A 126,715-nucleotide genomic window follows, 5' to 3' on the forward strand; every position below is an offset into this window, starting at 1 on the left:
TAGCATCTTATGGGCAGGGTGAGGGACTGTGGATAGAATCTTGTGAGTAACAGATCCGAGTTCGTGTATGTAATACGAGTTTACATCTGCTGTAACCCCTCTCATGGACCCTCTAACCTCCCATCTGTCAAAACTTTTATGACCATAGACGGGGTTTTTTAGTAATTAGAACAAAGTTAAAAAAAAAAATAGATTGTTTGAAATGATTTAGAGTCTATTACAATTTCAATAGATTTTCTATTGAAAAATCTAAAATCATAAAATTAGTAATAATAAAATACAAACTTGTGAAATGAAAATCACTAATAACAAGTTGTCATTATGATTACGGCCTAAGAATTAAAACATATTCATATTAATTAATTGTATGTAATGAGACTATAATACATATGTAGAATAGCAATGGCAGAATTGGGTTTGATTTGGATTTAGTTGCGCAAGGGTCCGGTCAACCCCAACCCTACCGACCATTTGGGTTGGGTTAGGTTGTATTTGAGCTAACCCAACCCAAGTTGCAGTCCTATTTCCATCACTGACGAATGTGTGTCATTGAGGGATCGTAAGGACTCCATAAATGAGAAGCAGATCCAGTTCAAATTAATCCTATACCAATGTTTTCAATCAGACCCGACTGGAAGGTTGGACTGAAAAAAATGGAAGCTGGTCACTTGATCAGTTCCGGTTTTCCTCAAAACGGTTGATTTGGGTGGTTGAATCTTTGAATTATTCAACTCGAGAACGGTTTTTTGTCATTTTTTGTTTTTTTAAATGTTTAATTTTTTATTTTTTGTCAAAACGGATCATTCGTTCAGACCAGACGGTTGAACCATTTGGACTGGGAACCAAACCCTAGAATGGTACCCTGTCCGATCTGGTTTTAAAAACCCTATCCTATACCCATCCGTTGCAGCGTTTTTTTTTCTTTTCTTTTCTTTTATTTCAATTTAACACACCCAACGGAAAAGGTACCTGGGTTTCTGGACAAGGCAGGCTATGTCCTCCCTTATATTTTATATCTATTTTTCATAATAGTTTTCTATTAATAAAATTTTAAGGTGGTAGTCCTTCCACTTGGAATAAAGTTTGGGGTTTAAAAAAAAAAAGAGGATTTTAATGCTAAAATTTGCTTTATAAAAAAAAATATTAGGCTGAATTTGGAAGGAGTACAAATGCAAAATATGTAGAGTGCAAAACCTTATATTTTATATTTACGCTGTACATATTTGCATTTGTACTCTTTCCAAATTGAGCCTTAGTGACATGTACAGCTGCTTTGCCACACTAATCTACCATATGAAATTTCATTTGTTATCTAGACTTCTTTTGTGCAGGTCTATAAGCTGGAGAAAGCCACGGATTTGGATATCATTAAGGAGCTGTTTGGCAAGTTTTTTAGGTAGATCTTTCAACCGCCTAATAGATAATTAGAGCTTTTGGGGTCTTGTCTTTAAAGACCAAGACTGTTAGGTTTGAGCCATAGTCTACTGGGCTATTAAAAATAGTTGCAAAGGCTATTTTCAATGCAAAAAAATTTAAAATTCATTTGAAACTTTCCAGCAATCCTAGAACTCTTAAAACTTGGACATAATGAAATTGCACGTTAATTACATATAGGGATGGATTCAAGTCGAGCCAAGTCGGCTAGGCTCGAGCTTGACTCACCAAAGTACTACAAGGCTCGAGCTAGAACCTTGAGCTTGAGCTCGGCTCGAGTAAAAAATTTGTAAGCTCGAACTCAACTCGGCTCGAACCCGATTTGATAAAAAATGTTTTATAAAAATAAAAAATTATATATAAAAATATTTTTATTTGATATTTAAAAAATTATGAATTATAATATTTTTATTATATATATTATTTTCTATAACATATATATATATATATATATATATATATATATATATTCGAGCTCGACACGTTTATTAATCGAGCCTATAAATTGGGCTTGAAGCTCGGTTGAAATCGAGTTGAGCTCGAACTTTTCATGAGTCGAGTTCGAGTAGCTCGTGAAGAGCTCGACTCGTGGCCACCCCTAATTACATATAGTTGAACCTAAACCAGTTTAAGCTTTTGAGTTTAAAAAAAAAAAAAGTCAACCAAAAAAAAACATTTCCAGCAGGATTTTTTGCTCTATGAACCCTTAAGAACCCACTCCAGGAACTTTTACCCAAGGTTTTTCAAATCGGATTGAACAGAGAACTGTTCTGAGGTCCGGTTCCTAGGTCGAATTGTCCAACTATCCAATCCGAATGGATGGCCCACTCTAACAAAAAATAAAAAATTAAAAAAAAAACCAAAAAACTGCTAAAAACCATTTCCTGATCGAATGATTTGACTGCCTGAATCAACGATTCACTGACCAAATCAATGATTTTTGGCCAAATAACAATTTTAGGATAAAATGGAACCGACCAAATCACTGATTCCTGGTTTTTTTTATCCAACCGTCTGGTCCGGTCCAATTTAGAAAACGTTGTCTTTACCTCAACGGCTCAACCCCATCAACTTCTAAATAAACTTGCCATGGGAGGTCTTCAAATGATTCCTCGCACGAAACATTATATTCATTAGATTGTCAGCCACCGAAGAAGAATCCTTCAATGGAGGTAGAATTGATCAATAGATGAAGCTAATGGCACAGATTGATTGTGTAAGCAGAAACCATCCCAATAGCCATCAACACAGCACTTGCAACATCTCTGTACATGTATGTTTTATTCATAGGAAGACATCCCCAAAGCACAGCTACAAAGAATTGTGACTACTGACTACGGTTATCTGAAGACGTAATCCAAAATTCAAACCAACTGCCAAAGTCCGGTTGGGATCTTTTCCTCACATAGCACTCCTAGTGTCGACTTCACAACCATATTCCATTGTCTATTAAAAAAATATTTCCCACAAATAGTAGCATATAATTACGGGAAATATTTCTGTTGTATGACTGGAACATGCTGTGAGATCAATGTAATGAGTGATCAGTGAGGAGCAGTCGAGTATATCTGAACTCACCAATGCCAGGCAGATTTGGACTCCCATTGTTCTCACATATATTCACAGAGCACCGCCACGGTATATTGGGCACATTTCTCCATAAATGACAAGGGAAATATTCTCAATACCCAATTATAATATTTTGTGGGCAGAAATGTGGGAACAGTTCGTGGGTAACAGATCCGAACCCAGCCCGGTGTGAATAATATTGTCTCCCACCAATCCGGGCTTGTTGGGACAGTGGACAATAGACCAGCCGGTTGAACTTTAAGCTATAAAAGAATACTGAACGACTGTTCCAATTTTTTTTTCATACTCCCATTTAGGCTGTGTTTGGTATGAAGGAAAAGATAGGAAAATTTATGAAAACCCATACAAGGTCCGTATAGGTTTTCTAAACTTTCCTTTCCTGTCCCTACCTTTTTTTTTTCAAACCAAACACAGTTTTAGTGAAAACTTGTTTTTTTTTTTTTTTTTGCCATTTTCATCAAAACAAGAACAAGATAGAAAATGAAAAATAGCAAAAATAATAATTAAAATATTTTCAAATTTCAATGTGGAAAATTTTCAAGTCCATTTTAATAAATAAAAATATTTCCTAATCGGCTCAAGTATTGATCGTTCGCCACATTGGAAATTCTTTAGAATGGCCTTGTATGAAATTCAAGATTATTTTGGGGGTAATTAAATCCAAATTCAGCGTTTAATTGCTAAATAAATCGTTCATGACAGGGTTATTTCCGTAATTCAATCAGAGCGAAGATCAGTAAATAAGCATAACGGTTAGCTTTCGAATCAATCATCACATCCCCCTCTATAAACTCAAATCCGACGGCTCACGAAGAACCAAAAAATTTAAAAAACCCGACAAATAAGCCCACAAGAAACTAGCCGTTACGAGAGCGTGCAGAGCGCAACGTTCATTTTCTTCCCTTTCATTGCGCCCTTTCTTCATTCACTTCTTCAAGGCAATAGAATCAACTCCCATCACCACCTTTCACGCCGTCGAATCTTCCCCTCACCATTAAAGAAACCATTTCAGGCAACACCGATTCGATCTCCGGTGATCTTTGATCGATTTCCGGCGATATTTCGATGGATTTAGGCGGAAAGAACTGTGGGACAATGACGCCCACCAAAGACCCAAAAGCGTCCCGATCGAAGGTCGCAGAAGTCTCAAAATTTTCGGAGAATTTCGATCCCAATAGATCTACGGTAAGTCCTCTGAAACCAGGGAACACTCCACTAACCAAGTCGGCCAAATCGAAGAAATCGGCTCCAAAAACCCCGAATCAGATTATTTCTCCCCGTGCCAAGATTCGTGAAAGAAAGTTTGTGGTGGCCAAGAAGAAGTCGAAGACAGCACTTTCCACTGCTACCTGCAAATGCAAGGAGAAGATGGGAGGTAATCTAAAGAAGTGCCCCTGCATTGCTTACGAAAGTCTCCGGGCGTCTCAAGAAGAGTTCTTCAGGAACCGGAGTAGCATCGAGCATGAATTCGATTTTGACGAATCAACAATGAACTTCGAAAGACCTGAAGGTGAAGAGGATCAGAGAATCCCCATTATGGAGAACTTAGAAACTGCAGTTGCATCAGAAGACAAAGCCGTGGAAGGTAGCGGTCATTCGATGAACGATTCAGGTAACCAAGTTATGGAGGAGCACGAATTATCAAGTGAAATGGGTAGTTCGAAGATCAAGAGGAGAAGGGACAAGTTGATGGAAGAAGCCAGGAATAGTATTCCTGAACCAGGTTCGGGAAGAGTGATGCATTTGGTTAAGGCCTTTGAAAGGCTTCTTTCAATTCCGAGTTCCAAGGAGTCGAAACGGAGCGAAGAGGGGGACGATAATAGTAAGAAGGGAATGAAGTGGGCATTACCGGGATTGCAACCTAAGGCCCAAGAAACAGAGGTTTCTTCATCTTCTTTCTGTCCGTCAGAATTGTTCTTCACATCGGAGAATTTTGGCACGGATTCAAGAATTTCCTCTTCAGTAGACAGCAGCCAAGGAAGGTAAGCTACAACTGATTTCAAGACAGCACATCGATCTTATTCAAAGTTCATATTGCCTGATTGGTTTCTGTTCCTTTCTCTTTCAGCTTTACTTTTACTAGCAGCAGAGGTTCTGGTGGGACCAGAAGGACACGCCGAAAAGTAAGAATTCTATCCTTCTCTTTTCTTTTCTGTTTTTTCATGCTTATGAATAATGGAGATTGGCCATGTGTTCTGCAACTTATGAATGTTTTTCCATTACAGAGTGCTGAATCCATAGGGTCATTTGGAGGAAGTAAATGGAAGAAGAAGCAGCAGCTCAGAGTCACCAGACAACAACCATTCAAATTAAGAACAGAGGTATTCTTACGTAAAAACCACCGTAGAGTATGAAGAATCTCTTGAATGACTTTGTTGGATATCACACATTAATTTCTTTCTTGCTTGCTTTCTTTCCTTCTTCTTTTCTGTTAATTCTATGGGGGTGTGGGAGGCTATAGAAACGTTTACAGAAGAACTGGATCAAATTGTGTTGAAATTGTTGAGTATAGCTGTAGAGGTGCACAAACTGACCTATTATACTAAATTCTTCAATACATCAACTTTATAAACAGGAAGTGAAATTTTCTTCATGATAATAGCTTCCCAGATGGGAGATGCATATTGGAAACCTCTTTATCTAAGTACTTTGACCAGTACCAGTGGGGAGTAATAATAGTAGATATATGTAAACCATATTCACGAGGGATTTACTTGCTCTTCCTACTGTGAAATGTAACATTTAAAGAAACCTGCGTAAAATTAGTGCATATCCGTTCTACTTGAAACTCCTTTGTCTTCATCTGACTTGAAGTTGAACAAAACTGAGGTATTTTTTTGCCTCTCGTTTCTTTTTCAGCAAAGAGGAAGATCTAAGGAGGAAGAATTTCTCAAGAAAGTACAGGAAATGATGATGGAAGAGGAGAGACTTAGAATACCGGTAGCACAAGGCCTGCCATGGACAACAGATGAGCCAGAGGTGAGCTCTCACCGGACAGAAGAAAATAAATAAAAGGGAATCTTAAGTAATTTTTTATCATTGTAATCAATTCCTTCATGTTGTTCTATTTCAATATGTTGAGGGTGTAAAGGACTAGTTATAGTTACTTAGATTCTTTACCCACTTTATTTATCAAAGGAAAATCGTTTTTGGTAAGATGCAAAACATATTAATTTTCATTAAAATCATACTCCATCTTATTTTGAGCTCTTTGGTTTCTTCATGCATTTTGATATTTACCATGTTAAGATACCTAACAATGATTCAGAAATCTTTGTTCAGCATAGTTGCAAATATCTTATATATTTGGTGGGACTTTTCATTTTCATGAGGTGAGGGAGACTAGAGTAAAAGGGTATCCCTGAATTCTGCTGCTTATTTTCTGCATAATAACACGTGTTACCCTTTCTCACCATATTGATAACTTTAGAGTTCACTACAGTTCATTAGTTTTTCAAAGAATATGCACTTTCTAGCTTTTTCTTCAACAGTTTTGATGTTCATTTACTAGCTTTAATTTGAATTTAGGGGTTTTGAAAATGATTGTATAAATTTGCTCAGCACAATGTAATGACAGGATTTTGGAGCAAACTAAAATCCTATCATTGACAATAGTTATGGTATTGTCTTTGTCCTTTTATGTGTTTATTGACAATATTTTGATTTTGCCATTTTAGTGCTTAGTGAAGCCTCCAGTGAAAGAAAATACAAAACCTATTGACCTCAAACTTCACAGCGATGTTAGGGCAATTGAGCGTGCTGAATTTGATCATCATGTAAGTTTATAATAGATTGTACACAAAACCCGCTATTACAGGCAAATGCAGTATATTTGTTATTTTATTTGTTTTACAGTTCTCAATTCATTCATTTTCAGGTTGCTGAGAAGTTAAACTTAATTGAGCAGTATAGAATGGAAAGAGAAAGGCAGCAAAAGGTATGTTGTGATAGTAGAGAATACAATCCAAACTGTGCTGTGCTATGTATAATATACATTTTTCTTGAGCTTTCTTCTTTGTCCCGGTGAATTGCAGTTAGCAGAAGAGGAAGAAATAAAGCAGATGAGAAGAGAGCTCGTTCCAAAAGCTCAGCCCATGCCATACTTTGACAGGCCTTTCATTCCAAAAAGGTATAGTTGTTCCTTTTTTATATCATCTTCAGGCTTGACTCGAATGAAAGAATTTAACTTTTTTAGTTTTTTTTTTTTTTTTGTTGGTGGTGTTTTGTTCAGGTCAACGAAGCACCCAACCATTCCAAGAGAACCGAAGTTCCATATTCCTCAGCACAAGAAGATCAAGTGCATGTCATGGACTGACATGAGCATCTATACTCATCAGCACTGATAAAGAATGGGAGAGAAGAAAATGGATGAAAGAAGAATAATAGAATTTGATCATTTAATTCATTTTTTTTTCTTTTCTTTTTCTCTTTTTCATTGTGTAAGCAATCAATTTAATTGCATTTTGATGAACAAATTCACCCTGCAATTGGTTGTGACAAGCGCTAGTGTTGCTTACACTTAGTGCTATTATAGTTCAATTGAATATTTTTTAAAGTTCATCTCTCTCTCTCTCTCGACTACATTTGGGCATCTTTTATCCTACCCCAGTAGAAGAACTAAACACCTTACTCAAAAGCCGGTTGATCATCAACTTCTAAATTGTAAATATCTGCTTCAGTTTCCCTGCATCCAATAAGTATAGGGCCCCTATTATATCATCCCCTCCTTTATAGGAAATCCAAATACCAGATTTACTTTTTTTATCAGCTAAACTCAAACTTTAGAAAAGGGGAAGATGCAGAAAACAGAGCCATGGGAATTGGGAATTGCTCCTCACATGGACCTCCCAGCCACATTCCACAGTGTATCGGCAACATAGATGTTCAAGTGTATTGGAAACATCTCCCATTAATGATAAACATACAAGAGTAAATTAAATGTTCCCGATGTGATGTGTGACTAGAACATGATGTGAGGTCGGTGTGAGAAGCAAAGGCAACACATGGTTTATGGCATTCATGCATCCCTAGCTTCGTAATAACACCTTATTTATACTGAACCACTGAATGAAATAACTATTTCATTACCGATTACTCTGGAATTTGGATTCAGTTAATAACACCTTATTTATACTGAACCACTGAATGAAATAGTAATTTCATTACTGATTACTCTGGAATTTGGATTCAGTCGTCACAGTTCCTTGCAGCTGTGCATTGGGAATATCTCCTGATAAATAAAAAGCAAACAAGTACTAAGATATTCTCAATGCACGCACGACTGCAAAAGGCTATGAGGACTGTTTTGTGAGGACTGAATCCAAATTGGTTTACTCTGAATGATTTTTGGCAGATAAACTGGCCACATTGCATTTTCCTAATTGCCTATTGTCAAAAAAATGGGATGTTCTCACATCACCACATTCGAAATTTGTTTTGCCGGGTAAATAAAAACAACACTTGAAGAAATTATGATTTTGTAAAACAAATTGACTACATACACTAAGCTCACAAAGTGTCTGGTTCTAGCGAAGAATTGGTAAGGGACCAACTTTTTTTTCTCTCTTACCATTTGAAATGTTTAGTTGATCACAAAGAGGTTCTCGACCAACACATCTAATTGCTTTGTAAATGGAACAATCGAAAGCTGATAAAAAAGTAAACAATACCCATGGGCGTTCAAATTGCAACCAAATTGATTCTCAAATGTCAAATCTGTCTTCAAACACTTGTGTGTTACAGAATATGGCAGCGCGTGATCCCAATCATTTGGGACTGGTCCCTAGCATCTAAACCACCCAGAACTTGCCTCTGGACTGAAAAATCTTGATTCTTGTACACTACTGACTAATCTCTGGCAGTTTCCATTCAGCAATGATGAATAGGAACCGAACCAATTGGCTTAGCATTCACACAAGAATGCCCAAGCCTGAAACCTATTCCTTAGCTAATTTCGCCATCCATCCCTTAACAATTTACAACTGGTTACAAAATGCTTTACGGAAGAAGCTAGATTACGAATTTACGAGCCATATGATTAATATCCCTGACGCAGACAACAGAATTGAAGCAAGAGGTCCTCTACAAACTCGCATCAAATTCCTAGATATGCCAGCCACCCAAGGTTCAAAGTATCAACATGTATCGACCCGTATTGACTGATATGTATCGTTCCAGGACCCCACCGATACTCCCTTATAGAGAGTGTATCGGAGGTCTGACCGATTCAGGTGATGGAGGAGACCTAAACCAGCCCCCCTGAATTGGTTTCAGAAAAAAATAAATAAAAAAAAAAAAACTAAAAAAATAATATCAATAAACCCCATACGCCCATACCGGCACCAGCGTATTGATACTTTGAACTTTGCAGCCACCACTCGGATTTAAACACCTAAACATAATAAAACAAAGGGTACAACAAAATTGAACCACTAGGATCATAGGAAAACACCTCTTCACAGTAGCAAGGGTTTCAGTAGTTTTTACTTTACACTGCATTTGGTTTCTGTTTTACCTACGAAACAAGGTGAATTAACTTATGACTCATTTGATGCATCATTCTGCACGGTCTTTCATCTCTTTATAAGCTGAAAAGACCGATTTTTTATCTATTCCCATTTAGCTCACGGAAGACCTAACAGCCAAAAAAATACAACACCAAAAAGTCGCAAAAATCCCATTTCAAACTTATTTCAGGAAGCTTCATTTGAAGCTTTACGTATCTTTCATGTTTTATTCTCACACGAAAAGATATGGAAAGACATCACACGAAAAGATATGGAAAGACATGAAAAGACATACATCTGCCAAACATGCTTTAGGCTGCTCAGACTTTCATGCAGAAAATCAATGCGTCTTTTACATGTCAGCACTACCAAGAAAATCTTTCCAAAAAGACAAACCAAACAAACCCTTAATTGTTAGTGAAGTATCAAGATATGATTTTGCTTTTGCTGCAAACAAGTTATGCATGGCAATTTTTCTAACACATTTTCCACGATATTAAACTGGGAACAGGAAAGAAAGGAGAATATAATTTTACGTATTGCCACACGGGGGGCAGAGATGCAATTTGAATAAAATTTCCCAAACCAGTGATAAATTACTAAAATTCCGCATTGGGGCGAGTAGGGGCTTCTGGCTACAAGGCAGGGTGCCCAAAGCCCAAGTCTCAGGCTCTCACCGAGTGACGTAAAAGCATCGACGACACATGTAATCTAAAAATATTCAATATATAATGAATCCAAATTCCAGCTAAATATGATACTTGATCCCTTTTGAAACTCATTGTCCAGATGTCAATAACTAAATAACAAAATAAAACCAAATTGCATCTTCCAAGTTTCAACTTTCAACCACTCGGCATCTGAACCAAAACAAAGTGTCTTAACAAATAGTTGCAGCTACATCCGTTTGCCAAACAAAAACAAAGCCCTACAAAATCTCAAAAGCAAAATACCATATGTGCAGTTCAATAGTGACTCAGTGAGCAACAACTATTCTTCCCGCAACTTGGTCCAGGTCTCTCTGCCCGCTCGAGGTGATTCGCCTTCCACTGTTGCAGAAATTAACATGTCCATTGATTTATACCAAGATTCTAAAAGGTGGAATCATATTTTATCAGCAATTCAAAGTAATATGCACAATTACATTTTCTTATTGCATTTTTCTAGTTTATCCAAACAACCAACAGCTCCCCAAGCCCCAACTAAGGGCCAGATCAAAAAAATCTACATGTCTGAACAATCACCAAGATACACAAATTCCTTGAGTAAATAATATTCAGCATCTTCAAAATCTATCTCAGATGTAAAAGACTGCAATATGCAATTAAGACGAAGAAACTCGGTAATAATAGTATATAAGAAGAGTAAATAGACCATGTAACTTTGTAAGTTGTAACAACTTGATTTACTACATTTCAACGAGGATACGGATACTTTGCTAACATTCAATTTCAAGATACCAGTTACAAAGTTACAGCTGGTCCCATTTCCTGTTTATGTATGCAGTGAAAGAGTGTGCCAGACAGTTACCACCAAGACATTTAGGCTGTGTTTGGTTTGAAGGAAAAAGTAGGGAAGGAAAGGAAAGGTAGGAAAACCCATACAAGGTTTGTAAGGGTTTTCCTACATTTCCCTTCCTTTCCCTACTTTTTCTTTTAAACCAAACATAGCCTTGTTATCCCTCGGGGAAAAAGCCTCATACAAGTGCAACGCAAAATGAAATTATCAAGTTTGGTGATAACTCCTCCAAGACGGTTGGGAAGAATAAAATTATTTTGCCTTAATAAGTTTATTTCAGAGCCTCGAGGGAAGAAAGAAGGGTTAAAACACTGAATGCTGAATAAAAATGCAAACCTGCTGGGAAATTATAAAAAACTAAATAGCAAGGCTATCAGAAAGGCCATACATACACATTATAGGAACTAGAAAATGCAAGTCCAGAAACCAAAGGTCAAATATTGTGTGGTCAGTGTCAATATAAGCTAGGAAAATAATGTATATCAGCAATAAATTTCCATCCCTTCCCTTGTGCAAAGGGGAGCATTATTAAATTGACTAGATTCTATGATTCCCAAGTGGTGTACTACAAACATATACTATTTAATACTTGTACGTAGAAACGAACAGTCAGTTTGACATCATGTCTAATATGTTATTATGGATTCATATAATATACTAATTAAAGTTAATGCACAATTGAGTCTTTATCAAACATCATACACATACATTACAAAGCTTCTGCTTTGAATTTAATTAATACATAATACAATAAATATATCTAATTTGGCAAAATGTGAAGATCTATCTTCCATTAGTTGCTATATATAAATTTGTAATTGTATAACCTATTTAAAGATGATATATCATGTTTTTTACCTTATCAATATCCATTATCATTAAGATTATGAGAGTTTCCCTAGCATACCCATGCATTTCTTAACTCAAATGTATCCATGAGCTTCAGGTGTATCCCACATGTTTTTTATAATTAAATTGCATTCCAGACATTCTTTTCATTACCATTCTGTGACCCCGTATTTTTAAGTATGAGGTTTGACTCCATCTATTTATTTATCTATAACAATGAAAAGGGACGTTTAAACCAGTCAACAATCCAAGTTAGGATGACATATTTACCCCTTTGGATCAATGTCAACTATATTCATCTTCTGCAACTGTTGAAGAACATGACGTGCAATAGAACCACTGCTCTTGCAAAAGTGGGGAGGGCGACTGCCATTCCTCTTACTGCCACCATAAATCTTTCTAAAGCCACCAACACCAATACCCTGCCTCAAGTAGATTTTTCTTGCCATGGAAGCTGCACAACCGAATAAGAAATACAATGACCATTGGAGAAAGTAGATTAGAATCTTTCTATGATTCTCACATATGCAGGAACAAACACTGAGGCCTGAGCCACATACCAGCTCTAATATAGTACCAATCTGGGTCATATGGTGCAAGCTCCTTGAAGGTAGCAGTCTTCACAATATCAGTCCAGTGAGGAAGCTCCATCTAATCCAAAATCATGTGGATGCAAACAAAATTAGAATAGAACAATGATGGTAAACATAATTCAAAAAATAACCAGCATGTGGGCAAAAGCCATTATTGATTAAATAATTTGACCAGCAAACATCTTACAAGTAACAAATGATACTGTATAATTCAGATAGGCAGCCCGAGTCAACCTACCAAAGGCTCTTTTGCATTATGAAATTTCCATTTGGATGTTATCATGTTATTACCTAAATCAAGGCTATTTCGGAACACTACTTTCAAGTCAAGTCCTAAAGTGTGAACAAAAGATAGAGGACCAATCCCTCTCAGAAAAGCAAATGCACCAACACCTTCAAACCTAACTCTCATAATCATTAGATGAGACAGCTAATTCTGGTACATTTAACTACTGGAGTTCCACCCTATGGATTCTATCACAACATAAAGAAACGGAAGTTTGCTTATTCTCCGTTTATTACTCTCAAACCTAGTTACATGGTCCTCAGTCTTCTAAGTCTAAGGTCGTACGGTATATAAAATGGATAACTTCAGTCGAACACATCTACAAATCCCTCAATCCAAGTAAGTGCGTTGATTTTACACCTGTACATAGAAAAACTAGTAGCAAAATGGAAGCAAGGAACTTCACTAAAGGCATATGGCGACTGGGATTAATAATTATAATTTTTTTCATAATACCACCAACTAAAATGCCGAGATTCTGAAGATTTATCTAAAACAAATACCAATTTCGATGAATGAAAAAAAGCATATTGCACATAACAGACCAGCCCGTAAGACACTGATCTAATGCTCTAATGACAAGCTCTGTCGCCCAAAAAAATTCAAAAATACAACATATATAAAAAAAAGGTTAAATAACATAGAAAATCAGACTTAAGCAGAAATTGCTTCTAACCAATAAGATTTCAATAACAATCTCCGCGAGGAAAACGAGCATGTGATAGTAATAACTTATCCTAAGTCCCATGTTATCTCAAAAAACCTTTGAGAATCCATTAAAGTAGAATGAGGCAAGAACAAATGGCCCATGAACGAAAAAATTGCAGAGATGGAGTGAAGATGACGATACCTTCCCCGATCGTTTGAGATGAGCGGCGTATGCCTTCACGAACTCGTGAGGCGAAACATCCTTCACCGTTCTAGCAGTCTCCATCGCTACAGAAACACGCAGAGATGTGAGAAAACGATGAAAATAGGGTTTTCACTCTTTAGGGTTTGTTACTAAGATGCGAAGCAGCCTTATATATCAAACTATTTTTTGAAAATACAAAAGTACCCTTGAACCCAACGCATATAACAGGGATGACAATTTTCTTCATTCCGACGGGATCCGACTTCCGGATTATTTTGTTATGGCGGGGATGGGGATGAGATCATGGTTTTTAAAAACGAACCGGTCAGGGTTCCGGTTATTGGTTCGAATGGTCTGAGTGTTAGTCCTGAATGGCCAGCCCATTCTGATAAAAATAAATAAATAATTGGAAAATGGTCAAAACGGTTCGAATGATTTTGAGGGAAAAAGTAATTTTGGAGGAAAACGAAACCAGTCAGGTGACCGGTTCTCGGTTTTTTCCGGTTCGACCGTCTAGTCCGGTCCGATTTTGAAAATAGTGATAGGAACCCCAATTGGGATGAGGGTCTCAATTATGTAAATATACTTTATATTAAATATATATATATATTATTTATATTATATATATTAAAACATTATTTATAATTTAAATTTTTTATTTATTTTAAATATATTTATTATTTGAAAAAATACTATTATCTAAAAAAATTATGGGGATTTGGGTCCCATAAGAAATCAGAGATAGAGGACAAATTTTATCCCCAACAAGGATTAGGGACAGGAATGGGGATTAATTTCAAAATTGATGTCGAAAACGGGGAATATGATCCCTGCCCCGTTGCCATTCCTAGATGATCATGGAGTATGTCAAGCCTAACTACTTAGTATAAAACTTCATGGATTCAGGCCCAGGCCCATTAAAGTAATGAATCATACACACTGGTTTGGTGACAAGTAAAATGTTTCAACACCCTACCAACATGATCTGCATCTATAAGATTAGGGCCATCACAAAATTGAGACCTATCATATATGAGATTTGCATTGTGTGCCAAATGATGTTAATATGGTGTTATAAAATATTTTGTTGGTAGTAAGGTGTTATAACCTATGGGATTCATAGGGTGTCAATAGTATTTGAAATTTTGATTTTGAATTCAAGATTGGGTGGTGTGTATGGTGTGGTGCGGATGAAAGCACACTACACCCCAACAGGATAGTTATTCTACACTATGGATAATAATGCATGGATTGATCCACACCACACCTCAACGGGCGTTTTGCAAGGTGTGGCACACTTCTGTCCACACCTTATGTTTGATTCCATGCATCTCAACTATAACATGTGAGATTATCTATGTCGTTAATCATTAAAAAACAATATTTTATTTTTTAGTAATATATATAATAGAAAAACATTAATAAAATACAAAAAAAATATTAATAATAATTAACAATACTAACTGATGTAACCGTTTTTGGTTACGTACCATTTTTTGTGATGTATAAATTTTTTGGCTAAGTACCTCGTTGTTTGACCCGGTGGTGACGTGCCTTGGTGATGAGCTACTTGGTGGCAAACTCCCTGGGGGAGAACTACCTGGTGACGAACTGCTTGGTGGCGAACTACCCAGTGGCAAGCTCCCTGGTGGAGAGCTACTTGGTGACGAATTGCCGGGTGGCGAACTGCCTGGTGGTGCTCCCTGGTGGCGAACTGCCGGGGGGTGAACTGCCTGGTTGTCACGGGGGTAGTTCTACAGCGGAAGAACCCCGTGCGGCATCCTGGCCAAGGCAGGCCAGGACAAGCCTTTATGCGCTTAGAGGCTAGGAGTTGCCCGATGGGATGGCTCCACCAAAGCCAGTAGCACTGGATCATGACCTCAAGTCCAATGGCCGGGGCACTCTCTTGGCTCAGACCGGTCCATGGGAGGCGCCGCTTACGTGCTAAAGGGGGACAACCATAATGGAAGGCGACCATGCGCCGATGAGGTGACTTGGCACCGATGTGAAGGGTCTCCTGTATGTCGATGATGACAGGCACCTGTGTGCCATGATGATAGGCAACCGCTTGGGCCGGAACACACCCGTGCGCTAGAGGCAACGAGATAGCTCAATCAGCTTGGGCAAGGGGCTAGCGAGGTGAAGGGACATGCTTGAGCCAGGCCCGCATGCCAAGCCTCCCTTGAGTATCGGTAGCGCAGTGCCGGTCCAACACTGTCCCCATGAGCAAGTGTGCGCCCATGAGGAACCCCGGTAGCCATGCTAGCCGTTAACCAGGGCTGCCCCGCAAGGGGATGAAGGTCTAGGAGTGCCAAGGTTAGGCACCCAAGGAGGTCGACCACCCCTCCTCAAAGAGTACATTAAGCTTTTGGTGGTCTGCCTGAAGATGACATCAGTTCTCCCAAAAATCTTACAGGCGAAAATGACAGGCATGTCCCTAACGTAAGCCTGCCAAGCGTAGGCAAGGCTAAGCCTGCTTTGAACCGTAACATGGTGGCGAACTGCCTAGTGGTGAACTCCCTGGTGGTGAACTTCCCGGTGGCGAGCTTCCTGGTGGCGAACTGCCTAGTGCCGAACTGCCTGGTGGCGAACTGCCTGAAGGTGAACTGCCTAGTAGTGCTCCCGAGTGGCGAACTGCCTGGTGCCGAACTGCCTGGTGGCGAGCTACCTGGTGGCGAACTACCTGGGGGCGAACTGCCTGGTAGTGCTCCCTGGGGGCGAACTGCCTGGTAGTGCTCCCTGGTGGCGAACTGCCTGGTGGTGAACTCCCTGGTGGCGAACTGCCTGATGGTGAACTCGTCACTTGACTTGCTCCTAGGCGGTCTACAACTCAGAGGATGGTGGAGCTCCCTGGTGCAGCGCAACCCAACTACCCTCCGCGTGAGGTGATTTTCTTTCCTTTGTAGACGGCGGGAGCTGAGGGACCTACGAGAACTGAATCAGAGGACCCGGGGGTATTTTCCCGACGGGGACTCTCCGATGCCTAAGTTAGCATTCTGATTACAGAGGGCTTGGAGAGAAATGAGAGAGCTAGAGAGCGGGGGTTACCATCCTTTTCTTCTCTCCTCTGGATTTGGGGGTCGGAGTCCTTATATAGTGGTGCCCTCGCGGGTTAGGTGGGTGAAAAGCCTTCAAATGGTAAGACGTCATATCCCGTCAGAACCGGGGTACAGTGATGAACTCCTCGAGGTTGTCAGGCTGGCGCTTGTGCCGGGCGGTCAGGTCGGCGCCTATGTTAGTCGGCGGGTCGGTGTCCGGGCCAGGTTGCCAGGTCGGCGCCTGTGTCCGTGCGCAGGCCGCGCCAGGTCGCGCACAGGCCGCGCCAGGTCGCGCGGGCCGCGCCAGGCCGCATGCAGGCCGCCCGTGGGCCGCGTGTAGGTCGCGCCAGGCCAGCCAGACCGGTGCCCGGGGGGGACACCAACTTGGTAAGTTGTTGCCTGGGTGCTTGCCTAGTTGTCACGAGGTGCCACGTGTCGCAATTTCACTAGAGGGCCAAATCTGCCCTCATCAATTGCCCCCCACTCCCGAGCTGAGAGTAACTCAGCGAAGGGAGTAGATTTCTTTTGGCCCGTAAGTCGACGAGCTAGTAAGTTTTGATCCAATTCCTTAGGCTTTGGGAGCTGCTTGTATGTGGCAAGTTGCCAGTAAGACGATGGGGTCTCCGCCAGTTCAGTAGTGTAGCCCTTAGGCTCTGGGGCAACTTATAGTTCACTTTTGCTGATTTTGTTCCTGCTGAGAAAGCAACTGGATATTTAGCAATAGTGTGGCCCGCAGGCTTTGGGAGTGACTCGTAGTCTACTCTTTTTTGACTTTTGCTCGTGCCGGAGAGGCGACCGGGCCTTAAGCAGTAATGTGGCCCATAGGCTTTGGGAGTGACTCGTAGTCTACTCTTTTTTGACTTTCCCGTGCCGAAGAGGCGACCGGGTCTTAAGCAGTAATGTGGCCCATAGGCTTTTTGGGAGTGACTCGTAGTCTACTCTTTTTTTACTTTTGTCAGTGTCGGAGAGGCGACCGGGTCTTAACCAGTAATGTGGCCCGTAGGCTTTTGGGAGTGACTCGTAGTCTACTCTTTTTTCACTTTTGCCCGTGTCGGAGAGGCGACCGGGTCTTAAGCGGTAATGTGGCCCGTAGGCTTTTGGGAGTGACTCGTAGTCTACTCTTTTTTGAATTTTGCTCGTGCCGGAGAGACGACCGGGTCTTAAGTATTAATGTGGACCGTAGGCTTTTGGGAGTGACTCGTAGTCCTCTTTTTTGACTTTTGCCCGTGTCGGAGAGGCGACCGGGTCTTAAGCAGTAATGTGGCCCGTAGGCTTTTGGGAGTGACTCATAGTCTACTCTTTTTTGACTTTGCCCGTGCTGGAGAGGCGACCGGGTCTTAAGCAGTAATGTGGCCCGTAGGCTTTTGGGAGTGACTCGTAGTCTACTTTTTTTGACTTTTGCCCGTGCCGGAGAGGCGACCGGGTCTTAAGCAGTAATGTGGCCCGTAGGCTTTTGGGAGAGACTCGTAGTCCTCTTTTTTGACTTTTGCGCGTGTCGGAGAGGCGACCGGGTCTTAAGCAGTAATGTGGCCTGTAGGCTTTTGGGAGTGACTCGTAGTCTACTCTTTTTTTACTTTGCCCGTGTCGGAGAGGCGATCGGGTCTTAAGCAGTAATGTGGCCCGTAGGCTTTGCTTGTGAGGTGTCAAGCTATGATTGTGCTGCATCAGCTTCGTAATGCCGGTCACCCACTCCTACAAGAAGCTACTAAGAGCTTGACCTTCGGGGGCAGCACTACTAACTTTAGGTTGCCAGCTCACACGGGAGCCTTGGAAGGCTCGACCGGTAAGGGCGCCTATGTAGTCTGTTGGCCGTCAACTCCCGCGGAAGCCACAAAGAGCTCATCTTTGTAGGGGGACCTTGCGGAGAGGACTGATGAGGCATTATCTGAATTGAAAGTAAGGTTGGTAGAGCTACTTAGTATGTTAGCCCCCTGCATAGTTTTTGAGTTCATAAAAAATGTAAACTATAAAGTGATAGCTTCAAAAAAGTGAGGACTTAGCTTTGGTAAGATGAGAACTTAGCTTTTGTAGGATGAGAACTTAGCTTTTCGTAGCGTTTCCCACAGACGGCGTCAATTGATGTAACCGTTTTTGGTCACGTACCATTTTTTGGCTAAGTACCTCGTTGTTTGACCCGGTGGTGACGTGCCTTGGTGATGAGCTACTTGGTGGTGAACTCCTTGGGGGAGAACTACCTGGTGACGAACTGCTTGGTGGCGAACTACCTAGTGGCGAGCTCCCTGGTGGAGAGCTACTTGGTGACGAACTGCTGGGTGGCGAACTGCCTAGTGGTGAACTCCCTGGTGGCGAACTGCCCGGTGGCGAGCTGCCTGGTGGCGAACTGCCTGGTGGCGAGCTGCCTGGTGGCGAACTGCCCGGTGGCGAGCTGCCTGGTGGCGAACTGCCTGGTGGCGAGCTGCCTGGTGGCGAACTGCCTGGTAGTGCTCCCTGGTGGAGAACTGCCTGATGGCGAATTGCCTGGTAGTGCTCCCTGGTGGCGAACTACCTGGTGGCGAACTGCCTGGTGCCGAACTACCTGATGGCGAACTGCCTGGTAGTGCTCCCTGGTGGCGTACTGCCTGGTGGTGAACTGCCTGGTGGTGAACTCCCTGGTGAAGAACTGCCTGATGGCGAACTGCCCCGCAAGGGGATGAAGGTCTAGGAGTGCCAAGGTTAGGCACCCAAGGAGGTCGACCACCCCTCCTCAAAGAGTACGTTAAGCTTTTGGTGGTCTGCCTGAAGATGACATAAGTTCTCCCAAAAATCTTACAGGCGAAAATGACGGGCATGTCCCTAACGTAAGCCTGCCAAGCGTAGGCAAGGCTAAGCCTGCTTTGAACCGTAACATGGTGGCGAACTGCCTAGTGGTGAACTCCCTGGTGGCGAACTGCCCGGTGGCGAGCTGCCTGGTGGCGAACTGCCTGGTGGCGAACTGCCTAGTAGTGCTCCCTAGTGGCGAACTGCCTGGTGGCGAACTGCCTGGTGGCGAGCTACCTGGTGGCGAACTGCCTGGTAGTGCTCCCTGGTGGCGAACTGCCTGGTGGTGAACTCCCTGGTGGCGAACTGCCTGATGGCGAACTCGTCACTTGACTTGCTCCTAGGCGGTCTGCAACTCAGAGGATGGTGGAGCTCCCTGGTGCAGCGCAACCCGACTACCCTCCGCGTGAGGTGATTTTCTCTCCTTTGTAGACGGTGGGAGCTGAGGGACCTGCGAGAATTGAATCAGAGGACCCGGGGGTATTTTCCCGGCGGGGACTCTCCGATGCCTAAGTTAGCATTCTGATTACAGAGGGCTTGGAGAGAAATGAGAGAGCTAGAGAACCGGGTCGGAGTCCTCTAGATTTGGGGGTCGGAGTCCTTATATAGTGGTGCCCTCGCGGGTTAGGTGGGTGAAAAGCCTTCAAATGGTAAGACGTCGTATCCCGTCAGAACCGGGGTACGGTGATGAACTCCTCGAGGTTGTCAGGCTGGCGCTTGTGCCGGGCGGCCAGGTCGGCGCTTGGGCTAGGTTGTCAGGTCGGCGCCTATGTCAGTCGGCGGGTCGGTGTCCGGGCCAGTGCCTGTCTGTCGGTGGGTCAGTGTCCGGGCCAGGTTGCTAGGTCGGCGCCTGTGTCCGTGCGCAGGCCATGCCAGGCCGCGCAGGTCGCGCCAGGCTAGCCAGACCGGTGCCCGGGGGGGACACCAACTTGGTAAGTTGTTGCCTGGGTGCTTGCCTAGTTGTCACGAGGTGCCACGTGTTGCAATTTCACTGGAGGGCCAAATCTGCCCTCATCACTAACAATAATATATAATAACAAATAATGATATTAATATTAACTATAATTTGTAATAATAACTGAAAAATAATTATTAATATTAATAAAAATGATATTCAAAAACTAATAATTAATAAGATAATATCAATAATAATTTATTATTAATAAAATAATGTTAACAATAATAATTATAATATTTGATAATATTGTTAATGAATGATAATATTAATAAAAATATTGTTCAAAACTTATTAATTAATAAAAAGCTTTTAAAAAGGAAATTGCATGTGGCATTAGGATCCTTAAATATCAAGAGGCTAAAGAAGATGATTAAATATTTGGGTTGAGAGAGGTTTGTACCTTTAACAAAACAATTTACTATAATAATAAGTAATGAGTGCAGAGAATTGTTAATAAAACTAGTAACTGTGAAAAATATACTAAAGCAGAGACTTCCTATGAGAAAAGATAAAATTCCAATGCAAAGAAATATAAGGGAACTTATTTATGAAATCCTCATAGGAGCATAGGGAACTGGGGAACTGATTTCCTCCTGAATGAAACGACTTCATGAGGAACAAGGGGAACTGGGGAATTGTGGTTTCCTCCTACCATATAATTTGATACCAGTGACAATGAATTAATTTAAGGAACCTAGTTCCACAATTGTTGGAGTATCATAAGTTGGGCTTTCTTGAATTTTTTGTTCCCCTATATGTATATGATAGGTAGGTCATATGACCTGGATAAGCTTTAAAGTGCATCTCCTTGCGGTGTGATTGATAGAAAATACCATAGTACCTTATTCCTACTAACCAAGTAACTATATGAGATAAAAAGCTACTTCTGAGCCTAAATTTGGTTTGTTTGTGTTGATTCACAACGGTTTTATGATCTCAAGAAGACATAATGGCTGTCTGAAAAGTTGGCAGAAAATGGGGCCCGCCTTTTGATGGGGCACGTTACATTAAGAGGCACAGCAAGAACAAGTGATTAAAAGAAGTACTCTGTTAACATATAAAATACAAAGAAGGAATTGATTTTTAACACTTGATTGATATCAAGGTAATATATTTAAAGTTGTGTTTTCTTGCTTTATCTGGGATTAAGTTAAAATACGCTCTAGTTCATTCATTTATTACGATACTGCGAATAGCATCATGGCTTTACACTTTAGTATATCAAGAAAGTTTTAGTGCTAATTCACTAAATGGAGGTTATAGAATAATTGGATCTCATGGCCAATACTTCCCGAAAAGTATGCTAGTTTATCCTTTTAAAGGAACCTCTGAATTTGCTTTCCCAATATTTAGTTATTCTAGCTGTAAATGGGTTTAACTAGTATACAATCTATTAGATGAGGTAGAGAAATCATTTGCTATACACTAGTGCTTTGTTGTAAAGTTTATTGCTTAGGCAGCGTAGGTGACATCTCAGAATCAGAATCAGAATCTTGTGCCCTAGGCATGCCATGGCTAGGTGTCTATAGACAAACTGTTTTCCTTGGCAATGGTCTTTATGACATTGCTCTATTCATTTTTTAATGATGTAATAAAGGACATGCATATGACAGGTATAGGTAAAAAACTGTAGAAATTTAAGAATGCAAAAGAGGTATTAGATGTTATAAACTAACATTATTTCATTTTATTAGTTATTTATTCTAGTGTGTCATTTGTACTTGTGGATTGCTAATTTTCAAATATTTCGAAAGCCATAAAAATTAAGAAAAAATGTATTTGTTAAAAGAACAGATGAATAAAAATGAAGCCAATAAGCAGTGGTGATCCTTTGATAAATCCATTCATGAACATGGAGTTACTTTTCTGCTTTTCACATGCTTAAAAAATTAAAATGTATGTTTTAAAATCATTTAAATAAAAAGAAAATAAATGAAATGAAGCATAACAACTTATACATCAAGTTGAAAAAAGTAGGATAAAGGCCAACAATGTCTTGGTAAACCCCTACTTGGTAAGTCTAGTTCCACATGTTAAAACAAGGAAATATTGGATGGAATTTTTGTTTATTCTAAAGTTTTTATTCTAAAATCATGATGCATGTCGTATGACTAGGAATAGACATGATTGTCTGAATCATGTTTATACATCGATGCTTCTAACCTTATGGTTCTTAGTTTTCTGTGTGCTTGTTGTTAATATCTTAAACTTGTGCAATTTTTTGTTATCTAGGAGAAGGCTCTTCCAGTGCAACAATGCTCTTGCTTCCCAAAAGAAAATACCAACCTAGCCACATTAAGCGTAAGAAAACCCATGGATTCTTTGCTTGGTAAGTCCATCCCTTATCATCTATGATATCATGGTGCAAACAAATGACAAACTGTTGAACCTTTACTATTTTAATCGATGTTCTTATTGGGTGTAAATAGCAAGGAGACCAAGGGTGGATGGAAAGTGATTGCTCGAAGAATTGTAAAAGGACGAGCAAGAATCACTCCTTTACAGTGGTCATGGTTTTCGTGGAACCAGAGTTTTATCCAACAACCCTACCAAGATTAGATTCATTGCTTGTAAAGGCAATGGTTTTCGTGGAACAGATGTTAGTTTTTCTTCGTTATGGGTCTTGAGTGCGTGCAGACACCAAGATTGGGCACTCAAGGTGAGCGCTCCTGTGAGGATCATGTTTGTTGATGAGGAGGATAGAGGATAAGAGAAGATTAATGGCGTTAATGGGGTTGATGAAGTTTGTTTCTCACAATACATAAACATGTGGATCTAATCAGTGACAAAGCAAAAGAATTGGAGAATAAGCTCTCATTAATCAGTTGTGAAACAAATATGAAACAGTGGTTTTATAAGAATAAACGGATAATGAGAACTTATAGCCGACAATTCGGTGTAGTGCTGGTCGGAATTGCAACTGTGAGTGATGAAGCAAGAAGCGGTGGTTGGAGTTGCAATGGCAAACGGAGAAGCAGTGGTAGCGTCGGTGCTCTGTGACAAGTTGCAACAGTAAAAATAAAGAGGGTTTATTTTAGGGTAAATATGATGTGAAGCATGGGATAACTCTTCATCCCATACAACAACTAGTGTGGTTTAATCCATGAGATAAACCCATGGATGAGAAATTGGCCCATGGCGTGGACCAATCCACGCATAGTCCACACCACGAACCAACTGAACGTCCTAAGCAACTGTTGCATAGACCAAAACGTAATATCTCATGGCAACTCCATGAAAAGGGTGTAAACCAAGCCAATTCACACACAAGTTTTCGGTCACTTCTCTCTACAAACCAATATTATATCTTAGTCCAATTTGCTACTGTCTTATATAAGGTTTCATTAGAAAATCTTCAACTTTGCTGGTTGTAGTTCTCACCAAGGTTTTGTTGTATATTGGGAATGAATTTTCTTGTAACTCAACAACAAATTCAGTGAGACTGAGTGGGGGCAAATAATGTTATAAAGATAGTTTCTTTAGATTTGCCTCATAGCTACTTCTCTAAATTTTCGTGAATAGTAAATACAAGTCATTGAAAAAACCTACAAACTTGCTAGGCATATGATTTAAAGATAAAACTCACAAGCATGGGTTTCTTAAGACATAGTTATGATTTTACAAACTTCTTCAAATATTATCCAAGTTTCGGGCCTATTCGTTTGCTTTGAAGTCTAACATTGAAAGTGCAATAATTACATTAAAAAGTATATTGGTATTGGTGAACTTTTCTTTGCTCTGAACTCTGAATTTAGATAATGTTGTTCTGAACTCTAAATTATGAATTTTGAAAATTATCAAATATGAAATATTCATTTTGACCCCATATATGAGAGCTTTTGTTTGTCTTTTTTGAGGTATAATTGGAAAACAAAATTCGTATGATCGCACTTTAAGAGATAAGGAATAAGAGTAAACGAACAACTGCTTTTCTCTTAAAGTTAAAAGATTCATCTTAAGAGATAAGAGTTAAGAGTAAATCTCTTATAGGCATTCTCTTATGCGCCTCAAAAGAACAAAAAAGGAGGAAGAGGGGGAATATGATGAAGGGATGCAGAAATGGAAGTGCCATTGATTTTGGGGTTTGCTAGAATTAACGTTGTTGATATTAAATTATAGAAGAATTGTCTTTAACTTTTTACGTTTTTTACGTGGTAAGTGGTTGTTTCACAATTTAATATAAAATTAAACGTTTTTGAAAAAAAAAACACAAGGGAGAAATGCCATTAGACTTTGTGACGGGACATTTAGTAGGTGTTTGGCATAGGAGCATTTCACAAGAGTTCCATTTTTATTGATGTATCATGCGCGCCACACCAACAATTAAATGGAATCAATAAAAAACGACATTTGGCAGCCATGTTTATTGAAAAAGATGACAATGATTAGTTTTGGGATCCGTTAAAGGAGGGGCTTATTGAAACGTCAAATTCCGGTTTCTTTAATTGCCTTGGTGATATTGAATCACCTTGGCAACATGGCATTGAAATTTGAAAAAGTTGTATACTTTTTGAGATGCCACATAGTTGTCATTATAAAATATATTATAATATTAAGCCAAATCACTTTAAATGCCCAGTCAATCAGCACAATCACTTATGAATCAGGGCCACTTATGAAACACTTCAGTGCCAAACATCACTTTAAGGTATATAGTTTGAAAGTTTTTTATTGCAGTAATTTTTAATTTTTAATTTTTCATGTGTGATGAAAGAGAGAAAAGGAGACTCCATGTAAGGGATATGGTTGGGGACCCCTTTTTCACATGTACAATGAAGGAGAGAAAAGGGAGACTTTGTTATGTCAAGGGCTTCAACATAGATTGAGTTATTTTGAATAAGCCATCAAACTTAGTTTTATTTGAGAGTGAAATTTTGAGCTCAATGTAAATATCAATGTTTAAAAAAAATGAATTGGAAACGAAACCGTTATGACCACCGGTTTTTGGGTCAATGGTCCAATCGTTAGGCTCGAATGGACAGTCCATTCTGACAAACAAATTAAAAAAATAAAAAGTGGTAAAAAACCGCTGAACTGGTCGATAGTTCGACCGCTTGGGTCAACAAGTTGTTGATTTTTTTGACGGTTTTTGGCCAAAACCAGATTTGGAGTAAAATGGAACTGGTTGCCTGAACGGTTCTCGGGCTGAACGGTTTGTCCATCCAAGTCAATGGCGGTTCGAAAACCTTGGTAAATATATATGGGCTCTTTGGGTTTCTCACCAAACATAGCTTCATGTTTTTTGGAGTGGAGCCCATATTACAAGGCCCAAAATTATTGTTGCATGAAAGCCCTCTCAAATGTGGGCAATGAGAACACCTCCCATGAATGACAAGTTGACAACATACAAACAAACTCAGATATCCTACCCAAACTCCCATGAATGATAAGGGAGATGTTCTCAATGTGTGACTGTAGTGCTTCGTGAATAGGAATGTGGGAAGAATTTGTGGGTATGAATTCTGAATGCCATGGAGATGTTCATAATATGCAACTGCAATACAATGTAATGTGGGTAGGGATGATCATGTATGATCTGGCCCCATAAATTTCTGAGGGTCCGTTTGGTTCGTAGTTATTATCAAAATCAAAATGGGAATGGTCTATTCCCATAGTCTATTTGGTTCATACACGAATGAGAATGAGAATTAAAATCAGCAGGAATGAGATTTTATTCCTAAGGAAAGAACAGGGAATGGCCATTCCAACAGGAATAAGAACGGGATTCCGATTCTGCCCAACCAAACAGTTGGAATTGAAATAGTCTGTTCAATTTCTAATTCCGAACCCTTATTCCTGCAAACCAAATAGACCCTGAGTTTGGACAGCCACATTTTTGTGAAGCCTGTGCTGACCTAGACCCGCATCAAGCCCATACACAATGCGGGCTAGGCTAGGGCCAAGCAAGCTATAGGTCCAATTGGCTTGGGCTGGCCTGGAAATTATTGCATATAATATTATATACTGCTATATCTTATATTATGTATAATATATTACATACATGATATAATATTTTACTAAATATATATCTATATATAAATACAGAATATTATATTATATATTACTATATATTCAATAACTATGAACATAAAAATTAAAATTTAATTCACATGGACCAGTCCCATGTGACCCGATCATGTAACATCAGGCTTGGGTATAGGCTAGGCCAAGACCTGGACAGGCCTTAATACTGTTGATACTCTATAAAAACGTAACCTTGCCCAGGCCGGCCCGACCATATCATCCCTACTCATGGTTTTGGAAATAGGACCAGATAGTTGGACTGGTTGGCCCAAAAACCAGTTAGGCAATCAGTTCTGTTTCATCTAAAACCATTAATGGGAAAAAATCGTTGATGGTCAGTGACCTGTTGACATAAACAACGACAGTTTTATGGCTATTTTTATTATAATTATTTTTTACTTTAAACCAGAATAGGCTATTCATTTGAATTGAACGATTGAACCGTTTAACCCAGGAATCGGTGGCTAAAACGGTTCGTGTCCAATCCGATTTAAAAAAAAATCCCTGTCCCTATACTTATGGGTAGATATGAGTAGCGTTCTTGCATCCGGGGAAGTGGTAAGGGATCCGGTATTCATTAACATACATTAGAGAGGGGAGTTTGGAGTTTTGACTTTTGACTCGTCAATATTCTTTCCGAAATCGACTTTGATGCTCTCAAGACCGACATTGGGATATCTTAATTAAAAAAATATATAAATACGAAGATATTTCCAATGAACGGTTCGAAAGGCTGTGCGAACGGTGTAAGCATGCTCTTGTGAGTACTGAAGCCGTGTCCTGTATGATACCTCTCCGGCATCAAGATAACAAGATTTTCGCTACGATTTATGAATTTATTGTTTTTTTTTTTCGCTACGATTTTTCTTATAAATAAAATAAATAAATAAAATTCGAGGGCTAAAACGCCTTGCATCCGCGGGATCTTTTTATAAACATTTCCAAGTCCTCTCTCCTCCGCCACCGTAAACTGAAACTCGAGAAGCCATAGCCATGGCGATTAGGCAGCTCTTAACTCTAGCTCGTAGATCCCACAAACCCTCATCTTTATCTCCCCGCGCTCTTCTGCAATCCAGTCGATCTGCATCGACTTCTCCCGCCGTCGCAACTGCACCATCTCCTCCAGCTCCTAATGTCATGGTCTACGATCGACTCGCAGAAGCAGTGAAACAGAGGCTCAAGCGACTCGACAATCCCGATCCTCGTTTCCTCCAGCACGCCTCGCCCCATCCAGTCCTTGTTGATCACACGAAGATCCTGGCGGCTCCTGAGACTCGCGTTACAACTCTCCCTAATGGCCTCCGAGTCGCTACCGAGTCGAACCTGGCATGTCGGACTGCAACTGTTGGCGTGTGGATCGATGCCGGGAGTAGGTTCGAAACCGATGAGACGAACGGCACTGCGCATTTCCTTGAGCACATGATATTCAAGGGCACGGAAAAGAGGTCAGTTAGGGTTTTGGAAGAGGAGATTGAGAACATGGGAGGGCATTTGAATGCGTATACCTCCAGGGAGCAGACGACGTATTACGCTAAGGTAATGGACAAGGATGTTCCCAAGGCACTCGATATCCTTGCTGATATATTGCAAAATTCTAGCTTTAGCGAGGACCGGATCAATCGTGAGCGGGATGTTATTTTGCGTGAGATGGAAGAGGTATAGACATTATGTCTTTGTTGTTGCTTTCTTTCTCTTTCTCTCTCTCTCTCCTCCTGGTTTCGCCTGATATATTGCACGGTATTTGGATTAATTCTCGTGATCTTGTGCTGAGATTTGTCACTGGGACTTGCATGGGTTAGTGAATTGCTCTTATTGTTTTATTCCGGAGGGATTTCTTATGCTTGATAGCATAAACGCAAAAGGTCATTCAAGGAACTGCGAAAGTGGTCCGCACAGCTCAGAGGCTTCAGGAGAGGAGAACAAATAGCGGATTGGGACAGCAGGATAATATTTGAAGGCATATGCATTAACAGTGGATGCCACTTTACAGTGGAATGACAAAGAATTATTCTTTAACGAAATCCGTAAATACTAGGTGCAGGGGTTGGACGATGTTGATGACAGTGTATCCCGAGTATGATTCCCGCCCACACCCAAACCACCTCTGCTTCAGGAAAAAAAAAGAAGTGGTTGCTTCTATATGCTGAATTTTCTGTTTCCCGTCTATTGTGCACGTAGTTTGTCACCGTTGTCCTTGTTCTTGGGGGTAATTGATCTTCTATTTTTTTCACGTGAAACAATTGCTTATACTATTTTGGTGAGCAGGCTAATTTCCGGCAAAATGACCCTAACAGATAAGTGCATTATAATACTCATAAAGATTCTCAACAGTAATGTATTTCATTTGTTTTTCCTAAAATTAAGCCTATAGCCATTTTTAGATGTTCATCCAGAAATGCTAATGCCTTTAGCCCTGATTGCCCTCCTTGTTCTTAGTGTTTTATTTGTGTTGCTATTCGGGAAACTTTAATGGTTGGCTGATCGACTGTATTAGATAAATAAACTAATACCAGATATAGAAAAGGGATGCAGCAATGGAGGAAGAATTAGCACTACAACAGAGACATGTCAAAACAGAACCAGCTGAAGGGATGCAAATTTCTATCTCAGTGATACTTTATTCCTGAATTTGTTTAAGAAAAGTATTTGCTCTTGAAAAAGCTTACATAGAACCCCTTTATAAAATGGAAGGGTGACACAAGAATAGAGAGGAAAAATCACACTGAACATATGCCATTAAATACTTATAGTTACACATGTGAGCTATGATACACATGAACATGGTTGTATCTAGTGCAGCTTGTACAAGTGGACTTAAATGGCCTCAAGTTGGGCTAACTAACTCTAAGACCCTTGGCATATATATTCATATAAGGGCTTCTTTCCAAAGTGAAAAACAATAGCCTAATGCAAAACTACATTATTAGCAAGAATTTTCTTTTATTTTTTGGTAATTGTATCTGACAAAAGAGAGGCTATGCTTAGATGACCCTTATTGTCATCATCTGTGATACCCTTTGCTCTTAATTTTCGTGGGGAAGGCCATTCAGAGAGCTAAACTGTTTATAATTGCATATTAGATATTTGGATGCTCCAATATACATGGAAACATGGATTTACTTTTATTAAAATAATTAATAGTTCTTGTCTTCTTTTAGTATTTCTCTTAGTCACAATTGAGATCTGTGATGGTCAAAATTATAATATTTTACATTTTTCTGTCTTATAGGTGGAAGGGCAGGCTGAGGAAGTTATTTTTGATCATTTGCATGCAACTGCCTTCCAGTACACTCCATTGGGTAGGACTATCTTGGGACCTGCCCAGAATATTAAGACAATCACCAAAGCTCATCTACAGAATTACATCTCAACACATTACACAGCTCCTAGAATGGTACTTATCTTGAGCCAGGGAGGCATTTCTTTCATTTTTTCTAATTAAATGAAAGTGGATCAGTTGGTTAAAGTGATTTTTTTTTCCTTACTAATAGCTTCATGAGTCAGAATTTTGGGGTTCAACTGCATGGCTAATTTTTTCCTGGACATTTATTTCAGGTAATTTCTGCTGCTGGAGCTGTTAAACATGAGGATATTGTTGAGAAAGTAAAGACACTCTTCACAAAGCTCTCAACTGACCCTACTACTGCTTCTCAGTTGGTTGCAAAAGAACCATCAGCCTTTACAGGCTCTGAGGTATGGATGTTATGTTTGTTGGGTGATGTGTTTCTATTCGTCTGTGAGATATATTTCTTCTGCCAATAAATTTTAAATTTCCACCATTGCTTCATAACAACCAGATTCGGATAATTGATGATGATGTTCCTCTTGCACAATTTGCTGTGGCGTTCAGTGGAGCTTCTTGGACAGATCCAGATTCAATTGCTTTGATGGTCATGCAGTCCATGCTGGGTTCATGGAATAAGAATGTGGGAGGAGGAAAGCACATGGGGTGAGTGTTCAGTTATATCATTTTGCCAGTTCATGTTTGCAATTGGGGCTTTTTTGCTTGGTCATTGATCTCAATAATTTATAAACAGATCAGAGCTTGCACAGAGGGTTGCCATTAATGAAATAGCTGAGAGCATGATGGCTTTCAACACTAACTACAAGGACACAGGCCTGTTTGGTGTTTATGCTATTGCCAAGGTGAGGCGCCCCAGGTCGTTTTCAATTTCTTTTCCTACTTATGTTAGATCATGATTGTTATTCTGTAGATTGTAGCCATGTGAACTGCATTTGGTTTTGTTTGTTCTTTTCTTTTTCTTCTTTTGATAAGCATTAGATTCTCGGTTTTCATGATACACATTCGGCCTTCTAAATAGTTTGGAGGGCCAACTTTATTCTGTAATAACCTTTTGATATGTTGAAACTTTCTTCAAATTGTGTTACATTCTCAACATTGGCATTGCCATGTTTGTATACTCTTCATATTTGAGTTAAAATATCTTGCCTGTTTAGTATTGGAGGGGCATCCTTCATTTAACATAACAGAGTTGGAATTTATGTGGGCCAATATGTTCTGGGGAGTTAGGTACTTTTGATGAGATTGATTCATAGTTAAAAGAAATACGCCTTATTTTCATGTAGTTACCTAAGTGGAAGCAAATGGTTGAAGGAAAACAGGTAAAACAAACTTGAAGGCTGTCGTTGGATCAGGATGGGAGAGAAGAAAGATTGGATGGAAAGAAGTTTTGAAGAGTTGGAAATAAAAGAGGCAGTCTTTAGCATGGATGGAGACAAGGCACCAGGCCTTGACGGTTTCCCTTTATTCTTTTTCCAAAAATGCTGGGATATTGTCAAAGAAGGTTCCTTTCATTCTTTAGAGATTTCCACTCCTCAGCTATAGTAAACAAAGGCCTAAATTCAACCTTTCTGTGCTTATTCTCAAAGAAAGGGGGAGTTTTGGAAGTGAAGGACTTTAGGCCGATAAGCCTAGTCGGATGTGTGTATAAAATCTTGGCCAAAGTTCTAGCAAGAAGACTGAAAGAAGTGCTGCAAGACTTGATCTCTCCGAATTAGTTTACCTTTGTGAAAGGAAGACAAATTGTGGACAGTATCTTAATTGCAAATGAGTGTGTAGAAGACAGAAATGCCAGCGGACTGCCAGGGGTTCTAGTCAAGTTAGACCTTGAAAAGGCTTATGATAAAGTTAATTGGGAATGTATCTTGGACTGCTTGAGTCTGAGAGGCTTCGGTAGGAGATGGATCAGTTGGATCAAAGGCTGTATTGGTTCATCCTGGTTCTCAGTGCTTCTAAACGGAGAATCCAAGGGCTACTTTAAGGCAAGTCGAGGACTTAGACAAGGTTGCCCTCTCTCTCCTCTCCTCTTTACTTTAGCGATGGATATCTTCAACTTGCTATTGGACAAAGCCAAGGTTCTGGGCTTGATCAAGGGTTTTGAAGTGGGAAGAGATCAGGTCCAGGTTTCTCTCTTACAATTTGCTGACAACATCATCCTATTCTTGGATGCATCATTGGAAAATATCTTGAATGTGAAGAGGGTCATCGAAGCTTTTGAATTAGTTACCAGGTTGAGGGTTAATTTCAGCAAATCCAACATTATTCCTATTAACTTAGTCGAAGAAAGTCTCATAGAGAATATCAAAGAGATTCTGAATTGTAAAGTGGAAAGCCTTCCCATTACCTACCTTGGAATGCCCCTGGGAGGTAACCCAAGATCTCTAAACTTCTGGGACCCAGTGGTGGAGAAATTTGAAAGGAAATTAGCCTCTTGGAAAAAAGGTTACCTATCAAAAGGGGGCAGACTGATTCTCCTAAAGGCCTCTCTAGCAAACTTACCAACTTGCTACTTTTCAGTCTTCAAAATTCCTCCAAAAGTGTGAGACTTTACTTAGAGAAAATCCAAAGAAATTTCCTTTGGGATGGAGGAGGGGAGAATAGAAATCACTTGGTAAGTTGGGACCAAGTGTGTAAGCTGAAGGAGGAGGGAGGATTGGGAGTTGGGCATTTAAAAGAGAAGAATATCTCTCTCTTGAGCAAATGACTATGGAGATTCCCCACTGAATCCGATACTCTTTGGGCAGCTGTATCTCTAGCAAGTATGGAACAAATGCAAATGGGTGGGATAGTAATCTTCAGTTGAACCTGGCAAAGAACTCAACGCCTTGGAAAGATATAGTTTCCTCTCACTCATCCTTCATTCCTTTCATTAGACTCAAAGTGGGAAACGGAAATAAAATAAAATTCTGGAAAGATCTCTGGTGGGGGGATTCCACCATAGCTGAATCCTTCCCTAGAATCTTTAATCTCTCCTCAATTCAAGACTCAACTGTCTCCTCTTGCATTCCAGCCTTACCTGCTGACACCAATTTGACTCTAAACCTGAGAAGACCTTTGAAGGAAATTGAGATCTTAGACCTTTTAAACCTCTTCCTTACCCTAAAAGAAGTCTATCTCTCCCCTCATCCCTCCGATACCCGAATCTGGACCTTAAACCCAAATGGTGTGTTCTCTTCCAAATCTTTGTTTAAGGCTATTCTTGCAGGTGACCAGACTTCCTCTTTCCCTTTTAAGAGGATATGGAGCAGCCATATTCCTCTAAGGATCTGTTTTTTTGTTTGGGAAGTGTGTCTACAGAGAATAAACACTTGTGATCTTCTCCAGAAGAAAAGCCAGGGAAGGTGTTATATCTCTCCTCATGTATGTGTGCTTTGCCTAAGAGAAGGGGAATCAGCAGATCATCTACTCATTCATTTTGTAGCTTTTCTCAAAAGATATGGTGGCATTTCTTAAACCTGTTAGGCTATAGTTGGGTCTCTCCCAAACACATTCAGGAGTTTCTCAACCAGTGGTATGGGTCAGGTTTGAGCAGAAGAGATTAAGTGTATTGGCAAACCATGGTTCATGCAGTCTTGTGGGGAATTTGGGAGGAAAGAAACAGGCGTATTTTTGAAAACTGATCTAGATCTCTAGAGGACCTAATCGTAGATATCTTCTTCTGTTGTAACTCATGGGCTGTTAACAGTGAGATGTTTCAAGACCTATCCCTTAATGATCTTAACAGAAATATCCAATCGATCCTACTTCTCCCAAGTCACCCTCAACCAACCAAAAGTCTTCAGCTTCCTCAAATTGAAGCAGGGATGATTCCAAATTTTGATGGGAGTGCTGCAGGCAATCCGGGAAAAGCTGGGATAGGTGGAATTTTGAGGGATGAACAGGGACTGATTTGTTAGGTGTTTAGTGGTCCATTAGGTATTACAGACTCGACAAAGGCTGAAGTGGTGGCAGCCCTCACTGGTATCAGAATCATAAAAAACCTAGGCATTCAGAAATTATCCATAGTAGGAGATTCAGCCAATACCATCAAATGGTTGAACGAGAAGGAGGGGGGCCCATGAAGGTTGAGTCATTACCTGTCAGAGGCAAGAGACACCCTGGAAAATTTGAATGTTATTCTGAAGTGGATCCTGAGGGAGATGAACCATATTGCTGATGGATTAGCTAAATTGGGAGCGAACCTAGAAAATTTATATAGCAACAAGCTTCCCCTCTTGTAATTTTGTATTTCTGTTGTTTTCTCTTTTAGTACACCTACTCATGTACTTATTATCTCTATCAATGAAATCTGGTTAGCTTTTTCTCAAAAAAATGGAATGTTTTTTTTTTAATCTTTTGTGATTGTTGACAAGTTTTTGGATTCTACTCTTTTGTTCCAACTTCCAACTGTGTAGTGGGGTGGAATTTGGGAACTAGTTAGTATGATATTTTGAAGATGTAGTCTTGGGCAGGGAGGCTACACATTTGAATTGTCCTGATTTTGAGCTAGGGTCCCCCATTTTTCTGTTACTCTATCTCAACTATGTATTCATTTTCTGGACATAAATATACCATCAGACATAGTTCAATTGCATTCTGATTTTACTATTTGTGTTTCTATACTCCACTTACCCTTTCATATTTTAATTTTGTGTTCAGCCTGATTGTTTGGATGATCTAGCCTATGCAATTATGTATGAGATAAGCAAGCTGTCTTACCGAGTCTCAGAAGCTGATGTTACTCGTGCTCGAAATCAGGTAATTATTTTTACTCATTTATTGTTGTCTGTTTGATAGGCCTTTGTTGCTTGTTGTTGTTTATTTCATAGGCCTTCTACTTTCTTTCAAATGGATTAACTGAGTAATTGATTTTGTGCATATTTTCTAATGCAAGAAGTGCTTGTGATATATCGGTTTGCATTAAAGCAGCTGGTAGTTGAAATATGATACATCTCATCCTTGAATATACCATATTCATTTGCTGCTTCACGATTTGCTCATCTTATTGAAGCTGATTAGTTAAGTTGGAATCATAAATAACGTGAACATTCTTGCATCTTCTTAGTCTCTGGGTTTACAGTGCTTATGATATGAGATGTGGCATTATTGATGATTCCAACTTATTACTTCTGTAACAAGATTAGAGTGGGTTTACAGCAATTAAGAAGAGATCAGATCAGACCTTTTTCTGTAGTGTAGTCTCCCTGTCATTTTAGTGTAATGTAGCCACTGACATGTTTGCTGTTTTGCAGTTGAAATCTTCTTTGCTCCTTCACATTGATGGAACCAGTCCAGTTGCTGAAGATATTGGACGTCAGGTAGGATCCTTATTTGAAAACTTGTTTGAAATAATATGGATTAAGAGTTAAGACAATCATGGCATATAGAAAATTTGGAGCCCAATAATTCTTTATGGGCCATTTTGCTCATTACGTGTTTCCTATGATGAAAAATTCCTGATAAGCCACCTTTTGTATGGGATTTGGTTTTGGTAGTCACAGTAGCTAAATTGCAGCACAATTTAGGTTATTCTAAGTTTCTACCCCTCTGGTAAACAACCATTTTCATGGACAATTTTGAGGAAACTATTTGCCTGGTATCAGGTCAACTGGTAGCCTATTCAATGCTTGTACTTTCCATGCATATATTTGCTTGAAACAGTGTGTTCTGGTTTGAAAGATGTGGCCCGGATAGCCACAGCAGGATGGCTGCATATTCATATTTATAATGTGCTTTGTTAGCCCTCCCCAAACCCTATAACCTTGCAAACCCTGCACTAGCTGGTAAAATGGTTTTTGATGCAGATTCAATCCAAATCCATGTAAGAATTAATATTACAGTTGCTACTTGCTTTCATGTAGATATATGTAAATATATGCTTTTATAATTTGTTATGTGCGTGCTTGCAGCTACTTACATATGGGAGAAGAATCCCATTTGCTGAACTGTTTGCAAGGATTGATGCAGTGGATTCAAGCACCGTAAAACGTGTTGCAAACCGGTTTATATTTGACAAAGTAAGGACTAAGGACTACGTTTTAGAATGATTAAAATTTTTGTGCCAACTATGTCTTCATTCAGTGAACCCTCTATTGCCATGCCTCCTTATCTCCACTTGGGTGTTTGCAGGATGTTGCGATCGCAGCAATGGGTCCGATCCAAGGTCTACCTGACTACAACTGGTTCAGGCGCAGGACCTATTGGAACCGTTACTAGGTTATTCTTTTTTTTTTTCTTGCGTCATTATTTATCTTCCATTTTCAAGATGTCTCATAAAACCAGGCTCCCATCGCTTTATACATATACACTCCCTTGGCCTTCGGTGGCTGGTATTTTGGGATCTTGTTTTTTGTAACATCCCCCCATTTTGGTGAAAGGAATAATTGTTAAAAATGTTTCAATAACGTAACTGTGCTTTGTTAGGCACTGTAACTCTCTTTATCTACCTTGCTTATGCCTCTAATTTGTGCTGTTTTGATCAATAATTGAACTTTGGATTGGAATGTTAAGTATTAAGGGAGAGGCGTGACACTGTCACGGGGCTAATCGACGGGGTCCCGTGCGGCGCTCGATTGGGGTTGAGATAGCTTACAAATGCAAGCAATAACACACAAAAGGAAACAAAAGTGCATACAAATTAGACAAAAGGTAACTTGTATTGCATTAATCAGTGGTAAGTACAAGCACACAGTACAGTGTTGAGGGGATCTCGTGCTTAACCTTTACACGCTTGTGAGCTCACTCGATTACCTACCTCCTCTCAAAGAGTACGTTAAGCTTTTGGGAGAGTGATAAAATGATACATCAAAATATTGTACATGCATATTACTATTTACATAATTGCCATTGGCATACCCCCCTTACAAAAAGAGTACAAGGACCCAACCCAAACACTTAAATGGCGTGTTGATGGCGCTAATGGTGGCTGAACCGTCACAATCTCCCCCACTCAATTCAATCTTTGTCCTCAAAATTTCTTCCTCAGGTACTCGTCCAGTTTCATTGCGAATGGAAGGTCTTCTACAAGTTTCTAGGTGTTTTCTTCTACAGGTCCCTTCCACTTCATCAGGTACTCCCATTCTGATGTTTGGGAGGATTGGGACAACCTATGGTTGAGGATGGAGTCGAGGGATCGGTTCTTGGGTGGTTGGTAGGAAGGGTGTGGGCGTTGACTTTGGTTTCGGGAGGTATCTTGGTTGTCGGCATGGTAGGGTTTAAGTTGGTTTACATGAAAGACAGGGTGTACTTTTAGCCATGGAGGTAGTTTGAGTCTGTAGGCTGAAGCTCCTACTTTGGCTAGGATTTCACAGGGTTCATCGTATTTTCTCACAAGCCCGGGGTGTACTCTTTGAAATTACCTAAGGCAATGGGTATGGAGTTTTACTAAGGCTAGGTCACCTACTTGGAAGTTCTCGGGTCGTCTACCCAAATCGGCCCATTTCCTCATTCTTTTGGAGGCTTTCTCTAGGGAGGCTCAAGTGATGTCAAGGCATCTTTTCCATTACCTGGTGAAAGTGAAGGCTCGAGGGCTTCTTCTTTGATGGTTGTTGACGATGCTGTGCGGACATCTTGGTAGTTGGCCGGTGATGACTTCAAAAGGACTTTGATTGGTGGAAGAGTTCTTCTGTGTGTTGACGGAGAACTGTGCAATGTCCAACAATCGAATCCAATTCTTCTGTGTAGCTGATACAAAATGGCGGAGGTACTCTTCAAGGAGGGAGTTCATTCTCTCTGTCTGCCCATCTGACTCTGGATGGCTGTTGCTGGAGAAGTTCAAGTTCGAGCCAAGAAGCTTGAATAGCTCTGTCCAGAAAACACTAATGAATCGGGGATCCCGATCACTAACAATGTTCTGTGGGACTCCCCAATATTTCACCACGTGCTTGAAGAAAATGTATGTCGTGTCTTCAGCTGAAAGGTGCTTTGGTGCTGAGGTGAAAGTGGCATATTTGGAAAATCTATCAACAACAATGATGGATGCATAGTCTCCCATTTTAGGAAGACCGCTGATGAAGTCCATGGAAACACTCTCCCAAGGTTGTGAGGGAGTTGGAAGTAGTTGTAGGAGTCCAAGAGGCTTGGCACGCTTGGGCTTGTCTTGCTGGCAAATCAAGCATGTCCTTGTGTATTCTCGAACATCTTGGTCCATATGAAGCCAATAATAGGCATGTTGTAGAAGTGCCAATGTACGCTGCCACACAGGGTGTTCTGCCCATAAGCTGTCATGACATTCACGTAGGAGAGTCTTCCTCAAGTCTTCAACTCTCGGTACAAATATCTGCCTTCCCTTTGTCAAAAGAAGGCATTCTTCAACCCAAAACCGCCTAGTCTTCCCTTCACGAGCCGCTGTCAATAGGCTCTGAGCAATGGGGTCCTTCTGGAGTCCTTCCTTGATGAGCTTAATGAGGACCAGTCTGATCTGGCTGTGAGAGGGACCTTCACTTGTGGATAGTGTTGCAAGCTCGGCCTTCCTACTAAGTGCATCGGCAACCCTGTTCATCAGCCCTGGCTTGTACTCTAGAGTCATGTCAAACTCCACTAAGAAATCTTGCCATCGAACTTGCTTAGGGCTCAGCTTCTTCTGTGACTGAAAGTAACTAGTAGTTATGTTGTCAGTCTTGACCACGAACTTGGAGCCAGCAGGTAGTGTCGCCATGTGCGGAGGCAGTGAATGATGGCTATCATCTCCTTCTCTTGCACAGTGTACCTCCTCTCTGTATCATTCAATTTGCGGCTTTCAAAGGCAATGAGATGTCCTTCTTGCATCAAGATCCCACCAATGGAAAAATCAGAAGCATCTGTGTGTAACTCATACGGCTTGCTTGGATCAGGCAAGTCGAGGACAAGTTCTACTGAGACAGCTCTCTTCAAATCATCAAAAGCTGTTTGGCAACATTCACTCCAGGTCCACATACTAGTCTTCTTCAGTAAGTTGGTGAGGGTAGTGGCTCGTGCTGAGAATCCAAAGATGAATCTTCGATAGTAGTTCACGAGGCCAAGGAAGGAGCGAAGTTCGGTGACCCTGGTGGGTGGTGCCCAATCTTGAATGGCCTTGACTTTAGCTGGATCCATACTGATTGTACCTGCTCGGATTATATGTCCGAGGAAGGCCACCTCTTCTGTGGCGAAAGAACATTTCTCCTTCTTAACAAACAGGCTGTTGTCCCGCAAGACCTGAAAAACAGTACGGAGGTGGTCAACATGTTCCTCAGAGGTTCTACTGTAAATTACAATATCATCAATATACACAACAACAAATTGGTCTAGATAGGGATGAAATATTCTGTTCATCAATGTACAAAAGGTGGCTGGAGCATTGGTGAGCCCAAAGGGCATGACACGAAATTCAAAGGACCCATATCGGGTAATACAAGCTGTTTTGTGTTCATCTCCTTCGGCTATACGCACTTGATAGTACCCCGGCCTCAGGTCTAGCTTGGTGAAGTACTTGGCCCTGCTGAGCTGGTCAAAGAGGTCGACCACCAAAGGTATGGGATATTTGTTCTTGATGGTGAGCTTGTTGAGAGCTCGGTAGTCAATACAGAGCCGAAGAGATCCATCACGCTTCTTTTGAAACAGGACTGGTGCTCCAAAAGGGGCCTTAGAAGGCTGAATTAATCCAACATCCAACAACTCATTCAACTGCTTTCGTAGCTCGGCCAGCTCAGGAGGAGACATTCTATATGGCGGGCGTGCCGGTGGTTTGGTTCCAGGCTCCAACTCAATCTTGTGATCAACTTCTCTCCTTGGGGGAAGCTTCTTCGACAATGTGGGAGGCATGAAATCCTGGAATTCTTCTAATGCCATTGTAATCGCTGGCGGGATATGCCCGGTTGGTGGGTCAGGCAGGTCGGAGTCCACCAAGGTGGCTAGGTAAGTGGTCTCTCATTTCCGCATTCCATCCTTGAGTTGCAATGCTGAGAGCATCTTGGGGGTGGACGTGGTCTTTGGCACAACTGGAACCATGCAAGGAGCCTGATCTTCGAATATGCACACTTTGTTGAGGAAGGGCATGGACACGACCTTTACTTGAGTTAAGAAGTCCATGCCGAGAACAACCTGAAAATCATCCATGGGCACGACTGAGAGGTCTATCATTCCTTCCCAATCACCAAGTTGCAAGACCACCCCATGAACTACACCTTGTATGGGTTTGGCATTAGAGTTCACAGCCTTCAACCATCCGACTTCCTTGGTAGGTGCAAGTTCTACTCGGGATGCCTCCTCCATAGAGATAAAGTTGTGGGTAGCACCTGTATCCACCATGGCTCTTGTGGGCTTACCATTCAAGCGAATGTCTACATACATTAGTCCCTTCGGCTTGAACTTTGATGCTCCTTGCAGGCTCGTCTTCTTCTTCATTGCATTGAGTCTTCGTAGAGCCCCCATTCTTGTCTCCCCTGGGTCCTTCTCCTCCTCGCTATGCTCATCATCACTAAGCTTTGCAAGCAAGGCATTGAGCTTCCCCCGATTAGGACAATCCTTAGTCCAATGTTTTCCCTCACAGATGAAGCATGGTGCCGGAGGTGTTCTCTTCACAAACTGGCCACCCCTGTATCCAGAGTCTCCTTCGGGTCTCCTGTAGAACTTAAAAGTGTAGGGTTTACTTGGCCCAGAGTCTCCCTTGGGCGCGTAGTAAGGTTTCCCACCACCTCCTATCTTCCCTACGCCCTGATATGAGTTGGGTTTGGGGCCGTCTTTGCTTGGTCGCCTGTTGTCTACCAGTTGTTCAGCAACGGCCATGGCTGTGGCGAGGTCCTTCACACCTCGTCTCTAGAGTTCAAGCTCGGCCCATTGTTGTAGGCCGTCCATAAAGTTGAAGAGAAGGTCCTTGTCTGACATGTCCGTGATCTCGAGTGATAGTGCGGAGAACTCCTTCACGTACTCATGCAATGAGCTCGTGTGTTTTAGGTTCTTGAGCTTCCGACGGGCTTGGTACTCCACGTTCTCTGGATAGAACTGGCGTTTTATCTCGCTCTTGAACACAGACCAGGTATTAATGGAGCATAATCCTTGCTCCGCGTTGGCACATCTCCTGCGCCACCATAACATAGCAACATCAGTAAGATACATAACAACAGTACGCACCTTGGCCGCCTCCTCAACGAGTTCGGCGGCGGTGAAATATTGTTCCATTTGCCACAGGAAGTTGTCAAGCTCCCGGGCATCGCGGGTCCCTACATATGAGGTAGGCTCACGGACTTTGATCTTTGGAGGGGCTGGAGCAGCAGGTGTGCTGGCTGTACTGGCCATCAGCCTCTTCAGAAGGGTCACTTCGCCCTTCAAGTCTTCGAGCTGGATCTGTAGGCACTTCACCAGGTCTTCTAGTGGGTTGTTTGGCCTGTTGGAGCTGTCACAGGACTGGTCCTCAATCTTTCCACGACCGATGCTATGGTCTCAAGGTTGAGTTGAAGCTCGTCCACACGGTCACGAGTTTCGCCAACCACTGCTTCACAGCGCATGATGCGCTTGTCCATGGTCGCAAGCTTGTCAACTGGCTTGTCACGCTTGCTATGCTTTGAGCTGACGCCTTTGTCTTTGGGAGAGCTACCTCTAGGCTTGTCCTCATCATAAACCCGTGAGATCCCTTCCTGGATCTTCTCTCGCATGTCACGATTCTTCATCGGGCTGGTGTTGTTGCGGGGCACGAAAAGGACTCGTTGGGCTTGACAACCGCTAGTGTCAACGAGGTTCTGATACCAACTGTCACGGGGCTAATCGACGGGGCCCCGTGCAGCGCTCGATTGGGGTCGAGAAAGCCTACAAATGCAAGCAACAATACACAAAAGGAAACAAGAGTGCACACAAATTAGACAAAATGTAACTTGTATTGCATTAATCAATGGTAAGCACAAACACACAGTACAGTGTCGAGGGGATCTCGTGCTTAACCTTTACATGCTTATGAGCTCACTCGACTACCTACCTCCCATCAAAGAGTACGTTAAGCTTTTGGGGGAGTGACAAAATGATACATCAAAACACTGTACACGCATATTACTATTTACATAATTGCCATTGGCATACCCCCCTTACAAAAAGAGTACAAAGACCCAACCCAAATACTTATATGGCGTGATGATGGCGCTAATGGTGGCTGAACCGTCACAACTAGGCATTTTGCTTGTCTAATGTCTCCAAGTTGAACTCTGCGGCCGTAAGGCCACAAAGAAACAAAACCCAACTCTAAGTATCCTTGGAGATTTGGTCTTCCGTCCAATTTCAGCTGCTGCCTTGCACACCTACTCGATCATCCAATTCAGTTTGAATTGAAAGTTTTAATTTCTTTTTATTTTTTATTAGTTGAATCATGAAGAGCAAACGCATTTGCCTGCACAAAGAAGCAAAAAAAAGGGAGAGATGGTCGTTGTATTAACTATTAGGGTAATGAACAAATTTTAACTATGGGGAAAATTTCAATTTAGTAATCTGAACTCTGTGGGTGGTGTCAAGTTAGTACCCGAACCTCAAAACGTGTTATTACTTATTGTAGTGTCCAAACTTTCGAAAACTGTCAATTTAATACTGTGCATGCTCGTGATTGTCATATGTGATTTATAGCATTCTCAGATTTCAAAACTACCATTTTAAAGAAGATACTGTTTATTATCTTCTTCCTTGAAACTAAAAATAAAACAGAGCAACAATGGCCGTTTCCTCATAGTCTTAGTTCCCTGAAACTTCCTGTTATGACCCTCCTTGTTTCTAGAAAACCCATATTTGAGTTTGGACAACAGCAACCTGTCCAAATCTGAAAGATCGAGTCCATTATCTGCCTCTACTTTGGCAAGAAATTCCCAAAGAAGTTTCCTTCTTCAGACCGTCTGCTCTAATTGCAACGTCACTCTCTTGACTGACCCACTAGTTAAAGATGGTGGATTTAAAACTTTTGCCACCCTCTAAAACTTCCTCATCCTTGGCCCCCTCATCGCCACATTTCTCCCAACCCATTTCCTCATCCTTTGCAATCCCTTCACTGCAGTTTTTTCTTACTTTTCCATCCTTTCGGGACAGTTTTTCTGAACTATTTCTTCATCCTTTGCAACCTCTTCGGTAGTGTTCCCCTAGCTCAGTTCATTTCCTTCATTACCAACCACATTTTCTATTTCTAAGTTGCTATTCCCATTTTCTTGCCCTGTAAGCAAGGTTTTAAAAATTGATTCGGAAACAGAACCGTTCTATCTACTGATTTCCAGGTCAGCGGTTCGAATGGTTTGCATATTAGGGCAAATGTTTTATATGAGTTATGAGATTTGAGAAAGGAGAGGAGATGTCGGCTAAGAAAGAACGAAAGGAGAAAGGAAAAAAGAAAAGAAGAGAAATGAAAGGAAGGAGGAGGAGGGAAGGAGGGAAGAAGGAAGAGGTGGTTCGACGCTCACGGGCGATGATAATGGTGACGACGATGGCGAAGTGGCGGCAACAAACACAGATTTGAGATCTGAGATCCGAGTTCTTCTTCTTTGTCTTCTTCGTCTTCCTCAGATTTGAGACGCGAACTCAGATCTGAGACATTAACTCAGATCTGAGTTTGTGTGTTTCTCTCCTGCAGTTTTATATTGTGAACTACTGTTTTGGTCAAACGAGTCGATGGTTCAACCGCCCGGGTCAGCGATTTTTTGACATAGTCAACAGTTTTTTATCAAGGAGCAAATTAGGGGTAAAATAGAACTGATTGTTTGGACGGTTTTTGGGCCAAATGATCCGACCGTCCGAATCAACAACGGTTCAAAAACATTGCCTATAAGCACTGAAGAATCTTTCTCAGCATCCCAAAACAATCCCTCGAGTTCATTAAACACAACACCATATAGATTACTCATCAAGAATTCCGACGCATCAGGACCATTGAGACTATCATAAATGCCGACGAAGAGCCACCCGTGTTCTTCAGACATGACGTGAATCGACACCACCATTGAGACTATCCTTGGCCTTCACATGGGCCCATTAATGTTGCTATCGTTTTTTCCCTCTGGTTCACCTCCATACCCCGACATTGGACCATCTTTCCGGCCAATGAAATTATGAACCGACACCACCCAGGGTTGTTTTTTCTTCAAGAAGTTCCGGTAAAACGCCTTCCGGATCCCAGAAATCCCCTTCTTCCTCTTCTTTTTCACGTAAAAACCACCAAGTAGAGTTGAGAAAGGGACTCTCCCCCTATCAAAAGCATTGGTCACCGTCACACCAAGTGACCTGGATAGTGTGCCTCGCTCAATAGGCCCCAACATGAAGAACCCTCACTCAACTGGACCTGACGCATCGCCGCCGCATGGGATTAGCGGAAGAGCACTGGAAAAAGAGGTGCTCTCGAAGCCATTGACGACACTAGACTTTGGAACACCAACACATTCATTGGCATCGCTGTAAATAACATCATGTTGGAGGACAGTAACGTCTTTTAATTATTTTAAACTAAATTGACAGTTTTCCAAAATTTGAAAGTTCAGATACTGACTTGACACGGAAAAACTTTAGATGTTGGGACTCCTAGGCTGTTGAGAGAATTTCTGGGAATGCCACGTTATTATGAGAATGGGTAAGTTAATAATTATGTCTTGATTTATTTTGACTAAAATTAAAAGCATGGGTGTAAATAGGTGAATTGCCTAAAACGTGCCCAACCCAGAAACTGTCTCAACAGCCTATGCTGTTGGGCCCCAACAGTCAAAATTAACCCAACTTGACACTACTCCAAAGTTCAGGTGCATTGTCATAGTTGCATAACCTTATCGATTATGTACAAAAATGTATACTGTAATATCAAATGGATGTTATTATGTTTTAGCTTTGAAGGTTATATTAGTAAAAGCCCGGACTGTTTCTATGGGTGGGTTGTATTGCCTAGGGAGAATTAAGATGGAGATAAGTTCCCATATCGAGAGGATACGATAGCCCCCCTTTTGATGTAAATATGAGATTTATCTGTTTTATTATTTCATGGCTTTCCTGTTACTATTTCTAGAGTAAATCTTATTTAGGCTTTCAAAAGGGGAAATCTCTTAAGGCCCCATTTGCTTTTTGATAAGTTATTTATCTAGGTAAATGCAGTTATTTGGATAAATTTTTCTTGGAAATACTTATTCGGGTAAATGCATTTATTCATGTTCTTTTATTTCTCATGTAAATAAGGTAATGACCATTTTAGCCATAAAAATCCATTATTAAAAAGGGCATTCTTGTTTCATTCAAGTGTTGGCAACTTTCCCCTAGGTGAGAAAGTTATTTATCCACCTAGGAGATGGGCATCACTTACCCGAATAAGCGATACCTAAGAAAATAAACTTTCCTTAGTCCCCACATAAATATGAAAAAAGAACATGGGATTCTTGGTTAATGGGAACCAAAATCCCATTGACCAACTTTCCCCATCTCAAAATAAAAAAAAAAACGCCCCCTAAAAGTTAAAATTACCCCTATTCCATTTTTTATGAGGTATTCGATGCCATGCACTATTAATAACTTTCCCATAACCCATTTTTTCCAAAAGTGCTAGTTGTGAGATTCGATTCCACGTCAATACTGGAACAAACCAAGTAATAAACTAATACACCAACAGCCAACCCTCGGTTAAAAGTATTTCTCGTGGAACACATCAGGTAAGATAAAACACACCAACAGCCAGCCCTCGGGTGTATTCCCAAGTTTTAGGAAATGGAATTATGTTTACAAAATCTATTAAAGTATTCCTATGTTTTTTCACAGCCGATCAATGTTCATAGTGAAAAAAAAAACCAAGTTTTAGGAAATGGAAATCTGCTTCAATGTTCATAATACGGTGCTCATACCGTTCGCACATCCCCTTGCAGGGGGAATATCTCCTCAATGCAAGGGTGGTATGTATTTGAGAATTTAAAAAATAATAAAGGATAAAATAGATATTTCATAATTTTCTGTTGATATTTATGAAAGATGTTAATTGTAGAAAATTCAAGAATACCTTATTGTTATGTTTGATTTGAAGGAAAAAGTAGGGATTAGGAAACCTATACAATCCCTACTTTTTGGAAACAGCGGGAGTTTTTACCTTTTAATCCATTTCCTAGGGATAGTTTAATGGATTTTCCAATAAAAGAAAATGTATTGAAATTTAAGCAAATTTTTTTTTTTGTTGAATTTGGCAAGTAATACTGTAATAGCGAGTTGTGGTACGTAGGTAGGTGGGTGCCGTTGGCCAACCCAACTGTGTTATTTGGAGGGAAAGCCAAAGGAAAATGAAGTGAAGTGGACTTCTCTCTAATATGTGTGCTGTGTTGTGTTTTTTTCTATAAAAGCTAGGTTTTTCTTGTGTTGTGTTTGGGCGTTATTTATTGGTGTGTCTCATACATGATACATACTCATCGTGGATATCGAATTGACAGCGATTCAGCGGAGGATACAGGATAGAAAGACATCGAGACCCCCCATTCCCATTCCTTAATAGAGAGTTTCCACCTCCACACATGGTCTGCCCTCCCTTTATTATTATTATTTTTCTAATGGCTAAGAGGACGATTCCTTCCTCGAGATCTTCTCCTTGATCATTTCCTCCCCGAATTCTCTCCGCAATTCCATCCATCTCTGTAACACACAATACAATAGCTGTTTGCTTCACTCGTTTTCTTCTTTCTAGATTCAGATCGATTCATAGCTCCTTGCTTTGAGCTCTCTCGCTGTCGTATCGCTTTGTTGAGCTCCTCAAATCTGTCAGCATTTTGCTTCATAAATTTTTAGACATTGTTTGCTCTACCCATGGCCACTTTTTCTGTTTCCGGCCCCAAGTCCTCTGCATTTGCTCTCTGCCGGCCGCGACCACAGAATTCGCATCATCAGCACCCGAAGATCTCATTTCATTCTGCTTCTATATCAAGCTCTCCATCATTGCTTGCTGGATCTTCGCTGGAACAACACTCTTTTTCCAGACCTCAGGTTCTCTCTCTCTCTCTCTCTCACACACACACACACGCGCAGTTTGATTTTCTTTTAATGCCTAATTTTAATCGCGGGATACTTTTGTGCATTGATCGAGATGCTAATTATTCTTTCGAACTTCGACCCCTCCCCAGAAAAAAAAGGAAAATGAAAGCAGATAGTTGTTTATCTTTAGTTAGTTTTAGCATCAAATTCCCTTTTTGAGTAATCCTTCATTTATATTCTGTGTATTACACCAAGGTAAAGAGCTTTTAACTTATACATCAACTTATCTTCGGCCAATTAGCATGTTGAATCTAAAATGTAGTTAGATTAGTTACATTGCCTGAACAGCAAATAAAAAGGTTCCTTGAAATAAAAATCGCTGATTGCCCAGAATGTCCCTTCTGTGCAATTGTTTGTTAGGGATGTACTCGCTGTACAGGTTTGCTGGCAATCTAGGTTGTTCAGGACTAACATGTTATTCAACCAATGCTAGGTTCCATTCCTGTCAGTAGAGGTAATGTGCAAAATACAAGAATATGATACCTATTTCATTCAACTCTTCATGCACGTTGAAATGTGGATCGCTATTATACTTCTCTTTTCTTTTCTATTACCCCCTCTTTCCCCTTTGGTGGGTAAGCGTGGATAGTGATATGGAGTATCGTACTGTACCTCTATGATGCTTGAGAGTGCTATACCACCTTAGATTCATCAATTAGATTTTTTTAGGTGAGATTTGAACCAAAGACTTTTCAATGATCATGAAATTCTTAAAATCTTTTTGCTACCTGTAAATATTTTATTTTGCTAACCATAGTATTTCATGTTCATAATGTACATCAGCAATATATGTGCTGAGCTGAACAATTAGGTGGTCATGCTGAAGTGTGCATGATATAGTATCATTTTTTGAGAAATCCTTGGACTAGTTTCTTGGTAAATTGCAAGTACTATGATCTTTGATGTGGTAATGACATTCTGTACTTGGAATTGTGGTAGTACATTTATGTCAAAATGTCATTTAATTTTACTATTTTTTTTTTTATTTATGCTAAGTTATAGCAGTGAATAAATTTGACATATTGAGTCATTTGCTTCACCTACACTCCATCTGTATGGGATGTAACCATCTCACCATATTACATAGTGCTGCTACTCTGGTTAGACCTCTCAATGGATCTGGTCTGAACTTGATTGTGATAGACACAATCCTGACCCAACAGCAACGGGGAAATAGTCAGACCATGCCTTATCCTGATAGGGAAATAGGGTTTATAAGTAAATGGACCCAGAACCGACCCTATTATTTATCAGGTTTATCAGATCTGACCTGATAAGACCCAATTATAACCGAAGGCCTAAAGACTGGCATATTTTGCTAATAAACCAATGAACTTAATAATTGGACTAACATGCCTGGTAATTAAATAAACAAGTCTAACAAATTGCAAGCTTAGACACATTACTTGAAGATATTGCATGTAAGGAAAATAAATAAATCTAAAATGCAGGGGCATCTTTGTCATCTAATGTGTGTGTGTGTGATACTATGCTACCTCCTTAACATTTGCAAGCACTAAATAGTTTCTTGAGGGGAATGTAAACATATAGCTAGGCATTCTCATAAGATCTCATGAGGCCATGACTATTGACTATCTGGGGATAACATGTCTATGTATTAAACGGCATACTTGTAAGTTGCAATATCAATAAGGGTTTGACTATGATACCGAAAAGACATGATACTAGGAAAAACTTGTAACCAATAAACTAGTTTCATAAAAGTGGTAACCAATCGGGTGATTTTCATCAAAATTATTTTTTTTGGGGGGAGGGGGGGTTGATTGGTCAAAGCTCTTCCTGTATCATGTTTTTTGACATCATTGATTTACCCAAGCCAAAGTCTTACATGTTGGTGTTGGTGGAAATATCGGTCATCCAAATATAGGAAACATATTGGAAATGTCAGAAACTTCTATGGGAATGTTGTAAAAATCATAGATATGGTGGAAACATTGTGAAATATGCAAAAAATATAGGAGGGCGAGATTCCCTCACTCAGAGGATTACAAAAGACAGCTCTCAGAAAGTGGACTATATATCATATCCACAACAAAATATCAGCCCCTACATATAATTGTATCCCAATGGTTTATAAACATACCATCCTTGATACCCTCAAAATGATTCAGCATACCCACCCACTTTCAAAGCGTTGATTCTATTTTCCCCCAGCAACTGATTAAGAGTAGCCTTGGCTCTTGGCACAACAGTTGGATTGCTTCATTGCGACCTGGGTGACCAGGGTTCAAATCTTGGAAACAGCCTCCCTGTATGTGCAGGGGTAAGGCTGCACACATCTGTCCCACCCCAAACCTCGCATTGATCAGAGTCTCGTGCACTGGGCTTTCCTTTTAACTGATTAAGAGTAGCCGACTTAGGTTAAAAAATCCTACTGTTTTTTTTTTTTCCTTCCAGACATGCCAACATACAGAAAATTGCAAGAGATTCCATAGGATTTTACCATGGACAAAGGATTCCCCCACTCCCCAAGAAGACAGCAACATAGCTATAGAAGGTGTAACCCACTGCCTCTTAAATAGACTCAGGAAATGACTCCATATCAACCTAGTAGAAGGACACAAGATAAGCAGGTGACTTGCCAAGTCCTTCTCAAACCCATACAAGCAACACCTATTAGGCAGAGCCAAACCAATCTGGTTTCAAGTAATCAGTTGTCTGAGTTCTGTTTTGAGCAGCCGGTCATATAAAGAAGACCACTTAAGATGGAGCCCGAGCCTTCTAAATCCAGCACCAAGGAAAACTCTGCTGGCCACTCATTAAAAGTAAAAACAATATGCTACAATATTTTCTTGTAAACTTTAGGAGTCAAAACTACATGATAGAGTGAGTTAAAGCAAAATTTGAACTCATAGAAAGTGCAAATGATTCTAATAGATCAACCAAATAGTTTATTATACAATAAAAACTAAAATTTAACCTTATGCTTCAAAAGAATTTCAAGCTAGTTCAAAGTGGTAATCATGTCCATTAGGTGGGCAATAACACTGCTACTCCACTATTATAAATATTGTTGCCTACTTGTGTTATAAGACTATGTCTTGTACTCTACATAGCACCAATAGTTTTCATTGGGGAATATGTAGATTCCAGCAATGTTTCATGTAAGTACCCATGGATGTGGAAATATGCTGTGGAAATACTACATATTTTCTAGGGAAACTTGAACTAGCGCCAATAAAGGCAGCTAGTTTAAATACATCTTATTGGCAATTGAACTAGGGAAAATTCTAAACTTCCTATGCAGAAGCAAACTTGTTAAGTCACATGTATGAGCGACATTATAATATCTTTTCATTATAAAACTAGACCACTAAAAACAAGATTCAATCAACCCTAAAGCCTTTTGCTCACTTAAAAAATTTGGGATTTGTATAAATCAGTTAAAGACCTTACAGAACTTGTGCAACATGAAGACTGAAACTTATTGCCAAGGATGTTTAGAGGACTGATATTACGCATGCAGAACCTGAGGGACTGTCAACATGCCTATTTAGTTTATTTAATCTATACAAGATAATATGAATAAACTTCTTTGTTTGTCTTTGTTTGCATTTGTGTGTGCTTTCATGTGGATATGTATTTTTCAGTACAGGACCTCTAAGGGGTCATTCATCAAACTAGGGGTGTAACTTGGGTCAGGTTGGATTGAGCATTTGTACATTTTTGAATAGTCCGGACTCTGGAGCCTGAGCCCTGTGTAGTTGATCTTCAACTCAGGCTACTCAACTCGCATGGTTGCACCCCTACCTCAAAACTTGTGATTTAGAAAGAAACAAACATTAATCCTACAAATACTAACTACTAAACACACTAAACTTATTCATATTTCCAAACAGTTTACTGCAATATTGGGTATGATGTATTATAAAAGTAATGTATTTTAAGCAAGTGTATGTACATAATGAATAATTGAATATACTCTTTTGTTAAGCTATATAAATGATCATAGTATCGCTAGTATGTGTCATATGGAATGTGAATGTGTGCAATGCAAGGCCAGATATAGAGAGAACCTCAGGAAATTGAGTGCTTTTCTTAATTAGCAAAAAGTTTTTAATTCATAAAATATTACCATATAACTCATAGGTCATGTATTAGGATCTCAAATATCGTTTCATTATTACCATTATCTAAGCCTCATCCATACTACATGAAGCACACTACATCTTTCTTATCATCATGTGGGCCAACCTCATACTTTGCTCAGCTATTTCAGTCTATGTAAGGCCACATTTTCATTTGAAGCAAAGCCCTTTTTGTCCATTGTTCCATCATGGTCAGTCCTAATTCCTAGTTCCATTCCTATGCACAATATGTTTCTTTTTTGTTCAACACTCTTCTCCATAAGTGTTTTGGAATGGTAGAATACTGATATGTTTCATTCTATTGCCAATGGACATATTTGTACAGTAAGCTACTGCAATAAATAGAAAGAAAGAAAAATAGAAAGAAAAGAAAATAGAAAGAAGAAAAAATAGAAAGAAGAGAAAATAGAAAGAAGAAAAAATAGAAAGAAGAGAAAATAGAAAGTACAAAAATAGAAAGAAAGAAATAGAAAGAAAAAACTTTCTAAATCAATCCTTCCACAATCCTAGGAATATATACAATTCTATTTTCAGATCTGAACCAATAACCCCACGTTTTCCAACACTCCCCCTCAAGCTGGTGAATAGAGATCCTCCATTCCCAGCTTGGCTATAATTCTCCGAAAGTCTGTACTATTGAGCCCTTTAGTAAGTACATCCGCCAGTTGTCCTTTTGTAGACACATAGGGAGTGCAAATCAACTTGCTGTCCAGTTTCTCTTTTATAAAGTGTCGGTCAATTTCGATGTGCTTCGTCCTGTCATGTTGAACATGATTGTGAGCAATATTGATGGCTGACTTGTTGTCACAATATAGTTTCATAGGCTCTTCTCGTGGAATCTTCAGGTCTTCTAAAATTATCTTCAACCAGAGTAATTCACACATTCCTTGTGCCATAGCCCTGAATTCTACCTCTGCACTTGACCGAGCCACTACATTTTGCTTCTTACTCCTCCAAGTGACTAAGTTTCCTCCTAAGAAGGTACAATAACCAGAAGTGGACCGTCTATCTACTGGAGATCCTGCATAATCGACATCTGTATATGCTTCAAGAGTCAGTCCACCATTTCTTCTGAATAAAATTCCTTTTCCTGGATTGGCTTTCAAATAGTGCAGAATTCGATGAGCAGCCTGCAGATGAACTTCTTTAGGATTATGCATAAACTGACTTATTACACTTACAACATATGCAATATCCGGTCGTGTATGTGCAAGATAAATGAGTTTTCCAACTAGTCTTTGGAACATCTCCTTGTCTACACTTGCATTCTCGTGGGCTTCTCCAAATTTATGATTGGGATCTATAGGCGTGGAAGCTGGTTTACATGCCATATTTCCTGTTTCTCTCAAAAGATCAACAACATACTTTTGTTGAGAGATAAAGATGCCTTGTTTAGAATGTGCAACTTCAATTCCGAGAAAATACTTTAGTCTCCCCAAGTCTTTTATCTCAAATTCTCTGGCAAGACAGTTTTTCAATGTTTCCTTCTCCTTTTTATCATTCCCAGTAACGATTATATCATCCACATAGACTAATAGTGCAGTAACTCCCCCTGAGGCTGTGTGTTTGATAAACAATGTGTGGTCGCCTTGACTTCGCTTGTAACCTGTACTCAGCATTACCTTTGTAAACCTTCCAAACCATGCTCTCGGAGATTGTTTGAGACCGTATAGTGCTTTCTTCAACTGACAAACTTTGTTCCCTTTAATGCCTTCTCCAAAACCCGGTGGAATGTCCATGTATATCTCCTCTTCTAGATCACCATGGAGAAACGCATTTTTTACATCAAACTGTTGCAAATCCCAATTATAGTTAGCAACCAACGACAGTAACACCCTTACTGTATTCATTTTAGCTACTGGGGCAAAAGTCTCCTGATAATCTACCCCATAAGTCTGTGTATATCCCTTGGCTACTAGGCGTGCTTTGTACCTTTCTAATGACCCATCAGATTTGTACTTAATTGTGAACACCCATTTACAACCTACCGTCTTCTTGTTTCTTGGTAGATCCACAACTTCCCATGTGTTGTTTTTTTCTAATGCCTCCATTTCCACTCTCATGGCTTTTCTCCACTCCTTATTAGAAAGTGCCTTGGCTAGAGTATTAGGAATTGGAATGGTGTTAAGGCTGGCTAGAAAACTTTTATGGGATTTAGAGAATCTGTGGAATGATACATATTTGGCTAAAGGGTACAATGGGCGTTTGGTACATTCTCTGGTTCCTTTTCTCAGTGCAATAGGTAGGTCATATTCATACTCAGACTGTGAAGGTGTAGGTTCAGGATCTAAGCATCCCTCAGTTCTAGGATTAGGAGTTGAATCTTGGACTTGCACAGGTTGAGGATCTGGATTTTTCCTCCTAGAGTAAACCTGCATATATCTCACATTATCATGCACATCGTTCGTGGGGTTAACAGTGTCTGAATTTGGTTCAATGGTCGGGTTGTTTGACTCTTGTTGAGACTCGGGAATGTGGGGCTCAGAGGAATGTGACTCAGAGGGATGTGATTCTTGACGATTGAATGCCTGTGAGGAGGGTAAAACATCTAGGGAGAGTAGATCCGATGCCTTATCTTCCATTAATGAGGGCTCCCCCTGAAGATAAGGTTGAGTGAAAAAAGATTTTCCTTCCTCAAATGTGACATCGATGGAGGTGTAGAATTTTCTGGTGGCTGGATGATAACATTTATAACCTTTCTGAGTTGGGGAATATCCCAAGAAGACGCACCTGATTGCTCGTGGGTCTAATTTTCCCTTATTATGGACATGAACAAAGGCAGTGCAGCCAAAAATTCTTGGTGTGAGATTATTTGAGGCTCGAATATCAGGGTAAAATTGAGAAAGGACTTGTATTGGGCTTCGGTTGTCAAGAGCTTTAGATGGTAGTCTATTTATGGTGTAGGCAGCAGTAAGGACAGCTTCCCCCCAATATTGTTTTGGCACCTGATTTTGAAAGAGAAAGGCTCGGGTGGTTTGCAAAAGATGGCCATTTTTTCTCTCAGCTACCCCATTCTGTTGGGGAGTGTTAACACAGGAGGATTCATGCACAATGCCTTCTTTCTGAAAAAATGGGGACAAATTCTGATTAAAATAATCTGTAGCATTATTAGATCGAAACCTTTTAATTCTCACACCAAACTGAGTTTGGACCATGTTATGAAAGTTGGGAAGAATCGCACCCACATCAGATTTAGACTTAAGAAGAAAAATCCATGTGACCCTAGTGCAATCATCAATAAAGGTGACGAACCATCTGGAACCAGTAATGTTGGGAATTTGAGAAGGGCCCCATATATCCGAATGAATCAAATAAAAAGGAGTTGAAGATCTTTTATTGCTGATTGGGAAAGAAACCCTTTTGTGCTTAGCAAGTTCACAAACATCACAATGAAAGGTTTCAACATCAATTCCTTTAAACAAGGAAGGAAGCATTGTTTTTAAAATAGGAAATGAAGGATGACCAAAACGGAAATGATGACGCCAAATTAAATCTTTATTGGAAGTAGATAAGAATGACTCGTGTGTGACATGCATAACAGTGTGAGATGATTTGCTGGTTGCTTCAAGGTAGTAGAGTCCATCTCTTTCCTTAGCAAGTCCAATCTTCTTCCCCGAAACCTGGTCCTGAAATACACAGTAAGAAGGGAAGAACACAACATTGCAGTTCACATCCTGGGTGAGTTTATGTATAGAGATAAGGCTAGTGGATAACTTAGGAACATGAAGCACATTTTTAAGTAATAGGGATGGAGTAATTTGAATATTCCCAATCCCTGCCACTGTGGTGAAAGAACCATCAGCAACAAAAATTTTTCTATTGCTAGGACAGGGTGTATAGGTGAGAAAATGTAGTGAAGAGGGTGTCATGTGGTCAGTAGCTCCAGAATCAAGAATCCATGGAAAAACACTAGCCGAGGCATGTAATCCTAGAGATAAAGACTCACCTGAGAGAGCAAGAGAAGTATAACCACTTCCTGGTTTCAAGGATTTCAGGAAGCACCTTAGCCTTTCAATTTCTTCATCATTAAATGGTCCCTGACTTGAGTGTTCTTGCTACGGGGTTGTGGAGACATTATGGGCCTGTTGAACTCCTTTTGAAACTCCTCGATTTCCCCATTCCTTGCTGGATGTGGGAGGTTTCCCATAAAGTTTCCAGCACCGATCTTTCGTGTGTCTGGGCTTCTTGCAATAGGTGCACCAGAGGTTATCGTTAGAGTCACAGGTGGTTGTGTCACGAGCCAAGTTGTGATTGTTCTCACCCTTTGAACCACTGTAACTTCCTCCCCTTGCCACCATGGCTGAGCCTTCGGGATCTTTAGGCTCAAGCATGATTCCATGGCGGCTTTCCTCAGCTCTGACAAGGGCTATGACTTCATTCAATGGAGGCACTTCTTCTTTGCCAAGAATTTGTATTCGGACCTGATCAAATTCAGCATTCAGTCCGACCAAAAATTCATACACCCTACTCTTTCAATAAAATTCTTCAAGATCACAACATCATCTGCGGACTTTGTCTCAAGAACCCGATAATGATCAAGCTCATGCCATAAATTTTGCAGCAGATTTGCATACTCTGTAACACTCCTGCTCCCTTGTTTGGCCACCACAGTCTTCACTTTGACCTCATAGACACGAGCAGCGTCATGGGCTTTGGAATAGGTTTGTCGGACAGCATCCCAAATAGCCTTTGCAGAGGGAAGAAACATACAAGTATCACTGATCTCGGGTGTCATTGAACTCCACAACCATGACATAATCATGGAGTCCTCTTCGTCCCAAGCATCAAAATTTGGCTCGCCCAACCTTGGTCCTGTTCCAAGGAGGTGACTAATTTTTCCTTTTCCCTTCAAATAGGTATGCACTAGTTGTGACCACTTCAAGTAATTCTGGCCATTCAGTCTATATGTTGCCTGAATATTCTGCAAATCACCAGTGTGAGGATGAGAGTTTGTTGCTCCTTCATCGGTTTGGACGGGAGCACTTGTTGCAGTCATGTCGGACATTGTTAATGGAGGAAAAATAAGGCCAACAGGAAAGGAGAATAAAGGAACACTTTTGGCAATGAAGACCGAAAAACACAAAAAACTGGCAATGAAGGCCGAAAAAATCTCAAGGTTGACAAACCTAGAGCTCTGATACCATGTTTTGGAATGGTAGAATACTGAGAAAATAGAAAGAAGAAAAAATAGAAAGAAGAGAAAATAGAAAGTACAAAAATAGAAAGAAAGAAATAGAAAGAAAAAACTTTCTAAATCAATCCTTCCACAATCCTAGGAATATATACAATTCTATTTTCAGATCTGAACCAATAACCTCACATTTTCCAACAATAAGGCATCCAAGGAATGCATTCTAGGTATGCTATAGGAAAATGTTATTGCATATATTTGCTTGATATTTGATTTTTAAGTGGTATGCTTGTCTATAGGGGCCTAGTCAGGACCGATCCATTGTCTGGAAGGTGCAAGCTCAACTTAATGAGGTAAGATGTACACAATAATAATAATAATAATTTATTAGTTGATATGGCTAATGGACTGTTTGCATATGGGTTCCATTTAATCTACATTTCCATGTCAAGGTTATTGTTGAGAAATCTTCAAATTCTACCCCATTGCCTGAGGCCATATTGGAAATTCCATCATCAGCAGAACAACAAGAGTCGGTTAATTCTGCTCTGCAAAGCACTGCCCCAGATCCCTCATCTATTTCAGCTTTTATGAATCAAGTGGCAGACCTTGTCAAGTATGATTAACACTGCTATTTTAGTATTTTGTTATTTGCTCTTTTGTGTTCTTATTTCTATTCCTATTATGCTTGATTTATTATCTTTATACTAATCCTTATTCTTAGTGTTAGTGGCAATCTTGAACTGCTTTGTGAGTATACAACTATACACAGAAAATATGAACTAGTGTTTTCTCCAGAATTAATATTAACTTCTCTGGCAGGCTTGTGGATTCCCAAGATATTATGGAGCTTCAACTTAAGCAGCTAGATTGTGAGCTCATTATAAGGAAGAAAGAAGCTTTGCCGCGGCCGACAACTGAATCCCCTTTTGTTATGATGCAACCTCCTCTACCTCAAGTTATGCTTTCATCTCAATTTCCGCCAACCCAGGCTATGGCACCTGCCTCTGCAAGTTCTTCCTCATCTCCAGTTCAAGCCCTACCTTCACCTCCAAAGACAAGCAAGTCATCACATCCACCTCTGAAGTCTCCCATGGCAGGAACGTTTTATCAGTCTCCTGCACCTGGGGAACCACCATTTGTGAAGGTAACTTCATTCTTTGCATGTAAATGTGTATGGCTATATTATTTCTTTTGATTGATAATGAGCAAAAAGGAGTGTTGTTGATGAAAACAGAATATGGAAGAATAAATATGCCAGTTTGGTGCCCTTTCTATAGGGAAACCACCCCAAGAAGCTTCTGGAGCTTATAGAGAAAAGAAAAACTGCACTATAGATATATTAGCTTATACCAAGACAATGATATGTTTATGAAATCTATGTGGAAATCATCCAAACATGATGCATGCTTGCAAGCATTCATTTATGTATGAGCTCTATCCCTTAACACAATTGGTTCATAGATGGTTTATTTTTCAATTTAAGTGTCTACTTGCCTCTTCAGGTTGGAGATAAGGTCCAGAAAGGCCAGGTTGTTTGCATCATTGAAGCCATGAAACTGATGAATGAGATTGAAGTGAGTTCATTATGTACCCTTATTTAGTAAACATCTAGTCTTTATTTTTATTTTACTAAGCAACTATTAGTTTCCGGCTGTTGTCTTGGTAAAGAAGCATGGGTTTTGCCAACTTAGAAAGCTGACATCTTTAAGCCTTTTACTTTGCAATTATTTGAATTCGAGTCTTGCATGCATGAATGTGAAGCTAGGAAGAAAATGTTTGCAGGGCCAACCTGTAACAAATAAATATAGTTGGGGTGCAACTTTTGGTAAACATAATTGAAGAGCCAGCTTGTAATATACCAAGTTACAAGGTTTTGTGTGTGGTGGGGGTGGGGGGGGAAGGGTTGCCCTAGTTGGATCCTTCTCTGCATGCATGTGTGTATATGTGTCTATGTATACTACAAACTCGAGCTTAGATGGGGGCTTAAGTTCAAGTTGGTAACTGAATCATAATTCATCATAGCACAGCACTATAAAAAACCATTCTCTGCCTGTAGTACTTTTGAGTTCATGCACAATCGTATTATCTTTGTTCATGATACTAGTAGTTTTAATTTGCATATTTCTTTTTCCTTCAGGCTGATCAGTCAGGAACTGTAGTTGAGGTACTGGTTGAAAATGGGAAACCAGTTAGTTTGGACACGGTACTCTCTATCTATCTATCTATCTATCTATCTATCTATCTATCTATCTATATATATATATGTGTGTGTGTGTGTGTGTGTGTGTGTGGATTCTGTCATTTCTTTATCTTTCCTATTTTTAACATCTTTTTGTTCTTTCCAGCCATTGTTCGTCATTGAGCCATGAAGAAACCAAAGATTTGTGATTTCAAATTTGTGGGGTGAAGTAACTCTTCATTTTCTGAAATTTGGAGTAAAATGTATTTTCTTTTTCCAGTGTTTTTAGTTATAGTTCCCTCATATTGCATTTGCTATATATTAAAGGTCTTTCTTATTTGTCAAAAAAGTCTCCGTAATCGTTAGGGTTTATGAGTTGAAAAAGATATGTTAAATGCCTCTGAAATGTATAAAACTGCATCCAAGCAAAAAGTAGTTTGGGAATCATAGAAGCACTTTATTCATTCACAGGTACTAGAATATGTCAAGAGCGAAAACTGTAGTTACCTTCCTCACTCTCAGAATGTAGGTTGTAACTTGACCATTAACATAAGAACAGCTTTAGGGTTATGTTTTGCGTTGATCTAACAATTGAGTACCATACATTCATGGTATGCATTGAGAGCAATGATGTAAAGACCTTGTTTCCATTAGATCTGGACGGTAATAATTGGGGTAAAGGTTCAAATATCAGTATCACAACGAGTATCAGAAAGTCAATTTGGAATATATATCAGTATACACTTGGAAACACAGTTGTGGTCTAAGATTAGGATCTTGTGGATACATAGGGAAATCCATCAATAAAGCTTATATTGTAAGGCTCAAGTGACTACAAATAACCTATAAAAACATAACCATATTTTAATAGTTCATGTGAAATAATACATTGCATCAATCTATATTTGGTACCAATGTCGTTTCCCTGAGCTGATTTTTGAGAAAACAGTGTTGCATTGGTATGTTGTTTTTTTAAAACATATATATTCTCTTTTGGTTTGGGACCTTTGCTGTTGCTGCTACACAGTTGTTTTTTAATGTCACATCAGCATATTGTTGCTAGCAATAGTAAAAGAAATGAAAAAAAAACCAAAAAAGGATGTTTTCTCAGACCAGACATTTCCTGATTTCTAAGATGTTTGAGAAACATTTTTCAGAAAAACGTGTAACCAGACAGTAGGCTAGATTGAAAAATGGATTTTAGACATGATACCGATCCGATGTCCCATTTTTCAAGAAAATGGCATTGGTTCCAAAGACTGGCTACAAGTATCTGAACTCAGTTGGAAAACCACAAAATGTCGAAAACAATAAAAAACTAACAAGTAAAAATAAATTAGTACACTATTTATACACATGAACCATTAATTTTTTTTTGAAAATACCGTTAATTAATTAGCCATTACAATGGAATATGAATAGTTAGTAAATGATATACTAAATTGTTCAATTGGAATTCAAAAGTTTAACTCGACTTGGTCTTAATTAAATGTAGGACTAATCATGGGCAAGTGCAACTAATAAATTTTAATTTATACTAAAGCAATTATTTTTATTTTGATAAATTACTAAAATTTTAAACTAAAATTTAGATATAAATTGTTGATTTGTTCATTGATTTGATAGACCATCCCTGTATGATTCTTTCCCATCATGAAAATCATGCAAAACGCATATTTATTTATTTTTTTGGTTTTTTTTTTTTCATTTTGACGAAAATCCATCGACTTGTATGAAAAACATCAGTCTCAAAAAGAGACCAGCATATACATTTCAAGAACCCGTTGATGATCCAGTGGCTGAGATGATCACTCAGCATCACTCCAATTAAGGAGGCATGGGATCAAACCTGCGTAGCTGTGGGCTCTTCGTGGCAAGGTCAGTTGACCTCAGTGCACACTGCTCTTTCCTCACTCCTCACCCCCTTGATCCTCCTGTAATGTAATTCATAATACCAATAAAAAAAGCACCCAATCATGTAAATCTACTAAAATTTGAAGGATTAAATGAAAAAAAAAACTTTCCTTGTGTGGAAATTCAGCACCCAAATCCAATTCGGAAAAAAAATCCATAGCTTTATCCCCAAAAGAATGATAGGTCCTTGATTGCTTTGGTAGGAACTTTAACCAAGTTTCAGTCCAAATGGACAAAGTTGGTAGGTTGTACCGTAATACTTGCATCTTTTGGATTTGAGATTTATTTGCAATATGTACCAAAACCAGTATACATGGATATGATGTTGTTTATTGGTTGATACTCTATTAGGGTTTGATACTCTTGAATATGGGAGAATAACACAAACTGAGCCAGTTGTGTAAAGACATCACTACAGGGGATTAGGGGAAGTGCGAAATGACCTCAAGAAATCATACAAAGGGCAGGAAATTGAAACATATTGTATATAAGCGACGGGAATCAGGAGGAAAATGTTAGGGAACACACTAATTGCACATCCCTCGTTACCCTAGATTTGGTCGAAGCAATTTCGTTCCATAACCGAGTTGGAAGTGATACAAACCCTGATCAAGGAATTTTGGTCATTGGAGGGAGGGCGTCTGAGGTGGTATGGAAACATATGGAAGGCTCAAGGCTGGAAGCAACTGCTCTTTTTGAAAGAGGGAATCCCCTCCGTTCTACACGGTAGATAAGGCTGCGCCGCGTCTCGGGTCTCCCATGTCTGCAAAAATTTTAAAATTTTCATTTTTCAATGCAACATAAATAATATGATTTAAATATCCAGCTGCACATCAGAAACATTGCACATTGCTTTTAAAATTTTCATGTTTCAGATACAGTTAAATGCACGTGGCAGCAAATCAGCAGTAGGGCTGTTCATAACAAGACCTAAACCGACCAACCCAGTCCGATCCAACCCGAGTTGTTTGGTTTTTCTTCAGCACCAGTTGGTTTTGGATTACAAAAAAAATAAACCAATGATTTGATTCAGTTTCGATTTTCATGTGTAAAAACCGAAACCAAACGACTTATTATATATATATACATGATATATTTCAGTTTTACTATATATATATATATTTCAGTTTTAATATATATTTCAGATATATATTTGTGAAAATATGTATATTATATATAAAATTTCTGATATATAAAATCAGTTTTAATCCATCAAATCATTTTTAATTTCCAGACATCCAGTCTTTGCTTTCTTAGACTTGAATCCTTTACCATTCACACCGAAAGAATCATTTACAAAATCGATCCAAACCGATTCAAACCGACCAAGTCGGGTTGGTTGGAAAAATGCCAATAAACTGACCCAACCCGACCTGTGAACAGCCCTAACCAGCAGAGAGAGAGGCCGAAAGGTTGTCAGTAATGTTTCATTGTTTGTCCTTGCAAAAGTTGACGGTTCAAAGAGCTAAAAACAAATTTCCAAACGTTAAGAAAGAAAGAATCACAAACAAACAAGCATCCCATGAAATTTGTTCCGGCCTGAGAATTCAGAAAGTGCGAGAAACCAAAGGTATTATAAACATGAAAATCAAATTTCATTAAAGAAAATGGGATTCCAGTTGGTACAATGCTTTTCAGCTAGTTAAAATATTCCTACAGATACAGAAATTACTTCCCTCTAACCAGAGCCAACAAATCTGGTGGCTCGCTATATTTCATTTCAGTTTCCCTCAATCCTTCTATTCTCCAATTTCTTTTTTTTTTTTTATATCTCAATTTTCTTGTCAACTTTTTTCTTTTTTCAGTTTCCCTAGCTCCATGCTACATAATATACACGTCAGTTAACAATTATACTTACAAGTTACAACTACAACCTTTGCCTGCCTCTACTGCTATAGCCTTTCCTGCCGCTATTGTTTATCCTCGTTGGCCCACCTATCCAGTCTTCATCGTCTACATAATCATCCTCATAATCAACACCTGTCTCGCGTCCAGATCTCCCCCCTCTAGAATTTCTGGGAGGGGGCCGCTTCCGCTTGATACTAGCTGTATAGACAGCGTAGTCAACCGTATCTTCCTTCAATGCAGCCTTGAATTCCTGCACCACGGATGCGACAACATAAGGAACATTCTCCCACAAGGGCCAATGGGTCTGATTGATCTGAACCTAACCGACCCAATCATATAGGGTCTGGATTGCCATTGTGTCCTGATTACAATTGGTTCATGCTCAGTTTCGTTGTTCCAAACCAATTAAGACCTAAACCTATTATATATGATTATATATGTATATTGACATTACAAAGATACCCCAGTCTAATTTAATATGATTATATTCTGATGTCCAAATGTGTCGATTTAACAAATAAGTAGGTTCATTGTCAAATTATAGGTTAAAAGTAAGCAATTATAATTGGGTCTTACCATGTCAGCCCAGATTACAAACCCTCTAGGAACTGGTTTTGCACGTTTACTTATTTGGTTGGGTCTGGGTCTACCCTAACCTGGACCCAACCTGACCCATTGACAGCACCACTGAGGATGGTGGACCTCATTCCAGATATAACGTTTTATCATAATCACTGATCTTTCTTTTCGGTAGTCATAATCACAGATCAGGTTTGGTCATATGGTTTGTAATTTAGCCAAGTATTGTCTAGATAATTGTAACCAGAATGTGTAAAGCTTTGAACATCTCTGTAACCAATAGAAGAATGAAAATGTCTCCAACAAGCCTACCTTTTTTATACGAACCTACTAAAAAAAGCTCCTTTTGGTGCTCACTTTTCGACCAGACAAAGAATGTAACTATGGTGCATACAGAATAGGAAAAAATTTAAATAAATAGACATCTACCTGGTATCTTTCAACCATTTCTTTACAAGAAGTTGGCAAACTACTGCATGTTTCACTGACGTTGAAGGGAATGCTCTGCTTGGAAAGAACCTCCGCTTGCTTTACAGGATCGTTTGGAGAAAATGCCTGACAAAAGCTTGACAAGTTAATTTGGAGTAAATATACGACAGAAAAAAAGTTGGTTTAGATGTGGAACTTGTTGCAAAATGCTAACACTGTGAAAGGAATTTCCATATATTTTTAAATTTCCCTTACTTGACATCGTGCATCATTTAGGCTATACACAATCTTCAAATGTCGCTTTAGCTTTAAAAGGAGCTGCAAAGCAGTTGCAGCTTGACAAGCAACTTGACAATCCACCTGTGTGAGAACCAACAATGTCAATCGATTTAGAAATTCTCCTTAGAATACTTTCTGAAGCAAAAGCAATTCTTTTGGACCAAATCCTTTCAGTGTGTTGGTGTCTGGGACAACTAACTCCCCTCTGCCCCATAGATTTTGTTTTCCGCAGTCCCCTCAAGAATCTACTTTTTTGTGTGGGAGGCCTACTGTGGCAGCATCGGTACTTGTAATATGATCTTAAGAAAGAGAAAGGGACACCTTTATGTTGCTCCTCACATTTATGTTATGTGAATGAAAGATGGGGAGTCATGTGGCCACTTTCTTATAAATTGTGTAGTCAGAAGCCTATGACAATTCTTTTTGGACATCTTCTACAGAGGTAGCTTCCACCGGGTTCCTCCCAACTTAGTGTCTGAATTCCTTTCGCAATGGCCTGGGTGTACCTTGAGTAAAAGAGGTGCTCTTTATGGGAAGGCAATTTTCCATGCGGCGTGGTGGTGCATTTGGGAGGAGCGTAATAGAAGAATCTTTGAAGAAAAGTGCTCCTCCATGGAAGAGTTAAAGGAAAGGGTGATTTTCCAGATCAACTCGTGGCTGAAGGTATCTAGTTGTTTTAGAGGCATATCTATGGGAGACTTGGAAATCTGGGGCTGGTTCTGAGTTCTTCATGTCATGAAATAGTTCACTCTGCTCCTGTGGTTCCCAGACCTTCTACTGAATTCATTCTCCAGTTTGATGGCAGTTAGTCACAGAGGTCAGGCAGGGATACGTGGCAGAATTCTTACCTCCTTAGGTATTCAAGTTTGGGCCTACAGTGGACCCATTGGGAAGGCTGAAGTTGTTGAAGCTGGGGTGCAGGCCTTGCTAGTGGGGCTGAGGTATGTATTGTCCCTGAATATTTCTTCAGTGGTGGTGGAAGGAGACTCAAAGGTGATTATTAATGGGAAGCTAAACCAGCAGGAGGGGCAATGGAGATTTCTCCCACCAGTTCAATGAAATCAGGGTTATTCAATCTCAGTTAGCCTGTGATTTCAGGTGGATTCCGAGAGAGTTAAACTCAGTGGCAGATGCTCTAGCTAAATCTGGGGTGGGCAGGGACTTTTTGTATAGTGATATCGAGCTTCGTGATTCCTCTTTAATTGGCAGGGAAGGTTTTTTTGGTTTTTGTTTCCTTCTTGAGCGGTTCTGGTATGATGTCTTTCTTATACATCCTGTATACCCTTCCCTCTTTTTGTTAATGAAAGTTACCTTTTCTAAAAAATATATAGAAAAGAACTATAAGCAATAAAATGTAACTCAAGAAAAAACATGAAATGCCAAAAAATGGAGCAGATTCAAACAAAAAGGGAAAATGCACTAAGCTGTAGAGCTCAAAATTGAACACATGATGACATTACGCTATGTTTGGTTTGACAGAAAATTGGGGGGGGGGGGGGGGGCTTAAGGAATTTTGTGAAAAACTTATTAAGAACTTTTCCCTCAACTTTCTGTTTCTCTCTTGTTTTCTGTCAAACGAAACACAGCCTTGAGGAAAAACCATGGGGATCTGGGTTGAAAGCTTTAGATAAGACGTTTCAATTTGACTATACCTGAAGTTTTTGCAGATTTTCTATGGACATGCTACATGAAGAATCATTTGAGGTCACATAAACCACCTTTGCATCATTAGACATCATAGGATCATACATGGGGTGAACAACTGGCTCCTGTTGAATTACCCCATTTTCATAAGGAATCTTATTAGAATCTAATTGCAGCAACTGTGAACACAAGGCTTTCATATGTGCTTCAAGTGCTCCAGCTCTGACTTGAATTATTCGATTTATGGTGTAGATCAAGTAAAGAGGCTCGTCAGGCATTGTGAATGGGAGAGATGCAAGTATCTCTGTGCAGTACCTGAAAACAAAAAATAAAAATAAAAATAATTAAATAGATGGATAAATGAAATGAATAAGAAAGAAAGAGAAATTGAGTTTAAAATTTAAGCTATTTTCAACGGAAGAAATATAGGCATCAATTGCAGTACTCACATAAGAAAGGGAATCAATTGAAGGTTCCAACTTGGAGAATCAAATTTTCGTACTACAGAAAACATAAATTTGTTCCTTGAAACACGGTTTCCACGAATAAGCCTGTAGATTCTTGAAACTCCAAGCCTTGCGTAGGTAAAAGAGCTACTTTCAGATCTCCCTTTCATATTTGTAGAAACCTTGTTTTGGTTGGAACATTCAGAAGAACTGCTACTCATGGACTGAATAAAATTGAATGACATCTGAAGACCATCACCCAAACGGCTTTCAAAAAATGCAGGATACCTGCACCCAAAAAATTGTTAAGTTAAATAGATAGATCCATGTAATTACGTATTACAGAAGTTCTAGTAGGCATTAGCAGATTCATACTTCTCATTCATGTTCATTAGCAAATGATGTGCCAACTTTGAGTTCACTTCCTGCAGATCTGTTTCAAGTGCTATAAGGTACGGAACACAAGTAATTGGGTGAACCAAACCTTGACGTAGAACAACCTCCACAATCTGCATCAAAAAATGGCAAGAAATAAAAGTGAACACCAACTGCGGACAGGGGAATCCAATGATAACACATGGAACTCATGGATGCAGGTATCATAACCTCCAGTCCACAGATCCCCACCTTAAGGGCAGATTGGCGAACTCGTTCATTCACATCCAAACATCTTTCCAAGATACCATCCCAATACAATTGAACTATCCCCCCACAAATGTTAGTATCGCCTGCACCTGCAGCAACAGGGACGCTATGTCCACTTCCTTCAGGATGATTTACTGCATTACTGGCAACCTTATCTGTTCCCATTTGGCTTTCGGCATCAAGAAGATATTCGTACATGTTTTGCAATGATTGCATCTGGTCAACAGAAAGTTTCAGCACATATATTGAAGTGGATACCAGCATGTAAAAAGAATGAAAATTGTACCTTGAGTCGAACATCACAACCAGATGCAAATGTTGCTCCAATTATTTTCCCTACATCCTCTTCCAACATATACTCAGGCCTAGCAATCAAAACATATCCCAGTGCCTAGAAAAATAGGATAAATACATAAGGTGTCTTCCAATTTGATATCAATCTTTGAGAGAGATCAACATATATGGAAGTAGACACACACCTGTAAGGCTCGTACTTTTATGACAAAATCATCCAAAGAGAGGTATTTTTTAAGCAGTTTGAGGCTCTGAACAACATCTACATTTCTGCTATCCGAGGTGATCAGCAACTCGTTACCATACCGGACTAACAAACCAAGACAAAAAAGAGAGCGCCCCACTTGCTGAAATTTACAGAGGAATCAGACTTCTCTGACATTTTTATTTGACAAGCACAAAACAAAGAAAAGCAGCTAACAAATAGATTTTCCTTTTGTGCATCCCTAGAAAATTGACAACTTTTTGAAACACATATTAGCTTTTCAGGACATAAATATAGGGGTGATCATGGGTCGGACCAGGCTGGGTTTAGCACCAGTAATAAGGGCTTTAGTGTAGGCCCAGGTCTGGTCAAGCCCACACCCCGGGCCTAAATTACAAGCCCGGGCCCAGCCCTACACAGGCCCAGACTGGGCTTACAAGCTTTCTGGGCCTAAAGAAAAAAATAATTATTTAAAAAATTTTAAATTAAATAATATATAATACAAGAAGAAAAAAAACAAAAAATAAATAAAGGAATGGACCTCATTTAATTCCTAAACTTGGTTTAGCTTGGCTTACCTATCCTTTCATAGAAAAAGGCAAGGCCTTCATTCTAGCAATGGCAATGGGGTGGGTTCAGGAAGGGATTTTTAAATTCTTGACCCTAACCACCTCCCTAGACCTCCTAACCCATACCCTCCCCAAAACCCATAGCAGAACCACTCCCCACACATGAAAATGCAAAACCCTCCCTGCATTTGAGGGTGGGATGGGTTGGGTCTAGAACCATATCCAATTTCCGATTATATCCTGTTATACATAAGCAATAACCAAGTAAAATAACATGAACAAGCATCAAAATTTCTTATTATTTGATTAAAACATGTAAAAAACACAAGTTACCAATTATCCATCACATAAAATTCAAAATATTTTTAAATTCAACACCTAATACATAAATATACATGCCTTGCAACAATATGTGGGTTGGGGAGGGTTGGGTTTAGCCTAATAATACCATACCCTACCTGTACCTGTATGGGTTGTAAAATCCCCAAACCCGTACCCGCTACAAAATCTGTTTTATAAGCAAAAAACCCACCCCATTGAGACGGGTAGGGGAAGGCACCCATCGGGTAGGGTAGAAATTTCCATCTCTACATCATTCTCATTACTGAGCAATGAGGGACATGGAACAGCATTAAATAGTGAGTGTTACCATAGAGTTTGTCCCAAGTCCCACATTGCTCAAGAATGGGAATGAATGCCTTGGTATCATCTATAAAAGGTCTGGCCTAGGAGGACAACTGTCAAACTTGAGTTGACTCATGTGTTGGCACATGCCAATTCATGAATATTTGTGTAAAAAAAATTTATATTTTATATAAAAAAGTAAATATTTAATATAAAATAAAAACACTTGAATATATATATATAACATATAAAATATATAATATTAAGAATATTTATTATATATTTAAGAATATATATAATACTATATTGCAGGCTGGGGTGAGCTTGAAGTGTTGGGCCCAAGTCCCGCCCAGGATTTTCTGGGCTTAATGCAGGCCCAGGCCAGGCCAGGCCAAGAATGATCACCCTTACATATATATTTTGCTACTGTGACAAATTAAAAAGGATTAGTACCCATGAGACAACAAAACAAATTGTAATGACACACAAGCTCAAACACTTGAACAATTAATTCATCAGTCCCAACATTTTGAACTGAAAAATTGAAGGTACATATAACTTAGTTTAATAAGAACAATCAGACTGTTCTGAATTACAGAGCAATTGAAAAGCCAAGGCATGAGGGTCAAGGACAAGGTATTGCAGAGCATGTTTACTTTTGCTATCAAGTGGTCAATATTGGGGAAAGAAATGATTGCATTATTGGAAGATATCCATGCTGTGTGTGTGTGTGTGTGTCACAAAAAGGATATGTAATGTTATCACTCTAATAAAACACAGGATTAGCCCCTAGTGTGCTTTCACAAGATAAGTAATGTACTCTACTATGGAAACAAGCTAAACTACTGTTTTTTCTCTCTTTTATTAAAAGAATCATTAGGTGACACCTAGGCAGGCACTTACCCCCTAAGCAACAAGGCACTTACCCTGTTAGACAACTATGTAGTCAAGGTTCTCAATTTGATCCTCCAATGATTTGCATATTATGCATATATACTGTCACTAACATTTAAAGGAGTGTCTTTATATAAAAGAATCAATGTTCTGAAATTTGTAATCGTATCATAAATCATAGAGAAAGTTGAATTGAATCAAATCGTGAATTGAATAGTAAACTGTAAGATTATTTCTATTTCTTACAAATTTGTCAAAAAAAAATGTAGATATTCTAAGAGGTTAAATGTGTGTGTATATATATATATGTGTGTGTATATACCATATATGTACCTAAAGCAATAGAACTTACCACTTCTACAATGCAACTCTAAGATGATATTGATATAATCAAGTTTGACTTGTAACTTTGTAAGTGAAATGATCCACATACAATGACTATATTTGGTGGAAAATAATCACAATGTATGATCTTAACTAACATAATAAATTTGCTTCTAATTAGATCTTTAAAACAAGCTACCCTTAACAAAACTAAATATAAACAAAACAAAATTACAAAGTGGATAAGTCATTCTTAATTGAATTGATTTGAATAACAATGAAAATCACAGGAACTGTATAAATCGTAAGATTTATAAATCAAATCATAGGATTCAAAAACAAATTGTAAGATTTTTGTAGAAAGGATTTAAACATAAGATTCCAATTGAAACCCTTGGGATTCATGGCTCAAATTGTGAATCGTGTTGTAAATTGTAAAATTTTAACAACATTGAAAAGAATAATAAGCACATATAGTACTGATTGAAATAACAGGAGATGAAGATTGGACAAGCGGGTTTTTGTAAAATTCCAGATGTATTTTAGCATTTTCTGTCATTGACACATGCTCCTATGTTCTCATAAACTCATGAAAAATTCCAGATAATTTTATCAGTTTTTTTAAAAAGAGTTGAAATAGGAGGAAGATCATTTTGTTGCCACTTTTTACTAAATAAATGCCAAACCCAATTATTTTCCTTTAAAGGTCTACCCTGGAATAAAACCCTCAAGGACTCTAAATGGGATAATCAATCTGCTGCAATTGGAACAGTTTTTAATTTTTTTATCAGAAACGATCAAGGCATTTCATTAACTTGTAAGAGAACGATTTACAAATTTACAATTTCAGCTATTTTGTCTTAGGCTGGCGTTCAAATTGGAATGATTTTTATCCAATAATGACATGCAGCTCTGCAGTATGACCAAACTCATAAGCACATAATTAGATAGAATCTTTGAAATTGTTTAGCAACAATGATTTAGTACCAAACAACTTCAATACAATCAAGACTTTATCCTGAACATGCCACACATTAAAGAGGAAGAAAGAAATAGAAACAAGCAGGTAAGCACATATTAGCCTGCTACTTTACAAGGCATGATATTCAATCATGTAAATGTATAACCTGCTTGTTGTCAGTTCCAAGGGCCTCCAAACGTTTGAAGAAAACCTGAATAAGATATTCAACCAATGTTGCATCTTTTCCAGCTACTTTACTCAGTGAGCAAAGACACCTGAAGTTAAAAAGGTAAATCAGCTTGCAATAGTCTTCATAGCCCAAGTAAATGGTGTCTTTCACTTTAATAAAAAAATGATCAGTTGTGACTTTGACCAAGGTCATAATGAATAATATGCATTACATAAGCACATTTGTGATTAGACATTACCAAAATATTGATCTAAATGGTCTAACCAATTAAACAATTCAAAATGATGATAGAGCATGTAAAATCCACTCATCTGATCAAAACAAGTAATCAGAAGCTTTGTCCCAACTATATGTAGTCAGCTACTTGAATCCAGTTTTGCCAGTTTGTTCAGTGCAATGCCATATCCATCATTAAGTTATGGGCACCTAACTTTTTCTTATTACTTTCCACCCAAGTCCTTTATGGTCTGCCTATAGTTCTACTAGCCCCTTCAACTTATAATAGATCACTTATTCTAACAGGTGCGCTAGATTGGTACTTATCAACAAAATAAAAATGGTGTTCTAGATGGTCTCCATGTGACCAAACCATCTCAATCTACTTTTTCTCATTGTATCACCTATTGGAGCTACTCCTACGTTCCTTTATATGATTTCATTTCAAACCCTGTCCTTTCTAGTTTTACCACTCATCAATCTAAGCATTCATATTTCTGCCACACTCATTTCTTGGACATGTTTCAAACTATCCAATACTTCGCACCATACAACATAGCTGATCTTGCAACTATTTTAGAGAATTTTCTTTTAGCCAAATGGTATTCATCTATCACAAATGACTCCAAATTCATCCCCCCATTTTTGCCCGTCCAGCTCTAATTCTATGGACAACATTCTCCTCAATCTCTCCTTTGTCATTAACTGTTGAACCAATGTATTGGAAGAGGTCAAATTAAGTTATCTATTAGTCTCCAATCCTATGTGTACCCTAGCTTGCACTCCTATTATTACTAAATTTACTTAGCATATATTTTGCTTTAGTCCTTTATTTTAAAACATCTTATTTTTAACGCAGTTGTCCACAAACCTCATTTTTGTCATCAGCAAACATCAGGCACCATGGAGCCTCCACTTGAATATTTTTAGTCAGTTCATATATATATATACCTGTAGATTTATTAACACCAGTGCTTTTTTTTTTAATAATTGGACTTCTATAACCAATAATAAATCCATGAGATTAAATAAGCAGAATAAAGAGAAGAGTAGGGGTGCAACTTGGGTTGAGGATTTGCCAAAATTTGAAAGGGCCCGGCCTGAAAGCCAAGGCCTGATAAAGTGTAAATTCTTCAATTAAGGTGCCCAACTTGCATCCCTTGAAAAGAGCAAGAGCAGGCTAAGGACAGCTAACCCTATCCAAACAAACAGCACACCTCATCAAGAAGCAACCAAAGGTGTAAAATTATAGCTCAGGATGGTACTTGGCACCCGTAAGATTTGGGAAACCTACAAGGATTGGCAAGAACTCTAATGTTAAGGAAAAATGTTGCCAAGGGAGACTCAAAGGTACAAATTACCTAGCTGAAATACAACAAACAAGGATCTTGGAGATACAGGTATTACATGAAATAATTAATAACTGTAGCAGCAAAATTGAAACCAAGCTTCCAGTGAACTGTTAAGTCAAACATTTTGGCTGATGCCATGGATGGGAAAGGGGTAAATAGGGAACAATTATATTTGGGCACTTTGTAATGGGGTCTGGCAATGCAAAGGCAAGGGAAAGTGAAACTCGCTAGACTCACTAAAATGGTGCTTTGATAGATCATGTATTATACATAACTAATTCATTCTTTTCTACCAATTAATAAAATGTCTGCCCTCCATGTAAGGCCCCAATACAAATCCCCATTGATTTTTTTTATTATTATTTGATAAGGATAAATTTAAGCAAATGCCTGATTCATTACCCCTCTCCCAAGCACTAACTGCATAGGAGGGAGACCATCAGATGCATGTGGGAGAGTGGAGAAAGATCTCTCTCTCTCTCTCTCTCTCTCTCTCTCTCTCATAGCACCTATTTGGAGGGATTAATTAAAACATAAGATCAAGTCATGGATATGGATCAAGAAAAGAAAAAAAAAGAATAAAAATAGGGAGGGCAATAAATTACTTGATGCAAGCATGAACTACTGTCAAGAAAGAATGCCGAACAATCATGTGCTTAAGATCTTGTTCAAGTTCTTCAATAACACTGTGAGGAAGCTTTCGGAGCAAAGGAAGAACAGCATCAATTACAAAGATTATACTTTCCAACAATTGTGCTACTGCTCGATTATCAACCTGCAAACAAGTAAAAGCTATCTACATTAACTCTCTATTCTGTTTTTAGAATGGGGGTGAGCGAGGGAGATTCAGAATATCCATAGCAATGCAACATGGAAACATTCTGAGGTTATTACAGAAACTTTTTGTACATTTCCAATTATAAGTTCACAAGTGGAAGAGATAAATCTTACTTCGAAGCAGTATAACATTCAGGCATCTAATAATTACCCGATATGTTCATGAACAATAAAATTTTACTAGAAAATATTGGTCACAAAGAAGAATTACTTCTAAACCAGGAAAAAGCTAAGTAGGAACATCTGAGCTCACATTGGTATTAGTTGCTATCATGAAAGAACAAAACAAAACCATGTCAAACCCTGGGAAAAAAAAAGTTCTCTCATGCATTCTACAACACCGGGTTTAATCTTTAATCACACAAAGGAATCTTCCAAAATCCTTGAATACCCATTTTATCTTTTTTTTTTTATTTTGAAAGATGGAAACAGTATTGTATTAAGTATTAATAATCAAGAGTAGAAGAGAGACCTAACCAACAGCTATACAAAATGGGGCCAATGAAAGAGCTCAAGTATAAGATAATCATTAGTTCTTAGGTACTAAATAACAGAAATCACAAAATCATTATCCACAATAATTCAAGACCAGTAATTGTGAAAATGAGGTAGATTGAATCTTGAGAGCTCCTTGAAATGCTTTAGACCAAAAAACCTAAAAGACTTTCCACATGCCAAATGTATCATTGTTATTGGGCATCATAGCTTAAAAACATTATTTTTTGATAAATTAGCTTAAAAACATTGTTACTAAGACACTAACAAACTAGAAAATGAATTTGAAATTACTAAATACTAAAATCTAACACAACAAAAAAATTATGAAATTGCCATCAGGTAAGGAATTGAGAAAACTGATTTATTTCTTCTTTCCTTCCTTTTTACCTACACCAAACATGATCCTTTGTTGGAGGCACATGGTCATGGTGCTCTTCTTTTCCCTTTATTTGGGAGGGGTTGGTGATAATACATACAGATGTTCCACATAGATCACATAACATAAACCACTTATCATGGACAAAAATGTATCCCTTCTTGAGAGAGAAGGGAAACATCAACCATTCACAAGGAAAACATACACAAAGGGGAGAAAGCTTTCAAACCATAAGTATTCAAATCAAACAGATGTGAATCAGTCCTCCAAATCTGATATTAGATTCTGATTACAGCAACAAAAAGGAAGGAAGACAGAGAGATACAGCAGAAGAGAAGAAGTAGGGCTGTTCACAAAATTGTAAAAACCGATCAAACCGACTGAACCAATCCGATTCAACCCAATTTATTCGGTTCTCAAAAACAATCAGTCGGTTTCGGTTTGAAAACTTCAGAACCGGATCATTCGGTTTGGTTTTGATCTATGATTTTATACACCAAATCGAAACCGATCCGAACCGATGTAAGTATAAAAGCTTCAAATTATGTACAATTTTGTCTTTATTTGTGTCAGGTGTCAGAAAAATCAATTAGTTTTCTTTTGTTTTTGGTCACTCATCTCCCTCTCCCAATCCAATAAAAGTTGACGTCAAGTCAGTCCCTCAATCAAGTTACTTCTATTGTTTAACTTTTTATTTGATTATTTCTTTCTTTTGCATAAAATAGTGAAACTTTTCACATAACGAATCCCATCTTTTTATTGAAAAGTGTGTGATCTGTAAAAGATGACAGCTTTTGGTCCAAAATATCATCATACAAAAGGAACCCGATTAAATGCATGCAAGGGCAATCAAAAGTCACTTCGGTTCGGTTTATTTCAAACCGACATTAATTAAAACCAAATTCCAAAGTCGGTTTTTCTCTCATATCGGTCGGTTTCAGTTGTTATTAAAATTAACCCGACAAATTTGATTTGGTTGGTAAAGTTAACTAAAACCGATCCGAACCGACCTGTGAACAGCCCTAAGAAGAAGAAGAAGAGAGTTCGATGGATCCCTCTCTCCCCTCACTAATCTTTTATTAATCTGATCTAATAAAGGTTAATTACACGTGTGCCCTAAAGTGGGTGGCCAGCTCAGCAATAACTTGATATTAAAAAAAGGTTAAGAGACCATAAAGAAAAGGCCCAGTAACACAAAAAAAAGAACACTACTTGACAGAAAACAAGCACTAGGGCCTATTCAGCCCAGTCTCTCTACACAAACCTTTAGCTGAGAGCTGCAATGGTTATAACCATAATAAATATGAACCAAAATACCAAAGATAAACAAATTTCACTAAATGTCGAGGAGAACGAATTCACACAAGATACTGAAACAAACCTTGGTCTTAAGATATGGCTGGAGAGTAACTACAAACTGGGATGGATCTGTAGAAGGTGCACAGAGCTTTGGATCCACTACACAAAATGCATGCATAACTAACATATAAGAAAGTGAGCCCACCTCCCCTTCTGCATTATTTGTTTCCTCTACCTACAAACAAAAACAAAGAAAAAATCTTTACCCAAAAAAATTAAAATGCAAGTTATACAGCATTACTGGTTAAATAACTTGAAAAAGATACCTGCAATATCCTCTCCAATAAGCACTTGCACATTAATTCACATCGTTTACGTACTGATGCAAGTGAGACAGCATTGATTCCAATAGCTTTAGCTGACTGTGGGAGAAAATCAAGTGCCAAGTTGCGTCTTATAACCGTTACAAGAGGTTGATGGTTTGGCATCCTCCTTAACATCTCAACAATCTGCTCAGTTTTTTTGGCTACTTCCAATGGAATAGAGCTACCATCTCCAACAAACTGAGTCTGGATGCCAGAAGGTTCTTCAAACCAGAACTCATAAAATGTTTTGCAGACAAGATCCTGTGAAAAATAACATGGTTAATAAAAAGAATATTAACCAGGCAAAAACAAGTTTGCAGCCAATTTACATCTAAGAACATGTACACAAATGGAATATTTAGTAAAAATATTAGAAAGGACAGGATCAGAAATGAAATCATTCTAAGGAGCCTAGGAGTAGCTCCAACACAAGATAAAGTGAGAGAAAGTAAACTAAGATGGTATGGTCACAGGCTGAGAAGACCATCCACAGCATCCATAAAAAGAAGTGATTTTTTACAAGTTGAAGGAGCTAGGGTTGCAGACTGAAAAGGACATAGGTTCAAGTAGTAAGAAATGATTTAAGCGCTCAAAATTTAACAATGGATACAGCACTGAACAGAACAAAATGGTCAAATAAATGAGATGCCTAAGGATGGCTACCGGAGAAAGATCTCATCATATGAGATGATAACAAGAAGAAACTTATACAAGATCCACTAGCTAAGAGAACAAAGATTACATGTCACAGATTGCACATTAAGGAACTGCGTTATTCTCACAAGCTTACATTTACCAAAATTTAGGAGAATTACCATAAAAATAGCAGGTAGTAATACAGGAAAACCTGATACAATCACGGAAAGGAATTTGATTTGAAGAATGAACTTTTCTTTCAATGAATTGTGTCACCAGAGCTTTTGGTCCTGTATCTTTTCTCCCTATTCTCAGGTAACCCACTATCACTCATCTAATTCTTTTGTATTAGTTCACCTCTTCTCTTTAACACGTCAACTACTTTTCCTTCTTTTTAATCAGTAAAAAGTACCTGTATTGAAAAAAATAGGAGACATGCAATATAGGGGTAAACAAAGCTTGAAACTTACACAATTCTGGTGGATATGATCCCCAGTTCAGTTCCTGCCTTTTTACTCCCTTTCTAGGAGGAGCAACCAGTAGAATATTTGCAAATCTTAGCACCCACTTAAATAAAGCTTTCTCTGCTGACTCGAACACAAAGTTTATTGCATTTGAAGCCTCTGTACACCCATCAAATTCCCCATCCATCCAAGAAATTTTTTTGTGAATCTCCCTCACCTCAAGATTCAAAAAAAAAAACTCAGAAGCAGGCCCTCTCTCTCTACACAGACTTTCTCAGCTCTCAGCAAAGAACAAGGTAGAAGGAGCTTGCTCCAGGTATCCCTATTTTAGGAGTTGACAGTTGTATTAATTTTATGTTGATTAAGTTACCATTTCCAATAAAAAAAATTGTAATTTTGTTGTAAATCATAGTAAGTTGAAAGGAATTGATTCATGAATCATCCATAAATCTTACAATTATTTCTCTTTTTTAGACTTGTTGAAATAAAAGTAAATATACTAAAAATCTATCCACCTATCTATATAGATAGGTATATAGATAGATAATGAATTTACCCTATTTTTAATCCATGTCTTGGAAACAGCCTCTCTGTATGTGCAAGGGTAAGAATGTGTGTATCTATCCTTCCCCAGACCAACATTGGCAGAAGCCCCGTGCACTAGGCAGCCCCTTTTTTGTTTACCATATATGTACCTAAGATAATAGAGTCGACAAGTTGTACAGTAGATGCCTAAGACGATATAATCAAGTTCGACTTAAGAGTCAAATAACCCACATAACCTATATATGACAGAAAATAACTCAATATGATTTTTAAAAGGGGAAGTTGGTTTGACACTGTTATTTGAAGACAAGATGTGAGACACAAAAAAGGGACCTATTATCTTAGACACATATCTTACCCTTCCTATCCATTTCAGTTTCCGAGGAGTAACTTAGAGCCAAGTTTGTGGTTATGGATGAAGCTGGTTTGATACAGTTATTTGAGGATGAAAAGTGCGAGACACAAAAAGGGACATTCATTAAGTCAAAACAGAACTTGGGAAAAGAAGATGCTCTTTCAGATGAGGAGAAAACTGAAACGGATGGGAGGGGAGGAACAATTGCAGACAAAGATCAATTGCAGGGTAATGGTGGGAGATGTAATATCAACCCACAGTTACTTGGCAAGACTACAACGTACCCCTAATCCCCAGCTAGAAGTCCAAGAGTTGATTCTAAGGAAACCACTCCCACAACCAAGGTCAATAATTTTCTTCTATCCATTCTCTTCCTACCCAAGGTAATTTGTGCTGTCCTTTGTTTGTTGTTACTAATGCATGTTCTAGTCCTACTGCCTTGTCCATAAGTGAGACCATCCTTGATCCAAAGTCTGGCAATGTGAGTGATTCATCTAAAGAAACAGAGGTGTTGAGTCCGATCGAGGTTAAAGAGGATGATAAGGAAGAAGGAGAAAGATATTAGAGATAATAATGTAGATATTCAAAATCCTCGTAAAGGAGGAATTGGAGAAGGAGCACAACAGGGACAAGGAGGGTGTCACTCCAAATCCAGGGTTGGTGGAGGAAAAAAAGGGCAATGGGGGAAGATTGGAACCAAGAAAGGGTCAAGGAAAAGTAAAAAGAAGGGAAGGAGATAAAAAGGGGTGGGTCAGGAAAAACCTAGTTAACCAAGTAAGAGGACAAGAGGGTCAAACAAGAAAAGAAAGAAAAAATAATAAGTGAAGCGGAGAGGCTTAGGTGTGAAGTGGACTATGACAAAGGTAGTATTGGAAGGAAGGAAAGAAAAAAGTAAGGGGAATAAATTTACAAAGTGTCAGCTCAAAGTTGGCTCACATGAAGATAATAAAAGTTAGAATGTAAGAGATTTGGGAAGCTCAAGAAAAAGGAGAGCAGTCATAGGGATGTTGAGGAAATAGAAGCCAGATATAGTGTTGATTCAAGAATCAAAAGTGCCTGTTGTGAACAAAAGGTGGGCAAGGAGTATTTGCGCTACTAGAGGAATAAGTTAGGCATTTTCATAGTCCTAGGGGTCTTCAGGGAGAACAATCACTTTAAAGAAACATGAAGACATGGAGTGCTTGGAGGAATTGATTGAAAATATCCCGGTCTCAGTTAAATTAAAAAGAAAGGCGAATGGCCTAGTCTGGGTCTTGACTAATGTGCATGGCCCCACTTCCTATAGGAAGTGGGAGGGTTTGTAGGAGGAATTGACAACAATTAGAGGCCTCTACGAGGGTCCATGATGTTCAGGAGGTAATTTTAATGTGATCGGATTCATACATGAAACAAATAATCCTAGCCACAAGATTACTTCTAGTATGAGAAAATTTAATCAGTTTGTAAGTTCTAATGAGATAAGAGAGCTGCTTACCTGCCTCTATTACAAGAAAATTTTTCAAGAGACACCTATCTGTTGCAAACTGGATAGGTGTCTTTTTTTCTTCAGATTGGGAGGAAGCTTGGAGTGGGATGGTAGCTAGAGCTTTACTGAACCTACTTCGGATCAATGTCCAATCAAATTGTCCCAAGACGGAGTAGGAGGAGGCCCATGCCCTTTTAGATTTGAGAATATGTGGTTACTTCATCCCGAGTTAAAAACGAAAGTGAAAAAATGGTGAGAGGAGGATCAGGTGGAGTTTGGATGGAAGGAATATAGATTTTACAAGAAGTTACAGAGGTTGAAAGTTAGGATAAAGATTGGAATAAAGAGATTTTTAGGAGAATAGAGGAAAGAAAGGATCGGATTGCACAAAGGATAGAGGAGTTAGATGAGTTAGAAGGAGATCATTTGGAGGCTAAACAGGAACTGGAAGAGATCTTGAGAAAAAAGGAGATCAATTGGAGGCAGAAACCAAAGGGCGGGTGATGGCAATACAAGTTTTTACCATATGCTAGCAAGTGGAAAAGAAGAAATAATGTTTCCCAATTGATACGAGTGAGCATTTTTTATTGAAACCAAAAAACTGAACCAAAAATTTAAGTTTCAGTTTTTTCAATATCATTAATTTGGTTTTGTAAAAATTCGGTTTCAGTTTTCAGGTTTGGAAATTTGGTTAACCAAAAAAATTGAATTAACCAAAATTTATTATTTATACATAATATATATTATATATTAAAATATATAATATATTATATATTGTATAATATATGCATGAATATTAATATGTTAATGAAATTTGGTTTTAACCTAAATAACCAAAAACCAAACCGAAAATTTTGGTTTTTCATTTAAAACTTCAGTTTTAAAAATTTCAGTTTATTCGATCCAGTCTTTAACAGAATAACCAATTGCTCACCCCTACTAGTTGGAGTGGAATGGACAAGTATCGCTCATCCCTAGGGAGTTGATGGATGCTTTCAAGGAAAAAAAAGAACTTTGAAATCCAAGACATAAAAACAATATTGGAAAGATCCAAGCCCCGAACCATATGGTTTCACGATGGATTTTTATCAAGATTGTTGGTGCTAACCTCTTGAAGGTTTTTGAAGAATTTTTTTCAGAGAGGCAAATTTAGTTCAAGAGCAAATGCTATTTTTATTGCATCCCTAAGGTGGATGCAAATCATCCAAAAGATTTTAGATCCATAAGCCTTCTGGGTAGCTTGTACAAAATCACCTCTAAGGTGTTGGTGGAGAGGATTAGAAGAGTATTCCCTTCCTTGATCTCACCAAACCAAGGTGCCTTTGTCTTTACAAGACAAATAGCTAACCAAGTTCTCATTGCTAATGAATGTGGGGAGTATAAGAAGAGGTGAAAAGAAGGCTTCGTTTGTAAACTGGACATAGAAAAAGTTTATAACATGATGGACTGGGACTTCTTACTAGAGATGTTGAATTCTATGGGCTTTGGAGTGAGATGATGTAAGTTGATAAAAGGATGTTTCCTCCTGTCACTATTCCATCTTGGTAAATGGGGTATCTAGGGACTTCTTTCCAGCTAAAAGAAACCTCCGACAAGGCAATCCTCTTTCTCCTTTCCTCTTTACAAGGGCTGATACTAACAATCTAATTACAGGCTGGAGAGTTGGGAGGGAACATGTGATAGTTACACATTTTCAGTTTGTGGATGGCCTCTCTGTCTTTTGTGAAGGGGAAAGGGAAGAATTGATTAATCTCAAGAAGTTGGTAACACACTTTGAAAGGGTATCTAATCTCGCAGTAGATTAGGGAAAAAGTTATGTAGTCGGGATAAATAAAGAGGGAGAAGAGATAGAAAACCTAGCTAGACTTTTGGGTTGTGAGACAAGGGACAAGCATTACTTTACCTGGGATTACCAATGGGGGGAACCCAAACTTTGAAAGGTTCTAATATCCAGTTCTGGAAAGATTTTCAAAAAGGCTTGCAGGGTGGAAGAGAAACTCTCTCTTTAGGGGGAAGAATAACTTCAAGAAAGTCAACTTTAATTAACCTGCATGTCTACTTCATAGTTGTCAAGGCATCGCCTAGGCACCCTTAGCTGCGCGTCTCACCCAAACACCTTGACTTTTAGCAACTAGGCACCATTCTAGGCAACTAAGCAGCCACCTAGGCAACAAAAATGACAAGGTGAGTGCCTTTTATAATAAGCATTTATGTTGCTGTATCTCATTGATGTATGTGTTAAAAGATTTTATTATATGCTATATATGAAATTAAAAGATCAAAGGGTTTTGAGGAGAGAAATGAAAGATAGAAAGAAAGAGGAAAGAAAGAATAAAATTATAAAGAGGAAAGAGGAAAAAAATAGTGAGGGATTTCCGATAGGAGCCAAGGGATACAAAGAAATATCATCTGGTGCAGTAGGAGGTGGCGTCTAGAGGTAGAGATGGTGATGGTCTAGGTATAAAAAATATCACAATAAGGAACCTAGCATTAATGGGTAAATGGTTATGCAGATTGCCTCTGGAACAAGATAAACTGTGGTATAAAGTGATAGTGATTATTCACAACTTGGCAGACAATGGCTAGGATGTTGCTCTTGACCCTAAGGCTTCTAGGTCATCCCCTTGGAAAGCAATACACGAGATTTTGCCTCCTTTCTACTATTTATAGGTTTGACACTTATGCAAGTAATAAAGTATTTTCTTAGGACTTGGGTTTCAGAAGGGGAACTAGGGATTCGGATCTAAACATCCTTTTTGTCTCTTTTTAATAAATTACAAGGTGTTTACTTGGACCCTCCAAAGTTGGACTCTGGTATTTGGATTTCCTCTCCTCCTGGGTTTTTTCCTTGTGCGTCCTTCTTCAATGCTTTAACTTTGAATTTTGATAGTGTTGGGCAAACATTTCCAGTTAAGGAAGTCGGGGGTAAACCGATTTCTTCTAGGATTAGAGCTTTCTATTGAGAAGCTTTCTTGGGAAGGAAATACACTGGTGATCTCCTTCAAGGAAAGAAGCCATTTTGGTGCTTATCTCCTAATTCGAGTGTTCTTTGTGAAGCTGATGGTGAGTCATGCTAATCACTTATTAGGTTCTTGTTCATTTGTTTCTTCTATTCAGGAATGGTTCTTTTCTTTGTTTGGTAATTGATGGATTCCTTCACCAAATGTTCAAGGCTTCATTGGCTCCACTGTTGGCAGTCGAACAAAGAAGAGGAGGTAGGTTTTGTGGAGATGTACAAGGGCAGCAGTTTGTCGGATAACTTGGGAGGAAAGGAATAACAAATTTTTTTATGACAAGGAAAGGTCTAAAAGGGCATTAATTGAAGTAATCACCACAAGGTTGTTGTAATGGGTGAAGTCTTTGAATCTATTTGAAGATGTTTCCGCAACAGCTTTGCTGAACAACTAGAAAGAAGAGGCCTGATCAGCTCCCAACAAGAGTGTTCTTCATCCATTATGGAATGTTCCAGCTCCTAGGTTCATAAAGCTAAACTTTGATGGTCGTATTGAAGGAAACCCAGGCCCTTCAATCATTGGACATGTGTTTAGGAATGAGGTGGTTGAGATTATTGCTATGTTCTCAGGTCCAATTGGGGAAGGAGACTCTCCCCGAGCTAAAGTCCTAGCTATTTTGGAAGGTGTCAAAAAGGTTAAGGAGCTCAACTTAAAGAGGTTAGTTATTGAGGGAGACTCAAAATTGGTGGTCGTATTGAAGGAAACCCGGGCCCTTCAATCATTGGACAGGTGTTTAGGAATGAGGTGGTTGAGATTATTGCTATGTTCTCAGGTCCAATTGGGGAAGGAGACTCTCCCCGAGCTAAAGTCCTAGCTATTTTGGAAGGTGTCAAAAAGGTTAAGGAGCTCAACTTAAAGAGGTTAGTTATCAAGGGAGACTCAAAATTGGTAATAGACTAGTTGCAAAAAGAAGAGAACAGAATGTAGAGTTACCTAAATGAAAAAAGAATCTTCAAATGGTTGATCCGAGACGTGACAATGAGGTTACAATGGGTAAAGAGGTGCACTAATTCCTTTCCAAATGCACTAGCCAAACAAGGGGTGGGAAGGAATCAATCGTTCTGGCTTACATGTAGTGTTTAATTTTCGGGGGAGTTAAGAAAGCTTATCTCCTTGTCTTTGTACCATAACTCTTTTCTCATTAATGAATTGATTCTGTTACTGATAAAAAAAAAAAAAAAAAAACGTCTTCCTAGGAAGATGTTTGGTTTGGGGATACTCTTTTAAAGATGGATTTCTATCTGTTTATTTCCTTTTCCTAAACAAAGGCAGAGTAATTTCCTCTGTTTTATGGCGATGAAAATTCATGGGATTTGGGTTTGAGGAGAGGATCAAGGCAGTTTGAAAAGGGATTGATGGATGACCTTATATCTCTTCTTAGTATTATGTTTTTGGATCAATCTTGCTTGGAAATTAGAATTTCTTCGGTGTCCCCTTCTGGCTCATTTACTTGTTCCTCCACTGCTCTTCTTCAATCTTCTAACTTAAGGATCCTTTCCAATGAAGGAAGTTTGGTGTAACCCTGTACCCCAAATCTGTTGGGAGGTAGTGCTTCAAAAGATAAACAATTTGGACAATCTTCAAAGAAGATTGCCAAATTGGTATCTATCGACTCATGTTTGTAGTCCATACCCAGGCTGTGTTGAGACAATTACACACCTATTTTTATCTTGACGCTTTTGCTTCTTTTGTTAGAAATTGGTTTTTGTCTCTCTTTGGTTGCAAATGGAATCCTCCTTCAGATGTGGTAGGGCTTTTCTACCCAAGTTTTTTTATACAACCAAAGAAAAAAGGAAGAGTGATGTGGAGAGCTACATGAGCAACTATCATCTGGTCAATCTAGGAAGAAAAAAATAATAGAATTTTTCAAGGGATTGAAAGATCCAAGGAGCAAATCATTAACTACATAACTACTAATGTCATTCATTGGTTGAAATCGATTGTGTTCTTCAAAGACTACTCAATTAAGGACATTTTTGGAGGGTGGCCGGTAGTGGTAAATTCTTCAACTATAAAGAATGTAGTTCAGGTTCAATGGATCCCTTCAACACAACAAAAGGTGAAGTTGAATTTTTTTTTATCAATAACACAATTCATTAATTATCACAATAAGAATTACAAAGAGGAAGACAAACTTTCTTATCTTCCAACTTCAGCTTGAGCCCCAAGAAAGGAAATAAGAGAGAAAGAGAAAAAAGAAAAAAGAAATTTAAATTGCAATTGTGCCCAGAACATTGAATCTCCGTCCACCCCTTGTTTAGTTAGCCCATCAGCAAAAGAATTAGCTAATCTTTTTACCCAACTGATTTTAACTTCCATTTCTCAAATCATCCATATAAATTTCCTCCTCACATTGCTATAACTCCATAAACCACTATCGTCTTTATTCAACTACCCTACCACAACCTCTGAGTCCCCTTCAATTATGAGTTTTCTAACATTCATCTCCCTAGCTTTTTGGACTCCTTCCATAACTGCATGGGTCTTAGCTTTGAGAGAGTCACCCACTCCAATTGGGCTTGAGAACATGGCAGAAACAACCCCATTCTCATCCTTGAAAACACCCCTAATCCCTGATTGTCCAGGGTTCCCATTGCTACTTCCATCAAAGTTTAGTTTTATGAAACCCACAGATGGGGGAGTCCAAGACACACTCATTACTGCTTTAGTCTGGGTACAACTAGCAATCTCACCCCAATTCCTCAGCATGCCATCCACTGTATAATCTGTGAATAGCTCTTGGGATTTCATCCACTGTACAGCCCTTATATGGATCGGAGCCCTCAAATCTTCAGCACCTCTCTCTTCTTCAAAGAAGATCCTGGAGTTTCTTTCTTCCCATAAACACCAGCATACTGCTGCCCCCAGCCCTCTCCACATAGTCCTTCCCCTTTTAATACGACACCTAAAAAAAGGAGCAAAAAGACTTTGCAAATTTGATGGAAGATTCCAAGTATACAAAAAGAGAGAAAGCCCACTCCCAAATAGATTTTGCAAATTGGCAAGACACCAGTAGATGAAAACCAGTCTCCCCTTCAGCTTTACAAAGAACACACCAATGAGGGGACAACCAGATATTGGGTCTCTTCTTTTGGAGCAGATCACCAGTGTTGATTCCTTCCAAAAAGGCTTCCTAGCAAAAACTACCGACCCTAGGAGGAATTGGCCTACACCAAACCTCATTAATAGAGAAGGGGGGGTTATAGAATTGGTGGACTGGCTTAACACTTTAAAGGAGGCACAGGAGAAAGAACTAGTAGGGGTGGGAACTAGATTCTAGAGTCTTCCTTAGCAGGGTCTAAGAAGACTTTATCAAGAAGTTGGAGGAGACTCGAAATACTGTCAAGGTCTGAGTCTCTCACAACCCTTCTCAGACCCAAATTCCAACCAAACCCAAAAATGGAAGAGGAAGGGGTACTGAAAGAGGAAATTGGCTCATTTTTAAAAACAGATAGGGGATACAAAGAAGAAAACTGATCCATTAGAGGGGCATTCCCCACCCAAGTTTGTTCCCAAAATTTTATTGTGTTACCTAAATTCAAATCATACATGATAAAAGGGGAAAAAACTGGTAATAAATCATGAATGGCTTTCCAAGGCGAAGCGCTTGTGGTCCTAGCCCAGATTCCAGCACCCCATCCATTTAGCTCCAGCCCATGTATGCTTACCACTATTTTGATCCAAAATTTCTCCTTCTCTAGTGGGAATCTCCACAACCATTTCCCAGAAGGGTCAAATTCCAATCTCTAAGGTTCCCAAGCCCTAAACCACCACTGTTTTTACTCCTGGTTTCCACCTTCCAGCGTACCCTATGGTCCCTCTTCTCCTCTCTTGGCTCCCAAAGGAAATCTCTCATCGTCTTTTCCAATTTGTTAGAAACCTTAACTGGGATTTTGAACACTAAAAGGAAATAAATGCTTAAATTTGCTACAGTAGCCTTAATCAGTGTCATTCTACCTCCAAGAGAAAAGTAATTCTTTTTCCAAGAGACAAGTCTCTTCTCGAATCTTTCCACCACGGGATTCCAGAAACTCTTCCTCTTTGGATTGTCACCCAATAGCAACCCCAGTAGTTCAATGGCCATCTTGAGACCTAGCACTTCTACACTCTCCCTAATTTCTCCCTCCTCCAAATTCACACCCACTACACAACTTTTCTCAAAGTTCATCTTCAATCTTGGCATTTGTTCAAAAAGTAGTATCACCAATTTCATGTTTCGAATATACTCCAAGTTTCCTCCTTCACAGAACAAAATCATGTCATCTGCAAACCATAAATGGGTGAAGGGGGGGTTCCTCTCCTTCCAACTCTCCATCCTCTAATGAGACCCCTAGAGTCTACTCTGTGAATCAATCTCCCCAAAACATCAGCAATCAGTGTGAACAAGAAGGGAGATAAGGGGTCCCCTTGTCTTATACCCCTAATGGCTGGAGAGAAATCTACCATTGTCCCATTCACTAGTACAGAATAATGACAATTCCGAACACACCCCATAATCCATTTGCACCATCTAGCCCCAAATCCAAATTTGATCATAACTCTCCTTAAGAAATCCCAATCTACCAAATCATAAGCCTTTTCTAGATCCAACTTACATACCACTCCCTTCTTTCCATCCTTCCTGAAATTCTCAACACTCTCATTCGCAATTAGGATATGATCTGTAATTTGTCTTCCACTCACAAAGGCTCCTTGATTTGGTGTAATGATATCTGGCAATACTTCCTTCAATCTCAAAGACAAAACCTTAGCAAGGATCTTACACAAGCTATTTACCAAACCGATTGGCCTGAAGTCCTTTGGATGGGATGCATCTTTCTTTTTTGGAACCAAAGCTAAAAAAGTGGAATTCACACCTTGGTTAACCACTTCTCTCCTATGAAATTCCTCAAACACCATCAACAGATCACCTTTCAATGTATCCCAGCAATCTTAGTAAAAAGCCATTGTGAAACCATCTAGACCTAAACCTTTTGTTCTATACATAGAGAAGACAGTCTCCTTAATTTCTTCCAACTCAAACCTTTTTTCCAATCTTCTCCTGTTATCAACCCCTACAACTAGCCAATCCAAACTTTCTAACCACACCCCCTACTCACAGCCCTTCTTAGAATGGATTTAAAATGTCCTACAAAGGCCCCTGCAATCTCATCTTGTTGCGTTAACTCAACTCCATCCACCACCAGTTTGGAAATAAAATTTCTCCTTCTCCTCCCAATAGCCAAAGAATGAAAGAACCCGGTATTCCCATCTCCCTCTTGCAGCCATTTACATCTAGATTTTTGCCTCCAGCACATTTCCTCCTTATGTAGGTAGTCCTCTAACTGTCTTCTCAAACCTCTTCTTTGTTCCTTGTCTGCCTCTCCAAAATCTCCCCTTCTTTCAAATCTAAGCTTTCAAGTTGGTCCATCAAAGTTTTCTTTCTTTCTTCAAGCTTTCCAAATTCCAATTGATTCCATTCCTTGATCTTTGCTTTCAGAAATTGTAATTTTTTTTGGAACCTCATCCCTTCCCATTCCATCACTCCCTTACTCTTTTAGTGAAACTAGGATGGAATGACCACATATTTTCAAACCTAAAAGGGGAAGGTCTTCCACTCCTTTGCTCCTTGCAAATCACTATAGGCCAGTGGTCAGAGGTCAATCTAGGAAGAGTTCTAGAATCTAAGTTCCCCCAATGTTCTTTCCAATCCAAAGAGAACAAAAACCTATCCAACTTGGAGCAAATGGGACTTGATTGGAGATTTGACCAAGTGAATGTCTTGTGGGCTAAAGGTACCTCCTTAAGTTCAAATGCATCCACAAACCAGTTAAACTTCCTCATACTAGTTGTCACCCTTTGATTAGCATTATTGGTATCTCTTTAAGTTCAAATGCATCCACAAACCGGTTAAACTTCCTCATACTAGTTGTCACCCTTTGATTAGTATTATTGGTTTCTTCCATGAATCTAATCACATTAAAGTCCCCACCCACACACCAAGGGCCATCCCATAGCCCTCTGATATCAGCCAACTCCTCCCACAATTCCTCTCTCCCTATAGTCATTTGGTCCATAAACATTTGTGAGCACCCACACAAAACCATCCTCTTGTTGCTTGAACTTCAATGAGACTGAGTATTTTCCAATCAGTTCCACCAAGCCTTCAACTGCATCCCTCTTCCACATTGTCACTATCCCCCCTGAAGCACCCCAAGAGGGAGCAGCCATCCAGCTAATCTCCCTGGCTTTCCAAACACTCCTTGCCCATCTATTATTAAACTCCATTGTCTTGGATTCCTGCATTAAAACAATGTATGGGTCATACCTTTTTATTACCTCTTTGATCGTAGCTCTTTTCCTCACACTTCCTATGCCCCTCACATTCCAACTAAGTATCTTCATTGTCACTTCTTCCTTAACTCCCTACTTCACCTCACCACTACTTCCACCCTTTCCTTCTATCTCCTTTTACCCCGAAACTCTTATCACCTTCCACATTTCTTTTCAGTCTCTCAACTTCACTCAGTTTTCTTTTCTTTATTTTAATTTCCTTCTTCTTCTGTAGGCCACTTTTCAACCCATTCAAATCTTCCATTCTACATCCTAGCTTCCCCACAAAGTCTGCTATCAGGTCTTCTCTATTAGATCCCTCCACCATTGTCCTCTCTAAATATTCCCCTCCTCTCCTCCCCTCTCAACTGATCCCTCCCTTGTTCTCTCCTCTAAATCCTTCCTCCACATCATATTTTGTTCAACTTCACTGAACATTCTTTCAATAATTTCCCATACTTTCTCATTCCTATGCCTTCCATCCACCACCTCCCCACAGTCTCTCAATCCCTTCTCCATAACTTTAGAAGACCCACCACCTTGGTTTGCTACAAATACACGGGCTGCTAGAATTGGAATTGGAGCGGAATCTAGAACATAGGACATAGAAAAAACATTAATAGCGCAAACTAAATTCATTTGGTTACCTGGGTTTGATTGACAAGTTGGTGAAGTACACAAGACATTTGGTTACCTGGGTTCACCCCTTATTAGTACATTCCTACTCTGCCTCAGGTTCTCCCGGTTTTACCCCTTCTTTTGCACCTTGCACAAAATCTTTGAGGATGGGTTATTCTACCTAATGTCTTTAGCCTCATTTACTTCACGAATCCCAAGTCTGCTTCCATCACCCGTTTTTTTGAAAAGGTAAGGTAATTTATTAAAACAAGAACCAGTACAAAGGAGCCTAGGCTATTAGAGGCTACATAGAGCCACCACAAATTACAGATACATGCAGTTCTGAGATCTAAACAACAGGCTCAAATTCTGATTTTTAAACACCTTCGTTACCGACACCCAGGACAGAAGTTTACCCACTGCTTTCTACACCATTTCCTCTGAAGATTTAGCTTTGCACTGAAAAATTCTGTTATTTCTTTCAATCCAGATAGTCCAAAGCACAGCAGCCATGATAGTCTTCCAAACCAAGATACCTTTCTTGCTGAGACCCTCAATCTACCAACACAACAGCAGATCCTTCACAGAATTTGGCATTACCCAGCTGGTTTCCAAAGCTTGAAGAAAATGCCTCCAAATATAATTCGAGACTGAGCAATGTAAGGCCAGATGTTCCGTAGTTTCTACTACCCCACCACATAAGCCACATGACATGTCCGAAATCTGTATGCCACGTTTCACTAGATTAACTTTGGATAGACATTTATTTAAAGCCATTGTCCAAAGCAAAAACTTCACTTTAGGACTGATTGAGCACCAAATCTGCCTAGCCAGAAAGTTTTGGAGCAGGCCCAACAGAATTGCATACTCCTCAATTTCCCAGTCAAAGAGGCGCCTCCTATAAGTTAGGTTCCAACTGAAAGAGTTACCATCCACATTGAAATTCTCAACCACCGTGGAATCCTAATTTACAGAAATTTGATACAAGAGAGGAAAGGCATCTTTCAAACACACTTCAGAACACCAAGAGTCTTTCCAACATTTAATTCTTTCCCCATTTCCCAAGTTGTAACTGATTCCTTCCTCAAATAAATTAGCGTTCTTCATTATACCTGTCCGAATGGAGCTTATCCCTCTTGAAATAAGAGAATTGGATCTCCAATCACCCCAGTCCACTCCATATTTGTCCACAATCAGCTTTCTCCACCAAGCATTTCTTTCATTTGCAAATCTCCAAAGCCATTTACACAGGAGGGCAGAATTGAATTTCTTCAATTTTCTTATTCCCACCCCTCCAACTTCCTTAGGAATACACACTTGATCCCAGTTTACAACATGAACCTTCTTCTCCTCCTCCCAACCTCTCCAGAGAAAGTTTTTCTGTAGTTGCTCCAATCTGTTAGCCACTTTTGAAGAAATAGGAAATAGGGAGAGGAAGTAAGTAGGTAGATTAGAAAGAGTACTCTTAATCAAAATCACTCTCCCCCCAAAAGAAAGTTATTTAGCTTTCCAGGAAGCCAATTTCTTCTCCATTCTTTCAACCACTGGATTCCAAATCTGAGAGGAAGTATATTTAGCTCCAAGAGGGAGCCCCAAGTACTTGACCGGAAGATGGGCAGTCTGACAAGCCATAACTTCTGCACAAACTTCTAGATTTATAACAAGACCTACAGGGATAATCTAAGATTTACTCAAATTAACCTTGAGGCCAGACACCACCTCAAACCAACTCAAAATTCCAAGCACCACCTCCAGTTGATTAGGAGAAGCATCAACAAAGCATATGGTGTCATCAGCAAATTGAAGAATATTGACTTTTCCTTTTCCCGGAGCAATTGCAAAGCCCTCCCAAAGCCCATTCTCAGCAGCCTTCTTGCTAAAGAGATAAAATTTTCATGACGCAAATGAAGAGTAGGGGAGAGAGAGGGTCACCTTGCCTCAAACCTCTTGAACTTCCAAAAAACCCCGTCGTTTGCTCGTTAACTAAGATGGAGAACTTAGGAGTCTTAATACAAACTCTTATCCAGTTTCTCCAAAGCTGCCCAAAATTCATTTTCTCCAAAACCAGATCCAAGCAGTGCCAGTTAACATGCTCATAAGCTTTTTCAATATCCAGTTTACACAGAACACCTGGAGTCCCCTCTCTTCTTCTGGACTCCAGCAGGTCATTGGCAATGAGAATAGAGTCAACCATCTGTCTACCCAAGACAAAAGCACTTTGGTTACAAGAGATAAGACTGCCTAACACACACTTCATTCTTTCAACCAAAACCTTTGCCAAGATTTCGTAGAAACTGTGCAAGAGACTAATGGGCTTGAAGTTCTTTATATTGAAACCTAGCACGAGCATTTGCCATTTTGTGAAAGAACTTTGTCTTTTTATCCCCCTCTTTAAGCCAAATGGATTTACCTCTTTGTCTCCACTTCCTCTCTTCCTCAACTGCCATCTTATCATACCTGATTTTTGCAATTGACCTCTTAAGTCTCAGATCTTCAGACAAGGGACCCGCCTCTTCAGCTCTGTCAATCTCAACAATGGTGCTCAACAAAGCCTTCTTATCAGTAACCCACTTCATATTCTTCTCCTTACTCCAAATTTTTAGTTTACCCTTGACAGCCTTTAATTTTGATGCCATAACGAAAGAACTAGAGTCCTCCACTTGCAATTCATTCCACACAGAGCTGATTAAGGGGATAAGATTTTCCTCCTCAAACCAAGCATTTTCAAACTTAAACGGGGATTTGACACTCTCACGGAGACCACAAACAAGCTGAATAGGGCTATGGTCAGACATCAGTCTAGGAAGGGTAAGCTGTCTGAAATCAGGAAAGAATTCATCCCAGTTTGAAGAAACCAAGAATCTGTCCAGCCTAACCAGGGTCGGGACAGATTGGTTATTGGTCCAAGTGAATCTATTACCCTGAATTGGGACGTCCATATTCCATACTGTTTATGAAGTCAGCAAACATGTTCATCGAACCGGTTCTTCTACCCCTTGTATTCTTCACATCCACCAAAATAGTTGCAATAAAATCACACCCAATTACCCAAGGACAGTTCTGAGGGTTTCTCAAATCTGATAATTCCGCCCAAAAAGCCACCCGAAAACTAGAAACAACAGGACCATAAATGTTTGTGACTTGAATAAGTTTTCCATCTTGTAGTTTCAGCCTTAGAGTGATTGAGAAAATACCAATTCTGCAAGAAACCAAAGAACAGAAAGTGGGGTCCCAAAGGCTCACAATTCCACCAGCACTCCCCGAGGCAGCCAAGGCCTTCCATCTGACCTGGCCCTCCCCCCAAACACTTCGAATTGTAGCAGCATCAACCCATTCCAGCTTAGTTTCTTGGAGCAAGACAATCTTGAAATTCTACTGCTTCAAAGAATCACATACCATCATCCTCCTCCTTCCCGACCCCAGCCCTCTAACATTCCAAAAAAGAATTTTCACTTCCATAAGAAATAACTAAAGAAAATGACCCACACCTCACATCTTCTTAGACCCCCTTGCAGCCCCTTCATTGCTCCCCGCCTTATCATTCAGACATCCCTGGCCGTCTAGAGTAGAAATCCGTTTCTCGTCTAAGTCCCCCTAAAAAAGACTTGCAAACTTCAGTAGACCCATATCACCCACATTGCAACCACCATCATCATTCACACTTCCAATAAAGATACTGTCGTCTGAACTCTCATCCAAATCTTCATCGTTTACGCTACAGAGCACCCAACCTTCATCCAACTCCTCCCTTTCTTCATTTCTCTCTCTTGCATACCTTGGGTTCGGTTTCTCTAAGGAGCGTCACACTGAGCTAAGATTGTCAAGATTTCCATGGGGCATCCACTGTAGAACACTCTGTTTGTCTACTCTCCGCCGCTACAACTTCTCATCAGCAGATCTCGCCATTTTAGAAGATGATAGACCCAAAAAACGCTCTACAACCGATGCTTGTTCCATCCCCTTGCCCCGACCCACGTGAGTTTTTAAGTTATCACGTGGGTCTCTAATATTGCTCCCCGGTTTAGTGATCACCCCGCCCAACACCTTAATCGGTTCGGACCAGGCATTTTGGCTACTTTTTCCACTTAACTTCTTCGCCACATCAGCAAAAGAAAGGCGGCCCACCCTAACTGTGTTTTAATTCAAATAAATTTGAATTAATTTCCTTTACAGGCATGCTTGTCGTTTGGTTTACCCCAAACGACTGATTAAATGCTAATTTAGGTTCCCCCTACAGCTCCTTTTTGCACCCCACTCTCTTTCCTCCACGTGTCCACCACCCTTCCATCTCACCTTCGTCTTCAACCTTGGGAGTTCTTCCCCACCACACCTGTTCAACTTCTGATGCCACCCACACCTTATACCACACACCATCGGAACAGATTTCAAAGAACCTGGGCAATTTCTCGTGTTTGATTCCGGCGACCTTAATCTCAACAGCACCCAAATGACTTTTGTTAGCCTGCAACAGCACCCCTCCGAAGCTCTGAACAATTTGTTCAAGAACAGAGTCCCGCCAGAGGTTGAAAGAAAGGCCAATAAGCTTCAATCCGGTGCACCCATCTTGAACTGCAACTTCATTACAGCTTGGGCTCCAGTTTTAGACCTGTATAAGGCCTCCATCCACAACCACTACTTTGAAGCTCAACTCCTGGTCGCCTGCATCAAGAACGGCCTTAGTTTCTGTAAATGGGAATAGCATTGCTTCATTACCAATGCCTATCACCCCTGCAATTGCATTCAATACTTCCTTCCAATCTTTAACTCCCTTATCAACCACTAACACCATTCTTTTTTTCCACTCATCTGTCCCTACTCCTACCCATATTCTCTGGTGATTAGAAGAGCATACAACCACCAAACCAAGAGGCCCAGAGCCTTGCATTTTTACACTCACAGTAGTCTCAATCATACATCCCTCCTCCTGAGTCTTCCTGCCTTGATCCTTGGGCTTCAGACCAGATGCCTTCACTTCCTCTATCTTCTTTCTAGCCGAGGCAACAAGGAAAGATTCTCCTCCACAAAAGCCAACCACCCTCTCTGCTTTTTCCCTTCCGGCACACAAACCATTTGTTTTCCATTTCTTCCAAAAAACTCAGTCACAGTTATGAACCAACCTTTGTTGGTCCTTTTCAATTCAATTGCAAAGGTCTTACCAGAAACTGACAAAGAGTTTTTCCAGCCTTCCTCCTTACATGAGTTAATAGCACCATCAACAAAACCTTTCACCCATACTATGACCTCCTTCGTTACCAATAATGTCGACCTATTACTCTCTCTGATCTTCAAGACACCCTTTCCTTCTTCAAACTTAAAACTCTTTGCTTCAATCGATAGCTGAGACCTCCATCTTCCAACTACTGTAAAGTCCTTCTCACCCCTCTCACCCATAGTGCTCACTACACCAAGGAAAAATAAGGTGAAGTTGAATTTTGATGGGAGTTCATTGGGTAACCCAAGACCTTCTGGAGTTGAAGGGAGCATTCAGAAATGGTGAGGGTAGACTGATTGCACTATAATAGGTGTGGATGACTCACTATGAGCTGAGATTAAGGCCTTGCTTCAAGGTTTGAGGTTGGCTAAGCAGTGGGGACTCCACAATCTTGAGGTGGAAGGAGACTCCAAGTTACTAATAGGATGGCTGCAAACAAAAAGTTTGAGGGTTTGGACTTATAGACAGCAAATGAGGGAAATTTCTTGCTTGACAAGGGAAGTTAAGGCACTCTTTAAATGGACCAGGAGGTCAGCCAATGGTTTAGCTGATACCATGGCAAAGCAAGGAGCCTTTAGGGGTAATCTGTTTTGGGCTGTGTTGTAATCTTTGAGATAAACTTCAGGGTCAACACTGTTGTGAATGGTTGACATTTGTACGCCTTGATCTATCCTTATTAATGAAAGCTACCATTTCCAATAAAAAAAAAAAGGTGAAGTAGGACTAACATTGTGTGTTTCCAAAAACAGTTGGTTTGGCGAAGGCCAAAATCATGAGCATGACTATAAAACTGTATGTTATGAAACATTTTGATTTGGAAGCCAAGTGGATGTTTTGAGTCCTGAAATTCTAGTCACATTCTTCTTTTGCGTTTCTGTGCAAGTAATAAATTAACTTCACAGAAGCTCCCTTGCACTAGAAATTGAGACTGTGTACTGAAATACTTCATACTAGGTTACTGGTTCACATACCTAGGTAAAACAAAATGGAATTAGCAAACATTTAAATAATTCAACCCTGTTTCATTGAAATTATAACTTTTAGTTCAATACCGATCTTGATACATCATAATACAACTCAGCTTATAATTCAACTAATATTTTGACTAAAAAATGATACAGCCACCATCTCTCTCCATCAAGATTACTTCTACATCAGGGCATTTTAGTTTAGAAAAACAAATGACAAAAGTAAATTAGCACTGCAAAAAGGAACTGTTTGTTTGTTTGAAGACGAACCTGAATACTGGATTCTTCATCACTGACTCGAGAAATAATCTCAATGCAAGCAGTAGTAAATTCTGAAAAATTAGCACTAGAAATACACATATCCCTGATAATCTTGATAGCTCGTTTGCGAACACTCACTCCCGTATCTTTTATCCTCTCAGCAACCTTTTCAAAATACTAGAGCCATAGGAGGAAAAAACTTTAATTAAAAATAAAAAACCATGTTGATAACAAAAAAAAGGAGAGAATGACAATAAGTTTGGTTTCAGATACCTTCAAACCAACATCTGGATGTGAAGCAATATGCCTACCAACAAGTTCCAGTGCAGCCTCCCGTACAGAGATCGCAGAATCACAGAACCTTCCTTCAACAGCTGATTGGACACGTTTATCACACAAAACCTCTGGATCGGCTTCAACAATCATGCTAACCTGTTTCAATTATTAAAGTAGTAATGATGCTAATAAGCCATAAATAGGAATCTGATTTTCTGCCACATGCATCAGAATGTATTTAGAAGGATAATGAATTCCTGCTTACCGCACGTAATGCCTTCGCCCTAATTATGGGAGAGTTCTCCCTCAAACTTGCCTGATGTCAGAACATATGTTAAGAATTAAGAAGGTTTTAGATAACAACTAAAGACAACAATGTAAATATAAACTATATTCTACTTACCAGAAGCATGCAGAGGATTTTATCAAATCCTCTGGAGAAAGAATTATTTTGTCCCAACACTAAGGATATCTTTTTGACCGAGTCTCTAGTTAACGAAGAAGAGACTGTCCCAAAGTCCCGCACAATATCTTTTGCCTTAAGTCTACCAAGGTAGTAAACAAACCTCTCCTGAGATCTGGGATCATCTTTGTACCATAGGCAAAGGTAAAACCTGCAAAGAACAGCCTTATAGCATCAAAACAACATAGTAAACATGGAATTACTTCAGAAGTTCAACTGAGAAACAAACCAGCGAGCAAAAAGGTGTATGTCATCTGTAGAACCAGCTTCATAGAGGTAATTCAAGAGCATTTGTTGAACAATCTCCACTTTGGTAATCATTTCTGAAGCTTCAGAAGTTCTTTCCGACACCAACTCATTCTTCTGGGTATCATCCTTGGACTGTGATTTGCAGTATGATTGCAGAACGACCAATTGCTTCTTACAGAGACAAAATTGGCAGCACCAACCACGAGCAGGAACTTCATGCTCTGCAACTCCCATACAATCTGTATGAAACAATCTTTGACAACCATGACAAAGGTACAACATTTTTCCACCCCTTCCATCAAGGCAAATAGAACATACATCTTTCGGATAACTGTCATCATCTCTGTTTCCGCCAACCAATTCCTGTAAAATCCATAACTTATCCATGTGGCATAGAACAGAATCACGCTTCAACCTTGCAGCAACTGTCCCAAGAATGTCAATGGCCATGGACCGTGCAGAGATATCCTTTGATTTCAGTCCAGCATTCTGGAGCAGTAGGACACACAGAACCTGCAAGTAACACTATTAACACAAAACCAATGTAAAACACTTGATTATGTATTTTGTTGAGAACTATCACCTCAAGAATAGGAGCAGAAGCAGGATATTCGGGCAAGTTCAATGTTGTCAGTAAATCCATAACAAGATTCTCCATAATCACTTTCAACTCAGATGCATCCTGGGTTTTCACTGTTGTAAACCGCTGAAGAACACGAGTCCAGAAAAGGCAGCAACCCTCTGTAGCAGCTTCATGGCATTTTGTTGGATAACTAGGATCAAGAGAGGCTTCTAAGATTTGACTTCCAGTTAATGGTTGCCTTAACGCTTCAGGAAGATTTGCACTGCACTGAACCAACTGAATCAGCAAGGCTGTGATCATCTGAATCTGCCTCTGCTCTTCATCAGGTAGATGGTAAGCTCGCAGTGCACGTTTTGAAGATGGTAGCTTCCAGAGAAGTTGAAGTGTTTCATCTATTAAAAAATTCCTATGCTGTGTATATGAAGAATACACCTGCAACCAATCATGAAATATCGAACTAAATAAGAACATAGAGATTGGCATAACAGACAACTGGTCAACGAAAAATCACATAAATGCATACCCCGCAGATTAAACTGATGGCCTTCAATTGCAATAGCTGGATATTATCAACTAAGAAGGTTCCAAAGCTCGTTTTCATTAACTGCAGAATGCAACTATCTGGTAGGCGTTCTATTAATAAAAAGTCCTCAAGAAAGCCAAGAATTGTACAAAGTTTCTGGAGTATTGAATTAACTGCAGCAGAAACCCTGACAACATAACAACAGAGAGTAATGAGAAGATAACTCATTTGGGTTTACAAAGAAAAGCTACATGATCTAAAAACCAAATCAAACAAAAAGAGGCAATAGTAATAACCACACTTGTTCACTGTTGACTTCTTCATTTTAACACTCCTAGAACCACGGCGCTTCTTGCTCACTGAACCAAATTCAGCATCAATCTCTTCATCATCAACTTCTGGATGGAAAAAAAAAAAAGTGATGATAAGCTTATCCAATCAATATGTCACAAAAAAATACAAGACAAAAGGCAGTTGTAAATTGTAATATCACATGAGCATACCAATAAAGAGGATAAAACAAATAAATGAATGCTAATCTACTAGATCATAGCACAGTTAAGTGATGCCTAAGTTGTGCCCAGGCAACACCTACACAATAAAACACTCTTGAAGTTCATTTTATGGGGATGCATCAAATTATATAATGTAGTAGCCAGCTAGGTGACAAGGTGTAAAGCTTGGCATGCCAAATGACAAGACAGTCACCATAATTCCCCAGTTCTAACATAATAGCATGGTTGTTGATACACCCACTCAACTGGTTTATATACTTACTGTAGAGGGTTAAGACAAAAGGGTTCTAAAGCATATGAAGTTTTGAGAAAAGGAGAGAAGAGAGTGCTTCACAACAAGAAAATATTTTCATTTTGTACAAGGTTCATCTTTTTTCTATTAAAATACTGCTGATATACGATGTGTTTGATGGTCACATGATACAAATATAAGTTATCTTACCTGATCTATGTATTTTGAATAAACTTGTGTATTTCTACACAGGTACTTTTCATTTTGTAATGCTTTTTACCTTTGTTTGTTGATGTGTTTCTATATAAGAATCAATTGTATTGTATTATATTGTACAGACTACTTACATGACTGGAAGTGTCATTGCCTTTTGAAATTGATGATTTGGTGTGTCCAGTCCACTGTCCACATTATTGCCTATTTTTTGATGAATCTAGAATAATAGAAAAGGATAAACATGATCCATGTCAATCATGGAAGTCATATTAAAAATCCCGGCCTTCTTTGTTGGAATCTGTTATTGACACCTAAGCACCCAGGCAATAAGGCACTCGTCTACATCAGCTAGACTTTCATATATGCATAGACAACTTAACTCAATAAAGCCTTAATCCAAACTATCAAGGTACATGAACCCAGCCTCACCATTGCACTCTATCAAGAGACATGTCTTACGTCAACTAGCAAGTCCTTTGATCACTGCTTATTACTCTTTAGCCCATGTCTTCTTTGGCCTTCTCCAATCATTGCTCTTTTAGAGCCTTCTAACTGTCGGTCATTCCATTTCATAGGAAAAACCATCGGCCATCTATGCACATGGAAAAAAAACATCTCAGTCAATGTATCCTCATTCAGTCACCTGTTTGACCAATCTCAAGCCATTCCTAATGCATTCATTACTAATTTCATCATTTCCAATCTTAACCTTCATTCATTTGTAGAATCATTATTTCAATCATTCGTTTTTGGACATGGCGTTTCCTAATTCCTAACACACTGAACCACATGACACTGCTGTTTTATGGTCATCTTATAAAGTTTTGCTTTTAATATAATTGGCATACAACAACCATACAACTTAGATAAATCATTTTGCTCGCCCTGCTGTTGTTTTTTTGAGAAAGGTAAAAATTTCATCACTGACGATATACAATCGCAAAACTTCCATAAAATGGGTGACTGTACATTTATACAACAAGACAAGAGAAACTCCTTTTCTAAAAAACAAATAAACTTAGCTAATTCAGCCCATCAAAATATGAGCAGAAATAATATTGCTAAAAGGAGACTCCCTAAATTCATTTAAAACTGACAACCAGGAAAACAAATGGAGCAAAACACCTTCCTTATCACTTCATCTTCCTGGGCTACACTATTGTGAATACCATCTGATATTTGTCCTTCCAAATAGTCCAGATTACATCCAAAGGAATGGAGAAACAAACCTACTTGCCTATCCACTTTAACCCTTTTAATAACCCTGGTATTCAAAACTTCCTTTATTGATTTCAAGGAATACAAATTGATATTGAGTTCTTTGAAAACATTGCACCAAATTCTCCAACTTTTTTTTATCAATAACTGAAATTCATTAATAAATCAGAAAAATGGAAGATACAAATAAGGAGGAGATAAACTCTCTTAACTCCCCCGGATAGAAGCAAGAAAATGGATTACAATAGAGCCCAAAATTAGTGTTTATTCCCACCCCTTGTTTAGCTAAAGCATCAGCCATGGAGATGGCATCCCTCTTCACCCAATTACGCTTGATATCCAACCCATGTGTCAAATGTCTAAATTTCCTTTTTTTTCGTTTATGTAAGCCCACCATCCCCTCTCCTCTTTTTGAAGCCAGACAATAACCAACTTAGAATCACCTTCATTTTTTTTTTTTTGATAATTGAACTTAGAATCCCCTTTAATTAGCACCTAAGAAAGGTCAAGCTCTTTCGTTTTCCTAGCTCCTTCCAACACAGCAAGGATTTCCACCCTTAATGAATCACCAATACCAATGGGAGCAGAGAAAAGAGCCAAAAAAAAAATTATAGGAAACGGTAACTTTCATTAGAGAATTGAAAGGATTACAGACTTACCACCCACAAAATGGATGAAAAAAAAAAAAAACAACTTACAAACAAGCCCAAAACAAAGCCTCCCTAGTAACTCCTTACTTAGCTAAAGTATCAGCCATTCCATTTGCTGACTTTCTTACCCATTTAAAGTGCACCCCACTCTCCTTGCTAAGCTAATAATTTCTCTTAGAGGCTGTCTAAGAGACCAAACTCCCAAGTTTCCAGATTACATCCACCCTATTACCAGCTTGGAGTCTCCTTCCACTTCTAACTGTTGCATTCCCCATTGTTTTGCCAGTCTCAAACATTGAAGTAAGGCCATTACTTCAGCCCTTAATGAATCTCCCACCCCAACTGGGCCCTAGTATAGGGCCAAGACTTTTCCTTCCTCATTTCTGAACACACCCCCAACTCCCGACTGACCTGGATTACCCAAGGAGCTTCCATCAAAGTTTAGCTTCACCCTGAGCTGAGGCGGTGGTACCCAACTTTCTTGTACCACAAGGGAGGGAGGAGAAGATACAACTATAACACTCCAATTTCTAATTAAGTCAACTGAGGAGAAGTCCTTGAAGAGATGATTTCAGCCAATGCATAACCTTGATGGTGACAACCTCAACAAGTGCTTCCTTGGATTTTTCTTGCCCTAGGAAGATCCTATTGTTACTCTCTTCCCAAATTGACCAAAGGATGGCTGCTCTTGTTTTTCTCCACATTACTCTGCCTCTTTTCCTTGGTTGTCAAAAGAAGCTAGAGTCAAAAAGGTTCAGCACACCCGAGGGGGGATTCCATCTGCAACCAAACAAAGAAGAGAACCAATCCCACAAATAAGAAGCAAAAGGGCAAGAAATCAAAAGATGAGTCGTCGTCTCACCATTTCTTAAGCAAAGGTAACATACATGTGGGGAAAGACACTAGTCTAGCCTTTTTCTTTGAAGTACATCCATAGTATTGATCTTTTGAAGAGCCACTTCCTAGCAAAAAGCCCTAACCTTAGGCGGCATAGGAGAATGCCAAACTCCTTTAGCAGGAAAGGAGACAGACACAATAGAAGACTAAGCTAAGGCGTTGAAAAAAGATGAACAAGAGAATGTTCCTGAAGAATTTCCAAATTTTACTGTCTGGGTAGGAAAGACCTAGGAAAATTGAACTCAACACAGTGAACAACTCATCTGCAGAAACCACTTCTAAATCCCTCAACCCTCTTCCCAAACCCAATCCAAAGTCCCCTTAGACATACGAAGTGAGGAGATGGTTTTGAATTTATTTAGGGAAAGAGAATACATTATCGGGAATCTATCCTTAAGGGGGGTGTTCCCAAGCTAAAGGTCCTCCCAAAATAGAATTTTATTACCTAAGCACACATCAAATCTGATGAAAGGCTGAAAGGAAGGCAAGACTCCAGCAATTGCTTTCCAAGGGGAGAAATTTGAAGCCCTAGGGTCGACACTAGCATCCCATCCATTAGCTGCCATCCCGTGAATACTTTCCACCACCAAGTGCCACAACCTGTCCTACTCCAAAGGAAATCTCCACAACCATTTTCCTAACAAAGCTACATTGATATTGCCAATGCCTAGACCCCCCTGCTTCCTTTTTCCTAGAAACTACTTCCCACTTCACTAAATGGTCTTTTTTTGAGTCAACCAGTTCCTACAAAAAGTCTCTCATGAGCTTTTCTAACTTATTGGCAACCTTGGTAGGAAGCATAAAGGTAGACAGAAAATACACAGAAAGGTTGCCCACAGTGGACTTGATTAAAGTGATTCTACCCCCTAGTGAGATATAATTTCTCTTCCACCTTGCTAGCTTCTTAGTGAATCTTTTCCAGACTGGGTACCAAAAGCTTTCTATTCTAGGATTTACCCCCCAGAGGCAGACCTAAATATACTAGAGGCCAACCACTTACATCGCAACCTAAAGCCCTAGCCACCAAATGCACCTCATCTTCTCATAAATTCACCACCGCTACACAACTCTTGTTCCAATTGATTTTCATATTTGAGACTCTCAAAATGCATCACCACCAATCTCAAATTATCCATCTCTTCAATTTCCCCTTCACAAAAAAGAATGATATCATCCACAAATTGTAGGTGAGTGACGATCACTTGTTGCTTCCCAACTCTCCAACCTTTTAGTAGATTTCTTGAATCAGCCCTAGAAATCAAGACACTTTGGACATCCACTACTAAGGTGAAGAGGAAAGGTGACAAAGGGTCTCCTTGTCTAAGGCCCCTCTTTGCAGGAAAGAAGTCCCTAACTACTCCATTCATAAGATTGAGAAGTGACAAGAGGTAATACAACCCTCCATCCACATACACCATCTCTCCCCAAAGCTTCTATTCCTCAACACTTCTATCAAGAAATCCCAATCCACCAAATCATAAGCCTTATCTAGGTCAAGTTTACAGAACAAACCCCTTTCTCATTTTCCCTTTTTTATAATCCACACATTCATTGGCTATTAAAATATGATTAATAATTTGTCTCCCTTTCACAAAGGCCCCTTGATTCGATGAGATTAAGGAAGGGAGGACTTTCTTGAGTCTTAGTGCAAGAACTTTAGAAAATATCTTATACACTACCAATCAGACTGATAGGTCCAAAGTCCTTAGGTGGCACCTTCTTAGGGATCAAAGCTATGAAAGTAGCATTTGCACCCACGTTTATTTTTCCTCTTCCAAAGAATTCCAAGAAAACCTCCACTAGATCATCACCTAAGATATCCCAACAGTCTTGATAAAAAGCCATAGTGAATCCATTCGGGGCCGTGGCTTTTGATCTTTCCATAGAGAAAACTGTATGTTTCACTTCTTGAACCTCAAATGTTCTTTCTAGGGGTTCCAACAATTCCCTTTCTCCAATATACCACTCAAAGTCGGTTAAAGTCTCTCTTACTCAACTGGGTTATCATAAATGGATTTAAAATGCTCCACAAAAGCTTTTGCAATCTCTTCCTCCCTCTTGTCAGCACTACCCCATTCCATTCCAAACTTTCAACTATGTTCTTCCTCTTTCTTCCACTTGCCAAACTACGGAAAAATCTTGTATTACCATCTCCTTCCTTCAACCACTTGCATCTTGATTTTTGTCTTCAGCTTATCTCTTATTTTCTGAGAATTTCCTCCAAATCTTGTTTCAACTTCCATCTCTCTTCCCTTTCTTCAAGCCTCTATCCCCTCTCTACCTCGGTAGCATCAAGTTCTTGAGTCCTTTTAATAATAGCCTCCTTTCTGTTTTCTTTTTTTTTATCAATAACACCAACTTCATTAAATTAAAAGAAAAGAGGGAATATGGATACAAGAGGGGAGATAAAATATCTTAGCTCCCCAAAAACATAATACAAAGGGAGTACAAAGAGAAAAAATTAAAAACTAGCCCAAAATACAAACTCCCTATTCACTCCTTGCTTGGCCAACACATATGCAAATGAGTTGGCACTCATCTTCACCCAGCTGTACTGAATCTCAATGTCCCTACCCAGCCATAAGAACTTTCTTTCTCTGTTTTCAATTCTACCAAACTCTTCTTTGTTCCAAGCTTTGATCCTGGCTTTTAGCTTGTGTAACTTCTTATAAAATCTATATCACTTCCATCTACACACCACCTAATCCCTTTTGATCAATACACCACCTAATCCTCTCCCCACCATTCTTTCACTTTCTTTTGGAAGTCTGGATGTAACAGCCACATGTTTTCAAATCTGAAAGGGCAAGGTCCTCCTCCTAGTCTGTCTAACTACACAATGATCCGACGTAGGTCTAGGTAGTGCCCTCATCACCAAACCACCCCATACTTCCTCCCAATTTGAAGAGAATAAAAATCTGTCTAGTTTACAACAAAGCGGTTCTTCCTGAAAATTTGACTAGGTAAAATCAACTTGCACCAACGACAGCTCCCTCAATTCAAACGAACCCACAAAATAATTGAACTTCCTCATACTTGAGATGATCCTATGGTAGAGACAAACCTGACGACATTAAAATCCCCTCCCAAACACCATGGACCCTCCCACAATCCCCTTATAACCGCTAATTCCTCCCAAAACTCCTCCCTTTCTCTATACGAATTTGGCCCATAAACATTTGTTAAAGCCCATTCCAATCCATCAACTCTTCTTTTGAATTTCACTATAACTGTATAGTTACCAATTAATTCTTCTATACAATCCAAATCCTCGTTTTTCCAAATTGTCAAAATACTCCCTGAGCCCCCCCCCCAAGTTGTGCAAAAGCCCAACTCAGTCCTCTAGCTAACCAAATACTTCTCACCCATCTCCTATCCACCTCTGATAGTTTTGATTCCTGAATCAACACAACATTTGGCTTTTCTTTTCTGAGCATTTCCCTTATCACTCTTCTCTTCTTGGAACTCCCCAATCCCCTTACATTCCAACTAATAATCTTCATTGAGAAACAACTTATGAGCAATCCTAGACACCACCTTTTGCTAACCTGACTACCTTCCTTTTCTCCCAAAACACCCCTTATCATAGTCCATTTCACATCTCAATCTCTCCACTTCACTCAATTTCTTCTACCTCCTTTTAGGTGTCCCTCCTTCAAGCTTCTTCTTAGATTTATCTTGCTCTTCCGCTCTTTTCTTTTTTTGACTTTTCTCCTCTTTGTCGTTTTTTCACCCATTTTTACCCTTTCTCCCTCCCTTCCACTTACCTGGGAACTAGGAACTAGAGTGTCACCATCCTGTTCCTTTTCAAAATTCTCCCCTAATTCCTCCTCTACCAAGAATCTAAAGGTCTGCAAGATTAATCCCCAAATGCTTTCCCCTTCATCCACAGTATCATTCAGAGCCTCCACATCCTCTAAAGCCTCTGTTACTTCTATTGAATCACTAGGGCAGGCAGCTTCCGGAAGAGTGTCACTAGGATAGGCAGCTTTTGGATGAGTGTCAGCTTCACCTGCGGGCTGAGACAAAACAACAACTGGGGAAGGGGGCAGATTAGTATCAAAAACTCGAGGAATACAAGAATCAAGACAAAACATACTAGAAACACCAAAACCTGAAATGTCACCAATTCTGTCTAGGTTTTGAGGGAGTTTGCTTGGAGAAGTCTCCTCAAGATCAACATATGTTGCACTTACAAGGGAACGAGGAGTGATTGTTTCTTTGCCATTTGAATTGGAAGAAGACATACTCGAGCAAATGACACCTTGACCTTGATCTAGATGCGTAACAGGTTCTCTTAATTTGCCCAAGGCGTTCACCTCCCTCGAAGTACCGCCTCCCATTCCCAAAATATTGACATCCTCATCCCTGAAAACACCTCCAATACCTTCACTACTACCATCAAAATTCAGCTTGATGAACCCATTAGTAGGGGGAGGTCATGTAGACACAACTAACTCTTTCAATAGCTCAGAAGAAGCCACTTCTCTCCACTTCCGCCTTAAATCTACCACAAAAATTCCATCAAAAAGATTCACAGTTTTCACCCAATGGATCACCGTAACTAATAATGACGTCAGTTAGGCACCCACACTTCTTTCTTTGCCTTCAAACAGCCTTTGATTTCTCTCTTCCCAGACAATCCAACAAAGCCCTACGATCTTTCCTCTAACAATTTCCCAACAAACTCTACAATCTTTCCTCCCTTCCCCTGGCTCCCACAAAAAGTCCCTCATCAATAGGGGTGGCCATGAGCCGAGCTTCTCACGAGCTATTTGAGCTCGGCTCGGCTCAATTTAAACCAAGCTTCAAGCCGAGCTCGAGCCAGATATTTGCTAATCAAGCCAAGCTCGAGCCCAATGAAGCTCGGCTCGTGAGGCTCACGAGCCTAGTATAATAAATAAATTATTTTTATTATATATATAATAACATTTTTATTGATAATATTTCTATTTTTTGTATATAAAAATAATTTTCATAATTATTTTTTTGTATGTATAATAATAAATATTTTTATAATTCTTTTTTGTATGTAAAATAAAAAAAAAATTATAATTTTTAGTTTTTAGAAAAAGTTTAGCTTGCAGTCGAGCTTAAGCTGAGCCGAGCTTGAACTTGCGAGTGCTTTTGAACCGAGTCAAGCTTGAACTCAAGTCTCTAGCTCGAATCAAACTCGAGCCTAACACTTCCTATGAACCAAGCTCGAATAGTCAAGTATTCGGCTCAGCTCAACTCGAATCCACCCCTACTCATCAATTTCTCAAGCTTCTTGCTAACTCACCATGAATTCTAAAAATAGACGTGAAATAAATCAACAAATTGGCAAGAATGGACTTAATAAGGATGGTCCTACCCCCCAAAGATAGATAGCTCTTCTTTCAAAAAAAGCCAATTTCTTAGTTAATTTCACCACCATTCGGTTCCAAAAGTTACACCCCTTTTCATTATACCCCAAGGCCAAGCCCAAATAACTCATAGGCATATGATCCACCTTACACCCCAACAAATCAGCTCATTCAGTCACTTGGTTATTGCCCATGTTCAATCCCACAAGACAACTCTTATCCCAATTCACTTTCAAATTTTGGCATCCTCTCAAACAAAAATATGATCCACTTTAGACTCCTCACATATCTCTGATCACTCCAATCATAGAATAATATTATGTCAACAGCAAATTGAAGATGGTGCTTGGAATCTCCTCTTTACCAATTCTCCAACTTCTCATCAAACCTCTAGCATCAGCCCTAGAAATCAGTCACCTAAGCACATCTGTTGTCATAGTAAAAAGAAAGGCGGATAGAGGGTCGGCCTACCTAATTCCCCTAATAGCTGGAATGTGCTCCACCATAGCCCCATTAACCAAAATTGAATAATGAGCAGACTTTATACAACCCTAAATCCATCTACACCACCTATCCCCAAACCCAAAGCTCTTCATTACTTCCAACAAGAATCCCTATTCAACCAAGTCATAAGCCTTTCCCAGAATCCCCAACTTGCAAACCAATCCCCTCCTTCCAAATCTTCTTATTTCCTCAGCACATTCGTTGGCAATTAATATTTAATCGATAATTTACCTATCCTGAACAAAGGCCCCTTGAAAAGGAGAGATCAAAGAAGATAGGACAACCATAATCTTGTTGGATAGCACCTTAGCAATGATTTATACAAGCTATTGATCAAACTGATTGGCCTAAAGTCCTTAGGGTGCAACGCTTCAAATTTCTTGGGGATTAATGTGATAAAGGTGAATTAAGACCTAAATTGATTATACCGCACCCTAAAAAATTCATTGAACACCTTCTACAAATCATCTTTTAAGACTTCCCAACAATATTGATAAAAGGCCATCGTAAAACGATCAAGACCCAAAGCTTTGGATCTATCCATAAAAAACACAATCTCTTTTATCTCCACCAACTCAAAGTTCCTCTCCAAACAAGCCTTAGATTCCTCAACTTAGGCCAATCCAGACCATCTAGCCACAGTCTATTATCCAACGGTCTCCTAAACAACGAATTGAAATGATCCACAAAAGCTCAAGCAATCTCATTTTGGTTATCCAAAGACACCCCATCCACCAACTTAGAGACAAAATTTCTTCTCCTTTCCCCATAAGCCAATCATTCCTTGATTTTTGTCTCCAACTAACCTCCTTTTTTTTATTTCTTTTGAAGGGCTACACAACAGGGGGTAGCCCATCCCCCAACCCAGGTGTAGGCGGGATTCAATCCCAAGTCTTTGCTACGACCAGCAAGAGACCTTACCAACCAGTTGGTTGGCACCTTGCCCCTTGTCTTCTTAAATTCCACCTTCCCCCTTGTCTCTCACATCAAATGAGCCTGAAATTTCAACTCCTTTATTTTATTTTTCAACTCCTTCAATTTCTAATGAAATTTCATCCTTTCCCATCTAGCCCTTGGATTACACCCCTCCCACCATTCCTTAACATTATCCATAAAACCACTAGAACAAAAACACATATTTTCAAACCTGAAAAGAGTCGAAGTGTCAAACCTATACCACCCAAAACTTCCTTATGTATCATAATCAGCCAATGATTGGAGGTGACCCTTAGAAGTGCTCTAAAAACTAGATCACCCCAGTGCTCCTCCAAATCCACAATAAACAAGAATCTATCAAGTTTGGAGCAAATTGGATTAGCCTGCAAGTTGGATCAGGTAAAGGAATTATAAGCTAAGGGCAATTCTTTGAGTTCAAAACCATCCACAAATTGATTAAACCTTCTCATGCTAGTTCTTATTCTCTGTCAAATTCTCCAACTAATCACTATGCTCTAAATTTATGACCAACATCATCATGTTTTGCTCCATCATGATGTATAATTGATCTAAGGTAATAAAAATAGTTGGTTCAAGTGCCTCCTTATCAATAATCTTAATTGCTAGTACTGTTTCTATAGATAAAATATTGTTTGGGCTATTGCCTTTACAACTATGGATAATGGATCAGATATCATTATAGAAATGCCATCATATAGTGAGCAATGATTCAACAAAAACTTCTTCCTTCTCCAAAACAGGATCACCTCCTTTCATAACATGCCCCACTATTACCTTACCCAGACAAACAAACATTTTGCCTAATTCCAATTGCCATGTTCAGTTGAACCAAATCCACCCCTCAATCTTTGTTATACACTTACAAATCAAGCCGACAATCAGAATATTTTCCTTGCTACACTCTCTTATATACTTTTTGGAATTTTTAACATGGACCTGGACCACATAACTCACTCTCAAAACAAGAAAAATACTTGGGTCATATGAACCAATTTGTGGTTATGTCAATGCTTCTTCAATTGACAACAATGAAGACTCTTTATACAGAAGTTCCATGCTGATGTCTAGATCATCATCTGTATTGCAGCATAAATCCACTGCCAACCTTCCTACCGTAACCTCAGCAAGCTCATCCCATATATCTCCTCTATCTTTTGGTTCGATGATATAAACTCTATAACTCAGAGAAACCATTCCCATCTCAGATTCCACTTTCACTGCCATCAGTAAGTACCCTAGGATACATGAAAGAACATGGTGCATATGTTACAAGATAAGACAATTTTGAATATTCATTTAAGAAGGGAAGAAGCATACCTTCAACTGTCCCATTTTCACTTGGTTTATGCAAAGCACGATATGATGGATCACAAGCTGACATGATGCCCATGATCTGATGCCTAGAGAAGTCAAGAATCCTTTCAATAACCTGATATCAATAAGTTATATTAATTAGATCCGACAAAGTTCCAATAATCCTCTGAATCACAGGATAATTAGCATGCACCAATAAGACATAACTTAAGTTGACAAATGGCCTAACCTACAGTCCCCAAGAAAAAGCTAAAAGAAAGGAAAGAAAGAGATTTGAGCACACAAACCTCTTCTTTATAGATCTGCTTTGGCATATCATGGTTAGACATTACAGCCAATGCTGCATGAATGCACTCCAGAGCACAAATAATTGATGATACAAGATCTGAGTCAGACTGCAATTAAAACAAGGTTTACTAATAAAATAGAGAAAGAGGCACAAACTTCACTGTTGCTGCACTCTAAATATAAACATAAAGCTTGTAATATAATTCCTGAGGTTCAGCTCTCGATTATATAAACATCCAAAATTAATTACTTAAATGTTTTTAATAAAAAAAAATCAGTAGGCTACAAAAGACAGGAGATAGGCATTAATTAAACATGGTGATGTTACCGAGTTACCTTAATTTACCATGGGCTATACCAAGGTGGACTAGGACTAAGGTAATTTTTCATAACTGCTAACTGTTCATCAATCAAACAAAATTGCATTAATCTACAAGCATGAAAGCTCAATTTTGATCATTAAATCCAACAGGCAGAATTCAACTTCAACTGTGCATGGTAAAACTCCAAATCTTCAGTCCATAAAACAGAAAGCATCCCACAGATAACAATTACTGGCTGCAAATACAATTTGAAATAATATATACATATGTATCTTAGCATACAAAAAGATGCAAGAAACAATCCTTTGCAGCTGGTGCTTCACACATCATTGCAAAAAGGGTTTATTTTCTTTTTTTCTGTTCCAGTTACTCAACCTTTCTCGTTTACACAATTCTTTAACAGTGTTTCCAATGGTATATCATTTTTATAAACCTGTTATACATACACACAAAATAGGACAAGTATAGGAGAACAAGGCATCCTTAATAATGAAGACACCAACAGAAAAGGAGAGAGAAGAAAAAACAAAAAGAGCTAGTGCTTCATTATCTACTCCCAATTTCAACTTCCCTCCTCTAGGCAAAGAACCATGGTAAGAAAAGTGAGAAGTCCCATTTACAAATAGTTACATGATCTGTCCTCTAATGTGATAACAAATACAAAAGAAAAAAGAAAAACATGAATAACATCTCACAATGTACTCTGACTCCCTCCATTCCCAACTCAACTTCCCTTCCAAGGGCAGAGAACCATGGTAAGAAAAGTGACAAGTCCCACAGATCTAGAGAAAATATACTGTAACCAAACTAATAAAGAGATGAAATTAGTAACAAATAAGGAGAAGTCAAGCAAAATGACTTAGCTCTTAGAATCTCCAACAGGAATGAGGAGGGAGGGAGGCAAGAGAGAAATTATTTATTAAAAAATAAAATAATAACCAGATGCCCAACATCTATGTCTCTAGAACTCCTAAGCTGGCTTCCCCTTCCCAAACTGATCTCTAATTGAATTTTAGGCAACTTAACCAACTAAAACATAAAAGAAGCATACATCTAGGTCTCATAACTCTTCCCAACTGAGCACTCCATTGATTTTAGGTAGATTCAAACCAACTAAAACAAAAGAAAGTAGCATACACCTAGGTCTTGTCTTTGGGATTATATAAGGTTGAAAGAAAAAATTGAAAACCAAAGAACCAAGGTTGACTACACAAGAAGACCTAAACCATGATTAAAATCAAAAGAAAAATGTGTAAAACAAAAAAAATACAAAAATTGATATGACATCAAGGTTGAAAGTCAAGCTTTTACACTTTAGGCCAAAAGAAGGCCATGGATGCTTGAACAACTGGCATGTGCAGCTGCACACTTCACTTGCCTAAGGGATGAGGTACAAGCTTTTTTTTTTTTTGATAAATGAATGAGATATATTAATCAGCAGAGGAGAATAGTACAATGTCCCAAGGAGAGGCACGAGATGCAACCTCTCCTGGTTGGTTAAGTACAGCTTCCACTATATTATAACAACTTACAAAGTAGCACAAAAAAGGACCTCCCTGGATACCCCCTGTTTAGCCAGAGAATCAGCCATAGTATTAGCTGACCTACTTACCCATTTTACCTCAAATCTCATGTTCCTAGTTAACCACTTTACTTTTTTGATGAGGCACAAGCTTCACAAGCACAGTTCTTTTAATAAACACATAGCCATATCAAAATTCTCTTGTTTTATGATTCAACATGTCTTTTCTGTTTAATAAGGCTATTTTGGGGCCAACTTGCAGTATTGTTCTACTATTGTAACAAATATAATTTCAGTATTTTTTTTCTTTTGAATTTCCCTTCTTTCTTTCTAACAGCTTGAATTTTCATATTTTTCCCTTCAAGTCAAATAGCATGGTGTTTATCCCCTCACAACTCACTAGTGTGTCCTGTGCAAAGCCAATGGTGAGACATGTTATCACTTATTAATCTCATCCCAATAAGATTGTCACTAGTCCTCTTTGGTCTCCACCAGATTTTTTTTATCAGCAAAGAAGAATTTTAATTGAAATCAGAGTTAAAAAGTTTTACAACTTTGTGTATGGAATTAGAGCTCCCACACTATTCCACATTTCTGTCCCTCTTTACATTGCAGCCCAAAACAAGTTGGTCTCCACCAGATATTGGGTTCATCAAGCTCAACTTTGATGAAAACAGTATGGGAAATCCAGGTATTTCAGGTATAGGAGGTGTTTTGGGGACTAAAGAAGGCAAATCAATTGCCTTGTATTCAGGCCCAATCAGTGTAAAAGACAAAGGGCAAGGTATATGAATATTTTTTTGATAAATAAGAGGCAAGGCATATGAATATTAGAAAACTAATTATTTAAGGAGATTTCAAGTTGGTTGTGGGTTGGCCGCAAAGTGAGGAAGCCAGATTGTGGAACTACAACAATGAAAGAAAGAAGTTTAAATGCAGCAGTGATCTGGACAATTTGGGAGGAAAGGAAATCTTTGAAGGCAAGGAAAGAAGTAAAGAAGCTGTGATTGAGGTGATTACTCTCAGAGTAGCACATTGGGGAATAATTGCATGTTCTTCATCTAGAAGAAAGATTGTTTATGAGGCCTGATCTCCTCCATGTGTTGGGTGGAAGAAATTAAACTTTGATGGTAGTTGTATGGGCAATCCTGGACCATCAGGTATTGGTGGGGTAATTAGGGAAGAAAATGGAAACATTCTAGCTTTGTACTCAGGTCCTATTCAGCATGGAGATGTGGTGAGATCAGAATTATTGGCAGCAGTCTATGGAGTAGAGAAAGCTAAAGAAATGGGGATTACTAAGCTGATTATTGAAGGTGATTCAAAAGTACTTGTGGGCAGGTTGAAAAAAGGGGAAGGAATCATATGGAAGTTAAGGAATAAATTCAGGAGATACAAGCAGATTTCTAAAGATATGATGATCCAAATAAGATGGATTAGGAGGTCTGCAAACAGTTTGACTGATGGTCTGGCAAAGCAAGGAACTCAAAGACACTCTATGTTCTGGGCAATTCTGTAAATAGTGAATAGTTTTTTTCTGGGTGAGCTTTGTTTTTGTGCCCACAAATCTTTGTTGTACCTCTTTTTTAATCTAATGAATCAATTTTGTGTTGCTGATCAAAAAAAAGAAAGAAGTTCAAATGGCTGACACAAGATATGGAAGTGAGGTTGCAAGGGGTTAAAAGATGTGTAAATTCTTTAGCTGATGCTTTGGCTAAATAAGGGGTGGGAAGAAATCAATTATTTTGGCATAATTTAAAGATAACAAAGAGTTCTTCGGGGAGAGAATAAGAGGGTTAAAATATCTAGGATTTTATTTATTATTTGTAGTCACTCTTTATTTATCTCTATTTGGTCAAAAGGCTCAGGCCCCAAGATTTGAGGCATGTTGCAGACAAGGAGCACATGAGATAACCCTCATTTACACTTCATTTATACTGCATACCTAATCAACATCTTTGTTGCACCCAGACTGGGCCACTGTCAGCCCAATACCAGCCTAACCCAAATCCTTTGGGTTTAGGCTGAAACAAGAAATAGCTCAAGTCACTCTAATGGATTTGGGCCAGGAATGCAGCTGGCAAAAAACTCCTAATAAACAACACAGGCACTTAAGTTCAGATAATACTGCAACAGATGAATTTCTTTTTTTTTCTTACCCTTATTGGAGTTAACAATGTGGCTTCCCCTTGTGTACATTCAGGTGTCAAACTTTCCCTCCAAAATAATCCTCTTTATGTGCAAAGCCTACCTAGACAAAATCCTCAGCATCAATCATCTAATTTCAAGAGCAAAGACCTATAAAATTCTGTGTTTCTTTTACGAAGTTAGGAAGGGGTAGTGGCACATCTTCTCGCCGTTCATGATTATTCTTCCAAAGACTGATCTCACTTCAGAAAGCTTTTGGGGCATCAATGGTTATCCTTATGGACTAGTCAGCTCTTGCTGACACATGCCTACCGAAGGGATTCAGTAAAATGCATAACATCGTTTGGAATTTAGCACATTTAGCCATATGTGGAGTTAGTGGAGTGAAAGGAATTAGTGTATTTGAAAGCAAAGGAAATTAAGAGCAGGTGGTAATTGGGAAAGTGGAGCATCTAGTCTGTCTTTTGTGCTTCCACCACATTGTCCAATATTAAGTGACTTAATCCTGTCCATATTTCTAACTGTTGGAATATAGCATTTGCAAAAGTTGTTTTCTCTGATTGGTGGAGTAGACGTTTAGGTGTACATCTCATACATGAGCTAGAAAGTCATCAGCTTGTGACTTCTATAAACGGACATAACTTCTTTGATACAGGAATGAAAGTGATACTTTTTTTTGAGAAGGAAACAACCAATGCCTTGTTAAGAGAAAAAGAAAAAAGCAGGAAATATGACTTATTCCATTTTTAATATCAAAAGAAACAATTGGATTTACTCTATTGATTTGGAGTAGGTGGTATAACTAATTCAATACTGTACCCTGGCTCTAAAGTGAGATGAAGCTATTAAAAAAACAAAGTTAGAAACAAACTTTGGCAGTCTTTTCCATGAGACTTTCATATATAGCTTCTTCATCCTCAGTAAACATATCAAATAAAGCCATGTTAACATGCAGCTACAATTCAGATTTCTAAGGGCAAAATTCCTTTTTTATTGGTTAAGGGCAATGGTTCTTATTCAGATTTATGTTGAACAGCCAAAGCTTAGAGTAAATGTGAGTACAGAAATATTCTGAACTAGTTGAAATGCATGAGCTAAAATGAAATATAAATGAATCAAAGGAAGCAAAACTCTAGCAAATCAGGAAAAAATACACACACACAACTTCTTAGGTGGTGTACAGTGCAAACTTTAGACCAAAGAGGGCATCCAAATACAGCAATAACAAACTTACACTTTCATTTTCTTCGATAGATAAACCTTCTGCTCGGCGGATTTGACGATCTATTATAATTAGAAGTCTAATAAGAATATCCGCAGGAACCAAGTGTAGAATTTTCTTTGCCCGGATAGACATAACTTCATTTACAAGCACTTTTACATCCGCAAGAGGTAAAGAAGGCCACTCTGTTTCATCCTGATCATCATTAAGGAACTCTGCTCTCCCACATAGGTCCTCCAACAACTCACAAAAGCTCCCAATTATGCCATCTAAAAATTCATTTCCTTGATCCTTAAGCCAAAAGTGCAAGAAGAAGAAGAAGAAGATGAAACCAATAAATCAAATAGACAAACCTTGAAGCTCAATAGGATCTGGTCCAGCTGATAGAGTTACATCTCCACCCCCTTTTTTCTTAACTTTTGGTTTTCTAGAAGAAACTGAGGGTGGTGCCTCCTGCAACTCCAATTTGTTTCTAAGTTTAGGAAACAGAAGGAACCAAATCAAATATGTGCTGATAAGCAAGAAATATACATACATTACTAAGATTCCCGCCGATGTGATGACTAAAACCTTCTCCGTGCTCTCTTTGGACTTGACTAACAACAGGAACATTTGGTTCAAAAGGTTTCTTTTCAGATACCAAGATATTGTAGTTAGCCTCCTTGATAAGACCTGAGAAGCTTGAACAATACAATACATAATAAGCATAATGCCAATTCTAAACCAACTAAATAAAATAAGACATTAGAACATGAGAGAAAGAAAAAGCAACAAAAAGAGAAGAAAAGTGTATACAAAATCCAGAGTTATGAATTCCATAAGGTCATAAATAAACGCCAGCCCAAATAAGAACAACAATCTAACATTGCTCTTCCATTTTTTTTTATAAGTGAAAATTCATTAAGGTTTCATTAAATCGGTAAGGATAAGCAACTGTTACAAGCTTCCCAGAGGGAGGCACGAGTTGCAGCCTCACTCTTAAAGAAAAAACAGTACAAGAATTACAAATGAGCCATTCATCAAAAAAAATAAAGAATTACAAATGAGCCCAATAATACTGATCCCTAATTACCCCTTGCTTAACTAAAGAACCAGCCAAAGCATTAGCCTCCCTCCCCACCCATTGCTCTTCCGCTTTTTTCCATCAAACCTAATATTCTGTGGTTTTCTTAGGTTATCCAGGAAACCATTTCCAATTGATAATTCTCTTTGAAAGTCTTGGGTGGTGAAGGAGAAAAAGAATGGCATAAAGAGGTAAAAAGAGTAAATGAACAAAAACTACAAAGTATAAACTATGGAAGAGAAGGCTCAAGACTAAATTTTACAGTAAGTGACACTCCCCTTGGCAACAAATCCCAGCATCCCCTAAGCTCCAACATATGACCAAAAGGAATTGATAGACAATATGCACTTCAAGCTTATATCGTATATAATGCTCATCCAAGTCATCAACTATCCAATACCAGTAGAACCAATGAAATATGTATTGCCTTCAAAAACGTTATTCTACAGTACAAATCTGGCTGAACCAGACTCATCAATAAAAGTATTCTCTAAGTCCAAATCAGAAGCACCAGTATAGAAAGAATTTCCAGCTTCAATAATCTCACCAAGGATGCCTCTAAACATCAACCTAATATTCAAATGGCAGCAAATCCAAATCCACTCTACCAGAAACTGGATGTCATCAGCAAATGACATATTTGAACGTGGAGAAACAGTTGCCTAAATATCAATCCCCTTTATTTATCACTCAAACTTTTCCCATCAAACAAGTTTGGAAGTTGGAACACCACTAAAACAGTCAAGGGTAAAGGTGAAGCCTGAGACTGTGGAAGAGCCTGGGCTCTAAAAATTGGCCATCAAGATAAAATATTTCTGGCATAGCAGACTGTCCAACTTACTCTTCTCAGCTCTTTTCACCCTAAACTAAGAGGTGGCATTCACTTTCTCTAAGTAGTAGGTCAAATGCTCATGTTCACTGTTTATCAATAGATTATAAGAAATTTGTTCGTTAGCCAGCATGTAATCCAGGGTTAAGCATGCCAAAGCACCTGATCCCATAATACAATACGCATGCATTTTATTATTTTCCCCCTCTAATTTCCATATCTGTCTCCAATCTCCATAACATCTTGCATTGACAGCAGTAACATCCAAGGAGAGAATGCGTGTTACTGCTGAGTTTCTCTCTATAAGTGGGTGAAGATAATCTTTGTGATCCCAACGGGGGAAATCGCATGCCCAACCCGAGTCCAGCACGGAAAAAAGTTCTATACCCGTTAAGGATGTGATGAAAACATAAAGATGGAATGACTAACTTCAAATAGCTAATTTTTGCAAAACTCAGGATTGAGTAATGCACAATAGAATTTTAAATATAGGAATACTATCGTTACCTGGAACGGAGTAACCAAATGCTTCAGAGTTGTATCGAAGAACTTCATTGTATAGGCTTAAAGGTTCTGCAAATCCGTAGGGCGACGAACTAACATCATCTCTAATGTTTCTGCAGATAAAACTAGGATTACACTAAAGGCAAACAACAAAAAAACAACAAATAATAACTTAGCCGGCATAAAGTGCACTCAAGCCCTCACTGTGCGTAAATTTAGTGTGCATTTTCAGTTAAGACAGTCCAATTCCCTTGTATGGTCAAAACCTTGAAGCTCGCATACACTATTAAGCTTTAAACTTTAAAAATACATATAAATTCAGGGGAAAACTTACAGGTAAGAAACGTCAGTGTCTCTAAGTAGATCAGCAATCTTACTAGCCTGAGCAAGAACATCTTTCCTATTCAACGACCGAGCACTGCTCTGGTCATCCAACAGTCGAAGCTCCTGATCAAGAGCGCCACAGAACACCGGAAGTGACGGCAATGGCAGGCAAGGCGCTACCTCCGAATGTATAGTATTTGAAAGCCGGCACGCCTTCTCCTGACCGAAACCCCCGTAATTCCAACCGTCGGCGTTTGTCATCGATTAGGCGACGTAACAATACACACATGAGCATCGATTCGAATTCATAACCATCGAATTCGAGCAAGAAACGCAAAAATTCGGGTACTTCAACAGGAAATTAGGGTTTCAACAGTGGGATTTAGAACACGGAAAAGCCCTAAACGGAAGAAGTGTAGACCAGAAAGAATTTGGTGAGACGCAAATGGCGGGGAAAGCGGGAGAAGAAAAATTTTGGGATATTTCGGCGAGAGGATTTGCCGGGCGGTGGATTTTACAGCTTGGTAGGGAAGTCTACGTTTAAAATTACTAATATACCCTCAAAGTTTATCATAATTACGGGAATTTGTGGAACTCCTTGCGGCGTGTTTAGTTTCCGATGGAAACTATCCTAGCTGGGCTGGGGCGATAAGTAATTGAGTTTGAGTTGAGGCTTTGAGCTGAGCGTAGTTCGGCTTCGGTCGTCAAAGGTTGTCTTTCCAAGAGAAGAAATGTCCCGAGTACTCCTGAGTTTTGAACTTTTGATTCGTGGCAGCTCGTCAATACTTGTACTGCAGTAGGGTATTAGGATTCCGAATCTTCTACGGTTCTCGGACAACACTAGGGCAATTATGGATATGCCACGCCATCCTAACGTAACATGGATCAAAGTGTCCAGAGCTGATGCAGCAGCAGCAAATTATGATTATTGATCGGATCGGTTTAACGAGTATCACTGTAGATGATTCGTACAATGGGCTAGTTAGGTCTTCCGCAACCTGGTCGTTATTATGTGCATAGAATTATAGATATGTGTAAGGGCTGAGTTAGTTTGCAATGCATACACGTGATCCTGATTCAGATGCAAATTTTGCACATGACGCGGTTCTGTACTTTTGTATTTATTTTTTTGTAATTGTGATTTGCATTTTTATCTGATGTAAAATTTATTCTTTTATTTGAATAATATATAATGTTGAGTTTAGGATGATTGTAAAACTACAAATATGTACATTTGAAATACAAGGTTATTTACAAGTTGGCACTATGCATATTTGTATTTCTACTCTTCGCAGCTGAGTCTTAGTGTCTCGTTTGCATCCACTAACAATGCAATTTTTGCACTAATGCTCAGTTTGGGAATATTGCAAATGTAAGGCTTAGAAATATTGTATATATCTTTCAACAAAAATAATAAATACAAGGTTTTGTGGTGAATATATTTATATTTGTACTTTTTCCAAATTAATGATCATTGAATAAATATATAAATATACAATGCAAATACAAGGTTTTGCATTAAACAATTTGCATTTGCACTTTTCCCAACACTAAACCTAAAAAAACGATGCAAATTTTGTACTACTTCATCCTACCTCAATTCTTAGATAAAGTGGGGACACATCAATTTCCTTCCAAATAATTCATTGAGGAATCGGTAAGGAATGTGCTTTTTCAAGAAATATGCACCAATGCTAGATCACCGGAACAAAAAAGCAAGGAATGGCAAGGAGTGGGGCCCGGGCACCCCCTCCCTATCCCCGCGCTATTAGCCCCAATTCAATGCTGATCCAACGGTATTGTGTCATTGATCTCAAATGTTTTATTAAAATAATAGCTTCATTAATGATATATTAATGTTTATGAAATGAAGAGATTGTTTGATATCAATTCAGTTCTTTTATTTTTTTTTCCCCTCATTAGCCTATTTTTCTCAAATAATAATATATTTATCATTCGTGCTAATAACAAAGTGCTCATATTTTCAATTTATCAAGAGAACAATTGGTTATTTAGAGCACCTTAGGAGAGCATGCTATTCTCAAGTTAAAGCATACATTATTTAGAACATCACAACAAAACATCATTGAAATATTGCCCCTTCTTCACCGAAGATATATGGGACGCCGAAATTATGTCTCTAAAAGGTGTTTGGCATCGGTGCTGAGAACATTGCACCATTTTTCTTATAAAAATTGTGTTGGGCACGTGGAGTTGTTTATTTAAAACCCGTGTTGTTACATAGGCATTTTCTAAAAAAACAACATTGGTTTTGGTTGGTATTAGTGTTGGCAGCAACATTAAACTACATTATCCAACATCTAAGATGATGCCACATCATTGCACCGTTGGAAGCAATGCAGTTTTTTTCTCACAAAACATTGAAATTGACGTTGCTCCATACCACACTTTCACGGTTTTCAATGCATGGTCTGGAGCAAAGGGGTTTTTTTTCTATAAAAAATTTGTATCAAACAAGAGAGCAATGTTTGAAGCACCACTTTCTCTGATATGGTGCTTACATGGCGCCACTTTCTTAGAAAATGACATCGATGCCAAACATCGCCCTAAAAGATGGTTGTAATGAAATGGCCATCACCACTAAAAGGCTCTTTTTATGTTGTGACAATGATGAAAGAAATGGGGAAAAGGGGAAAAAACACCCACTAGGGTAATGTTTGGTATTATTGCCACTTTTACTTGTAACATTTTACATTTTAGGTCGGTCAATACAAATTATATGAAAGTATATTTTTTTTCTATCACAAATGCTTTGAGTTATCAATACAATATTGGTACCATTGTTGTTTCTCGAGAAAACGTCAAATTTAATGTTTCTACTATCAACCCCAACACCAAATCTAATGCCTATATTATTTTAGTGGGGGTGGTTATCTAATGTTATGTGAGTAGATGATTTCTTAGTAATTTGTATTAGTCAACCTAAAATATTGCAAGTATAAGTGGCAATGGTACCAAACACAACCTAGGTCGTTCAACGATATCAACATTGGCTAGTAGAAAATGACGACCAATGATGAAAGTAACAATCATTCTACGGGTCTTTAAAAGCTCAAAGGAATGTCAAATACCATGGTTTTAAAATTGTCATTGACCCAGGTGGTCAGACATTTTGACTTGGGAATTGGTTACATTTTCGGTTTTGTTTTTTACATGAGCCATTATTTTGGAGAAAAGCATTGAAATGGTCAAAGAACTGCTGATCTAGGTAGTTGACTAGTTGGAGCATTCGACTCGATTAGCAGTTTTTGGGTTGAGGTTAAAAAAAAAAACTTGACATTCAATCATGCTTCTCATTTATAACTTTTAGCAAAATAACTATTGCGCAAGCTCATGAGAAGTATTCTTCTTCTTCATTTTCTTATTATTTTCTCATCTTATATTTCCTTCATTTTCTTTCCCTAAAATGAGCTTGGATTTAAAAGGAGTGAATATTGACTAAGCGCCATTTGGCGCGTCTTTTCGCACTAGCTGTCGGCTTTTTGAAGCTTGGCAGCCCCCCTCTGGTATTTTTCCGTTTGGTTGGGAAAAGCTACAACCTCAAAAAGACATAGGAAGCCCATTTCGAGCTATTTTTTTAGAAGCCTCAATTTGAGATTTTTGCCCTTTTTTCAACTCACTTTTGTGCAGAAATACACACAGATATACACGCCTTAACCAAACATTCTTCAAACTGTTAAGATATTTATGCAAAAGCTTACATTGTCTTTTGACTGTCAGAATTTCCAGAAGATATTTCAGAAAAGACTTGCCAAACGGCCCCTAATTCAATTTGAAGAATCCATTGACTTCCTCTTCTTATTCTTCTCTTCTCTCGTATATATTGTTTTTGTTTCTTTTTCTTTTTTCTTTTATAAACAATAACTCAGATTTCAAGGAGTGAATATTAATAGTTATAGTTTGTGCGAGTCCATCAACTTACTCAGATTAGATGGAAAGGTTTTAGGTGTTTCATTGTTCCTCTTCATTTGACAAAAACTGAGAAAGGTAGTGAAATTTTCCTTTTTTCGTCTTTGGACAAAAATATAGAGAGAGAAGGTGAACAATCAATGATAAAGGGGTTTCTTCTTCTATGGTTTTGATTCCAAGAAAAAAATGAAACCCCCCAATCTTGATGGTCGTTTACCCTATATTTCTGACATTGTCTCTCCATTTTTGAGTCTTGTTCACAAGAAAAAAAACAAGACTCAAAAAAAGAAAGGTAATGGCCTTTTATCATTCACTCCTTTTGTCTGAGTTTTCATTCAAATAAATAAAAAAATAAAAATGAAACCCCTCAATCTTGCTGATCATCTATCCTTTGTTTTTGAGTTTTTGTTCACCTAAACAATACAGCTTTACTATACATTTTTTTTCTTGCCCTCTATATTATTTTTTATTGTATCTTCCCATTTTCTATATATTTCATGTATCTTAACAACAACAACAACAATAATAATTCGCTCAACCTGAGTAGTTGAACTGCTGACCCGGAAATTTGAGACCAATGTGATTCCATTTTTAGGCCGATTTTTAAAACCTTGTTGAATATCAATGGTCATTTTGAAGATTTTTGGCAAGCGAAAAGTAATGGGTACAATTGAAACCAACAAAATTGACACTAGTTATATATGGACGGGCATCACTGGAAGCGGTATGAGAGACAACAAGGGTGAGAGTGACAAAGCTGGATCTGGAATCCTGAGGTATAAACTTTTTTGGATTGTTTTCCCCAAAAACGACTTCATTGGATTTTGAGGGTGATTACGTTTATCTGTTGATGTGGCACTCAAACCACATCAGCAATTATGAATGGGGATTTAAATGTGTTGATGCCAAACACTCTCCTACTTTCATCAAATACAGTTCGGATCGGGTAGGCACGTTTAATGAGCACTTGAAAAATTTTTGGATACCTGTCCCTTAAAATACCCCCAACCTACCCTTGAAAATGATTACAAAATACAAAATGTAAGGTTCTGCATTCTACATGTTTGTATTTGTATTCCTTTCAAACTAAGCCTAAAGAGTATAAATACAAATATATACAGTACAAATATAAGGTTTTGCACTCCACATATTTGTATTTGTACTCCTTCCAAACTGAGTCTAAGGAGTACAAATACAAATTTGTAGAATACAAAACCTTATATTTTGTATTATTTTGTATGGAAGGAATATAAATACAAAAATGAAGAGTGCAAAAACTTGTATTTTGTATTATTTTGTATATAGACTTAATTTGAAAGTGGTACAAGGTTTTGCACTCTACATATTTGCATTTGTACTATTTCAAAAATTAAGGTTGATGGCAAATGCTTTACCAACAATATATTTTAAAGTAAGCATTACTAAAACATAACATATGAAATATAAATTTATTAACAATAGGGGTACACTTAGGATTATTGGAGACCAAGAGATAATATAAGTATATAAAATGACATTTTTTTGTACATTGGTTCAATTATTCATAACAAATGAGAGACATAGAGATATGCAATTTGAGTTTTATGTGATAGGCAAATATTGTTTAGATAAAGGAAAATTCTATAAAATAGTTATAAGACTAATTATATTGTACAAAGCAAAGCAGTGTTAAACAATTAATAAACAACATCTTTAGAAAAGAACATGCATATAAATGGCAATAAATTATTCAAACGCCAATTGTTTGACAATGGATATGATATTAAATATATTAGATTGGAGAAACAGTTTAATTTAAAAACAATTAATGAGTGAATATAAAACTAATGAACTTGATTAGCATTTGTCCATCCACCTGACAGAACTAAGAGGTGGGACCCATCAAGGAGACATAGGTGATTGATACATCCAGCTATACTTAGATATTCTTGAAAATATTTTCAGGTGAGATTCTATTATTTTGTTCTTATTTTTTCATGGAAAAAAAAGGGTTACCACTAAGTGTTGGCTCCGGCAATCCAGGTATTGGGAGGGGTTGACGGTGGACTGAATGTAGAACCAATGTTTTGCCTTTATTTTCACAAAGTGCGTGTTTTTTCTCCACCTTTTCAAGGCCATTATTGTACCAAGCAATGGATGAAGGCCATTACTCACTAATTAATGCATCGATCATTTGTTTAAGGTTGTTTGTTAACATTAATGATTATCTATATCTATATGGAATGTGCCAAGCTGCTACTTTCTTTCTTGTTTTGAAATGTATTTATCATTTTTTCTATTTCTTGAAATGTTCTAGTTTTAAACGTGAATAAACAAACTCAAGCAGTCAATTAGCTTTAATATTTTTATGTTATCTCATTGACACTCTTTCTTCTTTCTCATTAAGAACTTAATTATCTATTCTTGCCATTAACTCTCTATTTCAATAACTCATTCTGCTAATTTTCGCTATTCTCCATTATTCCATTAAATTGCCTAAAATTTATTTCCTATTTGATCTTTTGAAAATGTGTCAAGCTGTCACTTTCTTCCTTGTTTTGAAATGTATTTACCATATTTTTCATTTATTGAAATGTTCTAGTTTCAAAAGTGAACAAACAAACTCAAGCAGTCAATTAGCTTTAATAACTTTTATATTATCTCATTAACACTCTATCTTCTTTCTCATTAAGAACTTTAATTATCTATTCTTGCCATTAATTATCTATTTCAATAACTCATTATGCTAATTTTCGCTCCTCTCCATTATTCCATTAAATTACCTAAAATTCATTTCATTTTTTATCTTTTGAAGGGCTACAAAATGGGGGCATCCCATCTCCCAATCCATAACCCCCCATCATAAGTGAAGGCAAGATTTGATCCCAAGTATCCGCTACAACCAGCGGGAGACCAATGACCTTACCAACCAGCTGGTTGGCACCTTGCAAACCATAATTTTATATACATCATATATATGTTTATATTAAATTATAATTATTAATAAAAACAAATACATTGAAATGGAGATATTCAATGATATTAGGCTAAATAATCTACATCCATTTAAAAGATAATTAATTTTTAATTTAAATAATCGAGTAATTCATGTTTCATAATATAAATTATTTACTTCACTCAATAAATAAAACCAATGTTTAAAAAACAAACTTGGAGGATGAATAGTTTTTGCCTCTAGATCATGGGTTAATAGTTCATCTGTCTAGGTTGGATGAGTCAAACCATGAACTATCATCCATGATGAAGGGTGATTTGGCCCGACCTAGTAATAGGGGGACACGTGGACACGACCTAAATAGTAAGATGACAGTTCAGCCCGACATGCCAAGTCCGCAACAGATCGAGTTCGGATAGTCAAACCACATCGGGACGAGTTCACCTCGGTGTAAGTGGATGAGTTCACCTCGATGTAAGGTCGCATCAGGACCACCTCGGTCCCAAGGCACTTCGGCGTTCACCCCAAGTCGGATCTAAAGAGCACTAGCTCGGGTAATACTGACAAACCACTACATGGCAACCCCGAAGATCTCGCCGTCAGATTCTGAGCCTCGCGGGATCACGCCTCGTAATGATAAGCCTTATCTCCTCCCCGTCTAGTTCAGGCGGAATTGATAAGCCCTATCATCAGTTATCCCCCATTAATGCGGAAACGGATCTCATCATGACGAGGATCCCGGAACCGCTACGCGAAACCCGTGAGGACTCCACTATATAAAGGCTTTAACCTCGGAGGCCCACGGGACGCGTGATTTATCTGCTCTCTAGCTCTCTACATTTTAAAGCTTTTCAGCTCGCAACCAAATATACTGACTTAAGCACTGGAGCGACCTCGCCGAGCAAACATCCCCGAGTTCTCTAATTCTTCTTTTGCAGAATCGACCTAGTTCGCCATTTACTGGAAGCCATATCACCTCTGGCAAGGAGCAGTCAGATCGCGCAACATCAATCCATTTGTATATGCATAATATGATATAATATAATTTACATTCTGTGTGTATATATTATTTTTGGTTTAATTTATATTTATATTTTTATTTTTATTCATATATAAATAAAAGAGCCAACAATAAAAAATAAGGGCACAAAAATTAGTTTTTTTTTGGTATAGTGGGGATGCAAAGATCATAAAAAAGTTGTCCAAAACTAAATAGACACAAAGTTAAGTTTTCTAGAAGTTTTCAGTACATTGTATATTGTAACAGGTTTGACCAATGGCTATGTCAAAAGGGTCAATGGTTCAATTGCATAGGTCAAACAGGTTTGACCAAACCAGCTATTTTTAACAAATTAATAGGTTTTAGGATACTCGAATTAGAAATAGGCCGAGTAATGTTTTGAATGGTTTAACCATCCGAGTTAAAAATATTCAATAAAACGTTGTTGATAAAATTAATAAAAGTTATTATTATTATTATTATTATTATTATTATTATTATTATTATTATTATTATTATTATTGTCATTATATTGATAAACAATGTTTTTATTAAAATAAGAAAGATAAATTAGTTAATAAAAAGGTAATAAGATGAACTAAAATCTAATATCCAATTAAAATTCATTTATTATTAATATAACACTAATACAAAATTATTAGTTTTATAATTATTATTTTACTAACCAACTTAAATTCCATTGGAAATAAAAATTTAATATAACTAATTAAATTTAATAAGAATTAGTAAAAAACCATAGAAAACTATCAATTTTTAATATAGTTTAATTAATTTAACAATCCTATGAACCTCCTTGCCTTTTGACCTTAACAAAAACTTCCCATATTGTTTTGAGAAAAAGAGCAAATCACTTCATTCCATTAGCATTCGAAATAGAAAATGTTAATGTAATGCAATGTTTTTTTTAATATACCAAATTTACTCTTAACCAACTTCATTCAAATGTAAGTTTACTAGAATACCTTGGAAAAAAGATATACTTCCTTTTAATTCACTTCAGCCTTTTTAGCTTATTTTGTCCAAAAATAGTAGAGAGATTTAATATCTGAAAGTTGTCACGCAAAATAAATTAGTGGAATGTAAAGTTGAAACATTGTATGGTAACACCTTAACAATGATGATAATAGTATATTTGTTACTTCAATGAAAATGAGGTATTTGCATTTTTTTTGAACTACATAAAGGTCAAAGGTCAAAACACAAACATGATTTATAGAATTATCATAATAGTAGTTGATGTAGCGCAATCCGGTCAGTCCTAGCTGTCAACGACCTTGCCTTTGACTGGAGCAACAGGTGCCTGAAACGGAGAAGAAGGCGAGGAGTCTCCGGGGAGGAACCCGGTGAGGGTGCTCTGAAGCTCAAGTTAGTATTTCCTCAAAGGCAAGATCAAGACCAGATAGCGCAAAGTTATCACGTACCTCCATTCTCGGGGGGAAGATGGCCTTTTATAACCACTTTGCGCACTCACTCCCAAGCTCCTGTCAGGTCGGGTGTCATTACCTTTGCACTTCTGCCAGTTCGGGTGTCGTCACCTTTGTTGGGGCAGGCAATCGCCACTGCTCTCTTTGTCGAAGCCGTCTCTGTAACTAGAGGTGGCGGTGGCAGGTGGTCGTTGAAGTGTGGCTGTCAAGCGTCAGATCCCAAGTTAGTCTGGTGCGCCACCTCAGGATACGGGCTCTGGTGTCAGGTACGGTGGTTCAATTCGGTGGCCAGGAGACAGTGCCGGAGTGGTGCGCGAGGTAAAGTCTTGAGTTCGGATAGAAGTGTGGCCCGAACTGCCCTGGGGTGGGCCAGTTCGGGTTGTGGCCCTTTGTGATCTTCGCAAGGTTTGGGGCCAAGGGGAGAGTCCGGGCTTCTTTTGGGGAGCTCGGGTCACAAGTCCCTCTTGGGGGAGCTCGGGTCACAGGTCCCTCTTGGGGGAGCTCGGGGTTCCTCTTCTTGGAGCTCGCGCCTTGAGC

General features: G+C 38.9%; 6 protein-coding genes across 8 annotated transcripts; 3 read left to right on the forward strand and 3 right to left on the reverse strand.

The window, feature by feature from the left end:
* The first annotated feature begins 3,883 nt into the window (after positions 1-3,883).
* Positions 3,884-7,584, forward strand: LOC104598805 (microtubule-destabilizing protein 60). Its single transcript, XM_010261039.3, has 8 exons — positions 3,884-5,006; positions 5,093-5,147; positions 5,250-5,345; positions 5,884-6,003; positions 6,702-6,800; positions 6,902-6,961; positions 7,059-7,153; positions 7,256-7,584. Exons 1-8 carry the CDS (start codon positions 4,090-4,092, stop codon positions 7,365-7,367), a joined length of 1,554 nt encoding a protein of 517 aa, XP_010259341.1. The 5' UTR covers positions 3,884-4,089; the 3' UTR covers positions 7,368-7,584.
* Positions 7,585-10,237: 2,653 nt separating this feature from the next.
* LOC104598814 (small ribosomal subunit protein eS19x) lies at positions 10,238-13,786 on the reverse strand. The gene is made up of 4 exons (XM_010261050.3): positions 13,627-13,786; positions 12,458-12,548; positions 12,168-12,351; positions 10,238-10,579 (listed from the first exon to the last, which is right to left on the reverse strand). The coding sequence occupies exons 1-4, from the start codon at positions 13,708-13,710 to the stop codon at positions 10,507-10,509; spliced, it is 432 nt and encodes a 143-aa protein (XP_010259352.1). The 5' UTR covers positions 13,711-13,786; the 3' UTR covers positions 10,238-10,506.
* A 13,527-nt stretch (positions 13,787-27,313) lies between these two features.
* On the forward strand, positions 27,314-36,149 carry LOC104598824 (putative mitochondrial-processing peptidase subunit beta, mitochondrial). The gene is made up of 9 exons (XM_010261062.2): positions 27,314-28,062; positions 29,636-29,800; positions 29,962-30,099; positions 30,204-30,355; positions 30,444-30,552; positions 34,346-34,444; positions 34,939-35,004; positions 35,596-35,703; positions 35,816-36,149. Exons 1-9 carry the CDS (start codon positions 27,400-27,402, stop codon positions 35,900-35,902), a joined length of 1,587 nt encoding a protein of 528 aa, XP_010259364.1. The 5' UTR covers positions 27,314-27,399; the 3' UTR covers positions 35,903-36,149.
* Positions 36,150-40,459: 4,310 nt separating this feature from the next.
* LOC148800984 (uncharacterized) lies at positions 40,460-40,939 on the reverse strand. Its single transcript, XM_088900296.1, has one exon. It carries the CDS (start codon positions 40,937-40,939, stop codon positions 40,460-40,462), a length of 480 nt encoding a protein of 159 aa, XP_088756422.1.
* Positions 40,940-45,953: 5,014 nt separating this feature from the next.
* On the forward strand, positions 45,954-58,532 carry LOC104598832 (biotin carboxyl carrier protein of acetyl-CoA carboxylase 1, chloroplastic-like). The gene is made up of 7 exons (XM_010261073.3): positions 45,954-46,594; positions 56,182-56,235; positions 56,335-56,498; positions 56,705-57,029; positions 57,388-57,459; positions 58,023-58,088; positions 58,231-58,532. The coding sequence occupies exons 1-7, from the start codon at positions 46,418-46,420 to the stop codon at positions 58,252-58,254; spliced, it is 882 nt and encodes a 293-aa protein (XP_010259375.1). The 5' UTR covers positions 45,954-46,417; the 3' UTR covers positions 58,255-58,532.
* Positions 58,533-60,293: 1,761 nt separating this feature from the next.
* EMB2773 (PHD finger family protein) lies at positions 60,294-117,355 on the reverse strand. 3 transcript variants are annotated; one of them, XM_088899920.1, is made up of 29 exons: positions 116,879-117,355; positions 116,548-116,657; positions 114,684-114,820; positions 114,502-114,601; positions 114,161-114,417; positions 108,933-109,040; positions 108,649-108,760; positions 97,099-97,195; positions 96,798-96,984; positions 96,275-96,706; positions 95,672-96,204; positions 95,383-95,593; positions 95,245-95,295; positions 94,977-95,135; positions 94,713-94,880; positions 74,814-75,113; positions 74,570-74,722; positions 72,083-72,252; positions 69,886-69,994; positions 66,328-66,489; positions 66,135-66,239; positions 65,831-66,064; positions 65,579-65,712; positions 65,207-65,491; positions 64,766-65,072; positions 63,090-63,194; positions 62,835-62,960; positions 61,837-62,076; positions 60,294-60,741 (listed from the first exon to the last, which is right to left on the reverse strand). In XM_088899920.1, the coding sequence occupies exons 1-28, from the start codon at positions 117,127-117,129 to the stop codon at positions 61,846-61,848; spliced, it is 5,334 nt and encodes a 1,777-aa protein (XP_088756046.1). In that variant the 5' UTR covers positions 117,130-117,355; the 3' UTR covers positions 60,294-60,741; positions 61,837-61,845. The 3 variants fall into 3 exon arrangements, with proteins under 3 accessions (XP_088756046.1, XP_010259387.1, XP_010259396.1); XM_010261085.3 differs by lacking the exon at positions 60,294-60,741 and having other exon boundaries at positions 61,729-62,076; XM_010261094.3 differs by lacking the exon at positions 60,294-60,741 and having other exon boundaries at positions 61,729-62,076; positions 97,099-97,192; positions 116,879-117,354.
* Positions 117,356-126,715: the final 9,360 nt, after the last annotated feature.

The sequence above is a fragment of the Nelumbo nucifera genome, chromosome 3 (assembly GCF_055504915.1).
Source record: "Nelumbo nucifera cultivar China Antique chromosome 3, China Antique-T2T, whole genome shotgun sequence".
Taxonomy (NCBI): Eukaryota; Viridiplantae; Streptophyta; class Magnoliopsida; order Proteales; family Nelumbonaceae; genus Nelumbo; species Nelumbo nucifera.

Excerpts from the sequence above, each read along its gene's own strand:
- LOC104598805 (XM_010261039.3), top strand. The coding sequence starts at position 4,090 with ATGGATTTAGGCGGAAAGAACTGTGGGACAATGACGCCCACCAAAGAC. Across the intron at positions 5,007-5,092 it reads GTAGACAGCAGCCAAGGAAG|CTTTACTTTTACTAGCAGCA; the intron begins GTAAGCTACAAC and ends TTTCTCTTTCAG. Across the intron at positions 6,801-6,901 it reads GTGCTGAATTTGATCATCAT|GTTGCTGAGAAGTTAAACTT; the intron begins GTAAGTTTATAA and ends ATTCATTTTCAG.
- LOC104598814 (XM_010261050.3), bottom strand. The coding sequence starts at position 13,710 with ATGGAGACTGCTAGAACGGTGAAGGATGTTTCGCCTCACGAGTTCGTG. Across the intron at positions 12,549-13,626 it reads ATCTCAAACGATCGGGGAAG|ATGGAGCTTCCTCACTGGAC; the intron begins GTATCGTCATCT and ends ATTTTGGATTAG. Across the intron at positions 12,352-12,457 it reads TTGGTACTATATTAGAGCTG|CTTCCATGGCAAGAAAAATC; the intron begins GTATGTGGCTCA and ends TCGGTTGTGCAG.
- LOC104598824 (XM_010261062.2), top strand. The coding sequence starts at position 27,400 with ATGGCGATTAGGCAGCTCTTAACTCTAGCTCGTAGATCCCACAAACCC. Across the intron at positions 28,063-29,635 it reads TTTTGCGTGAGATGGAAGAG|GTGGAAGGGCAGGCTGAGGA; the intron begins GTATAGACATTA and ends TCTGTCTTATAG. Across the intron at positions 35,704-35,815 it reads ACCGGTTTATATTTGACAAA|GATGTTGCGATCGCAGCAAT; the intron begins GTAAGGACTAAG and ends GGGTGTTTGCAG.
- LOC148800984 (XM_088900296.1), bottom strand. The coding sequence starts at position 40,939 with ATGGCCAGTACAGCCAGCACACCTGCTGCTCCAGCCCCTCCAAAGATC.
- LOC104598832 (XM_010261073.3), top strand. The coding sequence starts at position 46,418 with ATGGCCACTTTTTCTGTTTCCGGCCCCAAGTCCTCTGCATTTGCTCTC. Across the intron at positions 57,030-57,387 it reads GGGAACCACCATTTGTGAAG|GTTGGAGATAAGGTCCAGAA; the intron begins GTAACTTCATTC and ends TTGCCTCTTCAG. Across the intron at positions 58,089-58,230 it reads AACCAGTTAGTTTGGACACG|CCATTGTTCGTCATTGAGCC; the intron begins GTACTCTCTATC and ends TGTTCTTTCCAG.
- EMB2773 (XM_088899920.1), bottom strand. The coding sequence starts at position 117,129 with ATGACAAACGCCGACGGTTGGAATTACGGGGGTTTCGGTCAGGAGAAG. Across the intron at positions 66,065-66,134 it reads GTTGTGATGTTCGACTCAAG|ATGCAATCATTGCAAAACAT; the intron begins GTACAATTTTCA and ends TCTGTTGACCAG. Across the intron at positions 65,073-65,206 it reads CAATTGATTCCCTTTCTTAT|GTACTGCACAGAGATACTTG; the intron begins GTGAGTACTGCA and ends TTTTGTTTTCAG.